The sequence below is a fragment of the Muntiacus reevesi genome, chromosome 2, assembly GCF_963930625.1.
Source record: "Muntiacus reevesi chromosome 2, mMunRee1.1, whole genome shotgun sequence".
In the NCBI taxonomy this organism is placed as follows: domain Eukaryota; kingdom Metazoa; phylum Chordata; class Mammalia; order Artiodactyla; family Cervidae; genus Muntiacus; species Muntiacus reevesi.
Window position 1 is genome coordinate 63810275 of NC_089250.1, and position 121896 is coordinate 63932170.

A 121896-nucleotide genomic window follows, 5' to 3' on the forward strand; every position below is an offset into this window, starting at 1 on the left:
CAAGGTGTCCACCCTCTCTTATGATCACCTATCACCTTAGGGTACTAATGCCCGAGCCCAGGTAAGGAGAGATTCTCTCCTGAGCCCAGAGACTTAGCTGCACTCTCCCCCCACACCCTACCCTGGACCCAGGCACTAAAGCAAATGAAGAAGGAAAGACGGGTGGGGGTGACAGAGGAGGACAGTGGGAAAGGAAGGCAAGGAACTTAACACGCCAGCCACTCTCCTTGGTGACAGTGGTGTCAGCTGATGCACTTTGGAAGACACAAGTTCAGCTCATCCACACCCTCCTGGAGAGCTCTCAACAGTCTGGGAAACCAGCAGGACGTAGGATCATGTCCATGTCACAGACCGCAAGAGATGATGTGACATGAGGTCTGCAGTGAGGACTTAGTCTAGGGCGGGCTCGGGGGTCATGGTGGGATGCTTTGCGTGGCAGGGATTACAACCTGGGGCCTTGGCCTCATCTCCAGCACCTGTCAGCACAAAGCAAGCATTTCACAGGAAGGGAGAGAGGGCGGGTTGAAGGAAGGGAGGAAGGGAGGAAAGGAGGAAGAGAGGGGAGGAGGAATAAAGGGAAGGAGGGAGAAAGGGAGGGAGAAAGGAAGGGAGGGAGGACATGCTGAAAGTCTTTCCAGGTGTTAGAGGGAGCTTTCACAAACCCAAACTCACAGGTGTTATTTGAATGATTTTCTTATATAAATTATGTCATAATAAGTGAATTACCTTTGCATTTTGCTTTCTTCACTTCCCCTGTTTTTGACATCTATCCAAGTACAAGTGTATCTGTAGTTCATTCATTTCTTCTGCTGAGCAGGATTCCATTAGGTGTTGATACCACATTTTGCCCATCCTCCCGCTGGTGGACATTTCGACATCTCCAGTTCTTCATCTTAAGCAGTATTGCCATGAACTTCCTTGTAGACATGTTTTCATGTTTCCCTGGAAGCAGGATTTTCTGTTTTAACGAACATTGCAAATTGCCCTCCAAGGTGGTTATGCTACTGTATGCTCTATTAGCGATGTATCTTGAGTTCCCATTTCCTCAGCACCTCCCCATCAGTTTATTTATCCCTATTCAATTTTGCCAGTCTGCTGGGAAAAAAAAAATCTTATCTTCGTTAGCATCACCTGACTATCAGAGAGGCTGAGCTTCGTTATGTGTTTAATGGTCATCTCAGAAATTCCTCGTCTGCAAAATGTCTGTTTATATACTTTGCCCAGTTTTTTTCTTTTTATCTTTTCTTATTCACTTGTTAAAGAGGTTTATGTATGTGGATCTTAGTCCTTTTTATGTTTGTTGCAAATATTTTCTCCCAGTGTTTTGCTTTTCTTTTACCTTTGTGTCTCTTTCATTTAGAAGTTTAAATTTTTGGTGAAATAAAGCATAATTTTTTTTCCTTTATTTGCTTTTATTTACAGTTTCCCCAACCTGAGGTCATAAAGATATGCTATGCACATGTGCATGCTAAGTTGCTTCAGTTTTATCTGACTCTTTGAGACTCTATGGACTGTAGCCCACCGGGCTTCTTTGTTCATGGGATTCTCCAGGCAAGAATACTGGAGTGGGTTTCCATGCCCTCCTCCAAGGGATCTTCCCAACCCAAGGATTGAACCCGCATGTCTTTCACCTCCTGCATTGGCAGGCGGGTTCTTTACCACTAGTGCCACCTGAGAAGCCCCAGACTATCTGTGTGTGTATTAGTCGCTCAGTTGTGTCCAACTCTTTGTGACTCCATGGACTGTAGCCCACCATGTTCCTCTGTGCATGTGTTTTCCCAGGCAGGAATACTGGAGTGGGTTGCCATTCCCTTCTCCAGGGGATCTTCCCAACCCTGGGATCAAACCCAGGTCTCCTGCATTGCAAGCAGACTACCATCTGAGCTGCCAGGGAAGCTCAAAACTATCCATATAAACTTGAAATTAGGCTCCCTACCTCTTACCACATGCAAAGATAAAATTCCAGATGGATCAAAGGCTTAATTTGAAACATAAAGGAAAAACAAACCTTTAAAATTATTAGAAGGAGATATGGCATATCTTTGGGGTTTCCCAGGTGGCACTAGTGGTAAAGAACTGCCTGCCAGTGGAGGAGACGAAAGAGACCTGGGTTTGATCCCTGTGTTGGGAAGATCCCCTGGAGGAGGGCATGGCAACCCACTCCAGTATTCTTGCCTAGAGAATCCCGTGGACAGAGAAACCTGGCAGGCTACAGTCCTTAAGGTCTCAAAGAGTCAGACACAACTGAAGCAACTTAGTCCCAGCAGCTTTAGAAATACTCCATCCTTTTCTTTCTAATTTGAAATATCATCTCTGTTTTCTGTTAAGGTGCCTGTGTATTTATGGATCTGTTTCTGGGAGTTCTGTTCCGTCTCATTGATCTCCTTGTCTTCCCCTTTGTCTATTTTAATTCCACACTAATTACTGTATCTCATTCTTTTTTCTGCAGGGACTTGGGGTAGAATTTGGCATTTGGAGTAGAACAATTCTTTTCGGGGCCTGACTATCCAGCTAGTTATAGGTTCTTGAGGATCCCGCATTCAGTCCTTGGTGCTCAATGCTGGTAGAACCGCTCCCTTGTCCCCGGCCATTGTTACAATTGAAAATGCCCCAATCGTTTCCAAATACACCCTAAGAGCACAGTTCCACCTGCTGTTGAGAACCACTGCAAATAACTGTTGAACATGCTTTGATATCTGATAGGAGAAGCCCCTGCCCCTTCTCGCTTCTTCTTTCTCATAATCTCTTTCCACTCTGCTTTGCTACCAGGAATGGAATCCATAACATGCCACTTTGTCAGGCACCTCTGGAGTTTCAGTTGGACATTTGGGTTAGAATTTCTGCTTTTCTACCCATTAGCTGTGTGACTCTGGGAAAGCCAGTTAACCTTTCTGTACCCCATTCATTAAAACGTCCTCTGAGGCAAGGACAGGGTCAAGAGAGATATAAAGGATTCGGAGCAGTACAAGTCCTGGGCCTAATGGGATTGCCAAAAAAAGTGATAGCTGTTGACACTGTTCCTGTGATTATTCTTAATCAATAGTCACTGGTTATTCCATCAGTGATTCTCATAATGGTCACTGTCCCATGTCCATCCATCAGGAGAGGCACCCAGAGCTGAAAGGAGCACCTGGGTGGGCTCCAGCCAGGGCTGAGACCACCATGGCCTCTCCTGCCTGGAAAATGGGATGGCAGGATTTGCTGCTGGGCTGGTTATGAGGATGACAAAGCAGAGTCAAGGCTGAATCCACAGTTTGGGTCTGATCAGTTAGGAGGGTGGAGCTACCAGAAACTGGGATGGGGAGACTGGGAAGAACAGATTTGTAGGGTCAGGGTTGTAGGTTTGAACATGTTGAGTTAGAGATGCCAGTTAGATGTCCAAGATGCTGAGTGGACAACTGGATACATGAGTCTAGAGTTCATGGGAAGGGATCCAGGTGGAGATGTTTCTCTGCAATTGCATAGGTGTTTTATTGTCTTCCTTTCTCATGAATGGAACCATACTTTAATTTATCTGCAGCCAGCTTTTTTCATGTATCTTATGGTTTGGAGATTTCTTCTCAGGTCAGTACTTAGAAACGAGCCTTTGCTTTTTCATGGCTACATAATATTCCACAGTGTGGGAGAAGGAAATGGCAACCCACTCCAGTATTCTTGCCTGGAGAATTCCATGGACAGAGGAGCCTGGCAAGCTACAGTCCATGGGGTCACAAAAAGTCAAAAACTACTGAAGCGACTTAGCATGCACACACTCACATATTTCTTCTTCCTCTGGATGTCTGTCCTGTCTCCTTCTGCCTGGAAGATTTTCCTTCCATTGGGTACCAATGGCCTTAAAAAAAAAAAGAAAAAAAAATTCAACAGTGTGGCTGGATGGAAGTTATATTCCCAGTCTCCTACTGTTGGAGACTAGGTGTTTCTTGCCTTCTTCTCTCACTCACTGTATCATGAGCAATTTCACAGAGGTCTCATTGTGCAGAAGATGGAATTGCTCTGGCTCACCTTGGAGCTAATGTCAGCTCCAGACTCACATTTTTAATATTTGGCCTCTACCCGAGGGTTTAAAGTTTCTTTGGAAAGTTTGAAAGCAAGTATTTATTGAATCAGGTCTTGAATAGGGCCTGAGTTTAAGCTGCAGGGACACCTGAGGACCCCTCCCACCTAGAGATTCCAGTGTTCTGTGGCTGGGGAAATAAGAAAGCACAGTGGTTAAGGAGACTGGTTTAGGAGTCAGACAGTTGAAGTTGCAGTTCTTGCTCTTTCTCACCATGGGTCCTCGGGCAGGTTATTTCCTGTCTTTATGCTTCTGCTTGTCCATTTGCAACAGAGAGATAACACAAATACCACCTGCCCCTTATGGGAATGGTGGAGATTGGAGGAGATAATAAATGCCAAGTCATAGGCTTCGCTAAGGCCTGTCATGGGCAAAACGCTCTTATACTCTGAACTAATATTTATCGTTTACAGCTAAGAGTCTAAGATATTATTTCCCAACTCATCCCTGTGTTCCTTTTCTTCCTCTCTCCTTTATCTTTTTAAAAATTTCCTTATAGAAGTAAGAAAAAGAAATAAGAGATCAGAAGAAGAATCAATAGAGACAGAAATGAGATAATTCCAGGTTATACTTTGCTAAAGGGAGGCTATACATTTGCCTCTGACCTTCTTAATAGACAAAGAAAAAAGAGAAATACAAGGAATAGCATGACTCACACAGCACCCTTGAAAGAGAAGGAGGCAGTTAATTGCTCAGGTATGTGCAGAATGACCATGTCTGCAATGCCATTGTACAATGAGTATAGTAACCATGGCAGCCACTACAGCTCTAGTCTCTGAAGGATCTGAGGGGCTGGGGACCATGGCTGTGGGACCCTGAAGGCCAGGATACCAAGGGGTGGGTGGTGGATGGACTCTGAACTCTTGGGCTCCCAGTCTGGTGGGGGAGACAGCCAGGACCACACCCACCCTACTGCATGGCAGAGTGGGCTCCAGGCTGAAATGGGGGTTCAAAAGTACACAAACTGAACCAAGGGGCTGTGAATTTCAGTGGGGAATGTCTTTTTTTTTTTTTTTAACTTTTCATTTTGTACTGGGCTATAGCCTATTAAAAAGGTTGTGATAGTTTCAGGTGAATAGCAAAGGGACTCAGCCAAGCATAATCATGTGTCCATTCTCCCTCAAATTCCCCTCCCATCCAGGCTGCCACATAACACCAAGCAGAGTTCCATGAGATAAACAGTAGGTCCCTGTTGGTTGTCCATTTTAAGTACAGCAGTGTGTACATGTCCAGCCCAAATGCCCTAACTATCCCTGCCCATGGGGGAGGTCTACATGGAGGAAGTGGTCTTTGCTCTGGGGCCTCTGAGGCCAGCTCAGACTTTAACCCATGGGGGTGAAGGTGGTGGAGGTGAGATCCCCACCAGGTCCTGTCTGGGGAAGCAGCACCTGTTCATTGCATCTCAAAGATAAAGAGAATATAGAGACCTGAGTTCAACTGCCTGCCCCATGAAGGGAAAACTGAGGCCTAGAGAAGGCAGGGATGAGCCTGAAATCACACACAGAGGCAGGGACATTGTGGTCCTCAAAGCCAAACCGCCTGTCTCCTTGGCCAAGGCTAGTTCTCCCCCTCCCCACACCTGCACCCGCCATGGTGCCTTCTCTGGGTTCTGACTCGCCTTCTGCAGGGTCATTAACCACCTACTGCCTGTCATGTGGCGTCCCCTTATATTTAACTCCCACGTTGTGACTTACAGAGACCCAGAATAGCAGCCCCGAGGGAGGGGGGCATGCCTCCACTGCCCTCCCCTCTAGGCTAGCTGAATTTCTCATGGTCGCAACTCCTTCCCTAAGACAGAGTGGAGTTCTGGATCCCGGGCCTCCGTGTCTTTGCAGAACTGGCTTGTCCCTCAGTCAGACTCAGATATGAGAGGTGAAGTACCACCTCCCCAAAGAAACGGGGACTTTACTGGCAGTGCAGTGGTGAAGACTACACACTTCCAGTGAAGAGGGTGTGGGTTTGATCCCTGGTTGGACAACCAGGGTCCTACATGAGGCACGGTGCAGCCAAATAAAAGGAGTGAAGTACCCACCGGTGGCGGGGCGGGGCGGGAGGGTCAGGTCCTGAATACACACCGATCCCCGATTTTGATCCCAGTCAGTCTCCTCACCCTGGCCCCACTCTGGGCCCTGACCTCACTCCAAGACTGAACCCGGATCCCTTCTCCAGACTGAGCTCATGGAGATCTGGGGCCCTTCCCCCCATCACTGCCAGAAACTCAGCTGAGGATTCTGCACCGCCCCCCCCCCAATAAAGGCAGTGGTTCCTGATTCAGATTGTGCCCCCAGGGTTCTGTCTCAAAGACCTGCTCCCCATACCCTGGCCTTGGCCTCAGTGACCTGGGCAGTGGTATCCATGGGTAATGGACAGGCGGTTCAGTCCTGTCTGCCCTGACCATGAACTCTGCATCTCCAAATGGGCTGCCAGCACAGCTGAAGCCCTTCCTCCCCTTCCTCCTAATTTGCCTCCTAGCTAATTCCCCATGCTGTGTGATCCATGTGAGGACTGAGATATTTATAAAATCCGTGTCCTTCATGATCAAGCCAGCCCCAGGGACCAAGGCCAGACCCGCTCAATTCATTCTCCCAAGCCCCCAAACTTCAAACCATCCAGCACAGAGGCCCTCATCACAGTCCAGCTGAAGCCGCAGCGCCTGCACTTCGGCGCTGCCCCACTCTCGGGCCCTACCAGGCTCGGGACACTGTTCCCAGCAGCCGCCAGCCCTGCTGGAGCGGAAGGGGCGGGGCAAGGGAGGCGGGCCGCAGCTCCCCTTGGGACCCACTGCACCTGCCAGTGACTCACCACCCCTCTCAGCGCCCGGCTCTTTGTCTTGCAAGTGGAACATTGGCCCCCCGAGTCCGTGGGCTTGGAGTGGGGTTCAGTGAGGGGCAGAGTGCTCAGTGCAGGCCTGGCAGAGACGATCTGCCTGGTGTTAGACGTGTTCCCACCATGACCCGTGCCATGTGAGCAAGTGGACAGACCCTACTGTCCCTTCCCACAGCCTGTCCCAGGGCCTGAAGGTGAATCGTTTGGGTAGTCTAGAAATCTCAGTTAAAACACAGGTCATCCCAGGAAGGAGGCAGCTTAGGGCTCTCCTTCTGATGAGTTACAGAGGCTCCTGACTTCCCATGGTGGGCTTCAGGACTTGGGTGATAGGAGGGAGTGGCCTGGGGTCATGCTGCTGACCGGAGTAACCCCACCTTCACCAGAGGTCTCAGAGGTCTTCCAGGACACCTCTTCCCAGGGCAGAAGCCCCTCCTCAAATTTCCACCAGCCTTCCTCTGGCCTCTGCTTGCATTCAGGTTCGCCATCTTCTGGGCAGCTCCTTGCACCATTGGGATTTTTCTTAGATTGTGCCCAAATCTTTCTCCCCATAACTTCTGCTCTCGTACCCAGATGCATCTGCTTGAAACACCCAGTCCTGTGTGCTGGGTTCTAAAGCTCCACAGGAAAAAGCCTAACTTGACCCAGCTGTTGAGGAATTCATAATCCACCTTTAGAGTCAGAGGAACTCGTATCCTAATCCCAGCTCCACGTGTTACTTGCTATGTGATCTTGGCAGGTAACTTAATCTGTGTCCTCATCTGTAAAAATGAGCTGCCGTGCAGGTTACAGGAAGCGATACATGCGAGTCTCTGAGGACAGGGGCTGCCATGCATTTGGAAAAATGATAGATGGTTGGGTTGGAGGATACAGGCTGAGGGCAGCATGGCCCAGGCTGCAATAGACACCTGCCCAGGGAAGGGAAAATCGGCCCACAGTTGGTCAGGAGAACAACTCTTGAGAAGGTGGAGCAAAACTGGGATGTGATGGGCCAGGCTGACAAAGGGAAAGTCTTTCCTGGTAGCAGGCACTGCTGAATAGAGGCTTGGAGGCATGGCACCCGTGGGCTGTCGTGGTGGCCAAAGCCTGGGTATGCAGTGGCAGTTGCGGCTGGAGAAACTGCCTGAGTCGTGTCGCAGAGGACCCTTGTTACTGGGCCATGGAGTTTGGGCTGCAGCCTGTGGTCACTGTGGAGTCAATGAGGGGTAAGGAAGCGTGATCGGGGGCATGGCTTGAAGGAGCTTGGCTGCTGTGACCTTTCTGACAGGTGATGGTGGCCAGGTCCAGGGCTGAGACAGCAGTGATGGAAATAAACAGGTAGATTTGAGAGCTGGCTCAGAGAGGAATTCATAATCCACCTGAGTGGATTTGGCTACCAGATTTGGCTACAGGAGAGGGGGTTTTTGAAGCATGAGAAGGGGAGGAGGGGCACCTCAGCATCCAGCTCATCTGGATGCCACTGGGATGGGGACACGGAAGGAACAAATCGGCCAAGGGAGATCTGGAATTCAGTTCACACATGTTGAGTCTCAGATGCCGGGTGGACATGTAAGGGCAGGCGGCCAGGAGGTGACGCATCTCCAGGGCTCCTGGTCATTCATTCACTCATTCATTTATGTGTTCATCCACTCAACGTATACTTAATAACCACCTCCTGTGATCAGGGACTGTATCAGACTCAGGATATTGAAATGGACAGGACCCAGCCCCAGCTCTCCAGGGATTCTCTAATAGTGGAAGAAACAGACAGTAAGCAAAATAAATGAACAAGTGCTCTTGAAGATAATAAACCTGGGTGACATGGGAGTGGGGGAGGGAGGCAGGGGAGGCCTCTCTAAGGAGGTGGCATTTGGGCTGAGCCCTGAATGAAGGAAGCGAGGAGCCATGTGAGGATCTGGGGCAGAGCACTCCTGGTGGAGGGAACCGGGTGGGAGGGGCTGGGGGGCGAGGACAGGCAGGAAGGAGTTTCGTGACCTCCCTGAAAAGAGCTGGGAACTCAGGGGCAGGGACTCCTCTGGTGGTCCAGGAGTTAGGACTTAACCCTTCCACTGTGGGGGGTACAGTTTGAAGTGGCCAAAAAAAAAAAAATCCTCAGGGACAAGGGTGGGGTGGAACTTGGGAGCTGGGAGTCATCAGGGCAGAATGCCTGATTAAAATTCCGAGGGGGACCAGGTGCAAGATGGGAGAGGAGGTCTGAATGGGGAACACTGGCCTGGCCAAGAGCCTGAGGAGGCCTGGAAGTGAGAAGAGCTCGACTTAGCACCCTGATCCCCTGGGTAGGTCTCCCTTCACTGAACCTCCTCCTCTGTTAGATGCAGGCACTAACCCTTGTCCCCAGAGAAGGGGGCTGCTGAGCTGTGAAGGGCTGTACATTTTGGGGGGGGGGGGTGCCCTGGTGACCCAGAAGCCCAGACCCTCTGGCTGAGCTGGGGAGGCAGGGCTGGTCTAGATTTCTATTCTTGTTCCTGCCCCCAGGTCTCCAGAGATGGAGACCCCAGAGAGCCCTTGGGGAGAAAGCCCAGCTTGACTTGCCTGGTGGGACCAGTCTGAGTGGGCCAGCTGCTGCGAGCACTGACCGGGCTAAGCTGGTCCCATCCCCAGCCTCAGACAAGACTCCAGCCCCTTTAAGGAGCTGGGGAGCGAAGTGAGAGGGGGATACCAGCACAGAAGAGAGAAGGAAACAGGAGATAGGCTCCATTTTGCCAAGAGCTATCATGTGCCTGCATCCTTCGGGGCACTTTAAACGTGCCATCTTGAGTTTCAGCATGGTTGGAGTCTCCATTGTTCAGATAAGGAACCAACACTCAGAGGGGGAGGTGACCTGCCCAAAGTTGCGCAGTGAATGGGTGCATGCCAACTCTGACCTGTCTCTCTGCCAGCTCTGGGCCCTGCACACACTCAGGAAAGGATGACTTTGGTGGTACACACCTCGGTCCCCATGCCACGCTGGTCTCTCTGTTTCCCTAAACCTGTGATTCTTTCTCTAACCCCAGGACCTTTGCACACACTGTCCTCTGCCTGAAACACACACACACACATACATACACACACCTTATCCTGTCAATTCCTACTCATCCTTCAGACCTCAGATTGAACCTCACTTTCTCCAGAAAGCTTTGTTACACTTTCTCTCTTTTTAAATGCCCTCTCTGATCCACCTATTCCTTCTCTGCAGGTCTGGTCAGTGTTCAGCCATCTCTCTAGTTATGTTTACGATCTGTCTCCCCTGAGAGACTCTAAGGGCAGGGACCAGGTTTCTCCTGGTTCCCATGGGGACTAATGCAGAATAGAGCTCCAGAGCTCTGATGGGGCCTGCCCAGCACCCCAGCCCTGTGGGGAAGTGAGGCTGCAGGGGTACAGAGGAGCCCTGTCCCTGCTGCTCCCACTGGACACCTCCCACCCTCCTCCTGAGACAGACACCAGGCCCCCGTCTCCGCCCGGGCGTGACATCAGTCATTAAGTGGCTTCTGAGATGAGCTGGGATTGCGTGGGTTCCAAGGTGCGTGTGTATGCACGTGGCCCTAGGTGCGTACACACACGTGTGCACACAGGCCTCCGTGAATAATTCCAATGGGGCTTCTGAACACCGTCTCCATGGAGAGGCCGCCCCCGCCACCCCAGCCCCGGGTGGCTTGCCTCCGCTGCCCTAGCTGGCTCCCCTCCTGGCTTCTCCGTGACCCAGATTCGACCCGCCTCCCCTCCCACATCCGCAGGGGTCTCACTCCTGAATGCTCAGGGTTCAAGGACCTCTCCCCAGACACGCCTCTCATTCAGGCCCAGCCATGCTCTTGGAAACCACGTGGAGAGTGGGCGCTGGCGTGCGATTGCCTGGGCTGGACCTTCTTCCTGCACACCGGTGAGTGGCCAGAAAATGATGCCGGCGCACCTGAGGGACCCAGTCACGGGACCCTGAGGATCTGTGCTCCTCTGCACATTCTGCATCGCTCCTCCTGCCCCTTCTGACCCCCTCGCAGTAAGCCGCTCACCCAGCACACACTCACACACTCTGACACCCACTGTCTTACACTCTCATTCCCAGCGCCAGCTGCACACCCACTTAGGCACCTGCCGTTCCTCTACCCAGAATATCCTTTCCCCAGGTATCCACAGGCTGTCCCCTCACTGCTGCCCAAGCACTGCTTTTCCAGAAAGCCTGTCCTGACCACGCGTCACGCCCGTTCTTCTTCACCATCTCTGATTAGTTTCCAAGAAGCTATCATTACCTGAGTTACAATATGTACATTTCTCTGTTATCTGCCCGTCCATACCCCCACCTCCACCCCAGGATATAAGGTCTATGAGGACAAGAACTTGGTCTGTACTGCTGAACCCCAAAGTCTCAATGGCCTTGCACTCAGTAGGTGCTCAGTCAGTATCTAATGAGCCGACTCATTAGAAAAGACCCGTGTGCTGGGAAAGATTGAAGGCAGGAGGAGAAGGGGACGAGAGAGGACAAGATGGTTGGATGGCATCAATGGACGACTCAATGGACGTAAGTTTGAGCAAACTCTGGGATGTGGTGAAAGACAGGGAAGCCTGGCGTGCTGCAGTTCATGGGGTCACAGGAGTCGGACACAACTGAGTGACTGAACAACAGCCAGTATCAGTTAAAGGGACAAATGAGTGAACCTACAGCCCTTAGGCCAGAGCCTGGCCCCTGGTGATTGGGACTGGATCTCTCATAGATGATGGCATTCTTCACTCTGAGTGAGTGTTGGTCAGCTCCATGCTGGGCACTCCCACACACCTTACTGCCTGTGACCCTCACAGTCAGTCCAGGGAGGGAGGCACAGATGTCATCATCCCCACTTTCTAGGGGAGGCAGTGAGGCTTCTTGAGTTGCCAAGGGTCCGAGGCTGGCCAGGCTGTTGGAGTGGGAGCCCAGGCCTGCACAGTGCCAGCTCCAAGCCAGCGCTTCCTTCCAACCCCAAGGTCACCACCTGCACATACAGTGGTCTTGGGAGCCCTGTTGATATAGCATCCTGGCAGCGGGCACTATAGCCCACAGAGGAAGCTGATGGCTCTGTGTCAAGGAGAAAGGTGGGCCCCGGAAATGGGAGCCCCAAATTCTGGTCTTAGGTTGACCTCCTCATCTCCAGGTGACCTTGGGTCAGCATCTGCCCCTTGGCATCTCTGGAGGTCACTCAGCCCACTTGATACCTCTTTTGTGTTTAAGAGAATGACCAGACAGTGTGGGGCCAGGGGCCTCCCAGCTCTAACCCCCTCCTCCAGCGCATGCGTACATACACACACATGCACACACACACACACACACACACACACACACTCATTCACACACACCCCAGGACCCCACGAGGGATAGGAACTTCAGCTTGGAAAACATTGACATGGAAAGTGGGATAGTGATAAACTGAAAGTGTTTCCCCCAGCATGCATTCACCTGACTCTGACTACAGTCCTCCGGCACCGAACCCCGGGCCAGCCTATGCTGGGGACCCAGCCATGCCCCCAGTTTGCGAGGGACACAGACATGGAAGCTAGCAGGCACTCTCCCCCCTCCACCTCCTTTGGGTTTATTCTGATGTTCTTTTCTTACTTCTTGAGTTGGATGCTCATCATATTATTTTGCAGTCTTATTTTTCCTTTTCTAGTGTTAAGAGCTTAAGCCAATGCATGTCTTTCTAGGTACTGCTTTAGTTGCATCCCACAAATTTGATGTATTGTATTTTCATGATCACTCCATTCTGAATACTTTCTCATTTCCCTTTTGGCTTCTTCCTCAATGCATGAGTTATTTGGAAGTATGTATTTTAAAATTTTCAAACATACAGGTGATTTTAAGTTATCTTTTGTTACTGCTTTGTGGGTTTTTTTTTTTATTTTTTTTAATGTATGTATGATACTGTTTCTTTGGTACTTGTTAAGGCTTGCAGAACTTTCCTGGCAGTCCAATGGTTAAGACTGCTTTTCCAATACAGTGGCCATGAGTTTGATCCCAGGTCAGGAAACTAAGATCCCATATGCCTAAGGGGGGCAAAAAAAGGAGACTTGCTTTATGGCCTAAAACATGGCTGAGTATTGTAAGTGTTATATGTGTGTTTGAAGAGAATATGTATTTTCTAATTATTGGGGTCAGAATTTTCTACATCTTTAGCATCAGTTCTGGTGTTTCAGAGAACTGAGGGTTGTGGGAACCAAGAGGAGACTCCTGACACAGCCTGTGTGTCTCAGCGAAAGCCTCCTAAAGGAGATGCTACTTAAAAATGTGTTACCCTGGTAGGCAAGACAGGAAGAGCATTCCATCTAGAGGGAACAGCATGGGCAAAAAAGAGGAGGTAGGAATAACTTGCAGGAAAAAAAAGGAAAACACTGATAGAACTTTCTAGGAATCCAGGAGAGATAAGATGAATCTGGTTGAGGTGGCAGGGTCAGGGAGTGATGTTTATAGGAGGACATATTGATCTTAAGATGGTGTGATGAGTCCAGTTTCAACTAACATGGCCATGTAGAAGGGCATGTCAGGTAGCAGGAACTCGGAGAGTAATAATACTAATTCCAGCTAACATCTATTGAGCTCTCACTACTTGCCCAGCACTATGCTAAGAGTTCTATGTAGATTCACTCATTTAATCCTCTCAACAGCTCAGTGAAATAGATACCATTATCATCTCCATTTTACAGATAAGAAAACAGAGACCAGAGAGGTTAAGTAAGTTGCCCCAGGTTACACAGCTCCCAATGGTGGAGCCAGGACTTGAAGTCAGCCAGCTACACTCTGACTGTAGCTCCCATGCAATCTTAGCCACTACACTGCTGTTTCCCAGGTATGATGGGGCTATAGGGGGATGACCTGCGGCCCACTGTCGCTGGTCTTGGATTACCTGACATAGGATGAAGCTGAGAAGCACAGGCTGGACAAGATGAGGGTTTTACACTCAAAAAAACAGGGTTCTGGGGCTTCTATGGTGGTCCAGTGGTTAAGACTCTGTGCTCCTAATGCAGGAGGCCCAAGTTCGATCTCTGGTAGGGGACTTTTCATGTGCAGCCAAAAATAAAAAAGTAATAATAAAAATAAATTCTAAAAATTAAACTCTTGTTATTATTAAAAACAAAACAAAGCAAGATTCTATTGCTGACTACTTCCCAGCTCTGTAACTCTGGGCAAGTCACTTCTACTCAAAGAGCCTTGGTTTCCTTGTCTGTAGAATGGGCCTGCCTCACAGTGATATGTAAGGATCAAATATGATCCTGTGTGCTTTGCAATCTTTAAAGTGCTCTGCGCATGTGTGTCATTGGACCAATTCAGGGAGAACTTAGGATGTCAGGCCAAGGAAGCAGAGCTGCCTTCTGTCAGTGGTGGAATGCCTTGGGTGGGCTTTGAGCTGGGGAAGGATAGGACATCCTGAGCCTGAAACTGAAAAAGACCACTCAGATCCTCCATCCAGTCTGTCGATTCAGTAAATATTTGTAAGAGTTGAATGAGTGTCTATGCTGAGCCAAGTTTCAGCTCGTGAGCAGATTCCAGTGGGTTACATAGAGTGCCAATTTGAGGATTCAGCAAGGAAGTGAACTTTTGATTAGCCATGTCTGCCTCAGATGCAGGAAACAGCAGTGGCGGCAAGCTATATATCTGCCATTCAGGCTCTAGTCCAGAGGCTCTCAAGGAAATGGCTCTGCCCTCCAGGGACCTTTCTTTGTTGTTGTTACCGCAGTAACTGGGCAGGCACTGCTAGTACTTACAGAGCGGAAGACTGGGAATGCTCTGGTCAGCCCCTCACAATGAGGAATTGTTCCACCTGACTTTGAAATGTCCTACTAGTCATTCCGGGCTTCCCAGGTGGCACTAGTGGTGAAGAACCCACCTACAAATGCAGGAGACCCGAGAGACACGGGTTCGATCCCTGGGTCAGGAAGGTGTCCTGGAGGAGGGCATGGCAACTCACTCCAGTGTTCTTGCCTGAAGAATCCCATGGACAGGGGAGCCTGGCAGACTACAGTCCGTGGGGTTGCAAAGAGTCAGACACAACTGAAGTGACTGAACATGCACGCATGCACTAGTCATTCTAGCAGGCTAAAAAAATGTTTCTAATTCACTGAGCCTGTCCCCTCACTCTATTTCATATACAATGCATGAAGTATTTTCTGCACAGTTTTACCATACCCCAAATTTTCTAGGAAGGTAACTATTACTATCTACAAAGGAAATGATATACTTTGCCAGCTTGTTCAGAACTTTGCCAAGAGTTGGTCACCATTTGAGAAAAATTTCACCATCTCTAACTTTTGGTACATGTAGTATTTGAGTAACTGATTCAGTAGCACATTTCTCTCTGTCTGCATTCATCGCTGTCACTGATTATGTATGGGTGGGTGCCGGCATCCGATTCCTTCATTATGCCTTCTAGTGGAGTTGTGGCCCAGCATTTATGCTTCATAATATACTCTATTATAAATTACTTGCCTTTCACGTCTCCATTATATTTCAGTTAAGGCTTTGTGTTTTTTTCTTTCTGGTCGCACCATGTGGCATGCAGGATCTTAGTTCTCTCAGTTCGCTGCGAGTGTGTGTGTGCGTGATGTTGATCAGTCGTGTCTGACTATTTGCAACCCCCTGGATTGCAGCCCATCAGGCTCCTCTGCCCTCTGGGATTTCCCAGGAAAGAACACTGGAGTGAGTAGTCATTTCTCACTCGAGGGAATTTTCCCAACCCAGAGATCAAATCTACACTCCCAATAGTGGAAGCACAAAGTCCTAACCGCTAGACCACCAGGGAAGTCCCTGCGTTTTGTTTTAAATTATGTGTGTAGGTAGGCAATGTTGTCTATGAATTTCATTTCAGAGATGGTAGAGGGGGACATTACCAAATATTTGCTATAAAAATGGAAATTGGGGTCTGGTTGGTTTGGATGACGCTGAGAACTCCTGCTGGAGCCCAGCTGCATCCTTTCATGGGGAAACTGAGGTCCAGGGAGAGAAGAGGCTTGCCTGTGTTTATATGGCCTGTGGGAGGCAGAACTTGAAGCTCAGGCTTTAGGAAGATTTATCTCCCTTTAGAGTGGGGGGAACCCACTCCAGTGTTCTTGCCTGGAGAATCCCAGGGACAGGGGAGCCTGGTGGGCTGCCGTCCGTCTATGGGGTTGCACAGAGTTGGGCACGACTAAAGTGACTTAGCAGCAGCAGCAGCGTGGGGAGAACAGGGAGGCAGGAGATCAACACAATGCCTGAGGCAGAAGAATGGGAGTTAGAGAAGGGCTGGCTGGACCAATGCAGATGAGATGCAGGGTGGAGAGATGGCTTGGAGGCCAGGCAGGTGTGTGTCACAGGGCACTGGGCGGGGCGGGGGGGTTGGGGGGACATGCGCTTTTAGTTCTTTCTTGAGGAATTCCTCCCTTGGCTGGAAAAACCTGGCCATCTCTGTCTGGGAATGCCAGAGGAAATCAGGCCACCCCACAGAGAAGCAAGACAGATCTCCTCCTGCCAGCCGCCCCCAGAGCAACTAGAGACCCAAACCGGGCCCAGCCAATCGGGCAGCCTGAGGCCAATCCAGCTCCCACCCAATCCCGGGTGGCAGAGGCTTCTGTTCCCGGGGAAAATGATGCGTCTGTTCCGAGAAATCAAATATCCTACAATGAATCCAATTAGATTTCACAGGCACATGAAAACGCGATCCATCTCAAATGTCCTCTGCAAACCTCCAGCCACAGATAAATATTTCATTTCGTTCCAAGTGGTCCCAGGCAGAATATCAAACGGCATCTAGACATCTCCCTGGTGGGTCCTGACAGTCCTGGCCAAGAAGGTGGTTTGAATGGAGAGATGGAGCCCTCAGTCTGTGCCGTGTGCTGCTGCCTTAGCCCTCTGCTGACCTCGGAGCCGCCGCTGTTCCTTCCTGGGAACTGCACGGCCTCACTTTTGCAAAACAGACTTGCAAAACCTCCTCTCCTGCTTGTATCCTCCCCCACAGAGTGTTGACCAAGGTGCTGGGCACACGGGAAGTTTGTCTTTGTCACCAGACAAATGGTCAGTGAGTAGCTCCTGTGCCCAGGGTCATGGTTCATGGTAGGAAACACAGCTGTGAAGAAGACAGGCTGATCCTCACCCTTGCACAGTTCGTGATCAGGGAGGAAGAGGCAGAAATTATCATGGAAACCAACACCACTTTTGCAGGAGATAATTTTGCCAAGAATACAGTCAGGATGCTGTGTTGGAGGAAAACAGGGAGTACATACTGTAGACGGAAGGGTTGGGGCGGGTCTCCCAGAGGCCAAGATCTGAATTGGGAACAGGAGTCCCAACAGCGGGCTTGGCAAGTGCAAAGGCCCTGAGGTAGGGAACCCCTTGGTGAGTCTGAGGATCAGCAACACCACTGTGGCTGGAGCCAAGTGAACAGTCGGGAGAGAGATGTGAGAAGACGCTGGACACAGTGCCAGGGCCGAGTAGGATGTCAGAGTCATGCTGCATCTCTGTTGAACAAATGAACTGTGAGGCTGTTCACTGCTATGACTGAGCAGGGCCAGGAAGACTCGCTTTACCCCAGTGGGAAGAGCACCGAGTCAGTGCATTTCAGGTCCAGGTTCTCTGTTGGGGCTGCACTGATGAGAACAGGCTAGCAGAAAGGAACTGTCCCTTACCCAAGATCTCTCTCAACCTGGGAATTTAATTTGGGGTTCACGTCTCAGCTCCACCACTTAACTGCTGGGCAAGTTACTTCACTTCTTTGGGTTTAGTTTTCCTCTGAAAAATGAGGCATGATCTCACCTTGCCTGCAGGACTGTTAAATGGGCTAATGTCTGTGCCCCGTGAATGAAATAGCTGGTGTTATTATTGCTGTTGTCATCATTACATGAACTCATTTACTTCTCCTAGTTAGCCATGGTTACCCCGGAGTCCCCGAGGGGCACCAAGATGGATTGTAAGGTGTTCCACTGAGGGCGCCATCCTTGGACACTGGGTTACATCTTATGTGGAAAGGGGGAGTCTTAGGGGCATGTTTGCTTCTGGTAGCTCAGTTGTTAAAGAATCCGCCTGCAATGCAGAAGACCCTGGTTCGATTCCTGTGTTGGAAAGATCCCCTGGAGGAGGGAAAGTCTACCCACTCCAGTATTCTGGCCTGAAGAATCCCCGTGGACAGAGGAGCCTGGCAGGCTACAGTTCTTGGGGTTGCAAAGAGTCGGACACTTTCTGAGCCACTTTCACTTTCAGGCTGCAGCTGGCACATTCCTCCACTCCCCCCAAAATCCTTCATTGATCGGTTCCTATATCTTCCATCTCCTCTTCCAGTGCTCTGTTTCTGAAGGCTTCTCCAGAGAGACAGTGTATGAAGGGGCAGAGTGGAGTGAAGGATGCAGAGGAGATGATGGGACATTCCCCTATGCAGAGCGCATGCATAGATGATGCTCTGTGTGTGAGATATTCGCCTCCCCATGAGACAGCGTGCTGGTGAGAACTGGCCTAGCTCCTAGGAGATGTTTACAAATGTTTGTTAAGTGAATAAATGAAAGAGATACAGAAATGAGTATACTGCCACCTAGCTTGTGGGGAGCCCCTGGTCCAGAGGGACCCTGACAGCTCATTCTGGAAGATGCAAGATGTTCCAGTAGCCTCATGCAAGAGCTCCTGGAGGGAGAGACAGCTGACCAGGCTGCAGGTGAGAGGGGTGGTGGGCAAGCAGATCAGGGAGCACCTCTGGAGGACTGACATGTGAGCCAGATCTGGGGGAGGAGGGCATTCAAGGCAGAGAGAACAGTACATGCAACAGCCTGGAGGGAGTGTGTCCTGGGAAGAGCAGATGGCGTGGGCTGGAGATATAGCTGCAGAAGTGGGCAGTGGCAAGACTACAAAGGGCCTTGGATGCCAGGGGACCCAGGGGAGCAGGGCAGCCAGGGAAGGGTCTTTGGTAAAGGGAGATGTGACTGGAGTCAGGAAGACACATAGAATCATTAAAAGCAAGGACTCTAGACTTAGATGGCCCAAGTTCAAGTCCCAGCCCTACTACCAGCTGGCTCTGGGACCTTAGGCAGCTTCTCATCCTGTAAAATGGAGGTGCTGATAATAGTTAAGTGCCACATGGGATAGTTGGAGGTTAAAATGAGTTAGTATATGTGCTAAAAGTGCTTGAAACAGAGTCCAACCGATGGCTGTTTAAGTGTTAGTTATTCTAAGTATTGTATACACAAGTGAGACAGACAGAGGCCGTTTCTGAAAGATTATGTGAGAAATTCCATGAGAGGGTATAAGTTGGGGGGAACTTCCTGTTTGTTTGTTTTTTAACATATCCTGGGTATGTGCTCTTTTCATGATGATGGTGGATAGACCAGGAAGGTCAGATGGGACTGGGGAATGGTTGAACCAGAGTTGATGAGGGTCCAGTCATGCAGAGTATGCGGGGAATGGGGAAAGGGCTCCATCAGGGTGTTAGATGCAGCCACCCTAGAACGGCCTGATGACCTCGTAAATGTGGAAGACAGGGAGAGGGTAGAGTGAGGGTACCCCAGAGTTGATGCAGCTGTATTGGGGCATCTAGATCCAAATGGACATCAGGCCAGGGGCCTCCATGGAGGGGGTACCAGGAAACATGCCAGGCTGGTCCCTGAGAGAAGGGCCCAAGGTAAGAACAGCCCATGGGGCCCAAGGATGCTTTCTCGAAGGTTTGAGAAAAACAGCTGAAGCAAACAGTTGGTGTCCACAGGGAGTCTGGGTCCACCGGCCAAGGTCATGGAGGTCACTGTTGGGAGCTGAAGCCGCAGTGAGGCACTCACCCCCTTGTCCTACCTGACCAGCCCCTCATCTTATCGAGGGATCGGGTGGAGGTGAAAGGTTCATGGCCGAAGTCATGTTGGATGAGTTGCCTCTGCTCTGCAGGACATAGACACCCTGTTTGTCTTGGTCTCAGAGCTGGAAGCGATGATGGAGCACCTGTGTGGGGAGTGTAGCTCACAGATGGTTCTTGACCCTAGAACACCACCCCATCCCTGAGGGAGGAGGGGACAGGGCCGGGTCCCCTTCACCCAGGGCAGTCAGCTGGAGGACACTGGAATCTCAGACTATGAGTCTTAGAGACCTCAAAGGCTTCCTATTCCAGCCAGCCCCCATGTTGTGCAGATGGGGAAACGGAGGTCCGGAAGACAACAGGGACCAGCCTGAGCTCACATCAGGGGTCAGGGGTCAGCCAGGGCCAGACGCAGACCCCGTGCTCCAGCTTGCTAGAGGGCGGTTAGCGGCTGAGGGGGACAGTGGAAAGCTTTCAGAGCTCAGTAGTGGGTGAGCACCTGCTAAGTTGCTTCAGTCGTGTCTGACTCTTTGCGACCCCGTGGACTGTAGCCTGCCAGGCTCCTCTGTCCATAGGACTCCCCAGGCAAGAATACTGGAGTGCGTTGCCACGCCCTTCTCTAGGCCATCTTCCCAACCCAGGGATCAAACCCCCGTCTCCTGCACTGCAGGTGATTCTTTACCATCTGAGTCATCAAGGAAGCCCCATTCATTCCTTTCCCAGGCTTTTATTATGCACCTGATGTATACCAGGCTCTGGGAGGTAGATCAGACTCAGGAGTGTCTTTACCCTCAAGGAGCTCGCAAGATATAGGAGAGAGGAATCCAGATTTGCTGGAGGGGTGACTTAAAGGACCACGTGCTCCCAAGGGTCAGAGAAATACTCCCAAAGGAGACAGTATTTGGGCTGGGCCATTGAGAAGAGCAGGAGTTTCCTGGGCAATCAGGGAGAGTGGGGGACTCCAGGCAGAGGAAACAGTAGGTGCAGAGCCATGGACATCTGAAAGTATCATGTTTGGGGCGCCCCAAAGGGCCTTTTGTGTGTTCCTTCCGGGTGGAAGACAGGGATTGGGGTGTGGACAGCCTATGAATAAGGCCATGGGCCTTGGTTTTTAACTTGGTTGATGTTTTTCTGGAGATCCAGTGATAAGGATTGTAGGGAGATCTTTTGCAGGGTGATCCTCAGAAAGCCTTGTTGGGGTGAAGAATGGAAAAAAAGGCAGTCAGTAAAGGATTGCTATCTAGGCAGGTACTGCTGTGGACAATGGGGGACCCTGGGAGGCTGAGTAGAACACACATCTCAGAGTTACCAGCACTGGAGGGTTGAGGAGTCTGGGGGTTTTATTCCACCCTTACCCCATCCATCATGGGTTGATGCTACTTCTGGGGGCATCCGCTCTGGGATATGTCTTGCTTGCCTTGTGCATAGGCTGAGCTTGCTCCTGTAGCCAGAGTCACAGTCTCTGTAGATGGAGCTAAGTGCCCAGCAGATATGTGCGGGGCTCTGACAGCATCTATGGCATGTCTCATCCTTCCATTATCTTCTGGAGAAAAGGGACCAGCAAAGTGCCTGTGCCAGGAAACCCCAGCTCTTGGGTTCGACTTGCACAGCCCGGGCTCACCTTCTCACAGGCATCCAGTGCTGAGGCTCTGTCCACTTACCCCTGGGTCAGGTCATGCCTGCTCAGAAGCCTTTGGACCGCCCCTCGGAGCTGCAGTTTGTTTATTTTTAATACTGTTTTGGGATAGATAATACACTCACAAGGATCAGAATTCTAAAGACTAAATGCAATGTGATATCCTGCATGGGATCCCGAAACAGACAAAGGACATTAATGGAAATGGTGAACTCCAGATAAAGCCTGGAATTTCATTACTAGTAATGTACCTATGTTAATTTCTTAGTTTTGACAAATGTACTATTGTTATGTAAAATGCTAACATTAGGGAAAACTGGATGAGGGTTATGCAGGAACTCTCTGAACTCTCTTTGCAACCTGGATAATCTAAAATTATTCCAAAACAAAAGGCTTAATTTTTTTTTAATTCTCAAAAAACATAGTAGAAAAGTCCCCCTCCTACGTTTTCCTCCATCCGCTCTGTTCCTAGACTTTGGGGTACCCATCCACAGATAAGCAAATATGTCCCCTTTGCAGGCAATCAATCAGTATGCGTCCGTAGCACACGCCATGGAGGCCCTGCCCCTACCATCTCATCTCACTGTCTGGTTCATGTCAACAACTTCCTCCTGGGAACACCTGCAACTCTCCAGTTGAAGGATTTCTTTCAGCTCGCACAGAAAGGGTGGAAGTACTGGGATTTTGTGCCCCCAGGCAGCCTTCTGCTGGGGCTTTAGGAAGTGGGAATTAAGCGCCCTTGTTCCCTTGGCCCTCTCCTCGGAGCGGAGATTATGAGATGTGCATTCCCCCTGCTCTGCAGGGTCCGTAGGAGGCCTGCACTCAGTTGCTCCCCGAATAAGAATGAGTCCTTGATTTTCTTTCCTTGCTTCCCACCCCTCCACTGTGCTTCCTGGGATCACCTTCCAGATAGACCTAAATCCGTGGCTAGGATGTAAGCCAAGGATTTAGGCTTCTCTCCTTCTGAGAGAACCCAAGATAGACAGGCCCTTGCTGTTTCCACTTACTGATGCATTTTAAGGAGCTTTTCAGGGCAGTACTTAGAACTGTCTCATTGTTTTTCATAGCTACATAGCATTCCTTAGTGTGCTAGATCATAATTTGCTTCTTTAGTCTCCTAGTGGACATCTGAGTTGTCTTCAGGCTTTTGCTAGCATTTTAAGGAGAACCCTGTGGGGAATTCCCTGGTGGTCCAATAGTGAGGGCTCTGTGCTTTCACAGCAGAGGGCTTGGGTTTGATCCCTGGTCGGGGAACAAGATCCCACAAACTGCATGGTGTGGCCAAAAAAAAGTAAGAATGCTGTGCACCCCTGTTTCCTCTGCATAAGCCTGGGTTGCTGGGTCGTTCCTGGAAGTGGAATTGCCGGTGGCAGTGGCCTTTGGGGCCCTGCTCTGTTTTGATGCCGGATGGTCTATGGTCTAAGTCTAGGGCCCCTGGGGTTCAACAAGGCCCCCATGATTTGACCCAGGCATCTGCCTCCCCACCCCCACCGCAAGGACAACTTGCTGTTTCCAACACTGCCTCCATCTCTCTCCTCTTGACTATGTCTAGCCTATGCTTTTCCCTTCTGTGAAATGCTCTTTTCTACAGTTTCCTCTATTGAAATCTTTCTTGTCCTCAGAGATCTGGCTGAAATGCCACCTCTTCCAGGGAGCCTTCTGGTGCCCCAGTGAGTATTAATGCCTCCTTTCACTCGACCGCACACTCTGGCTTTGATGCTTCTCGGAATTTATTTTTATGTGTTGTCTAATTGCCATGTGTATTTCTGCCTCCTGCACTTGGCCACATGCTCTGTAAGGGCTGGAACTGTCTGAGTCACAGAGCAGGCTCCATAAATGTTGAAGGAATTGAATTAAATGTGCTGGCAATTGCTGCATTCTGGCCATTTTGTTCTGTTGTTTGCCAACACGACCTTCCAGGATGGTCCCTCAGCGGGGCCCAAAATGAATCAGGCTGAGGCAGGTGAACTCTGGGGCCCACATGCCCAAAGTCAGGCCTCGGGAAGCTGGAGAACAGGGCAGTGTGTCCCTTGGATGACCTTCCCCTAATAGACCTCTCCCAGGAGGGTCAAGGGTGAGCAGGCGGTTCAAGGGTGTGTCCCCTGATCCCAGCTTGGGGCTCTGCGAGCTGGTGGCACAGGGGACATTGTTATCTGAAAGCTGAGAGGTAGCTCAGGGAGGGGGCTGGAGGGACAGGCTCTAGAGCCAAACTGCCTGGGTTCAAATCCCAGCTCCATCATTTCCTACCTATGTGACCTTGGACAGTCACTTCTTTCTGTGCCCTCTACAAAGTGGGACTAACAATAGGATGCTCTTCCAAGGGCTTACTTGAGGCTGTAACAAGACAATTCATATAAAGGGCTTGTGCATATGTAGGAAACACCTCATAAATAAGCTTCAGAAAGGTCTTGAAAGGCTTTTGGGGGTTCCCATAACAAGCATGTACCAGAAACTTTTGTGGGTACTCTGCAGGCATGCTCTTGTGGAAGCTCCCCACATACCCTATAAGTGAAGTATCTTAATGTGTTAAATTGTGGTAGGATACACATAAAATTTATCATTTTAACCATTTCAAAGTGTGTGATTCAGTGGCATTAAGTCCATCTACTGTACTGTACATCCTTCACCACTATTTTGTCTATACCAGTCTTTATTGCCACACACTGGTTTTCTCTCATTGCAGGGCTTGGGGACTTCTCAAGTTGGCAGTGCAAGGGTTTCTTGTTGCAGAACGTGGGCTCTAGAACATCCAGGCTCAGTAGGTGCAGCGTGTGGGTTCAGTTGCCCCACGGCATGTGGGATCTCAATTCACTGATCAGGAATCGAACCTGTGTCTCCTGCATTGAAAGGCAGACTCTTAACCACTGGACCACCAGGGAAGTCCCCCTTCACCACTGTCTATTTTTAAAACTCTTTTATCACCTCTAAGAAAAATCTTTTACCTATTTAATGGTCACTCCCTGCTCCTCCTAGCCCCTGGCAACCACGAATCTACTTTTTGTCTCTAGTAATTTACCCATTATAGATATTTCACATAAATGGAATCATACAATAGCTGGGCTTTTGTGTCTGGCTCCTTTAACTTAGTGTAATGTTTTCAGGGTTCATCCATGCTGGAATATGTATCAGTACTTTGTTCTCTTTATGGAGAAATAATATTCTATTGTAGCAAGTGAAGTATCTTATCCATGCTTCCCAGGCAAAGAAACTGAAGCTTGGAGAGGCCAGGTGACCTGAATAAGGTCACACCGCTGGGAAGAGGTAGCGCCAGATTCAAACCCAAGTCAGATGAGATTCAACTCTTCTTAGTACCTCCTGGTGGACAAATGCTCTCTTAGCCAAATTAGTCCCATTTGGCGCCTCACAGGGGCCCCACACTGTTGGGATAATCATCTCCATTTTCCAAATGAGAAAACCAAGGTGGGGAAAGAAAGATGACTTGCCTGAGGCCACACGGTGAGTCGGCCAGAACTGAGAGTCCCGGGCCCCACCAACACAAGGAGTGTTTCGACATGGCAGCCACGGGAGCTGTTGAGGTCCCTCTAGGCCCTTCTGGAGTGGGATGGGGAGAAGATGAGTTCTGCCTTTGCCCCCTTCTTAGTCCTATAGTCATCCCAGTGTGACCCGGGGAGCTGTCCGTGGTGCTGACAGGCACCCGCTCTGCAGCTGTGACCAATTGTCCCCTGCTGTCCATCCCAGAGTAGTTTTTTGGCTTTTGTTCATCAGCAAAAAAAAAAAAAAAAAAAAAAAATCATTTCTGTTTACCAGCACCTCAGCCAGACTGCTGACTGTAGCCTGAGCTGCAGGGCGCTGGGGCACAGCACACCCAGAGTCAGGCGACCTGCGCCCCTTGAAGCGTCCACCTGCCATATGACCTCGGGCGAGTCCCAGCCTCTGCCTGAACCCAGTCAGCAAAGTGTATCATGAGGAGGTGGGACAGGATACGACAGATTCAGAGCTGAGCATTCCACAATTAGTGGGCTTCAGAGAAGGGTGAATTGTGGGCATTGCAAAGGGTGAGACCCCGTTTTATCCCCCTTCAGTCCCACGTAGCCATCATAATCAACAACCACATGCGGTGATCCTGTTCCAGGCAGCACTCACTGTCCCAGCTGCCTGTACTGGTGGAAATGGTCTCTATCTGCACTGTATGTGTGATAGCCACTAGCAAAAACATGGCCATTACACAGTGGAAATATAGCTAGTGAGACTGAGAAGCTAAATTTTCATTTTTATTTAATTCTTTTTATGTTTAATTAAATGTCTAGAGTTGGTCTAGACAGTTGGGGTCTGGGGATACATGGAAGGGAGAGGGCCACTCGGAAAGTGACCACAGGCCAGGACATACCCAGCGGTTGCTGGTTCTTGACCTCCAGGGTGCACTGGACTAGGAGTCGGAGGCCTGGGATCAAATCACAGCTACCACCAACATACTGTGTGATCCAGGCCAAATCTCATTCCCTCTCTGAGCTTCAAGTAGCTAGATGTGGGTGGTGTCCAGCCCTGTCTGCTTGTGGGTGGGTCCTGTTGATAAGGACAGTGATAGTGAGTACATATAGGGCACTCATCATGGCAGGTGCTGTGTCCCGCCATCTGACTATATTATTAATAACTTCATTTATCTTTCCCAACAACCATTTTAGGATGCCAGACTCAGGGAGGCTCAGTAACCAGCTCAAGGTCACATAGCACCAGGCTTCAAACTTGGGGAGACTGCCTCCAGAGCCCACACTCTCAGCCCCCATACCGCACTGCCTGCAGAGAGAGGACTATCCTCAATACTCCCTAGGGCATCTCATGGAGTGGCTGGAGAAGGGCAACAAGGCTTGAAGTGCCAAGTGGTAGCCCCTTGGTGAAGCCTGGAGGAGGAGGGGAAGGGGGAGTCATGATAACCTCCCTTTCATCTCCCCAACTTGGGATTTTCCTAGGTGAGGGTGGGCTGACCCTGATTCCCCTAGGATTGAGGGGGTCCTGGCTTGGGGATTTGGGGCAGAAACTCAGATCTCATTTAATCCATCTCAGCCACAGACACCTCTTCTTTCGCTTGTGTCCCCATGTTTCTCCTTACATGGGGTAAGCATATGATTCACCATTTAAACCACGACACTGATGAGAATAAAACAGGGAGACTAGCCATCAGGAATTCAGGATAACAGCTAGAATCTGAGTAAACTGCGATGCATGTCACCCTCTTCATGCCTGAACATGTATGAGACCCAGCTCTGTGCAGTGTCCTGCTTCAGGCATAGAGGAACTCTCAGGACTGCCTACGATTCCTTAGGGTGGTGGCTCCCATCACCGGGGAACCCAGAGGAGGCCATCCTTTTCCAGCTGTAAGGTCAGAGAGGACTTCCTGGTAGAGGAGGTATCTCTTTGGAGCTTCAAGGATGTTAAATAGGGAAGGTTAGGAACAGCGTTTTTCAGAAAGGTTCTAGGGAATAGAAGCAGCCCAGCCTGTGTGGGACACAGGCAAGGAGAAGTAGCAGGAAAGGGGAGTGAGTTAAGCCAATAATCAACTCCCTTCTCGCCCACTGGGCAGCTCCAGCTCTTTCCAGCTACCCTCCCTCTGGGGCTCTGTCTGTCCAACTACCTCATTTAACAACTGAGTATTGTACACCTACTATGTGATGACTCTGTCCTTAGTGCCAGGGATACAGCTGAAAATGAAATAGCATGGACCCCGCCTCCTCCCCTCTCAGAGCCCACAGAGACTGGAGAGGCAGATATTAATCAAGTACTCAGGGAATCAAGCAAGATAGCTGGAAACCCTGACGAGTGCTTTGAAGGAAATCAAGAAGAAGGTCAAGGGAGAGGAGGGTGGGATGGAGGAACTATCTTGGACACAGGGGTCAGGGAAGGCCTCTGCAGAGGTGACACTTGTGCAGAGATTCAAATCAACAGAAATAGCTGGTGTGTGAAGAGTTGGAAGGAAAAATGTCCAGTCAGAGGGAACAGCATGTGTAAAGGCCCTGTGGCAGGAAAGAGTTTGGGGTGCTGGAGAAACACTGAATGAGGGGGCCAATGTGGCTGAGTCAGGATGAGGAAGATGGGTTGTTTTGGGGGTCGTTGGTCTTTTGGGAGGGCTATGTCTGGTCTTAGTTGCAACACACGGGATCTTTCATGGCAGCACATTGACTCTCTAGGTGGGGTGCACAGGTTTAGCTGCCCGTGGCTTGTAGAATCTTTCCAGACCAGGGTCAAACCCATGTCCCCTGAATTGGAAGGTGAATTCCTAACCACTGGACCATCAGGGAAATCCAGGGATGGGGTTTTGCCCGAGGGTGAGGGGAGACTTTAAAGGGAACTGGATGAAGCATTTCTGATCTATTTGGGATTTTTGAAAGGATGACTCTGTTGTAATTCTGCCCCTGTAGTCCCTTTGTTCTGAGGCTCTAGGTTTATTTCCTTCTACCTTTTCTGTGTCTGCCACACAAAGTTGGGTGCCAAGTGGGGAGTGTGCCAGTAACCTCTGAAGCTCCTGCTGAGAACAGGCGATTTAAATGGGTTACAGTCTCAGAGAGGCCTCGTTAGCAGTCCTGTCCCCACAGAGCCCCTCAACTCCAAATCTGTGCCCCTTCTCAGAGGAGCTCAACACCCACATCCCAGGCCCTGAGTCCAGAGTTCACCACCAGGATGGGAGGCACAGGAATTCGGCTTTGAGCAGAGGAGGGGACCTAAGTGGGGGACAGGGTCAGCCACGTATCCTGAGCAGCCCCATCCAGGGGAACTTGCTGGAGCCATTGCCGGCTATTGTTGACCAAACAACCAGCTGATTGAATGTCATGCTTTCTAAACAGTTGCTATGGACACAGACTTAGGCTGGAGATAATCCTGACCTTGAAACCATCGGATAACAGATTCTTCATAGATGGGGAGGATCCTGGAGCCTCAGCCTGGAATGTGGGCTCAGGAGTTGGACTGATTTGCACCAGACTCCGACCCCTACCAGCTGTGGGGTCTAGAGTGTGTGACTTAAGCCATCTGAGTTCTTTGCAAACATGGATGTATTAATATTAGTCACCTATTTCTGTGTAAAAAAAAAATGATATCAAAACCTGGCAGTGGCTTTAAAAGCAACCAACATGTAGGGACTTCCCTGGTGGTCCAGTGGCCAAGACTCTGTGCTCCCAATACAGGGGAGGCAAGTTCGATCCTTCATCAGGGAACTAGATCCCACATGCCACAACTAAGTGTTCCCATGCCACAACTAAAGATCCCGAATGCTGCAACTAAGACCTGGTGCAGCCAAATAAATATTGAAACAAACAAATGAAATGTATTATATCCCACTCAGTATCTGAGAGTCAGGAGCAGCCTCAGTGGATGGTTCTGGCCCACGGTATCTCATGGGGTTGCAGTCTAGGTGTTCCCCAGGGCTGCAGCTATCTGCAGTCATAACTGGGCTGGAGGATCTGCAGCCACTCACGTGGCTGGTAAATGAGAGCTGGCTGTCGGCAGGCTGCCTTAGTTCCTCCCCACACAGACCTTTCCTTAGGGCTGCTTGAGTGTCCCCACAACATGGCGGCTGACCGCCCCCCGGGGCCAGTGGTCCAAGAGAGCAAGAAAGAAGCTGCAATGTCTATTCTGACCTACCTCAGAGGTTATGCTCGGTCATTTCCACAATATCTTGTCGGTTACACCGTCAACCCTGTTTGGGTTGGGGTGGGCTGTACACACGAACGTGAATAGCAGGAGGTGGGACCACTGGAGTGTATGTTGGAGGCTCCCTACCACAGAGGGTTCATTATGCCCACCAAGAAGAGCTGCACTGAGGATTAAATGAGCTCACAAATGGGCTATCCTGCTACCCAGAAAGCATTCAAGAAAGGATCGCTTTGATGAGCTGGAGCTAAAAGCTCACCACCCTGTAGCTGCCTCACTTTCTTCATCGCTTCTGAGCCTCCCCCAAGACCTTGTGCCGCTCTTTCAGTTAGCAAAAGCTTGGTGAGTCTCCGCTGAGTCCCGGTGCTGTGCTGGGTGCAAGTGACACGAGAGTGACAAAGACAGACCCTCTCCCTGATATCTCAGGCTCCATGGAACATAAGTCTGGGTGATACAGAAGGAAGGGCTGGCAGGTAAGGGACTGCTTTGGATGGTAGTCAGGTCTGGCCTGTCTGTGGAGGCAGCCTGTGCGCTGAAATCTGGATGAAGTGAAGGAGGAGTCACGTGGTCAGAGGGGGACAGAGCATTTCAGGCACTGGTAAGGGCAAAAGCCGCAAGATGGGGCAGTTAATGATTTGTGTCCAATAACAGAATGGAGGTCCAAGGGAGGAAGGGCAGGGAATGAGGCCAGGAAAGCAAGAAAAAGTAAGAAAAGTGAAAAGTGGACTTCCCTGGTGGTCTAGTGGTTAAGAATCCATCTTCCAATGCAGGGAATGCGGGTTTGATCCCTGGTCAGGGAACTAAGATTCCACATGCCCTGGGGCAAGTCAGCTCACATGCCACAACTTAAAGAAGCCTGCGTGCTGCAATGAACAGCCCACATGCCTCAACTAAGACCTGATGCAGCCAAATAAATAATTTTTTTTTAAAGAATAGTAAAGAGATGATCTTTGAGTTTAAGGGCAATGGGAGTTTAAATCCTCTGGGTGAGATCTGATAGGGGCCTGGATATGGGTAGGGCAGTAGAGGCGGGGAGAAGTGGTGGGATTTTGAAGGATTTGCTGTTGAATGGGATTGGGGTTGGGAGGAGGTGGTAAAAAAAAGATGAGTCAAGGATGGTTCCAAGGTTTCTGACCTGAGCAAGCAGGAGGATGGAGTTGTCATGAGCTGAATTGGAGCGGACTGTCAGAGGAATGGGTCAGGGTAGGTGGGAGATCAGACATTCGATTTTGGACCTCCAGGGCAAGATGTCAAGGAGGCAGTTAGAGATGTGAGTCTGGTGTCAGACAGAGATTGGATGGAAGATGTAAATTTAGGAGTTGTCAGATATAGGTGGTGTTTAAAGCCACAAGTTTGGATGAGATCAGCAGGAGAGGGAGTGTAGAGAGAAGCAGGGAGCAGTTCCTCTAGCATTTAGAGGTCAGAAGAGGGGAAGCCAGCCAGAGATAGAGCAGGAGATGTGGGAGGAGAACAGGAGGGGTACCCAGAGATGAAGTCACAGCATAACACAGCCTGCCTCCCTCTGCCTCCACCCCATCCCAGGCCACACCGAGGCACTGGAGGCCCCATGGAGCCCATCCTTCCCCTTGTGGCCATCACCTATGGCCACATCAGTCCTTCAGAGGCTGAACGCAGTGGCTGCATCCTCCATGGACTTCCATGAACATCCCCAGAATATCCAGCCATCATCCACACCATTTTCAGTCTTCCGTCACTCAACTCACTCTCCCGTGTCCCATTCTGTCTGTCTCTCTCGTAACAATAGGACTCAGTGCTGAACAGAACTACCCTCTTCCTTCATTTAGACTCTTTCTCTGTTAATGCAACCATAGACAAAACCAGCGTTTCAGGTAGCACCAAATTCAAAGAAGTAGATAGGAAATAGTAAGGAATCTGGGCTGCTTAAAGGGAGGGACTGTGAAAAGGGAGATGAGAAATGTTGGAAAAGAGGTTTAGGGTTAGATCATGAAGAGCCTTTTTAATTCTTTCCCCTATGGTCACATCACGTGGCATATGGATCCTAGTCCCCCAACCAGGGATTGAACCTATGCCCCCTGCAATGGAAGTGCAGTTTCTTAACCACTGGACTGCCAGGGAAGCCCAGCAGGGGTCTTTCTTGATTGCTACACCAAGGAGTTTGGACTGAGGAGGGAAGAGGATCCAGAGAAAGTTCTAGATTAGGGAAATGGCTCAATCAGGTGAGTTTTGCTTCAGGAAGGGCCATTCTGGGCTCTGTTCTTGGCCTTGTCCCTCATTAACTCTCCTATGCTCTTTGGCCAACTCTGGCTCCAGGGTGAGCTGGGATAGAGCAGGGAGGCCCCACTCTGTGCAGATGGGGGTGGCGGCTGCAAACACAGAGGCGCCACAGAGCAGGGAGGGCTCTCGGGGAGGCAGCAGCTCTGCTGGTTCCTCCATGTTTCCAGGAGCGCAATGAGGCTTATATTAATGAGAGGTAATTATGGGCACCCGGATGGGCCTAAGTATAGCTCAGAGACAAAGGCAGCCAGCTGCTTCCCCTGCAAGGCCGAGGCCTGCCTATTTTAAGACTTCCCCAAGGTGAGGCTCCTGCCACCCCTGGGTGCTGGGTGACTGAGAGGTTGGCACCCAGTGTTCCAAGAATCCTGACCAAGAGAGCTCAGGGCAGATCCATGTGGTCAGACCACCCTCAGCAAACCCTCTATCTAATGCCTAGAGGTGGAAACTGAGAGGTACCCATCCAAGGTCACAGCAAGTACAGAGCAGAGCCAGGATTTGAATCTGGGTGCAATTGCCTGCATTTTCCACTAAGCTATGTGGCCTCCTACACTGGATGCCTTGGCCTGCCCCCAAGAAGCACAGTGAGGTGGGGACCAGAGCACTACGGATATTTATCAAGTGCCTAGAGGCTTTCTATCTGACATCATAATTAATCTTCATCACAGTCTTGAAAAGTGAAGATCCTCATACCCATGTTATAGAAGAGGAGACTGAGGCTTAGGAGGAATAATTAGATCACCAAATGACCCACAGTAAAAAGAGAAAGTAGAACCCAGTTACACCCTGGCTTTGGGTCAGATTCCCCAGGAAAAAGACTCTGAAGTTTTCCTGGGAAGTCTCTTGAGAACACCTGTGACAGCTGAGGGGCAGCGGATGGGGCAGTGTGAGTAGTTAGGTGGAGATGCAGTTACAACAAAGGCCTCGGCTAATCCAAAGGGGAAGCTCTGGAGCTGGGATGGCCCATTTGTTCTGAATGGGGCAGGAAGGCCAGACCTTGGTTCTGTACACCCATCAGTGACTAGACACAGGCTGCTCCTGGGAAGAAGCGTGACCTTGACTGAGGCATCGCCCTCTGGCGGAGAGCAAGTCCTAACAGGCACCTGGCCATGAACTATCAACAGCCAGTACCCTTGGCCACTGGAGATGGGTGTGCCTCAGTTCTGAGGTGGGACTGAGGCTGGAAAAGCTGGTAGAAACTACAGCATGCTGGGCCTTCTAGCCCTCCACTCTTCACTGACGCACCTCCTCACCCTCTACTCCTTAGCTGGCGATCTAGCCCCAACACAGTCCTCTTCCTTTGCAGACCTCTAGGGCAGGAAGACCAGTGGGGTTATGAGTGAAGAGCCTTGGGTTCCAGACTGGAGTGACCTTGCCACGAGGCCTTATGCTGTCCCTTTCCCGGGCTGACACTCTGTCTCACAGTTGCTTTAGCTCCAGCATGCCACGTGGCTGGAGCCTAGCGTTGGCGGTCTGCAGAGACTAGCTCTCCTCAATGGCCTTGAACACCCGGCCAAGAGCCATGGGGATGGGACTTCCCTGGTGGTCCAGCGGTTAAGAATCCACCTTGCAATACAGGGGATGTGGGTTCGATCCTTGGTTGGGGAACTAAGATCCCACATGCCGTGAGGCTACTGAGCCCCAACTAGAAGGTCCATGTGCCACAATATAAGATCCCCTGTGACACAGTGAAGATCCTGTGCATTGCGACTAAGACCTGATGCAGCCAAGTCAATAAATAAATAAATTTAACAACAAAAATCTTTTTTTAAAAAGTAAAAGAGCTTCGGGGAACCACTGAAGTGGAAGGACGCTACTGCTTTGGCAGATTAGAAGTATCATTCCAGTTGTAGTTTGCAGCCTGGATTGCAGGGGTTAAGAGTAAATGTAGAGAGACCAGGGAGGAAGCTGGTATGATTTTCCAGTTGAGCGGTGGGAGTGACATAGACAGACAATACAGAGAGGGGATGGCATCCGAAAATATAACTGAGGTGGAGTCCCTGGGGCTATCACAGTTGGGGTTCCTCAGAAGCATGACCAAGATAAGGATTCAGGTGCAAGTACTTTATTTGGGAATAGGTGGCACAGTGTGGGAGGCGGGGAGGTAAAGTGGGGAAGAGAGGTAGCCAATGAAGAGGGCATTATCAAGCAAGTGACCGCCCAACCAGAGCTCACTCTCACTGAGGACTGTAGAGCCCACACCTCTGTTGTCCCACCCAAGGGGGAAAGAGTCAGGGTATATATACACCAACCACCTAGAGTCAGTGGCTGAGAGCTGCAGCCAGAAGGCGCGGTGGAGAGGGGGTTGTTAATTCTCCCACAGTTCCTGCCAGCCACATGTGAGCAGAGCGCACTCCAGCTGCTAGAGGAAGCCCCCGCTCCCTCCAGCAGGGATGCAGGCGCTGACAGCTGGAAGTCAGCCTGCTGGGCATCACAGTGATGAGGCCACAGGAGATATGGGTGGGGTACCCACAGCCACTGCCGTAGGGACCAATTGGACATGAATTCAGTAACAGGCTCTTTTTGAAAGACACAGAAACTCAACTCAGACATAAGCAAAAACGCTCTTAACTCTCATATCTAAGATGTCAGGCAAGATCTTGACAAAGGACTGCAGGCTGACACTCAGATAGCAGCCTGAGGATGCCTCTTTTCCAAGAGTTCAGCCATAATCCCAGGGCTGACTCTCACTGGCTAACAAGGATCCTGTTTCTATCTCAGAGCCAATCAGTACTCGGGGATGCAGGACTCTGATTGGCCAGGCTGGGTCACGTGTCTACCCCTGGGGTTCTGGCATAGGGCTGATTCCACCTAGACCACAGGAAGGGAGTCTGAATCATTTTCCAGACACAGTGGGAACTGTTGTTAGGGGAAAGATAAGAAAGGTCGGGAGAGAAGTGCTCGGGGCTGAGAGGACGAGTATAGTGTGCATTTCTGAGGCAGGACTGCAGCTGTCTTCTGCTCCTGGTGGCCAGCCCGCTCCGCCTCTGGTATTTTGAGGGAGTCAGGCCCCTGCTGAGCCAGCGAGCAAGCAGACTGTGTTTGCAGACTCTTCTGAGTTTTCAGTATCATTGGCCTTACTTGAGTGGGCACCGAGGACAGATTGCTACACACACAGTTCTCCAGCTGGAAAGCCAAGGAGTCACTTGGGACACAAGTGAGCCCAGGGACACTGCAGCCCTGAGGGGCTGTAAGGAAGCTTGGTCAAGAGCAAGAGGGATCTGGGGGTGGTTTTGCGTTTGCCTGAAACTGTCTTCAAGAAGAGGTTTGCCCAGAGGGAGCTGCTGCTGACTGGAGTGGAGGAGGATACTTGACTGTCTGGGATACTGATGGGGTGGCTGAAGTCTGAGTTACTTACTTCACTTTGGCTAGAATTGCTTCTCCCAGCCTCAGTTTCCCCATTTGTAAAATGGGGATAATGGTCCTTCACCTCATGTGGTTGCTGTAATGAAGATAAAGATGCTAATCAGCAGAGTTCCTCTCCAGGCTGGGGGTAAAGGCTCTGACAAGTCGCCTGGTAGAAGCAGAGATGCTCCCTGGTGGGGGGCGGTGGGGGAGGGGCTCTTCAATCACAAGGACCTTCATTAAAGTGCTCTGAACTTCAGGAGTGGGCTCCCTTAGGCTTCTAGAGGCAAGGAGAGGCTCTGGCAGAGAACAGGGAGAATTCCAGCTGGTGGACTCTGCACAAGTCTCAGGCTTAGAAAGGCTTGAGGCACCATTGGTCATGAAAATGGCCAAGTCCAAGTGTGGCAGGCCTGCTTCCAGGACCAGCACAGATCTTCTCATGGTGGTCTACACTGTCAGTGGGACCAGCCCTAAGGATGAGAGGTGGCTATTTGGGGGGCATGTGGAGTGAGCATGCGTGTATGGGGCTCCTTGCAGTGAGGAACAGTCATGCGGCCTTGGAATCTGGAGGAGACCCTGGTGGCTCAGTGCTAAAGAATCTGCTTGCAATGCAGGAGACCTGGGTTTGATCCCTGGGTCAGGAAGACCCCATGGAGAAGGGAATGGCTACCCACTCCAGTATTCTTGCCTGGAAAATTCCATGGACAGAGGAGCCTGGCAGGCTACAGCCCATGGGGTCACAAAGAGTCAGACACGACTGAGTGACTAACACATACAAGAAGTCTGAGTTTGAACCTGGCTTTCCAGTTTATTGTGAAAATATATTCATCAAGGTAGGAAAGCAGAATATATTTTAACAGTTTGCTAGCCTGAACTGTTGCTTTTATTTACATATATGGTGAGTGGGTCTCCATTTTACCCTTTTTTTTTTTAATGCTATCATTTGTATTTGGAATAAAAAAAATGATATAAATGAACTTTAAAAAATTAGTTGTGTTTCCATATAAATTTTAGAATAAGCTTGTCAATGAAGAATATATATATAATGTTTTTTGACTGTGCTGGGTTTTCATTGTCCATTTTACTCTTGATCTCAATGCACAATGCTAAGGGCAGGCCAGGAGTCTTCAGAAATCCTCCCACCCTTGAGATCTGTGGGGGGTCTAGGCTAGCCTTCCCCTCTGAATCCAGCTGACGCCTGTCTATATTCTCTCCCCAGGTCAGCTGCTGCCCGGGAGAGGCGACCCGGGCGCCCTGCTAGGGCGACGGCCCCTGCCCCGAGGGCCGGGATCATGAAAGGCCTCGGTGACAGCCGCCCCCGCCACCTCTCTGACAGCCTGGACCCACCACACGAGCCCCTGTTCACCGGGCCTGACCGCAACCCCTACCTGCTATCGCCCACGGAGGCCTTTGCCCGCGAGGCCCGCTTCCCCGGGCAGAATGCCCTGCCAGGGGATGGCCTCTTCCCGCTCAACAACCAGCTGCCACCGCCGAGCAGCACCTTCCCCCGAATCCACTACAACTCCCACTTCGAGGTGCCAGAGGAGAGCCCCTTCCCCAGCCACGCCCAGGCCACCAAGATCAATCGGCTGCCTGCCAACCTACTGGACCAGTTTGAGAAGCAGCTGCCCATCCATCGCGATGGTTTTAGCACGCTCCAGTTCCCTCGTGGGGAGGCCAAGGCCCGGGGCGAGAGTCCTGGCCGCATTCGCCACCTGGTCCATTCTGTCCAACGGCTCTTCTTCACCAAGGCGCCCTCCCTGGAGGGCACGGCAGGCAAGGTCGGTGGCAATGGTGGCAAGAAAGGTGGCCTGGAGGACGGCAAGGGCCGGAGGGCCAAGAGCAAGGAGCGGGCCAAGGCCGGGGAACCCAAGCGGCGCAGCCGCTCCAACATCTCGGGCTGGTGGAGCTCCGATGACAACTTGGATGGCGAAGGTGGCGCTTTCCGCAGCAGCGGCCCGGCCTCGGGACTGATGACGCTCGGCCGCCAGGCGGAACGCAGCCAGCCCCGCTATTTCATGCACGCCTACAACACCATCAGCGGGCATATGCTCAAAGCCGCCAAGAACAACACCACCGAGCTGACCGCCCCGCCACCCCCGCCCGCACCCCCGGCCACCTGCCCCAGCCTTGGGGTAGGCACCGACACCAACTATGTCAAGCGGGGCTCCTGGTCCACTCTGACCCTCAGCCACGCCCACGAGGTCTGCCAGAAGACCTCGGCCACCTTGGATAAGAGCCTGCTAAAGTCCAAGTCGTGCCACCAGGGTCTCGCCTACCATTACCTGCAGGTGGGTCCCTGCCAAGGTCGGGGGTGCGGTGAGGGCTTGTGGGGAAGGCACCAATTTGAGACTCAGCTGTACCACAGGTTGACTTGGAAAGATGTTTCACTCAGGCCTCTGTTTACTCACCTAGGAATTGGGTGATGGGTGGTATCTTGCTAATAAGAAGATTCTTTCCATTGGTCATGTGCTCAAGAGCCATTGATTAAGACCCTTCTGAGGCCAGCCCTGAATAGGGACTAGATTTATTTATTTTTATTTTTGGCTGTGCTGGGTTTTCATGGCTACACATGGGCTTACTCTAGTTGCAGCGAGCAGGGGCTACTCTTCATTTGGTGCATGGGCTTCTCATTGCGATGGTTTCCCTTGTTGCAGATCATGGGCTCTAGGACACGGGCTTCAGTAGTTGTGGCATCTGGGCTTTAGTTGCTCCATGGCATGTGGGATCTTTCTGGACCAGGGATGAAACCTTCGTCCCCTGCGTTGGCAGGCGGACTCCTAACCACAGAACCACCAGGGAAGCCCACATCTCCCTGTGCTTGAGAAGAAAAATCTGAAAGCTGTGCCATCTATCCCCTCCGAGAACCAATTGCATGGCATTCTGGTGCCAACCTCCTACCTGGTACTGCCACCAGACTGGGGGCTCCTTGAGGACAGGGACCATATCTGGTGCCATTCTGTGTCCCCAAGGCCCAAGACAGAGTCTGTCATAGAGGAAGTGCTCAAGAAACATGAGAGGAGAGAGGGGTAGATGAGCAGATGAGCACTTAAGTGAAGAGATCAAAAAATAAACAAGACCTATTCCCGATTATCAGGATGCTAGGAGGAAAAAAGGGGCTTCCCAGATGGCTCAGCGGTAAAGAATTTGCCTGCCAGTGCAGGAGATGCAGGAGATGTGGGTTCGCTCTCTGGGTCAGGAAGATCCCCTGGAGGAGGAAATAGCAACCCATGGACAGAGTAGCCTGGCAGGCTACAGTCCATAGGGTCACAAGAGTCAGACATGACTGAGCAACTGAGCATGCACGCTGGAGAAAAAGACAAACGAACAGACAGTCCTCTCAGGAAGAGCAGAATGTGATGAAGATGAGCAGGGAGCTGCAGGAGCCCAGAGGCCCTAAGTCCTTTTGGAGGACTAGCTTTTTTCTTTGACACTAGAGTTTATTGAGGCACTTATTATGCATCAAGGTCCCACTGCTGAAAAGTGGCAGAAGGCTCAGAGACGTCTCTGCTGCTACACATGCACTGGGCCTCTCAAGGGCAGGGTGAGTGGCTGTGAACTGGGTGGCTCCCAGCGCCACAGGCCAAGCTGTGGGTGAGAATGACAGGAAGTAGATTCTCTGTTCACTAGATGGGAGGGGCTACTTCAGTAGGTAGCGTGTGCCTCATCCCAGAGGGCAGGTCAGCACAGGCCTGGCCAGCCCTTGGGAACACATTAGATGCATTTTGAACCAGATGAACATCAAAGTCTGACAGATCCCTGCATTCTTGTCATGCTATATAAATTTCCAAAGTCAGTGAGACTATGGAGGGGAAAGACTCTTTTTGTTTTTCCAAAGGAAGGAAATGAAATCTAGGTGATATTTTATATATTTAAGGCTTTTGTGGCTCTCAGTCTACCTTCCTTAGTTTAGAAATATAGGAGAGGGTGGCGTGCAACCTAGCTCCCTCTTAGATGATGTAGTTTAGTCTGATCATGTGAAAATGCTTCAGAAACACCATGAAAAAGTGGCCCTGCAGGCGCTGGGGTGTTGCCAACTGCTTGCTCCACAGGAATTAGGTGGGTAAGAGCTGGGGAAGCAACAGGTGTTGAGCAGGGGTATACCAAGCCACCTTCCCAAGGGACGGGTGGAGGAAGAGAGGGTGGACTAGCCAATGGTTTGGGGTGGAATGTGCAGAACAATCAGCTGGGGAGAAGGCGTTAATGAGAAGTCTGCAGGGGGGACCTGGGCCCAGGCAGGGACCTTCCCTCAGCCAGGAATCAGCCACCAGCAATGCAGGGACCAAGAAGAATGTGGACTCTGCAGGCATGGTGATTTGGGGAATGTGTGCATTTGTGGGTGTGGGCAAGAATCGGTGTGCTGTGTGCACTGAGAAACACGTGTGCCTGGGTGTCCACGGTGACGTATAGACCCAGTGAGAGTGTGTGCTCTGTGTGTGTTGAAGACACAGTGAAGTGGGGGCAAGTTGAGGTGGGTCCAAGGTGCACTGTTGGCTAGTGTGCGCGTGAGAAGGCATGTAAGCTCTGTGTTCACATCATGTACTCACTGAGGGGTGGACACACCTTGAAGTGGCTGGGTGTGTCCTTGGGGAGATGGGAGTGGGGGTTATGCCTGCTGTCTGAGGTGAGTGTACATGGCATGATGTGTTCACCCTGTGCTGGGGCTGAGGTACAGGCGTACTCCATCACACGGTGACCATCCACTGTCGTGGACAGGTCAGTGGGTATCAGATGAACGAGGGCGCAGACTCTATGTGCTGCCTGGAGCAGCCGGCGGATCCTGGCCTCAGAGGGCAGGAGAGGTCCCTCAGTTGGTTTGCCATTGTGACCACTGGGGTCAGGGCTGCCCTCATAGCCGCAACCTCACTTGCCCTTATCACAGCTCCCTTCCACTGATGGGGTCCCTGGGGTTCAGATGGGAACACTGAGCCCTTTTTCCATCTCACCACATGGCTGCCCAACCCAGGAAAACCCTCTGCTCTTAGTACCTCAGTTCACCCACCTATGGGGTGAGGAATATTGGTTGGCCCGATTCCTCATCCCCATCCTGCAGGTGAGGTCCTCTGGCTTGTCCTCTCCCGCCCCAAGGTCTGGGGACCTCATTCAGGCCTGCGGCTCTCATCTGTGTAGTGAGATCATGAGCCATCCACTGAGTTTGTGGGGGAAGTGATAGGAAGGTAACGGGGTGCTCACCACTGTAGCTGGGGTGGAAGCCATTGTGAACATTCTGTCTGGGTGGTTTTGCTGGGGCACCCAGCCTGGGTGGGGTGGGGGAAACCTAAGGTGGGGGAAGGCCACATAGTGAAACTTCCCAGGATGTCCTTCGACGGTAAGGCCGAATTCTCCAGGATGGGAGAGCGAGGGAGCTTTACGGTCTTGGGGATGGGGGTTCTATCCCGCAGTTCATTCCCCAGGTGATGAGTCCGATCGTGGGTGGCCGGTGGCGCTCTGGGGGTGTGCGCTGCCCACCCGCAACCCCCGAGCCACCTTCGCTGAAAGCGGTCCATCCCCAGGTGCCCGGCGGCGGCGGCGAGTGGACCACCTCGCTGTTGTCCCCGCGCGAGGCAGACGCCACGGCCGAGGGCCCCATCCCGTGCCGGCGAATGCGCAGCGGCAGCTACATCAAAGCCATGGGCGACGAGGACAGTGACGAGTCCGGCGGCAGCCCCAAGCCCTCCCCCAAGACGGCGGCGCGGCGCCAGAGCTACCTGAGGGCCACTCAGCAGTCTCTGGGAGAGCAGAGCAATCCCCGCAGGTGAGCGCACAGCCCCGGCCCCTAGAGTCGCGCCCACAAGCCAGCCCGGTCCCCGTCCCTGGGAGCCCCGCACCTGAAGCCTTGGCCACACTGAGTTCAGATCCCTAAAAGGACCACGCCCTTAAAGTGAGCCACGCCCCCAGGCTATCCCCGCCCCCGCTGGGCCCCGCCCACTTGTGAGCTAGCCTCTGGGAAAGCCTCGTTACCTGCTTGCAACCCGGCTCCAAGCCTCGCCTTCCAGGTGAGCCCCTCACAGGTACTCCACACCCCTGATAACCTCGCCTTCCTCTTCTTCGGCCGCCGGCTGCTGGAAAAGCGCAGCCCCACAGATGAATCCTGCCCTCCAGCTTCAGGTCCCCTAGATGAACCCTCCTTCAGGTTTAGACCCCCTCCTGAGATCTTCCTCCTTAGGTGAGTTGACTCCAAAAAGCCCCACCATTTGGTGAACTACCCCACTACCCGCCGCACCGCCCCCCGCCCAGTTAAGTCCTGGCGACAGGTGAGCCTTATGCTCAGATAAAGTGTAAGGGGAGTCTCTCTAGAGAGACTGGCCCAGGAGGAGCCTGCCCAGAGGAGCCATACCCCCAGGTGGTTTCCAGTCCCACAGGGGAACTGCCCCAGGGGGCCCTCTTCTCCTGGCTAGAAGAACCCTGCCCTTTGGGGGATTAGGGAGAATCCAGAAGTCAAAGGGGGAGATACACAGCCTTCACTTGTCCATTACCTCGCCTGGAATTCCTGGAATGGGGCCCAAACCTATTGTTTTAAGGCTTGGAAGAGTTAGTGAAAGTGTGAAGAATGAAATGCACTCATACAGAAAGCAATAATTAACATGTTAGATAGAGAGTGAGCTTGCACGTGCAGAAGTCACCGTGGGGATTAGAACAGAAGAGAATGAGTAGAAAACAGGTGAAAGTTGGTGCAGGTGATTCAGAACCCACTGAAGAAGAGATACAAGTCAGAAGCAGACAAAAGACTTGGAAGAGTTAAAGGAAACAAGGTTAGTGCTAGTTCTTCAGTTCCTGGGGGCAACAGCCAAGGCTTCACGGAGAAGGTAGGCTGGGAGGACTACAGCCGTGGGAAGAGAGCAGAGGAGGTGACAGGAGCACTGAGGCAGGGAGTCTCCTTGGCCAGGACAGAAGGCAGGGGATGGCCTGCAGGTGGGAATTCAGGACACCATGGGCTGTTTCTAGGTCTCACCCTCTCTGAGCCTTTTTCCCTAGCTTTAAGTAAAGGGGGCTGAGCTGGATGATCTCTAAGATCCCTTCTGGTCCTGACCTCCTATAATTCTTAAATGATCTGTGGGCGTGGAGGTGGGAAAGGTGGGCAGGACCAGGGTGCAGGCCTTGAATGAGAGAGAATTGATAATAGTAGTACAGGCCTAATTCAAACCACGGTGATACAGAGAATATCGCAATAAAGTGAGTCACATGAATTTTTTTGTTTCCCAGTGCATGCAAAAGCTATGTTTACATTCTAGTCTATTAAGTGTGCCATAGCATTATGTCTTTTAAAAGGTACATACCTTAATTTTAAAATGCTTTATTACTGAAAAATGCTAAGCATCACCTGACAACTCAGGGTTGCCACAAACCTTCAATTTGTAAAAAAAAAAAAGAAAAATTCTGCAAAGCACAGTAGGGGAATTGCAATAAAAGGAGTATGCCTGTAGTAACAGTAATGGGGGCCATCTGTTAGCACTTGCTGCTCTCTGGGCTCTATGCCTGCCCAAGTGCCCTTTAATCTGCATCTCTGAAACCTCCCCACAGCCCGAGCAGACAAGCATGGTGACACCCCCACTTAAAGGTAAGGAAACTGAGACTTATGGGGTGACAACTTACCCAAGGTCACCCCAGGAAGAGCCTGGGTCCCAATCCAAGTTTGTCTATATCAAGAGCTGAGCTGTTGGCAGCTTGGACCTTATTTTGAAAGCAGAAGAGCAGAGGAGGCCCGTGGTCAGATAGTTCTGAGAAAGACTGAAACACCAAGACTGTGGGGGAAAAGTGATGAGTCTTCAGGAGCCTGGAGGAGGCTACCTGGACATTGTGTCAAAACTGATGACCTTTGGGCAACCCTGGCTGGAGGTCAAGGCTTGTGGGCCTTAGTCTCCTCTGTCTAGCCCCTAGAATTGCCCCAGGCCTGCAGAGGAAGGCGCTGTAGAATTGAGCTGGTGTGGAGTGCCTCTGGTTTGAAACAGTCAAAAGCGAGCTTGTGCTGCCACCTCGTGACTGCAGTGGACATGACAGGTGAAGGCTGCCTGCACCCACGAGACTCACAAGGCCTCCAAAAGCTAGGAGGTCTCCCCCTTGCTCATCACCCCTCATACTACCCAGGCTGGCAATGACTTCCATTTTCCCCTCTACCACTGGATGACCTAGGCTGGTTTTCCCGCCTCTGGGCCTCAGTTTTCAGACTGAACAAAGAGGAGACTGAGCCCCATCTGCTCCCCATCCCCTCCAGGAGTCTAGACCGCCTGGATTCCGTGGACATGTTGCTGCCCTCCAAGTGTCCGAGCTGGGAGGAGGACTACAACCCCGTCAGCGACAGCCTCAATGACTCCAGCTGCATCAGCCAGGTGAGGGCAGTGGGCAGCCAGAAGGCCGGTGGGCTGGAGAGAGCCCCGACTCCCACCCAGGAAAAGGACCAACGTCCAGGTCCAGCCTCTGCTGAGTGGTCCCTGAATGTCTGCCCTGTGCTTCTATTCAGTCTTTGTTCCTGAAGCTGTCTGTGCGTGTCTCTTCCCCACCGACCGTCTAGGGCCTGGAGAGCAGCCCCAGGGCCCGACACTGATGGCCTGAGCTGTGGGCCCAGAGGGAGGGGTCGCACTACTGCTGTCCACCCAGAAGCCCTAAGGATGTGGGACTGGAGGCCTGGCTTTGAGCCCCAGTCTTGTCACTGACTGTGTAAACCCAAACACAATGTACTCAGCACAGGGTAGCTACCTTGATGGTTCGTGCTGCCATCTTGCTGTGTGACTTCCAGCAAGTTGCTTCTCCACTTTGGACCTCCATGTCCCCCACCTGCTCGGTGGACAGTTGGGCTTCCAGGACCCGACCAGTTCTGCCACTAAGAGTGGTAAGCACGCTGTGCTGTACTGTTAATTCTCTCAACCATCAGCTCCTGGATCCCTCACCACCACCCCAGAGGGTCCTTATCCATATCCCCATTTCACAGATGAGGAAACTGAGGCCCAGATAGGTAGGGTCACACAGGGAGGAGCAGGCACAACTGGGCAGAGATGGGCTGTCAGACCCAGACCTGGACCTCAGTCCCTACTGTGTTGTGCACAGTACTTTACCATTTGCAAAGAGATAGCCAGGCAAGGCTCAAGGGCTCCCTCCATAGTGTGAATGGGGGGACGAAGCCCAGAGAGGGCAGACACCTGCCAGTGGTAGCACAGTGAGGCAGCAGAGACAGTCAGGTGCAGACCCAGCTGCCTCTCTACGCAGGAACAGGCCCCAGGTCCCACTGTGTGCAGCCCCACTGCCTGGGCTAATGGACTGCTTTGAACTTTTGGACACCAGATCCCCACCACACTGTTATTCCTAGCCTGGCCAAGCTCTCCCCAGCCACCCCCCTCAGGACTGTCATTCCCAGACTCCACAGAAACCAACTTCAGAAGCGGGGAGAGGTAGAGCCCCCCGACCCCAGCCGGGGGACCCTCTGCCCCTCCCATCCTCCAGGCCCCACCAAGTCTCATCTGAACAGCTGTGCTGGCCTCCATGCCTGTCACCTCCAACCTATTCACGGCGGCTAGAGGGAGCTAGCAAAAGGCAGAAGTCAGATCACATCACCTGCTCCGAACCCTCCCATAGCTCCAGCCTCACCCCAGGAAAGCCAGACCCGCGAGGCCTGGCCTCCCTCTCAGACGTGATCTCTGACATATTCTGTCACCGGCCCTGCTCCTGCCACACCGGCCTCCTTTTGCTCCTCACATCCCTCATTCCTGCCCCAGCCTCCCTGCGCTTGTTCCTCCCAGGAGCACTCTTCTCTCAGTTCTTCGCACAGCTGGTTCCTCTCTGTGATCCAGGTCTTGGCTCAAATGTCACCTCTGAGGGACCTGCACCATCACTTCCCACCTCAGGGGGTCCCCAGGGCCCTGTTCCCTTACCTCGCTTCATTTTCTCAACAGCACTTCTCACTCTCAGGAATTGTATCTGTTTGCTTATTTACCTGGTGTCTGTCTCACCCCCCGGGAGCTCCCGGCAGACGGGGACCTTGCTGTCTTGTCCCCCCCAGTGTCCCAGGCAGGTGGCACAGAGCATGAAGGTGTTTGCTGAATGAACAGTGCCCTTCCCTGTCTGTCCCATCCTGTCTGTCCTCTCACCCCTCAGCTGTCTTGTCTGTGTCCCTCTGTTTTTCTCTGTTCTCATTCACATTTTTCTCTGATTCTCTCCAGTGTGTCTCATCTCCATGTTTCTCTCTGGGTCTGTCTGTCTGTCTCACATGCACCCTCTCCACCCCCAGCCTGGCCCTGGCACTGGAATCACACTTTTGTCCTTTGGCTACACAAAAAGGTACATGGAATCAGCCAGGCTGGGGACCCCAGCCAGTCTCTCCCACTACCCCCTGCCCAGCCCCAGTTCTCTTTTGGCCCAGAGTTCTCTGAGCCTCCAAACCCTCACCCCGTGAAGCTTGAGTGACCTGAGCCACATATGCAGCCTCAAAATCAGAGATGTCTGATTCTGTCTGTATCTCCGAGCCTCAGTTCCTACCAGGAGAAGCTCCCCTCCCACCAGGCACTGGACTGGGTAAGCCCTGACCAGGGAAGAGAAGCATCCAGGTTCTGCCCCTAATCTATAGATCCTGGGAGGCTACCTGCCCAGCTGAGAGGCAGCAGACAGGACATCCATGGTCCCAGGAGAAACACTTAATAAACCCAGTCCCAGGAGTGAGCTTCCTATCCCTGGAGGAAACCAAAATCTCCTAGTAACTCAGCCCCAGCCAGTCTGGGGAGGAGGTTAGACCAGCCCCAAGTTCTCTTGTAGTCGAGCCTGAAGACCCCACCCAGTCCCCAGCCTCGGTCTCCCCATAACCCTCCCCATCTCTTTCCTGCAGATGTTTGGACAGGCCTCCCTGATCCCCCAGTTGTTTGGCCACGAACAGCAGGTCAGTATGTTTGCCATTCTCTTGCCGCCCCATCCCAGAGTCCGGAGCTGGGCCTTGGCACCTCAGTGTCCTGGCCCCTAACCCGGACAGGTGCAAGCAAGCTAGCACCAGGAAAACCTCCTCCAAGGAGGATGGATTGGGGCTCATGTTGGCACCTGGACCTTTCACTCCCTGGCCCTGTCACTTCACTTCTCTGGGCCTCAGTTTCCTCTTCTCAAAAATGGAAAAGAATGAGTTAGGTTCTATGGAAGAGGCAAGAATAGCCCCAGGACATTAGGACAGCATTGTAAATCAACTCTAGTTTTAAGAAAAGAGTAACCCTAGGATAAGGGAAGGCATATCCTGAGATCTTCTAGCCCCCTCCTTGTCTTCTCTCCCAAAGCCTGGGAAAGGCCAGGCAAGACTGTTCTATTTGGACAGATCAGGGGCTGGGGACACTGGCCTCCACGTTCCAGGCCCCAGATCCTCTGACTTATCACTTTTTTTGGGTTCCATCAAGATCTTTAAGGATGTTAGGGTTCTGGAGTGAATGCAGAGACTTTTCAAGTTTACCAAAGTTGGTGAAGATGATGCTGGTATTGGCACTGTCTGCCTATCCTAAGGGTGCCCCCTCCCACGCATACCCATCCTACCTCCGGAAGTGGTCCTTTCCTCCCCCCACCCCCCAGCTCCAGCCCCAAGGCCACATGGCCTACATGGTAGAACTAGGACTGACCCTACATCTCCTGATTCCAGCCGTGGATGCCTCATGCACCTCCCACCCTCATTTCAGAGTTCCTCTTGGTCACACTGATGCAGAGGGTCTTTGGGGAGCCCACAGTGGGCCAGGTGATCTCTTCCTTCCTTCAACAGCCTTGTGATAAGGATGTGATGTTTCACAGATAAAACCTCCAGGGGAGGTTCCCTACACACAGTGTGCCCTCAGTGGTACACATACCAACAGCACTAACCAGCTGGCCTCTCCCCGAGAGCTTGGAAGTGTCTTAACCAACACTCACAAATCCTTGCAATCACCCCACAGAGCTGCCTGTAATAACAGGTACAGGTTATCGGGTACTGATATTCCCCCCACCCCGACACTCTTCAAAACATGTGATATGAATTATCTCATTTAATCTTGACCACCATCCTGTGAAATCTGGTCCCTAATTAGCCCCCATTTTATAGATGGGGAAACTGAGGCACAGAGTGGTTCAGTGACTCGCTCACATTCATATTGTGAGCAAATGATGGACCTGGCAGTGAAACTCTGGCTGTCTAGCTCCCCAGCTGGGCCATTACCATGCAGTCCTGAAGCAAGACCTCATTGCCTTTTGAAAATCACAAGGGCCTCTCAGTATACCTCCCTCAGGTTTCAACTCTGGAGGATAAACACCTGTCTCTTTAATACCCCCTCCAGGTGATTTCTGGGATATGTTACAGGGCCTACATGTTAATTTATCAGTGCTGTCTGATAGAACCTGGTGATAATTAGAAATGTTCTATCATCCATGCTGTCCAATAAAGGTAGCATGAGCAAGTGCAATGTGGCTAGTATAATTAAGGAACTGAATTTTTTTTAATTATATTTCACTTGAACCTAAATAGCCACACACAGTTAGTTGCTACCATATCGAACAGAGCAAATTTAGACCTTCCCAAACATATACTATAAATTGGGTGATGAATCTCTGGCCACTTTATCTGGTGCAGGACCTGAAAAGTTCACAGGCGTTCCACTTCATTTAGAGGAGGAAACACTAGTCTAAAGGGTAGTGCTGGCCTGAGGTCACACAGCAGGTCCAGGGCAGAGCTGGCCCCAGGCCCAGCCTCGTCTTTTCCTCCACGTGGTGCTCAGTCAACTTTTGCCCTGCCGTCTAGCCCAGGTGTCTCCCAAGACCCCCACCCAGTGTCCATCTTTGGCCGACTCACTCCTCAGCTCATACTTTGTGATCCCCAGGTACCAAGATGGCCTAGACCTGGGTCAGACAGACCCTTCCAGAACTCTTGGAGGGTATATGTATGGTGAGGCCCCTCTATGCTCACAACTCCAGCTGCAGATTTGTAGGATCTTGAATGAATTTCTCTAGAGGGACACTTTGAAAGCATCCAGATGAGGTTGAGCTAAATGTGAGATGGCAAATAGCACATATACCACCATTCTCCATACTGCCCATGGCAGACATCACTAATTGATCCTCACTGCCACTACCCTCATTCCCGTATTATTTTCTCTCACCAGACTATTGCATCGCTTCGTCTCTGGCCTCTGCCTCCATTCCACACCCTCTATCCAACACCCATTCTGTATCCCAGGGCTAGATTAATCTTCCTTAAATACACATTTGAAGTATTGATTCTGCTACTTCCTCACTGAGCGCACCTGGCAAGTATCTTCCCCTCAGTCGCCTTCAGTTTCTTTGCTTATAAAAATGAAGGAATTGGACCATAAGATGGTAAATGTCTAGCACATCTAGTGCCACCTCCTCATTCCAATCATCAAGGCAAACATTACTAATTGAGTATAGCCTTCTTTCTGGTTGACTTCAGATGTAACCTCAAAATCTATTAGTTAATCAGTCTGAACACACAAGATATAACCTAGTTAACATCCTAGAAAGTATATTGAACAGTTTCTCCTTCATCTTAGAGATGGGAAAATTGAGGCCCAGAGAGGTGAGAGGGGCTGTCTATTTCTTAAGGGCTCCCTCTGCCCATTCTATGCCCCGAGTGAGATGGGAGCAGGAAGATGGGCTGAGTTGCAGCACCAGACTCCAGCTCTGCAGCTGAACCGACCACCAAGCCCCCCCATCCCTCCAGAATGGGCGGAGATGGCCCCTGATGCCTGCTTTTGCCCGGACAGGTCCGGGAGGCAGATCTGAGCGACCAGTACGAGGCGGCCTGCGAGTCGGCCTGCAGTGAAGCGGAGTCGACTGCGGCTGAGGCTCTAGACTTGCCGCTGCCCAGCTACTTCCGCTCCCGCAGCCACAGCTACTTGCGCGCCATCCAGGCGGGCTGCTCGCAGGAGGAGGACAGTGTTTCCCTGCAGTCCCTTTCCCCACCGCCCAGCACCGGCAGCCTCAGCAATAGTCGTACGCTTCCGAGTGAGTACCGAGGTGGGGCGGGACTTGTTCGTTTGTTTTGCCAGGGGGGCCCTTAGGACCGTGCCTGGTGGACTGCAGATGGAAAGGAATCCATAGTGGGCAAGCCAGGAGTGGAGGGGTGGCTAGGCAAAGCAGGAGCCCTTGGGGCTGAACTTCCCACCAATTGGTAAACTGGAGCTCAAACGGGGCGTGGGGGAGGGGGTCACAGAGCGAGATGTCAACACCGGGAGTGGGGTGAAGGGGTCTAGCTTGTGAGATACATGGTGGCCCCTGGGTCTCTAAACCCTGACTCAGAGCAACCTCCTGCTGGCAGGCAGGGCTCACTGAAGCCCTCCTTACCTGTTTGGATTAGTTCAGGTAGGCAAACCTGTGGGGAGGGTGGGACCCTGCAGGGAAGAGAATGGATTGCAATTTTGCATTGAGCCGTCTCAAAGGGGTGAGTTTGCAGGTGTCTCTCATTCACAATCAGAGACACCCTGTCTTTCCTGATACCTGTTCTGAGTTCTCTGACGATAACCCAGGGATGATCAGAGAAAGGGGGGACCCTCTCTCCCAGAGCAAGCCATGATATCAAGACCCAGGAAAATCATAGCACAGTTTCTGGCTTAGTAGACAGAACTTTGATCTCACTCAGGCCAGCAACTCTTCCTCCCCGAGCTTCAGTTTCCCCATCTATAAATTGAAGCATAAACCAGACCCCAGAGAGCTCTCCCGCAGATGAAGTAAGTCTGTGCCTGGGGAGGCTTAGGTGGGTGGGGCCTTGCCTGCGGTAGGAGCTGACAAATGTAGTTGTTGTTACTGATTCTCAGTCTTGACTCAGAGCCTCCTGACAATCAAAGGCATTTGGGGTTGGATTACTGTAGGACAAGACACTTGTTTCAAGTGCTCAGTTGGTGTTTGATGTGAACAAATGAGCCTGAATTTCAAGGAATTCTATACACAAGAAAGCAGCTTGTTGACTGGAATGAACTTGGCTGGGGACAGAGCAAGAAACCACTTTGTTTCACTATTGCCTTTCCAATCATGGGTGATATCTGGGCGGGTTCCTGAGCTTTTCCTATCACTTTTAGACATTAAGGATCAGTCTCATTTTCAGATTTCGAGAGTTTCTGGCCTCATTTCAAAACACCAGGCTCATCCACTTCAGACCTCATGCACCTGGCAGCTAGGGCTTGACTGGGCTGGAAAGCCCACAGTGGGGAGCTGAGCATGGTGGTCAGTGTCTCTTGGGTTCCTTGTTCACCAGTGGCCATTGCTGGTTCCTCCAGTGGGAGGGCAAGGTCACTAATGCAGGGGTCGTCTAGCATCAGGACTTTTCTATGAGACAGACGCCACTTGCAGCTCTTTCTCTTAGGTGATGCTTTTGGAGTTTCTTCTGTCCCGAAGGCCCTCATGATGCCTCCCCTCCTGGCCTGGGCAATCCCCCTCCAGGCCACTGCTGCTTATTGCCTCTCAGCTTTTCCATCCAGTGGTCCCTCTCCTCCCCACTCAGCCTTTTTTTTTTGCCAGGGAACCTGCCCCTGCTAGGCAGGCTTCTTGGACAGACTCCTCTGAAGACAACTCCAGCCCCACTGTCTCCCTCAGCTTGACTTAACCTATATGACAATGGGGCCTGTGCCTTGCAGAACTCTGAGTACAGGGAGGTTTGCTACACCCGTCCTTCTAGCTAACCCTGCCAGCCTCTCCATGATAGGAGTCTCAAGCAGGCATTGGGGTCCACATTGTTTGACCTCCAAATCCAGGGAGTCTCTCTGCCTGACTCTCCCAGACGCCCTATTCCAGTCCTCTAAGAGCCTTGGGTGAAGGATCAGATTCTCCACATCACCAGGCCCAAGGAAAATTCTCCCTCTTTTTTTTTTTTGTGGGGGTGGGAGTACACCATACAGCTTGCAGGATCTTCTTAGTTCTCCGACCAGGGATCAAACCCACGCCCCCTGCAGTGGAAGCACAGTCTTACCCACTGGACCACCAGCAAAGTCCTGTAAGGGAAGTTCTCTAAGCAGAAGGTGAGCCTGGGGAATCCAATAGCACCTCCAACGATTTTCTTCAAATAAACCCTCATTCACTAATCTCCCCCTACCTCATGCACTCATGAATGGGCTGAGGTTGGGTGATGGGCCACATGTCTCAGAACTGTTTGGAACCCTGTATTGGTCAACTATTGATACAACATTGCTGCATAACAACCAACCACAAATGAGGTGTAAAAAAAAAGTAACATTTATTTCTTTTGCGCACATTTGTGGTCAGCTGGAATGTACTCCACATGTTTTTCACCCTCTTCCCGGGACCAAAGTATCCTGGGATCAGTGGCTTTGGCAGGGCATGTTCTTCTTGTGGTGATGGCAGAAGCTCAGGAGAGCAAGCCTAACTACACAGGCACATTTCAAGGTCCCTGCTTGCATAATATCTACAAAAATCCTATTGGTTGAAGGGGGTCATATGACTAAGCTCAAAGACAAGGGATGGAGAAGTACCTTCCCACCTTTGTGTAAGAAACTGATTTATATGGTAAAGTGTGAGGATTGAGGAAGGGGTGAAGAATCAGGGTCAGTAACTCAATCTACTGTGGTCCACTTTCTTGGCCACATTTATTCCTGTCCCTCTTACAGAAAATAGCCTTATCCCAAAGATCCTGAAAAATCTCATTCAACCATAACATCAGGATGTCATGGTACACCTGAAATTAACACTGAAAATCAACTATCCTTCAGTAATAAATAAATATATTCTTAAGGAAGAAAAAAAGATCTCATGATCTGTGTCAGATCTGAATGTGGCTCCTCTTGATTGAGGAACCCAAAACCTAAAAAAAGAAAAAAAGATATCTACCTCCCACCTCCCAAACAACGAGTCCCCCCCACCACCCCCCCCACACACACAGCATGCATTGGTGAAATAGGGACAGGATGACTTGCAGGTCACATTCTTGTTCAGAAGGAGGGGGAAGGGGTTCAGAGACTTGCTGATCCATGGCCATTGTGAAGTCCCTCTTGGCAAATGTTGGGCAGATACTCTGGGAGAGGGAATATCTCTTGATGAGGCCCAAGGTCTGCTCCCTGGGGTTGATGCCCTAAGCCATGGTTTTCTATAGCTCTCCAGAAGTCCTTCCTCTTCCATTAGCCTTTTTTGGCCATGTCTAAAGAAAGCACTGGAGAATATGGGTCTTTGGGCAGTTGACGAACTGTTGTTGCCTGCTTCCTGCCTGAAGGAAGTTGTCTTTTTACACCTTGAATGGTCTCAGTCTCTTTAGCCTAAGCGATCATAGTTTTGGCCACACACCTCCCTCAAACACTTTATGGGTTTTCTATGTATTGTATTCCACTTAACTTCCATATTGCAAAAACTACACCATTAATTTTCGAGTTATGACAGTCTCTCTCTACTCAATTATGACTATTTTGGGTGCTTCTGTGGGGCCATGGTCTTAAACTTTCTGGAAACCCTTTTGAGCAGCTAAGAGCATCTACTAAACGGTACCTTATTATTTTCAAGTATTAATAAAAGATATTGTAACCATGCTCTTGATTGGATCTGGCCCACATGTTATATCTTAACTGGCCATGACCTTGGTTTGATCTTTGTCCCCGGGCTGCATATTAATTTGAGACTGATTTACTGGCTGGAGAAGCATTGACTGACTTATTTTTCAACTCAGCCAAGTTCTGAGTTCTCTGTATTCCCTCTAAACACTCAACACTCCCTATATCTTTTATTAATTCCACTCTTTCTTCTAAGTCCTTATCAAATTCAGCCCAGAGGCACCAGCTCTTACTTTCAACATTTACCTGGAAACCATCTTGCCCAAATCCATTGGTTCTCTTCAAGTTACTATAGATGGACAGCTTTACTAAGCATTTTGTCTCTGCATAGTGTGAGGTCACATTTTTTCCAGCCTCCAGTGACAGTTCACTGCATACCACTTGGTCCTGAAGACAGTGCTACATATTTTTATTTTTATTGCTCATACACCCCACTCTTGGTATCAATTTCTGTATATATCAACTATTATCACAATAATGCCATGGAACAAGCAAGCACATCTAATTTCAGCGGCACCCAATAATACACATTTGTTCTCATTCATGAGCTTTCGAGTCACCTGGTTTCGCTCCACATGTCCTATATCCTTCTCCTCCTGGGACGAAAGTGCACTTCTGGAATCAGTGCCCAAGCCACGCCATGTGCTTTCCATGGAGGTGCAGAAGTATAAGAGGGCTAAGCCCACTGTACAAGCACATTTCAAGTCTCCTGTGAACATCTGGTTGGTCAAAGCAAGTCACGTGAGCCCAAAGTCAAGGTTCAGGGAAATACACTCGACCTTTTGTGGGAGAAACTGCAGTTATGTAGCAAAGGGTGTGAACATAGGGAAGGGTTGAGGATTGAGGCCAAAAATTCAATCACAGCCCCTTCTGCACCTCCCATATGAATGATCCAGCATTTCTGGCTCTAAATGTAGGAAAGGTGGGGGTGGGGGAGGTGGGAGGGCTCCAATTATTCTCAGTTTGGGGACTTAAGCCCAAACCAAGATACTCAGGAAAGTATGAGAGGACTTCCCTGGCGTATGCAGAGGGCCTGGGTTCAATCCCTGGTCAGGGAACTAGATCCCACCTGCCAAAACTAAAGATCCGTGTTCTGCAACTAATATCCAGCACAGTCAAATTAATTAATTTAGTTAATGTATTTTTAAATTAAAAAGTATTGGTAGCAACATCTGACACCTTACCCAGACATGTGTGCACATATATACCTATTTGTGGACATATGTAAGATTCTAAACCCTTAGACCTCTAAGAAAACATATAAAAGCATATGCACATTGGTGTTCTCACATGTATGTGCACATATACACCTAATTGCTACATACAGTTGCACATGCTCTCACATATGTGCGTGTCTTCTTCAAGGCTCATGCCACCTCCACACCAGTGAGGAAATTGTGCCCCTACCAGATTGGAGCCACCAAAAACATTTCCCCCCTTCCACCGCTCTGTTTCCCCACTCAGCCCTCCATCCAGGTCTCCATAGTGACCACTACATTCTTGCTTCTCTCTACTCCAACCTCTGACTCCCTCATGCTCAGCAGGTAAACTCACCTGTCTTCCAAAGAAAACCAAAGTGACCAGATTTTCAGACCTCTGCCCAGAGCTGCAATTGTTTCCTTAGATACCTTAGTGCTGGGTTAGGAAAGATACTTAACTGTCATCTGTTGCAAGATTATCACGTCACACAATTTTTATTAGGCTTAGATCCTGTGCTGCCATCTGCCACAAACATGTCATAATAAATATATAATTCAATTATGTCTATGTTGTGAACAGCACCCTCTCCTATACGTGGCATCCTTAATCTGTGTACAACCTGTACCACCGTACATGGCAGTCTTGCCTGCCATCACCTCTCTCCTTACAGACACACCCTAACATGCACAGGCACACCCTCCCTCAGCCACTGTCTCCCTGCAGGGGTCTCCTGCTCAGAAGGCTGCCCCCTCTCCTCAGCATATGTCTCTAAGAAGTGAGCCCAACAAGGGCTCTTCTGAGTCCCCAAGTTGCTAAGGGGCGTGAAAGCTCTTTGTCACTGTCACATGGGCATATATGCTCTCAGGCCATTGGCCAGCAAGTAGGAGATGTGGGGGGCAATTATTGAGACAATGAGAGCCTGGCCGAGGTAGGCCCCTCCCCAGTGGCCATGGGCAAGGCATAGAGCTTCCCACCCACCCACCCACCCGCTAGGAACTGGCCAGTTTCCCAGCTGCCAGCGCTGCCTCCACAGACACCTCCTCTCTCCCTCCCCCTTTCTGACCCAGATTCCACATTCCGGAAATAGCTCTGGCAGGTGACTGGCAGGCAGGCGGGGGTCAGCCCCTACTGGGATGGTGGGGGAAGCAGCACATACACATTTAGGTACATACACATGCCCCTCCCCAGCCACAGGACCTGCCAGGAAGGCCCCTGGGTACCCCTTAGTCTGCCCCATCCTCCCTCCTCTTTCTCCACTTCTGAGAAAGAAAAGAACAGAGAACGCCCGCCCTCCCCCTCCTCCCATCTCTGACTCTGCCCACCTCCTTTCCTCTCCTCCCTCCCACCCTCCCTCCATCCCTTTCTCCCAGCTTCCCCTCCCCGCCATCATCTTAGCCTTCTGTCTCCCTCAGCCCCATTTCTCCCCACCACCCTCTCTCCCGTTTTCCTCTCCATTTCTGGCCTTTCTCCCTCCCCAGCCTGTCTCTCTCCCACTCCCTCTGAATCACAAGAGAGGCTGTGACATCACTAAGGAGCCGCGATGGTGGTGGGCTGTGGGGTGATACCCGCCCCTGCCCTGCGCCAGCTGCGTTCTTGCAAGGGCACGTGGGTACACGTGTGTACATGCACAGAGGTCCACACACCTGGGGTCACTCTCTGGTGGTGCTTGAAGCTCTAGGGTGAGCTGGAATAGGTTGCTGACCTGGGAAACACCCTGGATCTTTTTGGATCTAGTTTCTGCTCTGCTAAGTCACTCTGGGTGGATCCTGGCCCCTTCTTGTGTCCCAGATTCTCCATCTATGTTGTGAGGCTTGGGTTTGGAGACCCCCAAACACCTATCTGAGTCACAGAAAGCTCTGTCCTCCTTTCTTTGTTCCCTCTCCCCTCCCCCGGAACTCCCCCAGTTTCTTCTCTGATTCATTCTCTTCTTCACAGACACAGGAAGGAAGGCTGACAAAATTCCAGTAAGCAGCCAACCTTCCAGGCGGCCTCATCCCCCAAGCCCTGTCCCAGGCCTGACCCTCCGCAGTCTCTGATTATCACGCTACAGGCTCCTGTCAGGTTGGACACTCCAGTCTCCAGAGCGTCAGGGCTGAGAGGAACCTCAAACACCATCATGTCCAGCGATGCAAATAGGCTTCAACTCAGGTGTCATTCCTGATCCCTGGAGCTCAGGACTGAGAGTGAGTTAAGCAGAGAAGTGTGGCACCATCGATTAGTGATGTCTGCTTTGGCCAGGAGTGTTTCACTTATCTGACATCCCTGATTTAGCCCAGTTAATTATGCACATGCACACGCACATACACACACATGTGCACACATACACACATACATGTTGACAGATATTTTATAAAGAAACTGTAGCCTAGAAGAGGTGAGTGTAACCCAGTTAGTAGGTCAAGGAGCTCTTCCCCGCCTGGGTCAGCCTGACTTGAGTTCCCCACTATTCTGTGGATGTTGAGGGGTGTGCATCCAAGGTTCTGGTAAAGAGCTGCAGTGTGGTCACAGGAGTTTCAAGGAGACTCATCTGACAACATGGGCAGGATGGATTGGAGGCTGTGCACTGGCCCAGGCAAGGCCCAGGGAGCTTGGGCAGGGAACATAGAGTCAGAGTGTCCAGGAGACCTTCCTAGAGTGAGTGATGAGGAGCCAGAATTCTTGCCCCCTGAACGAGGGCCCTCCCCACAGAGGGCGGAATGGGGGCTTCCTCCCTGGGCCCCACCCAGCCTGGGACCAGGAAGTCCCTGATTAACTGAGTCACTCTCCAAAGTCCCACTTTTGGCAGACCGGTAGAACCTTCTCAGGGAAACAGTGATTGGGCTCAAGGACTGGTGGGCAGGCTGGGAACCCCAGGTTTCTGAATGAGACAAAAACATCCCTTACTCCCTCAAGGGCAGAGAGGTCAGGCCAAAGGAGGAGAGACTAAGGTGCTTACATTGAACCGTGGAGGCCCTACAGTGGTGATGAAGGACAGGAGCCTTGCCATGGGACAGCCCTTTCATTGATTAGAGTTTACTGATCACCTTCCACCAGCGAAGTGGTGGTGCAGGACCAGGGACACCTCAGTGAACAAAATGGAAACCCTGGCCTTCATAGAGAGTACACTCTTGTGGGGCGCAGATGGGCAGGTTGGAGGACAGACAAAGCAGTCAGTATAAATAATGCAAATAAGTATATGGGTTTTTAAAAAATATTTACTTATTTATTTTGGCTGTGTCAGGTTGCAGCCTTCGTTGTGGCACGATCTTTTTGTGGTTGTGGCACGGGGCACATCGTGGGCTTAGTTGTCCTGCTATGTATGATCTTAGCTCCCCAACCAGGGATTGAACCCACATCCCCTGCGTTGGAAGACAGATTCTTAACCCCTGGACTACCAGGGATGTCCCCTAAGTATATGGCTTATTGGAAAGTAGTGTAGGGCAAGGAGTACTGGGAGTGCCAGCGGGGGGTGGGGGGGGGATATTGCAGCATAAATAGGGTACCAGGTTAGACCTCATTGAGAAACATGTTTGAGCAAACTCTTGAAGGAAGTGAGGGAAGAAGTAGTGGTGGGGAGGTACTCCAGGCTGGGAGAAGAGTGGTACAAATGCCCTGAGGCAGGAGGGCTCAGTAGCTGATGGAGGCGAAACAGGGCTAGGTATGGTTGGGACACAGCAAGACAGTCAGGCTGTGCTTCGGGGCTTCCTGAATTTTCCCACATAATCAATCTAAAGACTGAGTGAATGGTATAGGTGTAGCCCAGTGACTGTGAGAAGGGCAGAGTAAGCTAGTATTTTCAAAATGCCTCGTGCAGTGCCTGGCATCAAAATGGTAGTGCCTGGCATCAATATTAAAAACAAACAGTTGCTTTTAATATTTTTGTTGTTGCTGTTTAGTCACTCAGTCATGTCTGACTCTTGTGCCCCTGTGGCTGTAGCCCGCAAGGTTCCTCTGTCCATGGGATTTCCCAGACAAGAATCCTGGAGTGGGTTGCCATTTCTTTCTCCAGGGGATCTTCCCAACCCAGGGATCCAACCCGCATCTCCTGCATTGCAGGCAGATTCTTTAGCACCAAGCCACCAGGGAAGCCTGCTGTTATCATTATAACTTTATGTAAAAATCACAACAGTGGTATTGGAAAGACTGTATCATCTTCAGTAAAATTTCCTCCATTTTACATTTGGAAAACAGAGGCGCAGAGAAGGGCAGGGGCTTGTCTAGGTCACTTAGGAAGGCAGGTCGTGGGGGCAGAAATTGGATATGCAGATTGTAGACCTAATGTAGGTGCAGCCCAGAGGGACAAGGCCCAGAGCAAGGGCCAGGACTGTGAGTAGGGGAACTCGCAGGGGCGAGGCGGGGACTCCATGAGGTGGGGAAGCTCCATGAGTCGTAAAGAAAGTGACTTAGGAATTTATACAGCTCCTACTGCACTTGGCCCTCCAAGGTATCGTGGATGTAATGGTTTTATTTTACTAAAGAGGAAACTAAGGTTCAGGAGGTTGAATGAGCATCTTGTCCAAGGTCACACCGCCCTCCAGAGGCTGAGCAGGGATTAGAACCCAACCTGGAAGACCCCAGATGAGCACAGCAAAACCAGGAGGGAGCGGTGGGGACACTAGAAACCCTTAGGACGTAGAGTCCAAAGTATTGGGAGGCTAATTTGACCACACACAGGTGAGACGACCTGCTTGTGCGGAGCCTCTGTTTCCCCTGGGGAACATCCAGGTGTAGCCACGATAAACTGGTACAGACTCCCCGGGCCCCTCGCTCGTCAGGGAGCATGCGTCTCGTTCCAGCTGGAACCGGTTTTGGTGGGGGCGGCTGGAGGGGCGGAGTCCCGGGTGCTCAGGCACGCGCGGACTGACGTGGGTGCGCGCTCCCTCGCTGGGTCGGGCGGCCTGGGCGTGGGCTGGACTGAGCGCCCCGCGCGCTTGCGCACCCGCCCCGCCGGGCGCGCGCGACGGGCCACGTGCCGAGAGGGCCGCGCGCGCCCCCGCCCATCCCGGGAGTCCCGAGCGACGCGCGCGCGCCTCTGACGCGGGGGGCGGGGCGGGGCGGGGCCGGCGCGGGGCTTTAACCCAGAGGCCCCGCCCCTCGGGCGTACAAAACCGGAGCCTCGGGCCGGGCCGCGTGAGGGAGGAGGGTGAGTGCCCGCCGCTGGCCGCAGCTGCCGCCAGCCCGTCCGTCACTTCATCGGTCTGTCCGGTCCACGTCGTCGCCGCCGCCGCCTCCTCAGCCCGGACGCCTGGGGCCCGCCCAGCGCCGCTCAGAGCAGCCGCGGCCCCGCGAGGAGACGGGCGCCGCCCCCGCCCGGCCCTGCCCCCGCCCTCCTCCCAGTCTGTCCGTCCGTCCGTCCTCCCGCCCGCTCGCGCTTCCGTCCTTCTGTCCAGCCACCGACCCTGGGGCCCATCTCCCCGCTCCGCCCGCTTTGTCTCTCCCTGGCTCGCTGTCTCTTTGTCTCTGCCCTCGCGCTGCCTCCCAGCCCCTCCCTCGCTTCCCGATCTCGGGTCCCCCTCAAAGCGCTCGTCTCATCCCTCAGAGTCTCCCTCTCGGAGCGCCCCTGTTCTTCGGGATTCCCTCTCTGAGCGCCCTCTCATCTTGTGGGGAGGGGGCTTTCTTTCAGAACACCTTCCACGCTCCCCGCACATCCCTTGGGGATCCTCCCATCTGTCCCCCACACCCCGGGGGTCTTGCCTCCTCTTAGCCCTCCTTTCTGCAGGCTTTTGCCTCTTTTGATGCCCCCTCTATACGCTGGGACCTCTGTGATCCCTTGGGGTCTCTCCTTGGGACCCCCGAAGCTCCCCAGCTCCCTGACTTCCGTACCCCCTCCCTGCCTTTCCTTGGTTTGTCCCCCTGTCGTTGTTCTCTGTCGGGACTCCGCGCCCCCCAGCCCCCTGGGTCGGGGTCCCCTGCTTTGCTCTCCCTGCCTCTCCCTGTCCTCACATCTGCCTTGCTGGTGTCACCGCTCGATGTCTCTTGCACTGCAGACCCCTTTTTGAGGCTTCTCCTCTGCCGGGGGCTCTTGCCCCGCACCCCGCCCCCCCCCCCCGCTTTCCCTGCCGCAGCCCCCTGTTCCCCCTTCTCCCCGCTCCTGCTCCCCCTCTCCCCTGTTCTGTCTTTGCCGGTCTCTGGGTCTCTGACCCCCATCCGGCCCTCATGGCTTTCTGTCTGGAGCTCTTGAAGCAATGTGAGTGGTGGGGTGTCTGGGTCGGGCCGGAGTCCGCCCGCAGGCTGGCCGCGGCCGAGGCTCCATGGGCTTGGCGCTGGGGCGAGGGCTGGCGCTGGGGACTCCCCACCAAGAGGGCAAGGGGGGAGGGGCCAGGCTGTGTGGCAGAGGTGGGAGTGGGGGCCTTCCTGCTCTGAGGCTTCTGCTTTAGTTGCTTGTGTGTGTGTGTGTGTGTGTGTGTGTGTGTGTGTGGACCGTGCCACGGGCTGGGCATCCCTGCCCGCTTGGCCCTGCATGGCCTGGCATTTTGTGATCGCTTGTGGGCAGGCCTGGGCTATTTTGGAGCCAGCAGGATGTGATATCACTTGGGCGTTTATTTAGACCCGACTGGGGGTGGGGGCTACGTTCTTGCCAACTTGAGTAATCAAATTTTGCAGGGGGGTGCGGCCTCCTAGGCAGCTGGGCTGTGAGGTTTGGGGCCAGAACATGCAAGCCACCACACTGGACAGGTGATCCAGGGTTTGTGCTGCCTTGGTCTTGCTGAGAAGGTTGGTCAGGGTGAGGGAAGAAAGGAGTTGTTCTTTACCTGACCAACCTTAAAGTTTGGGCATGGTGGTCTAAGACCTCTGGGGCCATGGGTCTGCCAGCCTCAAACCTTGTGACCTTGAATGAGACCCTCAGCCTTTCCCAGTCTCAGTTTCTCCATTTGTAAAAAGGGAATAGTTGTGTCAATCTCACAGGGTTGCCCTGAAGATCAAATGAAATATCTGTAAAGACACTTTGGGAACTGCCAGCCTAGCTCTAACCCGAGCCCCACAGAGGGGAAGCAGCTAGTTCATGGGCACACAGGCTCATTCATGGCAGAGTTGGGACAGGAATCTGGGCCTGGGACACCTCGGTCCAGAGTTCTTTACCCCAAACTCCATTGCTGCCTGTTATTCAGTAATACACCTGCCCTGCCAATAGGGCAGGGAGCCGGCTGTCCCCTTTTATGCCCCGATTCCCAGTTGTTCTTTTTCAGTTTGTAAAGGTAGGTGGGTGTGCCCAGCGGGATGTCTGTTCTGGGAGACAGTAGGATTTTCCGTGTTCCATACATTTGTTGTTTAAGGGTGGTCCTGCTTGTCCAGTGGCACTGGGGAATAAAGTCAGTCAGTTTGTGGTTATGAGCCCCACCTGCTTTGCCGGCTTCCCGTAGAGCAGGGGAACAAAGGCCCTGGCTGAGAGATGCTCTGCAGACAGCTGGGGTCCGCTGTCAGGGAGCCTCAGATGTCTCTTAACTTTGGAGCAGATCATCAGATCAGCTATGATAGCTCCCTCGTCTTATAGACAAGGTCCAGAGAGCACAGAGGGTTCAGCCAGGACTCCTGTATCCTCTTCTGTAGCACTGCCAGACCAGTCACAGTCAGGCGGGTGTCACCTGCTCACTGGTGTATAATGGCAATTTCCAGCACCCATCGACCCAAGCTTGACACGTTACACAGATTTCTTGCAGTGGGGAGGAGAAAGGGCTTGGTTTCTGGTCTAGAAGTGGGAGGATCAGGGTGTGGTCCCCACATCACACCGTCTCCAGGAGGCTGCTTTTTCCTGGGCTTCAGCTTCCATATCTGCAACATGGGAATGATCTTCCTTGTCCTCAGACTGATTCTGAAATCATGGAATCCCTAAAGAAATTCTGGGAGGCAGACTGCCAAGGTTCTATTCTCGGCTCTGATGCTATGTGACTTCAGACAAGTGTCTTCCTCTATCTGTATTTTTCCTTCAAAAAAATGAGGAAGTTGGATGTTGTGGTCTTGGAGGTGCTTTCAGCTCTGACATTTGAGGATTTTTTTTATTAACACCTGTGTTTTTGGTTTTTTTTTTATTATGAGTGACATTTGAGGATATTGAGGTAACTGAAAGGCCACCTATTTGTACCTACATCTCGTCTTACCTGTAAAAGTGTGTATGATCACAAAATAGCAGATTGTATTGAGTGTTGCCAGGTGTGTGTTGATGATACACTGTGAGGTTTCATCAGAGAGAGACCTTGTCTGCGCAAAGGGATCAGAGGCACTTCCAGAAGGAGGCAGTGCTTGAGCTGGGCCCCTGTACCCGACACGTTCTGCCTCTTATAGGAACTGTTCCAGACGAAAGAAAGAGTGTGGGGTTTTGAGTCGAAAACGCCTGGTTTTAATTGTTCTCCACTCACTGCAGGTGTAATCTTGGTCTAGTTACTTTCTTTCAACTTCGGCTTCTTCATCTGGACTCAAAGTAATCGTATTTACACTGCAGGGTCATGGTGAGGATTAAGTGAGATTCTATGTTTAAAAATACCTAGTACACAGTAGGTGACTTCCCAGGTAGCCCAGTGGTAAAGAACCTGCCTGCCAGTGCAGGAGATATGGGTTCAATTCCTGGGTCAGGAAGATCCCCTGGAGAAGGAAAGGGAACCCACTCCAGTCTTATTGCCTTGAAAATCCCATGGACAGAGGAGCCTGGTGGGCTGCAGTCTATGGGGTCACAATGAGTCGTTCACGATTTAGCAACTGTGCACGTGTGCAATACATGGTAGGCATTTAATAAATGGGAGCTTCACCTCCAAGTAATATCTGGATCCCTTTTTTCTTTGTGGGAACAAGACAGAGGCCCAGCCTCTCCCACTGCCCCCCTGTGACTGGGGTTCAGGTAACAAGGAAAGCACCTTCTGGTTGTTCGGATGTATAATAGCAGTAATCCTCTAATCTCTCCCTTGCTGTGTGAGACCTTGTATAATCTGCCAGGCTCTTTCCTTACCCATTGTTCCCCACAACGGCCCTGGGAGGAAGTCAGAAGCCATTGGAGTTCTCCCTGTTTCACAGGTGAATGAAGCATAGGGGGCCCCGGGAGGGCCTCGCACCCAGGCCTCTTGACTTTTCTTCCCCTTTCTTCCCCTGTAACCACAGTGTTGCTCCACATTGACTGCTGCCTGGTAGCCTATCCCTCGGGCCACCTTCTCTCCATCTGGCATCTGTTCTGCCAAGAGGGTTTGCTTGACATTTCCCCAGCCTCTGAGCTCATCTCAGATTTAAAGAGACTAGCTTGAGTCTGGGTGGGGACTGAGTCACCACCTTCCCCTGCTTTCTCACCCTGAGCCGCATCCAGACACGCCCAGAGGGCCACCACCATAGACCTGCTGGTCATAGACCCTGCACACAGCAGGCGTTCCTCCTAGAAGCTCAGGTGGCGCTCTCTGGGCTCTCCGGGAAGGGCAGGCTACAGTGAGGCTCCGCAGGTATTTCTTCATGCCTAGGGGATCTGGAAGCACAGCCACACGGAGTTGTTGCCTGGCCTCTCCTGCTCCAAGCCCCTGTGTGTGCTCTACCCTCCCCCTGGGTGCCTTCTCTTCCCTTGGAGGCCACATAGTCAGATGCCTCCTCTTCCAAGAAGTCTGTGATTGCTGCCTCTGGAGTCAGGTTGTGAATTTAGTATGCATTCGATGCAAGTGTGACCTCAGAGATCACCTCTCTCTGCCTCTGTTTCCTCATAAAATTTAAGCTCCACATCTTGACACAGTTCAGGCTTCTGAGCCCTATCCCCAAAGGGTCTCAGTTGACAGGTCTGGGGGCAGGAATGAGCTTTTTAAACCAGTGCCCTGGAGGAGGCTGATCCCCTAGAGGAGGGCTTGTGGACCACACTTTGGGAAAAGCTGAACGAGTGATTCCTGGCCTGGTATCAGAGTTTGGCTTGTCCCTGCTGTGTGACCTTGGACTGATTGACTTTCTGCACCTCAGTTTTCTTCTGGGTCAGAAAGGGATGGAAATGCATTCCTCCCAGGTTGCTCTGAGAATGTGAACTGGTATTGGAAAGGTCCCGCAAGACAGAGGAGCGTGTCTGCTACACTGCCAATCACTGGGTGTCGGGACCGTGCTAGGCCGTTTCTGGCATTATCCCACTGTATTATTGAAACAATCCTGTGATACGTGTCCCAATATGATCCCAAACTGACAGGTGGGAAGACTGGTCCCTCACTGTGCTCTTTGTTTCAGGCAGGATCGGTTGTTTCCAGAAAGAGGTTACCAACTTCCCCTGTTTAGTCCAGCAGTAGACGCTGTCAGCCCTGGCCAGGGTGGGGGCTGTGAAATTGAACAGCTGGACAGGAGTGCAGTGCTGTCAGCAACAGGAACTGAATGAGGTTGTCCAGGTGTGTGCTGTGAGTGCCTCTCAGGTTTCCCAGTCCTGTGGGAGGGGAGCCACAGTTGCCTCGCGTCCCTCAGCCTGTGTTGGAATCAGCTGGTTTCTCACCCACCCACTCCTGGGAACCAGGGAAGACAAAAATCTATATTCTGGAGTTAAAAGATGATTGTTGCTTGTTTCACTGTAAGAAGCAGGCCCAAGGAGGGAAAGGGACAGGGCGTGCCTAGCACCCCAGAAAACTGTGTCAGGCCCAGGCGAGAGCCACCGCCCTGCCTCCCCGCCCAGGTCTCCCACATTTCTCTGTCCCTGGTCTGGACCGCCTGGGGAGAGCTGGTGCATGGAGGCTCCATTTGGCCAGCGTAGAGGACAAGAGCCAGAAAAGTAGTCCCAAGTGGTGGAAACTGGACCCGGCTCAGCTGAATTGGGCTTGGAAAATACTCTCTGACCAGTGGTCTGCCCTCCCAGCCCTGGGCTGGGCTCCGAGAGGATGGGAAAGAGCAGACAGACGGGGCCTCTGCCCCCTGGGAACTCAGGCTCTGACAAGGGAGACAAGCCCTACAATTATGAGAGACTGTGACAGTCTGTAATTAAGCATCTGCTGAAGAAAGGCATTGTCTGAGGAGGAAGGAGTGAGCGTGAGCCAGAGGAAACAAGAGCCCTTGAGAGGGGGACTGGATTCAGAGACTGGCTTTGGGGCTGATGTTCCTGGGGATAGTTTCTCCAAAGCCAGAGGTGCGGGGGCTGGACAAGGTGAGCACATATTTTGGAAACAGTGAGTAGACGAGTTTAGCTGCTGCTCTGGGAGGGCCCAGAAAGTTGTAGGCCATATTGAACTTGAGCCGAAGAGCAGAGGCTTTGGAGAGCTTTGGAAGGTTTTAGAGCCAGAGCAGCACAACTGGAGGATTTTTTTCAAGATGAGTCAGGCTGGGTGAGTGGGACTGAATGAAAGTGGTGACAGGGGAGGAGCTTTGCAAGCATCCTGGGGAAGGGAGAGGGCGGGGTGTAGGTGGAGCCACGGGAGGGGGAAGGGCCAGTGGGATGGCAGAGGATGTGTGTTCCCTGAGGAGAGCCCGACTAGGGGCCTGATGGGCCAGCGGGAGAGATGCTGGGTGTTGCTATTTGGAGCAGGAAATAACAGCGCATTGCTCGTCCACCTGCTCTGTGCCAGGCTCCGTGCCAGGGCCTCCATGGGTGCTCTCGTGAAATCCTTTCAACAAGCCCAAGGCAGGCGGACTTACCATCCCCCTTTTACAGATAAGGAACGTATGGCTCAGACCCAAGGCTGACTGCAAACACTGGCTCTCCCTGTTCAGCTCAGCTTCTTAGAAAGGAACCTCCTACTGTTAGGGTCCTGGGAATCTGAACCTTCTTGACCCTTGAATTGAGACCCTTGAATTAATACATCCCCTGGGCTTCCCAGGCAGCACTAGTGGTAAAGAACCTGCCTGCCAATGTAGGAGATATGAGAGACCTGGCTTTGATCTCTAGGTGGGGAAGATCCCCTGGAGGAGGTTATGACAGTTCACTCCAGTATTCTTGCCTGGAGAATCCCATGGACAGAGGAGCCTGGTGGGCTATAGTCCATGGGGTCGCAAAGAGTCGGACATGACTGAAGTGAGTTAGCACACACGCACACACAAATACATCCCCTAAAACCCACACGCCCCCTGCTTTCTAAAGACCTGGAAGATTGGGGCTGAGTACTAGCTCAGAATTCCTTAAGGTGGAAGCATCAGAGAACTGAAGGGCCTTCACATCAGCCGTTTTACTCAGCCTCCAGAGCTGGGCCTCCTGTGTCTTGTCCAACTGGGGGCACATCCATGACTTGGCACACCGGAATTCTCCTCCAGCCTCCTCCCCGCAGAGAGAGTGTTCCCTGGCCCAGCCACAAAGGCAGGAAGGGACTTGTCCAAGGTACTCTGAGTACAGGAGAGCCAGGTAATAAAACCCAGTTCTCCTTTTCCAGGCTGCGGCCAGGGATACCCACTGGGCCGAGGGAAGGCGAGGGGAGTGGCCACTGGCGGGGCAGCATGGTTGGTCACAGTGTGCGGCTTGGAAGCTAGTGGCCAGTCCTCTGTGTGCCCCCTTGACCAGGGCCTTGGCCGGGGATCTTGAGGTCACAGGGCAGGCACAGCTTCCGTGCTCCGCTCCCCACTCCTCCCTTGTCTACAGTAAACACCCCTGGGATCCTTGTGCCAGTGCTAGTGATAATTCACTAATCATGTCCGACTCTTACGACCCCATGGGCTGCAGCCCACCAGGCTCCTCTGCCCATGGGATTCTTCAGGCAAGAACACTGGAGTGGTTTGCCATTTCCTCCTCCACGGGATCTTCCCAACCCAGAGGTTGAACCCGTGGCTCCTACATTACAGGCTAATTCTTTCCCACTAAGCCACCAGGGAATCCATTGGCATCTACTCTCTGAGCCCAGGGGTTTACAGGGTACAATTGTAACTGCGCCCACGGTTTTCATACCAGAAAGCAGGGCAAGAGTTTCGATGAGGGATTTTTGTGCTCCTTTGGAACAGACTTGAGCCTGAGAAGCCTGAGAAATTATGCAGACATTGGAGCAGTGAACTAGAGTGCCCTGTGCTGTTCCTTTTGATTGTAGTAATTCATTTGATCAGTGCTTTACCACTTGCCAGGTGCTTTGTTGTAAATGTGATCATTCTCAGGTATATTCATTCTTTTTATTTTGTTCTCAGCACATTAGTTTTCGATCCTTAATGTTTGTGTAGCCCATTTTTGATTTGCAGAGAACTTTCATTCACCTTATCTCAGATTCTTATACAACCCTAAGAGGTCACTACTGTTCTTGTCATCCTCATTTTCCAGAAAGTGACTTGACCAAGATCCTTCTGGGATTCACTGACTGAGCTGTTGTTCACTTATTCAACAAATATTTATTAAGTGCCTGCTGTGTGCTAGGTGATGAGCTGGCCCTGGGGATACAGTGACCAGCAGAGCCATCTTAAGAGACTTAGCTTCTGACCTTCCAGAGTCCACTGAACCATCAGGGTCTAGCCAGGATCCACCCCAGTGCTCCTACCCCCTACCCGCTACCCTGGGTTCTTCCCACTGCAGAGCCCTGGAGTTTGGGCCTGAGGCTTACACCTAAATTGTTGTAACCTGTGAGCTTTTGACTTGGAGCATCATGATAAAACAAGCCAAGAGAGCAAGTCTCTGCAAACTGAACTTCAAGAGTGACAAAGGAGGTCTTCGGTAATGACTTAATTATTAACAAGAAGGTGAGGGAGGGCGTTTTTACAGATGACCATCTGCTTCTCCCCAGGGGGATGGAAGTTGCCCAAGGGCGGCTGTACCTAAGATCCTGGCCTGAATTTTCTGCTACCTCCAAATATTTGATTACAGTCTGCACAGATGTGGAGCCCTGTGGCCATGTGCTAAGCTGGGGACCCTCCTTGCCTCCTTTAATATTAAATGAGACAAAATAAAGGCATATCATAGGATATCAGTCTGGAAGGAACTCTCCCAGCCTCCTCACTTTCCCTTGAGTGGGAACCACGTATCAGAGGGGGAGGGACTTACCAGTATCCCATATGGAGAGAGATTCTTTTCCCCCCTTCTGTCTTACCAGCCCGACTTAGTTTCCCCAGCCCTTCTGGAGGACCTCCCCCCTCCCAGCTATACCTGTTGGGCATTCAAAGCCCTCTTCAAGTCCTTCTTATGCCTTAAGCCCAAGATTTTCCCCTCCCCCGAGTCTTCCCTGCTACTTTCTCCCCTGCCCAGAGTCCTGTGGTGTCCAGGCTGCCTCCATTTGCTCTTAGAGGCTGACCACCTATTCTGCAAGGTGACCAGCAGCCCTTGAGGAAGCTTCAAAATCCAGGTGTCTGGGCCTTGCCCCCAGGGAATGCAATGCCTATCACCTAGAGGAAAACTTCCTTGGGTACATTTTGCTAGAGTTCTTTATTTATGTGCAAAAGTTACGCTTTTCTTGAGAAAGCAATCCACGTAGGTGGTTAAACATTTCAAACTTGTAGGGAAAAAATGTCCAGTGACAATTGCCTGTCTCCCACCTAGGCTCCTAGATAATCACTGTCAAACAGTCTTGATGTTTTCCTCCAGAAATATTCTGCATACACGGGCAGCTGTGTCTGTCAGTACATCCCGTTTTACTACCTACTACCCCTGCTGTTCCGTTCCTTGTCTTCTTCATGCAAGTCTGTCTCTGTTGTAGGTTATCCCTGCACGTGACCGAGTAGTCCATTGGCAGATGGGCCACCCATTGTTTATCTGGTCCTCTACTCAGGGACTTTTACATTGTTCCCGGCCTTGGTGTTACAAGCACCGTTCCCTACTCGGCTGTATGTGTGTGGGCAGGCATCACTGTGGGAGCCATTCCTGCAAGTGGAATTGCTGTTTTCAAGAATCTGTGCACCTAAAATTCTGTTACCTTCTTTGTATCCTGAAAATCTGTATGTTTTGTAAAGCACCATGGTTAGGTATTGACTATGCTGATCCAGTCCAGAGAGGGGGAGGGGGACCAGTGTCACTCAGCAGGGCTCAGCCAGTGAGGTGTCTCTAGAGTAAGGTGCAGATGGGAGGGAGGAAGGGAGGAATGAAGGGAAGAGATAGGCTGGGGGACACATCAGAAGTGGAGCCTGGATGGGGGGAAGGGATGCTGTTCTAGGTACCTGTGGACCTGTTTGTGACTTGGTCTCCAGGGAGAGATGCCTGCCCCTACACATACACACACACACACACACTCACACACACTGTATTCTCCTTCCTCTGCTTCTCTGGTGTGTGCCACACCTGCTTGGCAGCAGCTAGGCCAGTGAGCTCATTGGTCCAGCAAATATTTACTTAGCTCCTGAATCCAGTTCTGGCTTGGCCACTATGTCTCTGTGCCTTTCCGAGCCTCAGTTTTCCTCATCTGAGAGATGGGGAGGCTCCTCCCTGCCTTTCTCATGTCACCAGGCCAGCCAGTGGGAAAACTCAAAAAAACAGTTGGCAGTGGTCTTAGCCATACTGTGGCAGGCACCCCGGGGTAGCAGAGAGTGAAGCTTGGACCCATCCTAGGTGGGATGCTATCGTTCTTGACAGATGGCCTTGTTGGCCCTTGAGTCAGGAGTTTCCAGGCAACTGTTGATGTCTCCTCTTGTACCAAGACCAGGTCGGGCTCGTTCCCAGGGTCTTCCTGACTTTGCTTTGTCCCAGGGGCTGCTCAGGATAAGAGAGTTGAGTTGACAGGTAGGAGAGAGAGACAGGGAGATGAGGGAGGGTCTCCACACAGTGGCCAGAGTTTTGCATCTTCCCACAAGTCCACAGGAAGACCCACAAGGATGGGTCTTTTGGGTCATTGGTCGTTTCTGCAGCTGCTTTTCAGTTCTTGGTGGTGGCAGGGATGAGGAAGGGGCAGTTCTGTCCTTTTTTCTAGTTTAAAAAGAGACTTGAAATCACTAGCTGAGTTCCTCCTCCTGTTTTATCAGTGGGGAGACTGAAGCCGAGGTTGAGGCTCTCCTCCCAAGTGAGAAGTCAAGTGTTCAGCCCGTAACTCTCACTATCTCTCCCACATCGTCCCCGTCTTTAGTTTCGCTTTAGGGTTAAAAACCAAAGTGAAAGAAAAAGATAAAGCAGGAAGCAGCCGCCCCGAGACCCAGCCCAGGCCGGGGTGGGCCCTGGGGGGCCTCACAAGGCCTTGCTGGCAGGGGAGCAGGCGGGAGCAGGCCTCTTCCTGACCGGCTCCCACCCTGGTGCTGGGGGCCTGGCTGGGTGGGGGCCGGGCAGGGCCCCGCTGGGAGAGGCACCAGGCTGCAGACAGGCGGTGGCCTCCTGGCCGGGCCCACGCTGTCTGGGAGACGGCCAGTTTGACAGGTTCCCCCCGGTAAAGTCAGCCTCTCCCAGGTGTGGCCCCAGGTGGGGAGCAGCTGCCTTTGAAACTCCCGTCCTTCCGGGGCAAGGCCGGGCTGGAGCTGGGCCCGTGTTGGCCTGGGAAATCAACCCTGGCTTCCCGAATCCAGCTTGCACAGAGCAGTTCCAGTCTCCCTGAAGGTAAGAGCTAGCGCCCCGTCTCCACCGAGAAAGCTTTTAAACTTTCAGTCCCTGTGGGCACTTACCTCACTTCCTGGCAGTTTCAAGGACCCAGATGGCCTGAAAGCCTTTTGTCCTGATTGTGGTTCCAGCCCCAGGGGCTTGGAGAGGACGGGGACATGGGGAGAGGGAGCCGTGTGCTTCTCCAGGAGTTGATAGGTGGCCTCCAGCAAGCCCCTGGATCTCAGGTTCTCCATTTGTTTCTTGGCAGGAGCGAGATCCTTCTAGCTCTGTCTTTCAGCTGAATCGATCTTGGTCCCTCGGGAGCTAGTGAGAAAGTTCTAACACACTTTGGGTTTGCCCGCGTGTTTCAGAGATGAACCGTTGCCTAACCACCTGCTGTCTCAAGTTCCTGTTTCTCTGTGCTTTTTCTAAGGAAACTCTCAGCCTTGCCAAAGCAGATATGATAACAACTTGGTTGCTTCAACAAATAGGATTTTTGTCCACCTCTCTTCCTCTCCTCTGCACGATCTCAAGGTCCCCAGGCACAGAGCTATGTTGGTTCAAGTCCACTCCAGGAGGGCACACACTGAACACAGTAGGCGATCTGGAAGTTGTGGCTGAGCGACTGCACTGACAATCCACACTGGACCGTGCTGCTCCCCTGGGAGGCAGAACCCGGCGCTTACAAAGCCCAGCCATGTCCCAAAGCCCGCATGCCAGGGGTCATGTAGCCCGGTAGCTAGGAGCATAGATCTGGAGTCATGCTGCCGGGATCCAAATCCTAGACTGCTGCTTGGAGCTGTGAGGCTTTGACGAGTTGCTTAACCTCTCTGAGCCTCAGTTCCTTCATCTGCAAAAGATAGATGATAATACTGATATCACACGAGTCACAGTGTGAGGATGAGAGAGAGTGTGTGTGTGTGTGTGTGTGTGTGTGTGTGTGTGTGTAAAGCACTCAGCTCGCTGCCGGCACGGTGGGAGCACTTAAGAAATGTTTGCCCTGCTCTTATTGATATCCAGAGAAGATTGGGAATATTTAAAGACCATCCCTGTCCCGTGCCTGGAAAAGTACAGATGCACCTGGTGTTTGGAGAGGAGTTGGTCATCTGATGGCTCTTTGTCAAGTGTGGGGCTCTGATAGGGAAGATGAAGCCAATTGAGGCAGGCTTTAGAGAGGACCTCAAAAGCTGGGTAAGCTCCAAGTGGATGGAGGTTTTTAGGGGAGGGTGCCTGGGATAGGAGAGGGAAGTCAGGGGCTGGTCGTCCAGGAGCCTGGGGATCTGAGTCAGGCTACAGAAGCCTGCCCAGGGCCGTCAGAGTCCACCAGGCACTCAGCCAGGGTTTATTTCGGCACGGTCATCACTCCATTGGCCAGTTTGCTTCCCTGGGCTGTGATGAGGAGTCTGCTCTTATGTGTTGTGAATACAGTAATAGATCCAGGCTCTCCTGGAACGTTCTTGCCTTCCCAGGCTTCCCAGGCTGCATGAGGTGCTGTCGGCCCAGCACAGGGAGTGGTAGCAGTCAGGAGGTGTCAGCCTGCGGGGTGGGAGGAGCTGGGCTTGGCCGACAGTACCTGGGAAGGCAGGGCAGCCCGAGCTGCTGCTACCACAGCAGATTCCTCAAAGGGGGCACGCGCAGCAGTGTGTGGGAACCATCCAGGGGAGGAGGACTTGGGTCCATCCCAGCCAGCTCCTGCCCGCCCCCACCTCCACGCCCCTTTCCAAACAATCGGCCTTTCATGCCAGGTGCTGAGCCAGGGGAAGAAGAGGGAACAAGACAGACTTGATCTCTCTCCTCAGGGAGCTTGGAGACCCCATCCGAGCAAGTACGGATACCCAGGATACTGTACAATTGAGATCAGAGCCGTGAAGGAAACATAGTTGCTGAGAAGGATTTTCTCAGAGAGGATGGGGAAGGCATCTCGGGGAAAGTGGGGTGGAGGATGGGAACGAGGCAGGCCAGGGCAGATTGGGAACTGCAAGGGGCAAGACCCTGAGGTGTAAGGCGTTTGGTGTATGGAGGGAAATGGGACAGGTTCGGGTCTGAAAGGGTCTGCAAGGTCAGGGCCGGGCCTGGCTGGGCTTGGTGAGCCTGGTTAAGTAACATCAGAGCTTCCAAATACTTACATCATCATCGTTGTCATCATCAGGTTTTCACACTGATCATTAGTCATCAAGAAAAAACTTCTTCAGCACTCCCTACTTACTGCTAACGCCCTTTCACATACTACTTCAACAGTGCTTCCCTTGCTGAGGGAGGCGGGTTGCAGTTAGTACTACTGCTTTTAGAAATGATGGAGCAGAGAGGTAAAGTGACTTAACTGGAGTCACACAACTTAACCAAGATTTGAAATCCTGATTCACCACTATTTCTTTTCTGCCGACAGCTTTTGTTTAAGAAGGCCAAAGCAGAAGTGTCTGGTTTCTTTTTAGCCAGATTGCCATTCCAAAATGGCTCATGCTCAGTCGTGATCGCTCTTAGTGATCCTTTGAACAGTAGCCTGCCAGGCTCCTCTGTCCATGGGATTTTTCAGGCAAAAATACTGGAGTGGGTTGTTGCCATTTCTTCCTGCAGGGGATCTTCCTGACTCAGGGATCAAACCCACGTCTCTTGCATCTCCTGCATTGCAGGCAGATTCTTTACCCTTTGAGCCATTGGGAAGCCCAGTTTAAAAGTTTCGGTGTAGAATGATGTCATAGTGATTGTGTTTGGGCACTGGGATTAAAGTGACTTTAACTTTTCTATACTGTTATACAATATATTTATAGTTCTTTTTTTTATTTTTTAAAATATTTTATTTATTTGACTGCGTTGAGCCTTAGTTGCAGCACACAGACTCTCTAGTTGTGGTGCATGGACTCTGGAATGCACAGGCTTCAGTAGTTGTGGCGCATGGGCTTAGCTGCTCTGTGGCATCTGGGATCTTGGTTCCTGGACCAGGGATCCAACCCAAATCCCCTGCATTGCAAGGTGGGTTCTTAACCATTGGACCATTAGGGATGTCCCAAGTTTTAATTTTTTTAACCTCCACATTTACCTTCCCTCTAACTCCTTTCCAAGGTTCTGATACTAACACGTCCATCTCTACCCTTGTAGACCTCAAATCTTTTTAATTTTCTATTTGCATTTTCAAATTTTATTTATTATTTATTTTTGTCTGCATTGGTTCTTCATTGCTTAGCTCAGGCATTCTCTAGTTGGAGCAAGTGGGGGCTGCTTTTCGTTGGGATGTGTGGGCTTCCCATTGTGGTTGCAGAGCACACGCTCTAGGTTTGAGGGCTTTAGTAGTTGCAGCACGTGGGCTCAGGAGTTGCAGCTCCCGGACTCTAGAGCACAGGTTCAGTAGTTGTGGTTGGTTGCCCCACAGCAAGTGGGATCTTCCCAGACCAGGGATCAGACCTGTGTCCCCTGCACTGGCAGATGGAGTCTTAGTCCACTGCACCACCAGGGAAGCCCTGTTTGAATTCTGATGTTTTTCCGCCCCCACCCCCCCCCCCTTCTAAAATTTTTACTTCCTGAATCTCAGGAAATAGTCTCAAATTATTAGTCAGCCCCTGCTCATAAATACATTGAAGTCAAATCAGAAAATTCATGCTTAAAGTAGCTTTAAATATTTTATTTGTGACTTCTGGATTTTGGTGAAAAATCAGTGTGATGACTGGTGCTCATTTGTAGAGAATTCCTCAGTGGACTCTAACTAGCCCATTTTTTAAAAAAATTGCAGTTAAGTATACATAAAACTTTACCGCTGAAACTGTTTTTAAGTGCACAGTTCAGTGGTATGAAGTACAGTTCCCATCTTTACAGCTATCACTGCCCTCCATCTGTTTTTATCTTTGTAGAGCTGAGACTGTGTACCCATTCCCTCCTCCTCCAGCCCCTGCAAATCACGCTTCTACTTTCTGTTTCTGTGACCGAGTACCTCATGTGCTAGCCCATTTTAAGGAGGTATATTTGAAAGGAGGAGTAGGTGGTGTCTGAATAACAAACTCATTGGGTTAACTCTCCAAATTAATGCATACCACAGCCCTCATCTTTATGTGGCTGGGTTCCAGCAGAGTTTTTAAAAGGCTGCTCATCTCCCAGGAGGGCTCTCTCCCCAGAGGCAGTCTTGGTTCCCATGCCCGCGGTGGCTGTGGAGCCTGGGCGCAGCCTCAGGATCCTTCTTAACACAGGCAGGTGCTACTAATCAGCCAGAAGCAGCACACCCGGTGGAAACTGCAGTCCCCGCCTGGTGCCATGCCCAGCCTTTACAGATGAGCATCAGTCCTAGGAGGGGAAGGGACCATTTGAGGGGCAAGTGATGTCACAGGTCTCTTTGTGAGAGCGGAAGAGGGCCTGGCAGGACAGCCCAAAGCCTGGGGGAGGGGGGGTGATAGGTAATGCTTGCAAAACATCGGGGCAGAGCAGCTCCCAGAGGGGTGGAAGTTGTCAAGGTAAAGTCTACTTTCTGCAGGTGCTCTTCAGAATGCAGGCTTGGGCTTGAGGTCTGTATAAAAGTAAATGCTAGCCGGAGTCCGACAGCAGAAAGGGGAGACCAGACTTTCTGCGGTGACTTCTAAGCTTTATAGGAATGTGTGTTGTCAGTCTCCTTGCCAGCAAACTTGTGTTTTTGGTGTGAGACCAGATGCTGTGAAGGTTTGTTTCTGGAGATTGAAACCTCGAAGGTTTTTCCTCACTTAGTAGATAGAACCCAGCTTGCCGAGTGATGCTGAGCAAATCCCTCAGTCTCTCTGAGCCTTCATTTCCTCAGCGGCACAAGGTGCAATGGTGAAAACATTTCCTTCTGGGGATCAAGTGTAAGGACCTCAGACAGTGACAGGGCCACAGCTGCCGATGCCTGAGCAGGTGAAAAATACCGCTAACTATGACTATTAGTCGCTAATATTCACCCAGTCCTTACAGGAGGTCTTACACTGAGCCATTGTGCGGGCAGGATTCTGTGGACGGGGTTGGGAAGCTGGTGACCTTCCCTTGGGTAGGTGTTCTTTCAAAGAGATCTTCCCAAGTGCCACCATGTTATGCTTTTAGAGGTGGTCGGGAAAAACATCGAGTAGAGAGGGGTATGGAGGCGTGGGGGGGAAGCTGATAGTCACAACTTGTCCCAGCGCCTCTGTCTTCCGCTTGTCGAGTCACCTCTCACAGACTCTTCCTCCTGCAGTGTCCTCAAGGTCTTCCGGGGGAAGGCCCTGCAGCCCTGCGCTGCTTTGGGGGTGAAGTCAGAGGATCCCGCCTCGTGAGTGGCAGCAGGCATTCTCCGGGGGACCCCTTCTGGGTGCCACCGGCCTGGGAAGCATGCGGTCCTTGCCTTCTGGGGACTCAGGATCTAAAGGGAGAAGGAGAAAAGTAAGCAGGCCTGTGATGCCTCTGAACGCCAGGGGGGTGACCCAGTGAGGGGCACCGGGCTGGGGCGGGAGGACAGTCAGGGAAGTCCCAGAGCGAGTAGTGCTCGGAGTAGACTGGAGGAGGGGGAGACAATAGGGTGCAGGAGGGGCGGTGCAGGCAGGGAGCAGCCATGCAAAGGCCTGGACGCTGAGAACATGGGGGGTGACGTAGAGGGGGGCGCAGAATGAAGTCAGAGGGGTGTTTGGCAAGGCAGGGACACCAGAGGTCACTACCCTAAAATATTAACACAGCGATGCAGGCATGGCCCGGGGGGGTGGGCAGGCGGCTGGGGTCCTCAGGGCCCTGAATTTTCGTGAGCCTGCCCCCTGGAGGGAGAGGACACCTTGCTTCTGCCCCAGGCCAGAAGCCCCCAGCTTCTGGGCCCTCGAATGCCTGGAGGGTCTGGGGTCAGACAGCTGGCCTGTGGGCCCCTGGCTCCGATATGCAGGCCCCTCAGGTAGTTGTATGAAGAAGGAAATGGCAACCCACTCCAGGACTCTTGCCTGGAGAATCCCATGGACAGAGGAGCCTAGCGGGCTACAATCCATGGGGTTGCAAAGAGTTGGACACGACTGAGCAACTAACATACACACAGGCAGTTGTAGTGATGGTTCCTCACCTGCCAAGCCCTTTCCCATCTGTGGGAAGATGAGTCTTGTGGCAGTCCTCGGGCAGTGAACAGGGCGAGCCCGTATCCTTCCCATCTTACCAGCGGGAGCCTTAGTCATACCATGAGTCAGTGCAGAATGGTGCTCGCTCTCAGGGCCTCCTGACCTACAGGCTTCCTCCAACTCAGCAGCAAGTGTGGGGGGGGTGGGGGTGAGAGCCAGGAGAGCCAGTGCCGGCCGCTCTCATGTTCTCAGGATGGGACTTCCCATCTCAGGTGGGGGCTCTGTGCTGCCAGCCTGTCCAGAGGAAGTCCAGGTCCAGCAGTGACCATGCTGTCTTAGAGGTAGTCCTTCCTTATTTCCCCTGTAGCTTAGCCATCTGAACATTCTTCTCCCCCTCCTCTGATTATTAGAACCAATTCTCTGGAGGCCGAAAAAGAGTTGAACAATGAATATCATACACACAAAAATGATATCTGATATCACATTGAGAACTGAGTGTGAAGTAGGAAGCAAAGAAAGAACAAACATCTCAGGCCTGGGAGGAATCTTAGAGGTCACACCCGTGGGAGCGTGAGTCCCTCGCTGCATCCACTGTGCCTGGGTCCAGCCTAACTGACCACCCCGTGAGCAGCTCTGCCCCTTAGAAACTGCCTCCTTAGGATGAGGCAACATCTGCTCCCCCTGGACCCCCACCTTCCTGTCCCCCTTTGGTTGCACTGTGATGACTGGGGCCACATATGTATGTGACAGTCTTCTAGGTATTTGAAGACTTTTCCAGGCTCCTATTCCAGTCTCTTGAAGCCCCCCCACCCCTCGTGTTAGACTGGGCACAGCTCATGCCGCACACGTGTCACACCCCGTCTGTGGCAGATCTGTGACACACGTCACTAGTCAGTTGCAGTAACTCTTGTTCCCTGGTGGCTGGGGCTTCGCTGGTGGCTCAGATGGTAAAGCATCTGCATGCAATGCAGGAGACACAGGTTCAATCCCTGGGTCGGGAAGATCCCCTGGAGTAGGAAATGACAACCCACGCCAGTATTCTTGCCTGGAGAGCTCCATGGACAAAGGAGTCTCGGGGCTACAGTCCACGGGGTGGTAAAGGGTCGGACACAACTGAGCAACTGATACTTTCTCTTTCTTTCTGCTCAGTCAGTCCCAGGCTTTCTCCTGCAGTACTCCACGTGGCTGCGCCCAGTCTGTGGAGCTTTACTTTATTGTGAGTTTCCTGAGGTCAAGGACTACTCATCCTGGGTCCCTGGTGCCCACCCAGGAACCAAAGTGTGGCCTCACTTGTCCTAACAGGAGGATGGGTTAGAGACTTCCCCGCAGTGCAGATTGTCCCCTTCTCATCAGGCTCCAGTTTGGCAACACTCCTGTCCACAGCCACCAACAGTCCCCACTGCTTTCCCCAGGAGCCCCGTGGGGCTGCCCCCTCCCTCATCTTGCACCTTCCTCTGGTGGTATAGCCTCAGACCGTGTCTGTGATCCGCTGGAGTCACTAAGACATTTTCCCACGTGTCTACTGCTTTGTGTAATTGTCTAACTTGGGATCCTGAACTCAGGACCTTAATATAAGCTCCGAGGACCAGGGCCCTTTCCCTTCCTGTGTCCCTGTCCCCAGGCCTGGCACCACGGAAGGCAGCCGGCCTGGGCTGACCTGAGCTGAACTCACGGTTTTCCCCATTCACTGCTGGACCGTTCATCTCATCCCATCTCTCGGCCGCCCAGGGTTCTTGGCTCCAGATTCTGTCACCAGATAGGCCACCTGTCACTCCAGGCACAGTGAATGAGCCTGTTAACACCGTCTTTCTATTCTGGGATCCGCTTGGTCATTCAGAATGATGAAAGAGGCCAGCAATCGAGGTGCACAGGGCCTGGCAGTGTCTGGCTTTGCACACTGGACTTGGGGTCCTGTGACAGCTTGTCAAAAGCCAGGCTTTTTGTGACCCGTTACCAGGGTTTGACGTCAGCCCTCCAGGAGTGAGGATGGTTTTAGAGGCTCGCTCTTTTAACTGGCACTTCCCAGGCTGGGCTCCTGGGACCTTAGAGTTTTGGAAAGGCCGCAGCGAGGTTCACATGCTAAAGCCAGCATTTGACAAGTCAAATAGTATTTGAAAAGCCAAATCTTGGATCCTACACCCCCTACTCCTCCGCCAAGCCAGGCAGGGGCTGTCCACATCAAGATTTTGTGTTGGGCTGGAGCCATAGTGGCCCTGTAATGGGCCATCTTCTACTTGTCAGCACCTCTTCACTAGAGTTTATAGCTTTAATGTACGAGAAAAATCATGATTCAGTAACTGCTGGCATCTCTTTAAAGCTTGGACTCCCAGGGTGATAGTAATAAGGTGTCCTGCGGGGTAGGGCAGGGGCCTCAGCAGAGCTTCTGGCAGAGCCAACTCTGCAGGCAGGTCTCTGGGGAGAAATAAAAGGATGCTTGCGGGAGATTCCAGCACAGAACGGGTGACGAGGGGTGAATGTTGCCTGACAGGTTGCTGACTGGATACAGTCGTGGTAATGATGGAAATGTTTTTTAAGAAACAGCATGCTGGTTAGGGGCTGGAGGAGGTGGGGCTCGGCCACAGGTCAGTGCCTCCCTGAATGTCTGGAGCTGGTGGTCTCCAGGCTGGGAGGTGGGGTGGGGGGCAGGGGGACATGGGGAATACACACACACTCAGAGCCCCGGGCAAGGTTGTTGCTCTGGTACCTGCTCTTCGGGGAGCACATTTGCCTTTCTTACCCTCAGTCTCCTCATTTGTACTATGAAGAGGTTGCATTAGTCTGGTGGAGCTCAAAATACCACATGGGGAAATTCCACATGGAGGGGAAGAGGAAAATGGAGCCCTCCCGAGGGCCCTGGCTGGGAGTCAGCCAGGCTCCCCAGGCCCTCTTGGGAGTCCCCAGAATCTGGCTGAAAAATCACTGGAATTACTGTCTCCTCAGACCCTGGAATTTGAGAGTTCACATCTTCGTTCCAGTCACAGTACCCCGTCAACCAGTTATGTGACCTGGGACAAGTGGCCTCACCTCTCTGGTCTCTGCTTTGAGGCTGTAGTGAGATTTAGCCGAGCTAGGAAAGTTCTGAGTGACTGGGAAACCCATGTCAGGGGTTCTCATATTTTCTGGTGAAGGGTCCGTGTGTCCAGGACTGCACATCTAGGGCAGAAGGGTGCTGGGTGGCCGTGATCACAGGCAGGGCAGGGCACCTTTTTTGTCCATATGCTGGGGCTCTGGTCCAGGAGCACCAGAACTCTGTTGCCATGAGCAGCAGAGCCAGAGGCACCGCCAGCTAACCCACTCAGAGGATATTGCCGGACCCTGTGTGAGGACCAAGACTAGGGTCCTGACTGGGGCACTGGCCTGGCCAATATCTCGCAGGCCTGGCTGAGTGGCACCTGCCTTGAGCCCTGGGCAGGATGGTGAAGCAGCAGCTACGAGTGCTGGCTCTGGAATCAGAAAGCCGGAGCTCAGATTCTGGCCGCCTGACCTGGGGCTGTTAACTTCTCTCTGAGCCTCACTGTCTTCCTCTTTGAAGTGGGAATGATAGGCCTAGTGAGGAATTGATGATCTGATACAGTTACATCTTTTCATGCTAGGCCAGTTCACGGCCAGCCCTCCGTCCGGGGAGATGCCCTGCAGCTTGTGAGTCATCTGACTGGCAGCTTGCTGTCCTCAGAGAACCAGCTGACCTGAACTGTGGGTCCATCCGGAGGGCATTGCTTAACCCCATCCTCCAGCACCTCTGGCCTGAACATGTCAGGACAGAACCACCTCAGACCTTGAGCCCAACTGGGATGTGAGTGGGGCTTTCTAAGGAGCAGCTGTCTCTGGAGGGCGCCAAGGCTGTTGCCCCAGCAACCGAGCAGGTCCTTCTCAGGCAGCTGCTCCAGGGCCTTGAAGAGGGGGGCGGCCGTTTGTGTTCCTGATGGGGCTCTACCATCCCCTGTGCCCTGGTGCCATGAACCCGCAACCAGACGTGGCCTGCCACCAGAAGGGGTTTCTCTGCTTTTGCCCAGCAGACCTGACATAGGGCCAGAGGGGCCTCCTGCTGCCTCGATTTCAAAGTTCCAAAGGGTCTCCTGCCTTTGCAGGAGGTTCTTGGGGACCAGCTTTCTGAGGTGCAGGGGGAGAGGAGCTGGGGTTCCAGAAGGAGCAGGGAGGTCTGAGGGCAGCAGTTCCAGCAGTCACAGATCTCTGTGCCACGGGCCTTGTTAGCAGGCGGGCATGTACCAGCACAGCGTTTTTCTTCTTTTTTTTTTTAAACTTTGGATTGACTAACTCCATTTTTTAATCTTGAGGTTTTATTTATTTATTTTTAAGTCCAGATATTTCTGGCTTCGCTCACCCATGTCTCCACCTGACAGCCAGGGGCCAGAGGCATTAGAGGCCTGGTGTCCCGTAGACGTTTAAACTTCTGATGCCCATTCAAGGCCAACCCACTTAGCTGGGAAAACTAAGGGATTAGACCCTGTGCAAAGTACACGGCCCACCACGGTCTCACAGAGCAAACTTTTCTACACAGCCACTCTTTTTTCCTTTTTAATAGTTTTTATTTTTTTATGGCTGTGTTGGGTGTTTTTTGCTTCGAGGGCTTTTCTCTAGTTGTGGTGGGTGGGGGCTCCTCTTCATTGCGGTGCATGGGCTTCTCGTCGTGGTAGCTTCTGTTGCTACAGAGCACAGACTCTAGGCCCTTGGGCTTTAGTAGTTGAGGCACATGGGCTTGGTAGTGGCGGTTCCCAGGCTCTAGAATTCAGGCTGAGTAGTAGTTGCAGCACATATGGGGCTCCGAGGCACATGGGGTATTCCCGGACCAGGGATCGATCCCGAGTCTCTTGCACTGGCAGGCGGATTCTTTACCACTGAATCACCAGGGAAGCCCCACAGCCACTCTGGGAAGCTAAAAGCCTGTTCTCTCATCTATAAAACATCAGTGATGATTATCTCCCCTCCCAGGCTTGTGTCTGGAATAAAGTAGTACCTGGCCCAGTACTCACTCGGTCATGATCCTTTTAAATCTGTGCATAAGATAGGCCTCGCCTGGAAGACATTACTCGAAGCACGGCTTCATCGCTAAACTTCAAACAATTGCTCCAAGCTTTACCTCCCACCAGGTTGCACTCGTATAGTGTGTGTTTGTGTGTGTGTGTGTTTGTGTTGGGGGCTGACCTAAAGGGATCTTTTCTCTTTTTTTGTTTTTTATTTATTTTTAAAAAACTTTTTATTTTGTTTTGGGATATAGTTTTGGGGAATACAATTTATATTGGGATTTGTATTGGGAATACAATTTATATTGTATTGATTAACAGTGTTTTGATAGTTCAGGTGAACTGTGAAGGGAGTTGGCCATTCATACACATGTATCCATTCTCCCCCAAACTCCCCTTCCATCCAAGCTGCCACATAACATGAGCAAAGTTCCATGTGCTATACAGTAGGTCCTTGTTGGTTATCTATTTTAAATACAGCAGTGTGTACATGTCTATCCCAAATTCCCTAACTATCCCTTCCCTCTATCTCTACCCCTTGGCAACCATAAATTCATTCTCTTAAGTCTGTGAGTCTGTTTCTGTTTCGTAAATAAGTTCATTTTCTTTTTTTCCCATTATTTTTATTAGTTGGAGGCTAATTACTTTACAAATAAGTTCATTTTTATCATTTCTTTTTAGATTCTGCCTATAAGGGATGTCATACAGTATCTCTCCTTCTTTGTCTGAGTGACTGATTTCACTCACTGTGAGAATCTCTAGGTCCATCTATGTTGCTGCAAATGACATTGTTTCATTCTTTTTAATAGCTGTGTAATATTCCATTGTATATACGTACCACATCTTCTTTATCCATTCCTCTGTCAATGGACATTTAGGTTGCTTCAATGTCTTGGCTGTTGTAAACAGTGCTCCAGTGAACTTTGAGGTGCATGTACCCTTTTAGGTCATGGTTTTCTCCAGATGTATGCCCAGGAGTGGTGTTGCAGGGTCATATGGTAGCTCTATTTTTAGTTTTTTAAGGGACCACCATATTATTATCCATAGTGTCTGTACCAATTCACAGGGAGTTTTTCAGAGTGTTTGCCCTGGGCATCAGATTACCGCTCCAAGTCAGGAGTAACTCATTCTTCCCTGAGCCTCAGTCTATCCAGCTATCAAACAGGTTTGTTCAATCATTCAATAAATATTTACTGAGCCCAACCCTGTATTGGACTTGGTGCTGGGAAAGCATCTTAATTCTATAAAATATTGAGGGTCCAGTCGGTATAGAGTCTGCCTGCAATGCGGGAGACCCGGCTTCAATCCCTGGGTCAGGAAGATCCCCTGGAGAAGGAAATGGCAACCCACTCCAGGACTCTTGCCTGGAGAATCCCACGGACAGAGGAGCCTGGCAGACTAGTCCGTGGGGTCACAGGGAGTCAGACACAACTGAGTGACTAACACACACACACTCTCAGGAAGCTATGTTAGATCCCCAGGATGTGTATCTGGTCAGGGAGAGGACAGAAGACAAGCGAACCAGAAGGTTATCAGTGCCCAATGAAATTAAGGTCCTCAGAGCAAGAACAGCAGCTGTAGACAAGGGTGGTTAGGGAGGACCCATCAAGGATATGACCCCTGAGCCAAGACCTGAGTGGGCAGCAGCGATGAGAGCAGGTTAGGAAAGAGTAGGTGTGCAGAGATGGGGGTGGGAGCATCACAGACAGGGAGCAGCAGGTTCAAAGGCCCTGAGGTGAGCACACACTTGCAATGTTTATAGAACAGCAGCGTGACTGGAACAGAATGAGCAAGGGGGAAGTGTAGGAACTGAGCGAGCCTGAAGGGGCAGTGCCTGTCACAGGCCAAAGTAGGCAACGTTATGGAGTGGGGAGCCTTTGAAAAACTTTAGAAAAGGGAGGCAGTAATCTAATTTGTACTTTGAAATAACTCCTTGGGTTACTGTCTGGAGAGTGGTCGTGGGTGAGTTGGGCCACTGACAAAGCAGAGAGGCGGGAGGGTAGGAAGTGGAAGACTGGACCAGGCTGATGGGATGGAGAGGAGCCTGGCTCTGTGACATGTGCTTTTGTGGCGGAGGCCGGGGAGGAGCGGGTGGGACTCTCCAGGCTCCTGGAGTGTGTAGCTGAGTGCAGGGGGTCCCCTCTCCAGGAGAACAAGGCCGACGTGAGGGAGTGAGGCGTGGGTTCATCTGGACACTCTGGACTTGAGATGGCCTTGGCGCCTGACGCAGGGCTGCCTCGTGTGCCAGGCCGTGAGATAGGAGCAGTAACGCCTTCCAGCTGCAGTCAGGTCTGCGGGCTGTGGAATCCTCCGACTATAGGCCAGTTCACAGGGACTGTGTGAGGGGTTCTCTGGGCAAGAAGAAGGTTGCACTGTTCCCGTTGTCTGGGCAGCCCCAGGAAACCAAGGACCCTATCTGAGAGGAGGCCGCCCTCTCTCAGGCCCCCTGGCTTCCCTACACCACCTGAATTACCTGAATTCCACTTCGCCAAGCCATGCCCTGCTCGAATCTGCCCACGTCTTGAGCTCTTCTGCCTTGCTCCTCTGCTCAGAGCACCCCCCGCCACCTGAAAACCCTGTCTTTGCTTGCCTTCGGTGACTCTGGTCCGTCATGCCAGACCCAGTCAACCTTAATGTATTCCAGAAAGGCCCCCCAGCTGTCCCCCAGAAGGTGATCAGTCTCCCCTTCATCCAGAAACCATGGTGACTGAAGTTGCAGGGGCCACCCCAGGATTACAAAGCAGCTCCATACCTGCCAGCTCTTTGGATCCCACTCAGAGCACTTGGGGTGTCACACCCCACTTTCTGGTTGAAGCAGTTGACCTGCTCAAGGATGTTGCCTCCATGTGACCCTCATGGAGTTGGTGCAATGGCTGGGGCATGGGGGAGCGGTCAGACTTCAGGTAACTTGGGTTCAAGCCCTGGTCCTAACACTGCCTGGCTGTAAGGTGAGCTCGGCTGAGTCTCCTCACTTCTCTGAGCCCCACCTGCAAAACGGGGCAATGAGAGACCTACCTCACATACCTTTTCTGAGGGTTCGTTTGGCCAAAGTCCAGTCCATTCTCATTATTCACGGTGCTTACACACACACTGTCTCACAGACACTGAATTAGTGATACTGAACCATTGTTCCAATGGGAAATGCAGAGTCCCTGCACGTCCACCAGCTGCCAGCAGAAAACACCAAGGTTTCTATTAAAGACACCTATTTAGTATATTGTTGATTTGTCAACGTGGAATTTGGCCAATAACACCATAACTCACGCCTGAACAAAGCTTGTCTGACACACACGTTTTCTCCTTATGGAAAAAACATCTTGCACTTAACAACACTGGACACCGCTTCAGCACTATACTTCGGGCCATTTCAAACTGAGAAATCACCACCAGCAACAAAAAAACACAGAAAAATGTGAAAGCACAGCATTAAGTAGACCAGGAAAAGGAGGCTTGTTTACAGTATGAGCCGAAACAGAAGGACAGTGTCGCCTTGTTCATTGTCAGCTGGGAACCTGTGTGGTGGGCGATTCAAATTGTCGGGCTCTGCCAGTGGCCACAAAAGCCCCGCAAGTGTTGATTTAAAGGTTACAGATGAGTCTTTGCGCGTAGGCAAACTCACATTACAGACTTGTGAATAATGAGGGCTGGGTGTAGATGGAGCACTCGCTCCGTGAGGTCTGCAGTTAGTATTGGAACCGTCACCAACAGGAGTGTGTCCTGAGTGCGTCCCCTCTGGACAGCTGGCTTTGTCTTCCCCAGAGTGTCACCTTGGTAACCTCTTGGCTCCTGTGGACTTCAGAGTGGAAGGCCAGTGCAGGTTCTGGAGGCCCTGAGGCCACCCCGCCCCAGGCCCGCCCCCCCCCCCCCCCCCCCCCCCCCCCCCCCGCCAAGGGTTTGTTCCAGTTCCACTGGGAGGGAGGTGGCACCACGGAAAAGCTTCAAAGCAGTGGTGTGATTGGATTCCTTAAGTGGCCCATTGACCAGCATGAAAGAGGGATGGGAGAGGTAAGACAGGAGGTCAGGGGGCCAGGGAGCAGCAGTGTGGGGCATCTGGGGGGGGCTGGCTCTCCATCAGGAGGGAAGGGAAGGATTGGGAGGCAGTTAAGAAACCCCTGGCTGTGTGCACTCAGTCCCCAGGAGGATGTTGGGGGGAGAAGTGCTGCCAGTCCCTCTTACTGGTGTTTGAAATTAAAGTTTGATGTTGTTCTAAGGAGCAGTGAGGGAGGTGGTTCCAGGCTGACACAGGGAGGGAATAGCAGGGGGCATGTGGGCCGTCAACAGGAAAGTGGATCTCAGAGGCCAGTCTGTTCCTGGGATTTTCTCCCAGCATCCTCTGCTTTGGGGAGGGAGACAGGGAAGGAAGAGGAATTGGAGGCCAAGTGGGTGGGGAGCCTTGACTTCTGTTTTTATCATAGCAAGTGAGCCGCCCAGTTTAGTTGCGTATTGACCTGTTGCATGAGACAAAGAGAGATCTTACAGGTTCTCAGACAGCCCTTCCTCCAACAAGCCCTCCCTGGAGCCTGGCAGAGCCAGCCAAGGGAGTTTAGGGGTCTGGCTTTGAGGTCATATCTGTTTGCACAGGGTCTCGGGTGGGTCCACAGGCTCTTCTGCAGGGCCTGCGGCCATGGCTCCCACACTGTTGAGGCTGCTCCCTGCTCGGCTCCTGGGCACCAGCAGACCTGAGGGCTGGGCTGGTCCTCCAAAGCACTTGCAGGGGGGTTAGCCTCCTGAGGTTGCTGGGGAACCACAGCCACTCCTCTGAGCATGTGAACTCTGATTGGCCTTCTTCTGTACCTTGACATTAAAAAAGACAAACAACGTGCAGAAGCAAATTTATTCCAAGCTGAGAGTTTACTGGGTAAAATCTTGGTGCAGAAGGCAGACATGGGGGGCTCCTTCTCAGAAGAAGCAAGGGCTTGTGCACAGTGGGGTAGGGAGGCTGGGCTGGATGTCTGGGGCTGGGGGCAGGCGGCCTCACACAGCCAACTTCTGTCTGAGCCTGGGCATGAGGGACTAGCCGGGCCAAGGTGAAAGCAGGGAGGCACGCAGCCCCCAGAGCTCAGCAGTGCGGTGCGCAGACAGTGCTGGGGCTCAGCAGACGTTTCTCTTAGGATCTTTAAAAATACACACAAGAACCAGCTGGAGGAGCCAGTCATCCTGGAGTGATGCTCACCCCCAAGCTTCCCAGGGCAGGTCTGAAAGCTTTCCAGGGTGAATGGACACAGAGTTGGCCCCACTTGCCACGCTGGTGTCAAGTGCGGCACACAGAATGTCTCCACACAGGGCAGGGAGGGCCGCAGTCACATCCTGGCCGGCGCCAACATCTTGGGTCTCAGGGCATTTGCTTCCTCTAAAGTTCATTGGCAAATGATGGTTGTGCACCCTCTCTGGACTGGGGACTGGCTGCCGACACGCATGGGACACACACTCAGTCAGAGACTTGGCCACAGGCCTGAGTGCCCCAGAGGAGAGGGTCAGACTCTGCCTGGGCCAGAAAGGGCTGGGGGTGGAGGGATGGGCCGGAGAGCAGGAAACACGGAGGATATGCAGAGGGGTTTTGCCTGAGATGATGCATGTGCAAGAGGGCTTCAGTGCATGAAGAGTGTGGCATGTTTGGGAAAGGGTGGGAGGGCTCTCTGAAGCTCGAAGGGGCATGCTGAGGGGGTGGGAGGGCGGGAGGTGAGGCTGTCGGGATGGGAAGGTGGGACCAAACAGAAAGGGCTCCAAAGTTGGGACAGGACTAGAACCTCGGGTTCTAAAGTGCCGGAAGCCTTCACTATGGCTAAATCTTGATTTTCGGCACCCGAGGGTTTTTTTGGTAGTGGTGAGGTTCTTTTTCTTATTCAGCAAATACTTAGCTTTCTGTGCTTGAGACATCACTGTGGGCCTGGGATATGACCTGCTGTGCCAAGACAGACAGAGTCCCCCATCCACATCAGGCCTGTAACCTCTGGCAAGATTTGCTGAGATGAGCAGATGACAAACGTGGCAGGTGCTCTGATGAACATGCTGAGAGGCGTGAGATTAGGGAGCAGTCAGGGGAGGCCTCTGGGAGGAAGTGAAACGTGAGGAGCTGAGAGAAGCCTTCCAGGCAGAAGGGACAGCATGTGTAAAAGCCCCAAGCTGGGAGGAAGTGCGGGAGTTCAGAACACAGACTGGCTGCATCTGGATGCTGGAAGGGGCTGCGGAGGTGTTGGCCTATATTTCTTGGCATTTCATGCCTGTGAAAGAGAGCTGTACCATAGCGTCAGGCCCCATCCTCCTGCCCTGGGTGGGGGGGTACAGTGCTCACAGGTGAGTGACGCCCCCCACCCACAGAGGCCCCAAGGCCTCGAAATCCAGTCCATTAGTCACACCGCTTGTCTGTCACCTGTGCCCCCGGAGACATAGAGAATCCAAGATAAGTTCACTTGTCCTTTTATCACATCTGGCTGTCTGACCTGGCCTCCCCTAGTTTACGCTCTCTTTCTCTCTCCCTGTGTCTCTCATGAGTGGCTGCCTCCGCAGGACTCTGGCCTACACACCCTGAGAGAGAGACTGTGGACGGTGCCATTGTCTCCTGGGTGGGGCGGGTCCCTGCACAGATTGACTCCTCCAGGCCAGTGTCAGCCTACAACACAAGTGGGAGGCAAGGACCCCGACTGCAATCACAGGGCCTCAGCTAAGCTTAGAGCCCAGTTCTGGGTCCTCACGCTCACTGCCACCCCCTTTAGGGAGATGTTCTTAGGGAGGTGTCCCCCCTTAAGCATTTTGAGTGGATTGAGACTTCCTCCTCCTGGGGAAGAAAACTCCACTGATGCTTCCTTGGGACATTCAGGCCAACCAAACAAACGAATCATGAAATCCCCGGTGAGTCCGGGCTCTGCTGGCCGTGGGCTTCAGCGGGCTGCTTTACGTGTCCAGCTCTTGAGGGAGACTGGCCCGGGCCTGGTCAGAGAACCAGTCCAGTCTCCCACCAGGGAGAGTAACTGGGGAGTGGTAAACTTTTGGCTCACCCCTACGCCTATCTCCCTCAGAACGAGAAAGCAGTCAGAGCCGTGCTGGCCCTGGGCTGTCTGACCTCAGTGATGTAGCAGGTACATCTGTCCAAGGGGCTCCCCGAGCAGGCTGGGGAATTTTGGACAGAGGAGGAGCTGAGTGCTCTGAGCTCCCAGAGCACTGAGTCCCCTAGACTGGATCGGGCACGAGACATGGCTCCTGGCTCCGGGGCCTCTGTTGTTGTTGAGGCACTCGTGTCACAGCTGTCGCTCTGCTGAGGAGGGCCCCTGACTCTCCTGGTCCCCAGTGCGGGCCTGGCTTGGTACATGTGTCTGTCAGGTGAGCAGACAGGCAGATTGTCTAAATTACGTTTTTTATTTTTGTTGTTTGGTCACTCAGTCGTGTCTGACTCTTTGCGGCCCCACGGACTGCATCATGCCAGGCTTCCCTGTCCTTCACCATCTCCTGGAGTTTGCTCAAACTCATGTCCATCGAGTCGGTGATACCATCCAACCATCTCATCCTCTGCTGTCCCCTTCTCCTCCTGCCTTCAATCTTTCCCAGCATCAGGGTCTTTTCCAATGAGTCGGCTTTTTATTTTTAGGCAATGATCATTTACATACACTTGCAGGAAATAATACAGAGGGATCCTGGTACCCTTTACCCAGTTTCCTTCAGTGATAAAATCTTGCAGAACTGTAGTCTGCTGTCCTAGTCGGAATACTGACATAGACACAGCGCAGCAATCTTACTCAGATTTCGCCATCTTCACTTGTATCACCTGTGGTGTATTTTATCCAATGTGCTTTCATCACAAGTGCAGGTGCCTGTATCCACCAGCACGGTCAAGATCCACAGCTCCCATCAATTCGCACATACTGGGGTCTTCCCTGTCACCCTTTTATAACCAGGTCGCTTCATCCTCCTCATCACTCTCTCCCCCTAGTCTCTGCACAAACTGCTAATCTGTTCCCATCTCTATAATTAGGTCATTTCAGTAATGTTTTATAAATAGAATCACATGATCTGTAACTTTTGAGATAGCTTTTTCACGAAGCATAATTCACCTGACATTCATCCAAGTGGTTGCTTGTATCAGTGGTTCCTTTCTTCTGGCTGCTGAGTGGTCTTCCGTGGTCTGGGTGCACCACAGTCACTCACCCATCGAAGGACATCTGGGTTGTTTCCAGTTTGGGCCTATATCATACAAAGTTGCCATGAACATGCACGCATAAGTTTTTTGTGAACATGTTATCATTTCTATGGGCTAAACGCCCAAGAGTGTGGTTATTGGATTGTATGATATTTGCATGTTTAATTTTAAAAGAAACTGCCAGATCGTTTTCCAGGGTGGCTGTATCATCTTACATTCCCACCAGCCATGTGTGAGCGATCCCATTTCTCCACATCTTCACCAGCATTTGGTGTTGTCACCGTTTCTTATTTTGGTCATTCTTGTGTTTGCGTGGTGACATCTCGTGGGGCAGATGAATGGGTTCTCCTGTGCCTTCTCCACTGCCCCGGTGGCTCTGCGCCATCACCATCACCTTGATTGGCAGCCCCTTGAAGGCAAGGCTTAGAGCCCCTCCTCTGGCTCCTGTGGTCCTCACTTGGGTAGAGGCTGTTTCCATCCTCACTGGGGAACGGGCAGTTGGAGTTGAGATGCCAAGAAAAGCCACTGGATGTGACCTCACCCCTCAGAGGAAGTAGCTTCTGCTAGTTGACCAGCATCTCCTGTTTCAGACCGAAAGTGGAGCCAGCCCTGGGCCAGGATCGGAACGGGACTCTGAGACCCTCCCTCCCACGCAGGGCGGGTCTTAGTCCCCTGAGTCTTGCTGAAAACGGGGAGTCTGCCTGGGCGTGGTGGAGTCCTGGGGGAGGCGGACTGGTGTGTGTTCTCACATAACGAGGTGGAGGTGGTGGGCCGGGAACAGCACCCTGTGGGGAAGGATGACTGAGCCCTGAAGGATGTGTTGGTCTTTGACCAGATGGGGAGGGGGCTTCAGCGCAGAGGAGCAGGGTGGAGGGAAGGTAGAGTAGGAAGGAAGGACGAGAAGGGCAGGTCCCAGTGAGCTTGAGGACAAGTGAGGTTAACCATTCTTTAACTGTCCTGACCACGTGGGTACCCCAGCTGGATAATCCCTTTTGTGGGACTAAGAGGGGGAGGGTGTGTTGGTCCCTGTGGTTGGTCCCCCACTAGACTTGACCTTGGCTCAGCATGAGGATGGGCAGGGCTCAGGTCTGTCTGTCTTGGTCATGGCTGTGTCTGACCCCCATTCTCCTCCAGAAATCCTCACCAAGGCCAGAGCTAGGGTCAGGTCAGGTGGGGCCTCAGCCCTGAAAGGGGCTCCAGAGGGCTGACGGCTTCACCCCTGCCCTGCCCTCCTCTCACCCATCTGCAGGTTCATCATGCCTAGTGGCGTATAAGAAGACCCCGCCACCGGTCCCTCCACGCACCACGTCAAAGCCGTTCATCTCCGTCACAGTCCAGAGCAGCACCGAGTCCGCCCAGGACACCTACCTGGACAGCCAGGACCACAAGAGCGAAGTGACGAGCCAGTCTGGGCTGAGCAACTCCTCGGACAGCCTAGACAGCAGTACCCGCCCGCCCAGCGTGACACGGGGCGGCGTCACCCCAGCCCCTGAGGCCCCCGAGCCACCCCCAAAACATGCAGCTCTGAAGAGCGAACAAGGGACGCTGACCAGCTCTGAATCCCACCCCGAGGCCGTCCCCAAAAGGAAACTGTCATCTATAGGAATACAAGTAGGGGCCCCTTTCGCACTCTGTCCTCGGCCTGCACCGCGCACCTGCCTGCGTGTAATTACATCTGGCGGAGGCCCACTAGGTCTCCTGGGTCACGGTGGTTTGTCTGTTCTGGGGGGTCGGCCCCAAGTGGCCAAACCAAATTCCACCCATAAGCCATGCCTTCCTCAAGGTCGCCCGAACGTGGTGCGGGCCGTGCAGCTGTGGGCGCGTGTCCCTGCTCCAGTGATGGGTTGTCCCGGTGAATGTAGTTACACTCAGCCAGCCATCTCCTGTCCACTGTTTGCCTGTCCTCCTCTGTCTGTCTGTCCACTCCACCCTTTGCCCTGCCAGCCGACGTGTGGGAGACAGGACTGGCCCACCAGTTCCCTGATCCAAGGTCAGCTCAGGTGCGGAGGCTGCAGCCCTGCCTGGTGGTGGGAGCAGCGTGGAGCGTAGACGCCAAGGGCCAGGGGGACCAGGACCCAGGGCCCTGGAGCCTTGGGGGTTGCTCCAGGGGGACTTTGCCCAGAGCCTTCTCGGGCCTTGGGGACAGGTAGGTTGCTCAAGGTGCCAGGCCCACAGCAGATTGAGAAGTGGGACATCGGTCCTGACGCCTCCCTCTGCAAGAAAGGATCCAGGCAGATAATTCCCTGGGACTGAGGGGCCAAAGCCAGGAGACGCTTCGGGACGCTGGGCTCACTGCGCTCCTGACTACAGCGCACAGCAGGGCCGGGTGCGCTAGCTTCCCCCGCGCTGCCGCATGCCTCCTGCATGATCTCACATCAGTACTTGTGCTGTGAGCTGAGCGGGGGAACCTCGGCCCCGCCTTGCAACTTTCAAGAGCTGTTCTACACCCTTAATTAAGTAAAGCACACTCTGGGCGGGGGTGGGGAGTGGGGAGGGCAGCCACAGTGGGCTGAGAGCTTGGGGAAGGCAGAGCCCCTCCTAACCCAACTGGCGATCAAGGACATCCAGGTGGCGTGCGTGGTAGCTTAGATCAGACAGGATCTCCGTTTCCCCGGCCACCCCTGGCCAAGTGCACGACAAAGCACCAGCATTATAGAAGGAACATGGGACTCTACGGAGGGCTGAATGGACCAGAGGTGGCTCACTGGCCGATTGCTTGCACCTGCTTCTTGGGGAGGCAGAGTTTAGGCAGCTCTGGGCTACAGTTTCGCCACGGATACAAGAAGAAAGTTGGCCGGGAGACTATGTTTTCTGGTCTGCTTCATAAGAAGTTCAGGCCCTGGCCTGTACATCACTCTGGAGGGATTCTGAGGGGTACAGAAAATAGCCTAGTCTTGGTTGGGCAGCCCCACCCTCTCCTTGCCCAACCCAGATGCTCTCATCTTTACAGAAGACCCGAGAGAGAGTTAGTCACCCTGATTCTTACAATCAGAGGCTCACACGGGGCTGTGAACTCTGGCTCTCGGGCCCATCTAGGCTTCTCCCTGTTGGATCACCCCACCCCCATCCAAGCTCTCCAAGCAGTTCTTGGGAGCCGGTGATGCCCCGTCCCCTGAGCTGGCTCTAGCTGAAGGAGACATGCAGTTACACCCTCTATGGTGGGGAAGTGCCTGGTGCTCAGCCCTGTCCCAGAAAGCCTCTATGAAACCAAGAGACCAGAGCTTCCAATTTCCAGTGACGGTCCCAACAACCCTCGTCCATTCCTTGGTGCCTCACGCCCTGGCTCAAGTGTGGGTTCTCCCTCATTCGTGAGTGGTGATGGAGGGGCTGGCCTGGCCACTCTGTGGCCACGTACCTCTGTCCCAGGAATGAAAGGTAGGCTCAGGGCATCACTGGTATAGAGAAAGAGCGCCAACCTTGCACGTGACTCTGGTCCTTACTGCTCCCCCGGCCCACCTGGTGCTGATGGTAACCTCAGCCGAGTGTGATCAAGGCCCAGGGATGGCGTCCCGTAGGGCCCAGGGACTGGGCTGGCTGTGGTCTTGGTGACAGCTTTCAAATCCAGAACCGCTGCCCAGGGTTTGCCCCTTGTGCGGCGGCCCCAGCCTGCCCTTCAGCTGCAGGGTTGGGGGAGTGACCTCTGCCTCAAGACAGCCCGGCTTCAACTACACCAGATAACGGCTGTGGCTTTGTGTGTGTGTGTTTTCTTTCTCTTTCGTTGTCCTTTTTTTTTTCTTCTCTCTGATGCGTGTAAAGGAGAGGACTAGAAGGAACGGTTCCCACCTCTCGGAGGACAACGGACCCAAAGCGATCGATGTGATGGCACCCTCCTCAGAGTAGGGAAAGGCGGTCCTCTCCACCCCATCCCACCTCCCGCCCGCCTGCCCGCCCGCCTCCGCGCGAATGAGCAGTGCCCGGCTTCACCTGGTCCGGCCTCGGGCCCACGTGCAGTGTCCGCATGCCTCGTGTGCGTCTGTCCGCTCGTCCATTTGCGTCGTCCCACTAATGTGAATTTCAGCAGCAAGTGTGGTGTTTGTTTTTTTATTTTTGTCTTTGTCCCCGTGCCGTGGCTGTCGTTGTCCTTCAATAAGGTTGACTGCATTCAGCCAGTGCCAAACGAGGAGCCCAGTCCCGCTACCAAATTCCAGTCCATCGGGGTTCAGGTAGAGGACGACTGGCGGTAAGTGGCACCGAGGTGGTGGCTGCCTCTCCCCTCTCCTCTCCCTCCCTCCGCTCTCACCTCTCCCGCGCCTCCTCCTCCTGCTCTCCCTAACCCATTTCTCCTTGCTGGATTTCTAATAACCAAGCTGGGTTGGGGGTGCGGGCGGTGGTCCAGGCATGGAAGGCCGGGCGGGTGGGCGGCCGGGTGCGCTGATGAGCAAGGGTGAGCGCTTGCTCCGTGAGAGGAATCAGCCACGGGGGCTGAGGCTGGGCAGAACCACGGCCCAGCACCCCCAATGTTGGTGGGCTTCCTGGCCCCGCTGCAGTAAACAGGCAACCTTATGACCTTGTCCGTGTGTGCGTGTGCGGGCAGGGCGGGGGCTGAGCTGAGAATGAGACGGGGCTGTGGGACCCGCTTCAGGCGCATGGTGAGCAGACGATGCATCCGTTTCTCTGTCTCCCGTGTGTCCGGGTCGGGGTGGCCTCTGGTCTCCGACCCTCTTGGTGACTCACCCTTTCCTGTCCCCACCCCTCCTCCACGCCGTTCCCTGCCCACCCCCCCACAGAAGCAGCGCCCCCTCTCACAGCATGTCCTCCCGACGGGACACCGACTCGGATACCCAGGATGCCAACGACTCAAGCTGTAAGTCGTCTGAGAAGAGCCTCCCAGACTGCACCCCGCACCCCAACTCCATCAGCATCGATGCCGGCCCCCGGCAGGCCCCCAAGATTGCCCAGATCAAGCGCAACCTCTCCTATGGAGACAACAGCGACCCTGCCTTGGAGGCGTCCTCGCTGCCCCCGCCCGACCCCTGGCTGGAGACGACCTCCAGCTCCCCGGCAGAGCCAGCACAGCCCGGGGCCTGCCGCCGGGACGGCTACTGGTTCTTGAAGCTGCTCCAGGCGGAAACTGAGCGGCTGGAGGGCTGGTGCTGCCAGATGGACAAGGAGACCAAAGAGAACAACCTCTCTGAAGAAGGTGGGTACTGCGAGGCCGGCTCTCTGGGCTGGGTGGTTGGGGGTGCCAGCCCCGAGTCTCCGGGGTTCGCCAGGGGGAGTCTCTTTAAGTTCTCTTCTTGGCTCAGTTGTGAGCCCACCTCTTATTTTCATTCTTGCTTTTCTTCCTTCTATGCAACTACATAACCAGCCTTTTCACAGAAAGAATTTATGTCAGCAGCTGCTAGTTGCACAGGCTGTGGGGTCAGCCGCTCCCGGGGTTGAATCCCAGCTCTTTCCTTACTGGGGAAGTGACCTGGGCAGGTTTCTCTGAGCCTCAGTTTCCTTACCTGTAATGTGGAGATAGTCCTCCCCTCTGATGTGGTGGTGCATGTTCAAGGTCTGAGGAAGTACCACGCACGAAACTCGGCACCATAACTACGCCTTCAGCAGTTCCTTACTGAGCACCTACTGTGTGCCAGGCATCGAGGATCTAACTGTGGGCTCGGCAGGGTGTGAGGAACTGAATGGGTGAGACAGAAATCATCTACTTCCCTACTTAGGTTTCTGTCTATACCATGCCTGTTTCCAAAAATTCCCCTGAGAAATTAGTTCAGGAAAGATCTAGGAATATGTAGGGAGCCTGGAGTCCCAGGTGGTTGGTACAGGGAGGGGAAGCTCTGGCCCCCAGTTCGCTCCCCTCCACAGACCAGGCGGGAGGGACGGAGCATCCCACTGACCCCTGGTGGCCAGGGCCTGAGGAAGGCACCCTTGATGACGCAGAGTCCCTGTTTCCACTGTCTCTAGGCCAGTTCCCAGCTTTGATGTCACACCCACTGGTGTGCAGGGAACTGTTGCGAGGTATATACCTAATAACTTCTTACAGTACTAGTATTTATAAAATCAGAGCCGAGGCACGGATCCTGAGCTGCTTCTACTGGAAACCACCCAGCCCTCTGCCCTTCCTCCTCAGCCTTCCCCACCTTCAGCTCTCAACCGCTCTGTCTTCTGGTATCTACCTTGAATATTTCTTTCATTCTTCTTTTTTTTTTTTTAATGGAAATACCTTTCATTTTCTCTCAAGTTAATCATTATCATGTATTGAAATCTACCATAATAGTTCATATTTAGCTGTGTCACCTCCCCTTCCTGTGTCCCACCCTCCATATATTACATCAGTTTGGCATTAAAAAAACAATCAATATTTCTGTTTACTGTGAGCATGTAAATGATGTTCACTGCAGAGCCTTGTAGTAGGATTTCATTGTCTCATACATTTTCTTTTTCCTAAAATGAATGGTTGTATACTCTTTTGTATACTTTGTTTTCTAAGCTCTTATTTGTAATTTTTTTCACATGCCCCAGGAGATCTGCCTGCCCTCCACCACCATTGTTTCCCAGGTGTGCAGATGGATCAGATCATCTCAGGATCTCCTGTCTTTCTCAGTGCCCTCTGTCCCCAGCTCTGGTCTGGCCAGGTTGCTTTCTAGGCTTGCTACCTAGCTGCTGTCCAGAGACTTCCCTTTTCATCACCTGGGACTGCCCTTAGCTACTTTCCTGCTTTTTGGACCATGTGGTCTTCTGCTTTCCTGGGTTTAGTCCTTCACTTTACTGGAGCACACCTTCAGTTGGAGATAAATTTTTGGAAACCACCATGTCTTTTTTCAGACCTCATATAGTTTGGCTGAGTGTAAAGTTGAAAATAATAAATACCAATTATTTTTATATAAATGTAGAGATATATATAATATTAAATAACATTCCCTCAGAACCTTAAAGAGGCTGTATTGTACTTAGCTTCCATTACTTGTGCTTAAAAAAAAAATGTGGACTTCACTGGTGGTTCAGACGGTAAACAATCTGACTGCAATGCAGAAGATGTGGGTTCAGCCCCAGGGTCGGGAAGATCCCCTGGAGAAGGAAATGGCAACCCACTCCAGTTTTCTTGTCTGGAGAATTCATGGACAGAGGAGCCTGGCGAGCTACAGTCCATGGGGTCACAAAACAGCTGGACACGACTGAGTAACTAAGACTTTCACTTTGACTTGTGCCTAAAAGTTTGAGGCTGGTCCAGTTCTCAGTCCTTGGAAGCTGTTAGAGTCTTCACTTCACCTCTTTTGTGAAGGTTCTAGATGATGTGTCCTGGAATAGGTCTTTGTGCCAGTGGTTAATAGGCCACTTGTATGTGGAGACTCAGACCTTTTGTCTCTGAGAAATAGTCTGCATTAATTTTTAAAAAATAATTCCCTCACTTCTACTTGTTCTGTTTTCTCTCTCTGAAACTGCTGTCACTCAGATGTTGGGTTTGCTGAGTCGACCCTGTCTCAGATCTTTTTTGTTTGTTATCTTTTTATTGTCTGTCTTTCTAGAAGGCTTTTTCTTTTTTTTTCCCATACTGTAACAACTTTATTGAGATATAATTCAATGCCATAAAATTTACCCCTTTACAGTGTTACTATTAGTACAGTTAGTATACTCATAATGCTGTGCAACCATCACTACTATCTGAATTCAGAACATCTTCATCACTCCAAGAAGAAACCCCATGACTATAAGCAGTCACTTCTCATCACCTCCGCCCCACTGTCTCTTAGCAACCACTAATTCCGTCTCTGCAGATTTGCCTATTCTGGACATTTATGCAAATTGAGTCATACAGTATGATCGTATGACAGGTCTTTTGTGTCTCACTTTTGCCCTTTTTTTGCCACAGTTTGCAGGTTCATTCTTGTTGTAGCATGTATCAGGTTTTCATTCCTTATCATGGAATAATATTCCATTTTATGGGTATACTGCATTTTATTTAAACATTTGGCTGTTGATGGACATTTGAATTGTTTCCACTTTGAGGCTAGTATGAGTAATGCTGCTATGCACATTTGTGTACAGGTTTGTGTATGTAACCAGAAGTGGAATTGCTGGGTCATATGGTTATTTTGTGGAGGAACCTGCTGAACTTCCATAGTGACTGCTCCATTTATAACATTCCCACTAGCAGCACACGAGGGTTCTAATTTCTCCACACCCTCACGAACTCTTGTAATTACTGCTCTTTTTGATTATAGCCATCACAGTGGTAAAGTAGTACCTTGTTGTGGCTTTGTGTTTCCATGGTGGCTCATAAAGTGTATAGTATTTTTGCATGTGCTACTTGTGTATCTTTTATTGGAGAAATCTATTGAGATCTGGAGGTTTTCTTGACTTCACTCTGTCCATCAAATGTTTATCAGAGCCATCTGTATAACAGTACTTTCTTACTCTGTTCCTTTTTCATAACATTTTTTCCTTGTTATGTGGATAGAGTATCTTCTATCTTTCTAAGACCTACATATATATTTATTTAAGTTTTCATGTGTCTCTGTGTTGTCTCTATTTCCTTTAGATCCTTCTTTCTATGTATCTTTTTCAGTTGGAATCTTTCTTGGAATGTCCAGTAATCTTTGGTTGTTTATTCATATTAAAAGTGAGCACCTAACCCAGGAGTAGGAAGGGATGGACTATAAGATCACTGATTTTATTGTTAGCCTAGTAGTTCCTCTTGTTTTTTAATTTTATGATTTAATTTAAAGTAGAACTTCAGAATTTCCTGGCAGTTCAGTGATTAGGACTCAGCACTTTCGCTGCTGTGCCGCAGGTTCCATCCCTGATTGGGGAATAAGAATCCCCCAAGCTATGTGGTGTGGCCAAAAAATAAAATAAAGCAAAGCTTAATTTTAGAGTTAACAAAAGCAAATTATATAAAAATAGCAAAAGTCGTGGTAATATACTGGTGTGTTGGTAACATACAGTAGTAACATCAAAGATGAAGAAATAATTATTTAACCATCAGGATAAAAACTCTCTAATAGCAGAATAAAACTCATAATAGCAGATAAAACTATTATGAATAATACTGCTGTGAATATTCATGTAGAAGATTTTGTTTGACTACCTGTGTTCAAGTCTTTTGGGTATATACGTGGGGATAGAATTGCTGGGTCGTGTGGTAATTCTTTAATTTTTTTTTCATTTTGTTACTGTGAAATATATATAAAACTTGCCGTTTTAATCACTTTTAAGTGTGTAATTCAGTGGCATTACCTATATTCACAATATTGTATATCACCAACATCTATTTCCAAAACTTTTTTATCACCTCAAATCGAGATTCTGTACCCATTAAGCAATAATTCCTCATTCCCTTCTCCACCCGGCCCCTGGTGACCTCTGATCTACCTTCTGCCTCTGAATTTCCCCATTCTCAATCTTTCGTGTAAGTGTAATGATACAGTGTTTATCCTTTTGTGTCTGGCATGTTTTCAGGGTTCATCCATGTTTCAGCATATTAGAACTTCATTCCTTTTTATAGCTGAATAGTATATTCTACTGTATTTAAATATTGATACCACATTTGTTTGGTCCATTCATCTGTTGGCAGACATTTGGGTTTTTTCACCTTATAGCTACAGTGAATAATGCTGCAATGAACACTGGATATAAGAATCTGTTTCAGTCCAATTTTCAGTTCTTTCGAGTGTAAACCCAGGAGTGGAATTGCTGGGTCACATGGTAATTCTATGTCTAGCTTTTTGAGGAATCGCCAAACTGTTTTCCACGGCAGTTGTGCCACTTTACATTCCCACCAGCAATGCATAAGGGTTCCAGTTTCACGATATCTTTGCTAACACTTGTTATTCCATCTTTTAAAAAAAAATTATAGCCATCCTAGTAGGTATAAAGTAGCATCTTGTTGTCATTTTGATTTGCATTCCCTGATGACTGACTCTAAGCACCTTTTCGTGTTCTTATTGGTCATTTGTGTATCTTCGGAGAAATAATTATATTCAAATAGCCTCTTTAATGGGGCTGTTTTTCTTTTTGTGGTTATATTTAGGAGTTCTTTACATATTCTGGATAATAGGCCCGTGTCAGATATATGATCTATAAATATTTTCTTCCATTCTGTAGGTTGTCTTTTCACTTTCTTCATAGTGTCCTTTGATGTGCAAAAGTTTTTAATTCCGATAAAATCCAACATCTATTTTTCTTTTATTGCCGTGCTTCTGTTTTTTTAAATTATGAATATATATTAATTTAATAAAAATTAAAATTAGGACAGGGACTTACCTAGTGGTCCAGTGGTTAAGAATCCAATTTTCCAATGCAGGGGACTCAAGTTTGATCCCTGGTCAGGTAACTGTGATCCCACATGCCGCAGGGCAACTACAGACACGCCCTTGCAATTAGAGAAGCCCGCAACCTGCAGGGACAACCCAGCACAACCAAAACAAAAAAAAAAAAAAATTTTTTTTTTTTAAAATTAGGACAAAAAACCATGAGGCAGTGAGAGGTAACCAGCAGGTCTATGGGCAGGGCCTTCTGAGAGGTAGACTTGCAGACACCTCAGAATATTGGTTTCAAATAACACAAGGTAAAAATCATGTCAAGATAACAAAGGAAACCAGTTACATTAATATATAGTTACTAAAATAGTAAATAAACCTGTGATGTGATAATATATGTAATTATTTGTTAAGGCATTAATAATAATACAGTCTTGCAATCTGTCTACTAAATTTTAAAGTAATGATGACAGTAAGCGTTATTTCGAGATAACTGTAACTGCTGTAATGTGACATGAAATTATCTTTGATTTCTGTTGGTGACAGTGTGGCAGGTACTGCTGACACTGAACCAGAGTAGTTTGTTGCCTGAGTTTAAGGGCGTCCTGTTCTAGGGCGACTGGGTGACAAACTGGTCCTTTCCTTAGAAGATCTTGAAATGTCAGTATCTTTTCTCTATAAGCCTTCAGAATCATCTTCAGAAAAGAATCCTCTAGTTTCTCCCGGGGGCCTGTGTCTGGTTGCTGGCATCCCAGAGGCTAGGCAGCAGGAGGGAGCTCACAGACTCATTCATTCCACGCCGTCCACCACTGACCCTGCCTGGTGGCCTAGGGTCGGAGCACCTACAGCAGCACTTTTAGTCAAAACACAGTGAAAACCATGAACTTTAAATGTTCTAGGAACTGCATTTAGAAAGAAAAAGAGAGATAGATGAAATTAATTTTAATACATTTATCTTATTCAGTATGTCCAAGTAGTAGTGTTTCAAAATGTGTTCAACACAGAAGATTTTTGAGGCATTACATTACTTTCATACTAAGTAAAGTCCAAAATAAATAAAGTCCAGTGCATACTTTATCATCCATCTCAATCCAGACAAACCACATTTCAGCTGCTCACTTGCTTCATACGACCAGGAGCTGTCGTATTGGATGGCACAGATGAGAAGAATAAGCCTGGGGCTGAGGGGACTTCCCTGGTGGTCCACTGGTTAAGACTCCACGATCCCAATGCAGGGGCCCCCCCATTCGATCCCTGGACAGGGACCTAGATCCCACATGCCACAACTAAAAGATGCCACAACTAAATATCCCACATGCTGCAACTGAGACCCAGTGCAGCCAAATACATTAAAAGAAAAAAAAAGCCTAAGATGAAGGTGCAAAGATACCTTAGTGACAAAGTGTTGGTAGAGGAGGTTAAACTTTCTGGCACTATTCTTAATTCTTTCTGGATTGAGAAAAGGCTTCCCTGCTAAGGGTTATTATGTCATGCCAAACAGTATTACCTTTCTGTAGTATTATGAGCAGGTGTTCTTTCAACATAATGGCATTTCTCAATAAGCAGCCCCAGCCCCTGCTATTGAACCCGAACTCTGCGTGGAGCCCTTTTCCCAGCCCTGCATCTGTGACTATAACGTAAGGACAGAAGTGGTCACGTTGCTCTGTTCCTTAGATTCAAGATAAGTATTCTGACTGCTCAGGTGAATCAGTAACACCCATGCAGGTGACTGTCTTTCTCAAATAGTTTTGTGTTATACGGCCGTTCATCTCCAGAACATTTTCATCTTCCCCAGGTGACACTCTGTACCTGTCAAACACTAACTCCCCATTCCCCCTCCCCCATCCCTTGGCAACCACCATTCTTTCTGTCTCTTGTGAATTTGACTACTCTAGGCACCTCATATAAATGGAATCATACGGTGTTTGTCCTTTTGTGACTGGCTTATTTCACTTAGCATAATGTCCTCAAGATTCATGGACATTACAGCTTCTATCAGAATTTCCTTTCTTTTTAAGACTGAATAATATTCTCTTGTGGGGAAAGACCCACGTCTTGCTTACCTGTTCATCTGTCAGTGGCTACACGGGTTGCTTCCGTCTTTTGTCTGTTGCCAATAATGACACTTCTATCTTAGGACCACAATTCTTCCTTGACAACCGTGCTTTCTGATCAAATTATGTATGTCCAGCCAAGGCCCTTGTCTAACTTATGGCCACAGGTTTTTTGTGTTTAATATTTATGTATTTGCTGCATCTGGCCACAAGTTTGTTTTTTGTTTTTTTTCTTATGGCCATAAAATTTAATGTCACTGTTCTTAGATTTTTGGAAGAGCGTTACCAAGAAGGTGCCTGAAGGAGACTGTGGTACCTGCCTATCATGCAGAAACCTGATGGAGATCCTCCAGGCATTCCAGCTGGAGGAAACTACAGGGACAGAGGCAGGGAAGGGAACCACAACTGAAAGAAAGGGATGGGAAGAGGGGGATGGGGGGATCACGAGAGTAGGAAGCTGACTGAGAGGAGCCTCAAATATCAGATCAAAGTATTGAGCATTACCCTCCAGGCAGGGCAGGGAGCAGCTGAAGATCTGAAGTAACAGTGAGATGGTCAGATTTTCTTATTAGAAAGATCACACTTGATTGCTGTATTGGAAAGGCTTTGGAAACTGGGAGACCTGGGGTCGAGGAGGAAGGAGTGGATAAACAAATGTTTCTGAATGTTCCTAATGAACCAGCCAGAGGGGCCCTGGGTCAGATGGAGAGCTCCAGCTCCCCTGGTCTGGGCCACAGGTGACTGGAGAGGTCATTAACTTGAAAGAGGGAGATGGAAGCAGGACATGCCTGGTTGGATAAGGGGGAGCCCTTGGAGAAGCAAGATTATAAAGATCAAGTTGCACACATGTCTTTCTTGCTGTTGAAGGAGGTACAGATGAAAGGAACACTTAAATATAGCCTGTGGAAACTCCTGTGGCCTGGGGGGTTGATAAGACTCATTCCAGAGAATCAGCCTTGAGCGCTGGGCGGCTTACCATGAGCCAGCTCTCGACATTCACCATCTTGTTTACTCGCTGCTACCCAGTGAGGTCAGAGTTATTAAAATCCTGTCTTGAAGAAGAAGCAAGCACATGGAAGTGAAGTGCTCCACCGCTCACAGCTATGTGACCTTTGGCCCATCTGAGCCTACTTCTCCCCGTTGTTCAGTGGGGATCATGACCCCCACTCGTAGCCTCTGGCGGGGGTAAGATGGGACCCTGTGTATGAGGAGTGCTTGGCCTGAGTGCCCAGCGGTGAATGGTACCAGCTGTGCCTGCTGCAGCTGCCGCCACCATCACCCTAACTTGTAGATGGATGCAGCCCAAGCCAGGAACTGAAAAGGAGGCCAAGGCTTTAGCTGTGAGACAGAGGTGAACAGGGGTAGACAGAGCCAGCAGGCTAAGGGAGGGGGCCCGCCATCCCATCTCCTCTGCTCTCTCGAGAAAGGGAGCTGTGAGAGAGGCCTTGGGTGAGTCACCTCAGGCCTCCACTTCCTCACATGTGACTTGGGTGGACCAATATCAACCCCACCGGGCTGTGTATTAATGCACGATTAGAAACACGAAGCCCTTGGCAAGAACCCAAAAGATGGTAGCATCAACGTCTTACTTTTTTTATAGATATAATTTTATTTATTTATTTATTTTTGGCCGTGCTGAGTCTTCTTGCTGCACAGGCTTTTCTCTGATTACAGTGAGCAGGGGCTACTCTTGGTTGCAGCGCAAGGACTTCTTATCCAGTGACTTCTCTTATTGTAGCTCTTGGGCTCCAGAGCGCAGGCTCAGCAGCTGTGATGCAGGGGCTTAGCTGCTCAGTGGGATGTGACATCTTCCCGGACCAGGGCTGGAACTCATGTCTCCTACATTGGCAGGCAATTCTTCACCACTGGGTCACCAGAGAAGTCATGTATGAATTTTAGGATCGATTTTTCTGTAGCTGCAAAATATTACTGGAATTTTGATAGGAACTGTATTGAGTCTGAAGATTGCTTTGGGTAGTATTGACATTTGAACAATATTAAGCCTTCTAATTCATGAATATGGGGTATGTTTCCATTTATCATTAATTTCTTTCAACAGTGTTTTATAGTTTTCATTGTACTAGTTTATCACCTCCTTAGTTAATTCTTAGATATTTTGTTCTGTTTGATGGTATCATAAATGGAATCATTTTTATAATTTCCTTTTCAGGTTTTTATTGTTCAGTTCAGTCACTCAGTTGTGTCCGACTCTTTGTGACCCCATGAATCGCAGCACGCCAGGCCTCCCTGTCCATCACCAACTCCCAGAGTTTACTCAAACCCATGTCCATCGAATTGGTGATGCCATCCAACCATCTCATCCTCTGTCATCCCCTTCTCCTCCTGCCCCCAATCCCTCCCAGCATCAGGGTCTTTTCCATTGAGTCAGCTCTTCGCATGAGGTGGCCAAAGTACTGGAGTTTCAGCTTCAGCATCAGCCCTTCCAGTGAATATTCAGGACTGATTTCCTTTAGGATGGATTGGTTGGATCTCCTTGCAGTCCAAGGGACTCTCAAGAGTCTTCTCCAACACCATAGTTCAGAAGCATCAATTCTTCGGCGCTCAGCTTTCTTTATAGTCCAACTCTCACATCTATACATGACCACTGGAAAAAACCATAGTCTTGACCAGACGGACCTTTGTTGGCAACGTAATGTCTCTGCTTTTAATATGCTATCTAGGTTGGTCATCACTTTCCTTCCAAGGAGTAAGCATCTTTTAATTTCATGGCTGCAGTCACCATCTGCAGTGATTTTGGAGCCCCCAAATATAAAGTCTGACACTGTTTCCACTGTCTCCCCATCTATTTCCCATGAAGTGATGGGACCAGATGCCATGATCTTAGTTTTCTGAATGTTGAGCTTTAAGCCAACTTTTTCACTCTCCTCTTTCACTTTCATCAAGAGGCTTTTTAGTTCACCTTCACTTTCTGCCATTAGGGTGGTGTCATCTGCATATCTGAGGTTATTGATATTTCTCCCGGCAATCTTGATTCCAGCTTGTGCTTCTTCCAGCCCAGCGTTTCTCATGATGTACTCTGCATAGAAGTTAAATAAGCAGGGTGACAATATACAGCCTTGACGTACTCCTTTCCCTATTTGGAACCAGTCTGTTGTTCCATGTCCAGTTCTAACTGTTGTTTCCTGACCTGCATAGATTTCTCAAGAGGCAGGTCAGGTGGTCTGGTATTCCCATCTCCTTCAGAATTTTCCACAGTTTATTGTGATGCCCACAGTCGAAGGCTTTGGCGTAGTCAAAGCAGAAATAGATGTTTTTCTGGAACTCTCTTGCTTTTTTGATGATCCAGCAGATGTTGGCAATTTGATCTCTGGTTCCTCTGCTTTTTCTAAAACCAGCTTGAACATCTGGAAGTTCACGGTTCACGTATTGCTTATAGAAATGTAACTGATTTATTTTTGGCTGCACAACATGGCTTGCAGGATCTTAGTTCCCTGACCAGGGATTGAACCCAGACCCTCAGCTGTGAAAGTGCAGAGTGCTAACCATTGAACCACCAGGGAATTTCTGAAATGCAACTTATCTTGTGTGTACTGACTTTGTATCCTAATCCTACTTGCTTTACTTAATTCATTTATTAGTTCTCTCAGATTTTTTTGGTGGAATCTAAGTTTTCTACATACAAGGTCATATCCTCTGCAAACATTATTTTACTTCTTCCTTTCCAATTTAGATGCCTTTTATTACTTCTTGCCTTTCTGCTCTGGCTGAAGCTTCCAATCTTATGTTGAATCAAAGTGATGAATGTGGGCATGCTTCCCTTATCCCTGATCTTAGAGAAAACACCCTGGAGTATTTCATTGTGGGTTTTTCATATATGGCGTTTATTTATTGAGGTAGTTTCATTCTATTCTTTGTTTACTGTTTCTCTCATGAAAGAGTGTTGAATTTTGTCAAATGTTTCTTCTGCATGAATTGATTGTATGGTTTTTCCCTTTCATTCTGGTGATGTGGCATATTTCATTGATCAGCTTTCACATGTTGAACCATCCTTGCACTCCAGGAATAAATCCCACATGGTCATATGTATAATCCTTTTAATATGCTGCTGAATTCTGTATTTTGTTGAGTATTTTTGCATCAGTATACATAAGGGATGATGGCCTGTAGTTTTCTTGCAGTATCTTTGTCTGGCTTTGATAACAGGGTAATGCTGGCCTCATAGAATGAGTTAGGAAGTGTTTCCTCCCCTTCAATTTTTGGAAAAGTTTAAGGAGTGCCTTTAGTCATCTTTAAATGGTGGATTTCAGCAGTTTCTTAGGTTGTAAGTTAGGTTGTTGATTTGAGATCTTTCATAAGTGTTTTAATGTAAATGTTTATGGCTGTAAATTTCCCCCTTAGCATCGCTTTTGCTGTGTCCCATCAATTTTGGTGTGTTATGTCTTTTGTTTTCATTTGTCTCAAACTGTTTTCCAATTTCTCTTGTATTTCTTCTTTGATCTATCGGTTGTTAAACTGTGTATTAATTTCCAGTTTTGTGAATTTTCCAGTTTTCTTTATGTTACTAATTTCTAATTTTGTCCACTTGTAGTCAAATAAGATACTTTGTATGATATTATCTTTTAAAAAGTCTACTAGGGCTTAATTTGTAGCCTAACACATGGTCTATCCTGAAAAATGTCCCATGTATACTTGAAAAGAATGTGTATTCAGTTGTTGTTGGGTGGAGTGCTCTGTATGTGTCCGTTAGATGTAGTTGTTTTATTATGTTGTTTAAATCCTTTTCCTTATTTATGACTGGTGTTCTATTATTGTGAATTAGGTATTGAAATCTCCAGCTGTTATTATAGAAGTGTGTATTTCTCTCTTTAGTTCTGTCAGTTTTTGCTTCATATATTTTGTTGATCTATCATTAGGTGTATAAATGTTTATAATTGTTACATCTTCTTGTATCAAATGCACCTGTATTTCTTAGGAACACTTTCTGTATTCCAGTGACTTTTTTCATAGTTAAAGTTTGGGGGGTTTCTTTTTTCACATGTAGGTGTTTATACACAGTTTACATTTGTGCATTCTAAGATCTCATCTTTCTTTTTCATATGCAGAGCCAGTTGTCATAACACATTCCTGAGTCTCTGCTTTCTTTGCTGATTAGTCATAGCAGTTGTAACCTCTGCTGAGAATTCTACGCATGCAGGGGTGTGTCTGAGCTCTGTTCTCTTCTGCTACCCGTTTGTCTGTTTCGTGTTAATATGACTTAATCGCCATAGCTTTTTGGCAGCCTTGGCATCTAGAGGGTGAACCCTCTCCTCTGTTCTTTTTGTTCAGAAAGAAAAAGTCTGCTTCTATCTTCATTCTTCCAACCCTAATTTTAGAATTAGTATATCAGGTTACTCAGAAACATTTTGCTGGATCACTGACTAGAAATAGAGTTTATAGATTACTTTGGGAAAAACTGATACCTAAAAAATACTGAGTCTTCTTAGCTATGAATGCAGTTTATCTCTTCATTTATTCAGATCTCCCTCTTATATGCTCCTTTTCGAGTAACATATCTATGAAGACCTTACGTATTTGTATTAGATTTATTCCTTGCTACTTTCTAGGTTTGTGGGTGTTTTTTTTTGGTAGTAAAATGAGTTTTATATTTGCTTACTTAACATTGAGACATCTACATTGATCTTGTGTCCAGCAACCTTGTACAACTCTGAATCCTCTTGGATTCACATCATAAATGATCACGTTTGCTCGAACGGCAGTTTCGTGTCTGTCTCTCTAATCTCACTGTGTCTCATGCACATCTTGTATAACTGCAGGAGCGTCAGGACATTGTGGGACAGTAGGAAGACAGCAGCATCCTTCCCTTGGTCCTGACCTTCATGCCGCGAATATTCAGTGAATGTTTACTGAATTCTTTCCACACACCAGCTCCTGGGGATGTAGCAGAATAACACGAAGTGCGCGCCTCATGGAGCTTACATTCTTATGGCGAGAGACAGAAAATAACCAACTAAACCTCCAGTGCGCAGGATGGTTAGACATGTAACAGAGAAAACAGGGCCCAGTAAGAGCAGGATGGAGTGCTGCGTGGCTGGGGGCAGTGTTGCTGTCCTCCATGGTGTGGTCAGGGAAGGCCTCCCAGATAAGGTGACCTTGGAGCAGAAACTGGAAGGAAGGGAGAAGCAGTCTTAGAACTCTGAAGATCAGAGAATTCCAGTGGTGAGCAAGAGCTTGACATGTTCCAGGCTTGGGGAAGGCGGCCAGTATAGCTGCAGGAGTGAGCAGGGGGGAGGTGGGGGATGAAGTCGGCATGGCGGAGCCCCAGATCACATAGGCCCTCAGAGTAAAGGCTTGGCTTTTCCCAGAAGAGAACGCATTGGAGAATTCTGAGCCCTGCAATGTGACATTCTTTTTCACAGGATTAATCTAGTTTCTCTGTTCAAAAGGGGAGGGAAGGGGCACAAAGGGAAGCTGGAAGATGACTTAGGAGGAAGTAACAGGATCTGGGGAAGAGGAGATGGAGACTGTGGAGTGTTTAAGGGAGGGGTCAGATCTGCAAGGTAGAGCAGGATTTCCTGATAGGGTTGGATCTAGACTTAAGCGTGAAAGGAGTAAAAAATGATTTGGCGTTGTGAGTTACAGAAAGGATGAAGCTGCCCCTGCAATAGGAAAGACTAATGTAAATATCCAGAGAAAAGTCAGGAGTTTGGTTTTGAACACTATCAAATTACACACATTGTTAGGTATCAAAGTGGAGAGGTCAAGCAGGCAGTTGGATACATGAGTCTGGGTCTCCCCAGGTCTCCGGGTTGGAGATCATATTTGAAAGCCATCCAAGTACAGACTTAAGGGCAAAAATGAGACAAGAATTCTCAAGAGAGAATCAACTGTGTCAGATGCTTTTCTGATGGGCACAGCAGGTCAGATTTAGGAATGTGAGGTCATCACAGGCTTCAAGAGCTGGTCTGCTCTGGAGGTGGTGGGGTGCCGAGGGGAGGACAGCCTGACTGAAGGATTAAGAGAAAACAGAATAACTGGGAGACCACAAGTACAGATGACTCCACTGATGAAGTTTTCTGTTCAGGGAGCAGAGAAATGAAGGGAGTGAAGGGTCAAAGGGGAGGCCTAGGATTTTTCTGATGTTCTTTTTATGTTTAAATGGAGTGATACAGGCACATTTCTATACTGTTGAGAATGACTCTGCAGGAAAAAGGAAATTCATTATGCAGGAGAGAAAGGGGATAACTGTTGGATGACATTCTTAGGTGGGCGAGAAGGAACTGAACTAGTAGAGGACGCACAGTTCCTCCAGAGTGACAGGAGGAAGAAGTGATGGGGCGCCCTGCAGTGGGAGAGCAGAGTTATCCACATAGACTGAGGAAGTCAGAGGGGGGCATCGGGAGGTTGGGGAGCATTTGAAATGGTTATCGAGGAGAGCGAAGGAACCATGTGCAAGATGAGGCTGTAGAGAGAGAACCGAGGGCGGATGTTAATCCAAAAGATCGGCTTCTTTTTATTTTGTCGTCAGTGTAATTGTGTTGTGTTAGGGGATGTGTATTATGCACTTAAAAATTTTTTATCTTGGTTGTGCTGAGTCTTCGTGCTTTGTGAGGGCTTTTTCCTCTAGTTGCTATGGAAGGGGCAGGGGTCTCCTCTTTCTTGCAGTTCACGGGCTTCTCACTGCAGTGGCTGCTTCTGTTGCAGAGCACAGGCCCCACGTGCGTGGGCTTCAGTAGCTGCAACTCACAGGCTCAGCAGTTGCGGCTCCTGGGCTCTGAGCAAGGGCTCAATAGTTGTGGCCCATGGGCTTTAGTTGCCCCCGAGGCATGTGGAATCTTCCCGAACCAGGGATTGAACCCGTGTCCCCTGCATTGGCAGCTGGGTCTCCTATCCACTGTACCACGAGGGAAGTCTATTACTGTCTATAAAATGGTAAATTGGTCCTTTTCTCCTTAAAGTTCTGTCACATTTTGCTTTATGTTATTTTGAAGATATCTTAGATGTATGAAGCGCAGGATGTACTAATATCCCTGGTGAATGTTTAGTGATTCATTCTATTTTTCCAGATGCCTAATTGTGTTTTGCCTCAAAGTCTTTGTTGTGAAGTGTTCAGAGTATTGCTGTACCAGCTTTCCTTAGTTAGTGTTCATGTGTTACACAGCTTTCAGTCACTTTCAACTTTTCACTTGCCTTATAATTTTGCCTTTTATACCTCCTATACGCATATACCTGAGTTTGGTAATGTGTTCAATCTGTTGATTTTTATTTCCAAAGTAGAAAATGTCATCCATTTACAATAGGATTTCTCCTCTTTGGATTTATTCTTACCAGGTTATTTTGTGCTCTTCGTTCTACTTTTTAGAGGTTTCTTTTTTTCCTCTCTTTTCTTGCCTTCTTTTGCATTAACACCCTCTCTCTCTCCATTCCCTTTGCTATTTTGAAGCTGTGCTTTAATTTGGATTAGGTTTGCCTATAAATAACATTTAAAAAGGAAAGAAAAGGTGGTTTGAACAAGACTGTTGATTTCTCTCACATTCAAGAATGTCCGCAGTAGTAATGCTGGAGCCCCAGGCTTCTTTCTTCTTTAGGTTTGATGTCATAATTGGCTTCCATTCATGAGATCTTCTCATCTTTCCCAATGGCTGCTAGATTCCAGAACCCCAAGTGCATTCCAGCAGCAAAAGAATCAGTAGCAAAATAGAGCAAGCCGGCCCCACCTAACACTCCCACTTCTCTCCCTTTGACCAGGCTACTCATAGCTTGTCGCAAGGGTAGCCTGGGAAATGCCCGAGTCCGGGCAGCCATGTACTCAGTTAAAACTACAGGTCCCCCCCAGATAACTTGTTTTCAAACGCCTGTGCTGTGCCTGGTGGACAGAGTTTGCATATCATAGAGCTAGGACATCATACTAACAGCAGAAGTCTTCTTACTCAACACTGATGCTAATGTAACTTGTTCTATGACTTTGCATACCATGTCTCATATTTTCCATTTGACAGTACTTTGTCCTAGAAAATCCAGTTTGCCTGAGAAATTTCTGTGTTTTATTTCATCTGAATAAAGTTGCTGTTTGACACAAAATAAAGAAAAGTTTCTACTTCTGAGGGAGAAGGAGAAACAAACGCTAGGACAACTAGCCATATCTGCCATAGAAGTTACACACTGTATTTCTGTTTCTTTAACACTTAAAATTGTAAGTTATTCAACATTTTTACCTTTCTCCCAAACAACACAAAAGCATTAACATATAATTTATCTGTTTTCTTATGATTTAAAACCACACACATTATCATTATATAATTTTCAATTATCTAAATGCGTGTATAAATAATAATTGCCGTGTGTTTATCATTTTCTTTGTTCACCATTCCTTATCTCAGATCTTCCTTCCTGGATCATTTTCTTCTTTGCCAAATTCATCCTTTAGAACTTTCTCTTTTTGGCCATGCTGGGTCTGGGTTGCATCGCGTGGGCTCTCTTCATTGCAGCGTATCAGTTTTCTCTAGTTGCAGTGTACAGGCCTCTCTAGTTGCCCACTGCATGTGGGATCTTAGTTCTCCGACCAGAGGATCAAACCAGTGTCCGCTGCATTGGAAGGTTGATTCGTAACCATTGGACCACTAGGTAAGTCCCTGGAACTGTCTTTAGTGAGAACCTGAGAACTGGCATTAACCCTGTTTTGATTTATCTGAAAACTTTTATTTTTGCTCTCATTCTTATTAACCTTTATTTTTATTGTGAAATACACATGCAAACAGTAGACAGCGTAAAGAAAAATTTAGAACACTCCTTTCATCACCACCTAGTTTACAAAATGGAATATTACCAGTATCTTTGAACCTGGTGGTAGATACCTTCTTTCTGCCGTAGCAGTAAGCACTATCCTGAATTCTGTGTTAGTTATACCCTTGCTTTTCTTTATGCTTGTACCACATATATGTGTGACCCTAAGGAACATACTGTTTAGTTTTGCCAGTTTTCAAAATTTACGTTCCTAGAAGCCAGATGTCTGTATTCTGAAGCTTGCCTTTTTGGTTCAGCCTTGTTTGTGAGAGTCATCCATGTTAATGTCTGTATGTGTAGTTCATTCTTTCCGTTGACATGCAGCATTCCACTGTATGAACATATCATTGCTTATCCAGTCCACTGATGAGCACTTGAATTGCTTCTACTTTTTGGTTGTGAGCAGTTTTTTAATAATAGTATTAAAATGTAATTTACACCATAAAATTCACCCCTTGAAAGTATACAATTTAGTGGTTTTTAGTATATCCACAGAGTTGGGTGACCATCACTGCTACCTAATTTTAAAACATTTTCCTTACCCCAAAAAGAAACCTTGTACCCATTCAGCCATCACTCTCTCGGAAATGGCAACCCTCTCCAGTATTCTTCTTGGGAAATCCCAGGGACAGAGGAGCCTGGCAGGCTGCAGGCCATGGGGTCGCAAAGTCAGACATGACTTAGCAACTGAGCACAAGCACTAAAACGAATCTGCTTCATTCGCTATAGATTTGCCCGTTCTGAACACTTCACATGCACGGACTCATACGCCATGTGTTCTTTTGTGTCTGGATTCTTTCACTTTGCCTAATGTTTTTGAAGTTTATTCATGTTGTAGCATATGTCAACACTTGACTCCTTTTTATTGCTGAATAATATTCCACTGTATGGATATATTGCATTTTGCTTATCCGTTCATCAGTTGTTTTCACTTTTTGGCTAGTAGGTATTCTTTCAGTTCTGTTCCACTGCATTAATGTACATGTGTATACTTATGCCAGTACCGTACTGTCATGATTACTGTAACTTTGAAATAAGTTTTGAAATTGGGAAGTGTAAGTCCTTCAATTTTATTTTTCAAGTAAAAGAAGTTTATGGCCAGCTCTCATTTTCTCACTAAAGGAAGTTCTAAAGTTCATACTTCATTTTTTTATTTCCATATGAATTTTAGGATCAGCTTGTCGATTTTCTCAAAAAACAGGCAGATAGGATTTTATTTTGATAGGGATTGTGTTAAATCTGTAATTCAATTTGACAAGTGTTGCCATCTTTTAAGTCTTCTGATCATGAACATAGGCCATCTTTATTTAAGTTTTTTAAATTTTCTTTGTTAAGTTATTCCTAAATATTTTACTCTGTTTGATGGTATTGTAGTTAAAGTTTTTCTTCATTCCCTTTTCAGCTGTTCATTGTTACTATATAGAAACACAATTGATTTTTGTACATTGATCTCATATGCTGCAACCTCACTGTTTTGGGGGGAATTCATTAGGATTTTTTTATATATGAATGAGTTCCATTCCAAGAGCACATTTGTAAGTCAAGTTTGTTCATAAGTTTAAGAAAGTTGGCCTTGGTATCCAACCAACACAATCATTTATATAGTATTGTACTATAGTAGGTTTATAATACTTTTCATGCAAATAATACATAAAAAACAAATACAGAAAGTAACGAAAACATTTTTAATGTTACAGTACAGTACCTTGAAAATTAAGGTAATACAGTACAAGAGCTAGCATACAGAGGCTGGCACTAACAGGCAGGAAGCGTTTCTGACTCGAGGAGTGAGAGGCGGCAGGAGGCAGCAGAGCTGAAAGATCGTCAGCAGTAGGAGACGGAGGGCAAGCCGCGGTTTCACTCCCGTCTGACACTGATGGAACGCCTGGTCTCATCTTTGAAAGGTCACAACCTGAAGGTTCATACGTAGATTTACTGTAACTGAAAAGACAAATTCCTCCAACCTGTTCTTCTTCAGGAACATCTTGGCATTGGCTCTTTGCTTTCTCCCTACAAATTTTAGACGTAGCTTTTTAACTTCTATGCTGAAGTTTTGATTGGAATTATATAAAATCTGTACATCAGGTGGTAGAAAACTGATGTTTATGAATGAGTTTTTTGTATCCAAGAACATGATTGTCTCTCCATTTATGTAGGTCTCCTGTAGTGTCCTTCATTTAAATTTTATATTTTCCATATAGAAGTTTTACATATTGTTTAAAGATTTGTTAGATTAGTATTTTAATTTTGGAAGGATGTAAGTAGTATTTTTGTTATTGTATTCTTTTTCTTTGGTTGATGAAATGCTCTTGGCCTTTTTATTGATCTTATATCTAGAAATACTGCTGTATTTTTATTGTAAATAAGGAATTGCTTTTAGCATTGTACCATTGCATATGATGTTTACTATAGGTCTGTTGTAAATATGCTTATTCAGGTTAAGAAGATTGTTGAATTTAATGGAGTTTTGTGTATCTATTTAGATAGTCATATGGTTTTTCTAATCTGTAATGTGGTAAATTTATTGATAGATTTTTCTCCTTTCTTGTCTTCTTTTTAGATTAATCAAATATTTAATTCCACTTTTCTCATGTCAGCTTATTGTGCTTTTAGCAGTTACTCTGCATCCTTGACTTTGTAAGACTAAATTAGTACTTTTACCACTTCACAGATAATGCAAGGACCTTGATCATGTGTACTATGGCAGTGAGATATTTCAGTTCTATAAATATAATCTAACTGCCCCAAGAGATTATTTTTGTTTTATACAATCAGTATTACCCACATAATTGCTCTTTTCTTTCTGGTGAGACTTCACTCCTTTATTTCTGTGCTTGTGGTTATTTGGATAACTTTCCTCTGCCGTAAGAACTCCCTCTAGTATTTATATTAATGCAGTATTTGTCTTAAAATGTCTGTATTTTTCCCTCTTTTTCTGAACAGTATTTTTTGCTAAGTATAAAAATACTGTTTGCTAGGTAGGTATTGATCTTCTTTCAGCACTTTTATTTATAAGTAAGTCTTTATGTTCTGGTTTCCAGACTTTCTATTGGAAAGTCAGTCTTCCTGCTGCTGCTTTGAAGAATAATTTTTTCCCCCTTTGCTTGTAAGATTTTTTTCTCTTGTATTTGGGTTTTATCCATTTTTACTAGGATACCTAAGTATGGTTTTCTTTGTGTTTTTCCAACTTGATGCTCACAGAGTTTCTTGAATCTTCAGCTTTAATAACTTTCATGAGTTTCAGAAAAGTCTTGGCCATGATTTCCTCAGATTTCTGCCCCATTTTATTTCTTCTCTCCTTGTGGACTGCAATTACACATATTTTAGACTGCCATGTCGTTTCTTCACTCTCTCTTCTGAATTTTCCTTTTTTTTTTCCCCCTCCTCTGGACCTCAATCTGGATATTTTCTGCTGGATTATTTTATAGTTTAGCTGTAATTAATCTACAAAACCTATCTATTGCAATCAGCAGGCTTCCCTGATAGCTCAGTTGGTAATGAGTCCAATGCAGTGCAATCCTCCTGCAGTGCAGGAGACCTGGGTTCGATCCCTGGGTTGGGAAGATCTCCTGGAGAAGGCAATGGCTACCCACTCCAGTATTCTGGCCTGGAGAATTCCATGGACTGTACAGTCCATGTGGTTGCAAAGAGTCGGACACGACTGAGCGACTTTCACTTTCACTGCAGTCAGTTTCAGTTAGTGTATGTCTTTAGTTCTAGAATTACATTTTATTCTTTTTGATGGATTTCTGGTTCTTTGCTGAACTTCTCCATCATGTCATATATTTTCTGGACAGATTCAGTCATTTTAAAGCCCTTGTCCAGTACTTCTAGTACCTGTAACCCCTGTAGGTCTTTTACTTTTTTCTGATTTTTCTCTTTTGCTGTACAGTCATTTGGTCCTACCTCCTGGCATGTTTGGTAATTTTTCTAAGTTTTTACTTATTCAGTTATTGGCTGTTTGGGGTCTTGGTTGCTGCATGGGCTTTTCTCTGGTTGTGGTGCACAGGCTTCTCATTGCAGCAGCTCCTCTTGTTGCAAAGCACAGATTCTGGGGTGCTCAGGTCTCGGTGGTTGCAGCTTCTGGCTCTAGAGCACAGGCTCAGTAGTTTCGGAGCCTCACGGGCTCAGCTGTTCCACAGCATGTGGGATCCCCCTGGATCAGGGATCAAACCCATGTCTCCTGCACTGGCAGCGGATTCTTTACCACTGAGCCACCAGGGAATCCCCCCGCTTGGTAATTCTTATTCAACACCAGAAACTGTATATGAAAACTACAGAAATAACTTGAGACTCAGGGTGATCTTTTTTTTTAAGGATGATTTTCTATTCTTCAAGAATGGGTTTACTTTTGCTTCTTGCAGACAATAGCATAGGGTGACTTAATCCAATATGGGATTCAGTTGATTCAGAGCTGGGTTTTGTGACAGCGTGGGGTATTTCCAAGCTGCTCCTTCTTGGCAGACACTGAGCTCCAATTTTGGTCTCACCCCATCTTAAGACGGCTGGAAGCTTTGCTCAGTTCGAGGTGCTTTCCCCAAGTCCTGTCTGCCTTGTAACTCCGAATTCCAGTTTTGGTCTCCCCGTCCCCGTGGAACCACCACAAGCTCTGCTCAGCTTCCCAGACTCTCAGCCACCACTTTGCCTTCTTAGCATCTCAGCTTTTTGCTGCCTGTAGATTTGGGAGACGCCTTGGGATAACAGACTGTCAGACTCACCTGATTAAAGTTTCCCTTCTCACTGAAATCTTAGCCTCTCAAATTCTGGCTGCTTTGGTAATTTTTTAATGCCTTGAAAGAGAGATTTTGTTGTTTTGAGTATCCTATTTAGTTTTTTTGTGGGGTTTGCTTGATTTTTTTTTAAGTTCAGTTTATCAGATAGCAACTGGTTTTTCATAGCCAGAATCAGAAGTTATTAGAATTTTCTAATATTGAATCTGTCTTGTAGTACCAGAATAAACCCAGCTGAGTTACATTATTTTAGTACATTTTTGCACTTCTGTAATATCTGATTTAATAATTTTGCTTTTGTTCTTGATAATTTGGCTAGTAGTTTTCCTTTCTCATCCGTGTCTCATTTTAGTACCAAGGTTCTCTAAGCATAAAATGAGATGGTGTGGTTCTTTTAGTCATATCCGAAGTCATGATCACTCTGAAGAAGTTTATTTTCTTCCGTTCTGTCCTTTTAGAACAGATGTTTGTTAAGCGTCCCTCTCTCCTCCATGTCTCTCAGTCAGTCTCAGTTCAGTTGCTCAGTTGTGTCCAACTCTTTGTGACCCCATGAACCGCAGCACGCCAGGCTTCCCTGTCCATCACCAACTCCCGGAGCTCACTCAAACTCATGTCCTGGCAGCTTTAAGATGTAATCTAGCAGTATAAGGGTTTTGCACCAGGAACTTTTCCACTCCTGTTCCCCTCATCCTTACTGGTTTTCATTAGGGTTTATTCTTTGTACTGTGTCCATCATGGCCCTTGTTTCTGTGATGCCCGATTTTTCTCTTGCAGTAGTTCCAGAGCTCATGTCTTACCTCCTTCCATGCTCTTAAATCTTTTCAGAGCACCTCGATCTCTGCTTTGACTACTGTTTAAATATCTGTGGCTACATGTCACACTGCTCGTCTGTTCTCTGGCAACAACTTCCTGGTGAACACTTACCTGCCGTTTGCTGCTCCCGCACTATGTCGAGCTCCTGCATGGGCTCCTTTGTAATAACTAATTTCTAAATGAGGTGAAATTCCTCCTAGATAAGCTGTCGTAAGTAGATCATTGCGGGGGAGGAGGCAGGCGGGTGTCCCGGGCTGGCAGGAACTCCTCAGAGCGTCCTTCAGCTTGGTCTTCTCTCCAGGACAGCAGAGGGCAGTTACCGTGCCGTGTTGTCGCCCCCTGCCCCCCACCCTTGGTGCTGATCAGGTTCTGGGGAGCTCCTGCTGCATTCCACACCCCTTTTTATTTCAAACAAGAGATTATTGGTTCTCAAGTTATGCTACTTTGAAGAACTCAGAACTTTATCTGAGCCCTTCAACTGCAAGAACTCTCCCTGTGTGGCTGTCACTGCACCCTGACACTTCCTCATACACCGTGCTCTGGAGCTCTGTCAGGAGACAGTGTACATTTTGATTAATTTGCTGTGTTTTGCTTTTCAGTGATTTCTGAGGGGGTTAGGAGATAGTATTGTCTTCCTGCTACTTTATTATTTTGATGAACGTACAACATAATTTTTTTTACTTTAGAAAAAAAAATATTTCTTTGGATGCATCAGGCCCCGGTTGTGGCATGGGGGATCTTTCACTGCAGTACACAGGCTCTTTGTTGCAGCCTCTAGGCTTCTGTCTCGTTGTGGCGTGGGATCTTGGTTCCCTGACCAAGGATCAAATCCACACCCCCTGCATTTGGAAGTGTGGAGTCTTAACCACTGGAGCACCAGGAAAGTCTCCCCTGCCACTTTAAAACCAGAAGTGGCACTAAAAGACTTCAGTCTTGTATTCCTGGGCTGAGCACTTCATAGTTAACACTGCTCTTTGCCTTAAGACTTTCACATCCCTAATGAAAGTGGCCTATATCTTTTTCTCAGGGCTCCTAAAATTAGCTGTGTCATTTTCTGTGTTTATTTACTCTCAGGAAGAATTTGAATATATATAACAGGGGTTATCTGTTCCTTGAAGGTTTTGTAAAACCTCACCTATAAAACTGTATAGGCCTGGTTCCTTTTTCTAGAGATTTTTAACTCCTGCTTCAGTTTTTTTAAACAGTTATTGGTCTAATCAGATTTTCTATTTCTTCTTGAGCCTATGGTAGTATTTGTTTTCCTGAAATGTTTTCTTCCATTTAAACTCAGTTTTCTGATTTATCACCATGACATATCCTTAGCAACTAATGGGTGGGGTTCACTTTATAGGTATGGTCTGCATTTTTCACAAGAGTGGGTTAATTACTGTGTAAATAAAATGAAGGCCGGCTGCAGTGCCAAGTAACGATCAGCACCCTGAGGCGGTGGGGAGGGGAGGTGAAAGCAGACCTGCGCTCGGCTCAGCCTTTCTCCCGCTTCTCCCTCTCAGTCTTAGGGAAGGTCCTCAGTGCCGTGGGCAGTGCCCAGCTACTGATGTCGCAGAAATTCCAGCAGTTCCGGGGCCTCTGCGAGCAGAACTTGGTAAGTGGGATTCTTCTTCCTCCACAGTGGGTCTCCCAGCCAGAGCCCCCAGCTGGATTAGCCTCTAAGCCTCTGACCTCCTCCCTGACATGGAGAAGGTCTGCCTCCTCAGCCATTGGAAGGATGACGGTGGCACGTGTCAGAGCCTACCACAAGCAAAGGGCCGGGAGTGGTCCTTTCAGGTCTTTAATGCCTTCTGAAATAGAAAAGTGAACTCTATGTAAAAACAGCCACATGGAAGTTAAAAATCAGATAGCACTGATTTATTTATTTACAACATACTGTGTATCTAAGAGGACAGTCAAGGTAAGAACTAAGGAAATAACCACCATTAGGCTTGGAGGGTCTCCCTTCTGCTTCACCCTCACCTGTCAGGCAGCAGCTTTTCCTGTGGGGAGCCTCTTTCCGTCCAGCCAGGGGTGGGGGACAATGGCCAGTGTTTGTCTCTAGGACCAGTAGGGGTTTGGGGGTTCACCGAGGAAGTCATGATGAGGAATGTGTTGGCTGAGAACAGAATGATGGGAGGGAACTCCCATGGGTCTGTAATCACACCGACCTGGGAGTGATGCTGCCTCCTCCCTATAAAATGAGACGAGTGGCCCGCCAGCCATACAGTAAGGCCACGAGGGCCATCCTCACCAGAGCCCGACAGGTGGCAAAGGCTTCAGTTACCACGTGTGTGAGAACCCACGCAGGGCTCGGAGACCATACTTGGGATGGGGTGCAGGACAAGCCCTGCCCTCTGCCCCCACTGACCCCCCTCTGTCCCACAGAACCCTGATGCCAACCCACGTCCAACGGCCCAGGACCTGGCAGGGTTCTGGGACCTGCTCCAGCTGTCCATCGAGGACATCAGCATGAAGTTTGATGAACTCTACCACCTCAAGGCCAACAGCTGGCAGCTGGTGGAGACCCCCGAGAAGAGGAAGGTGAGCATGGAGCAGTGCGGAGGGGAAGTCCAGGGACAAATTCCTGGTCGGCAATAACGCTGCCCACATCGGTCAGTGCTGCTTGGCTCCCTTCTCCGTGTGTCGTCTCTGAGCTGGGGGCTCACGTCCATCAGTGTGCGGGGTCCATGCTTGGCGCTCGTCCAGCATGCCGCGGGCTCTGTGTAGTTGAGGCTGCCCCCGAAGCATGCCTTCCTGCCCTGCATGTTTGGAAAAGGGGACTCCTGGGAGACACATGCCCTCAGCCTGGAGTGCTAGTGTAGTCACAGCGTTGGAACGTCAGAGGCAAAAAAATGGTCCTTCTCCAAGGACCACGCTGCCAGGAGTCCAGGGGTCTGGACCAGATTCTGCCTCCCAGGCCAGCCTCATCCCTGGGGCCCGGGTTTCCATCTGTAAGACAGTGGGGCCCAGTGACCGCTTTGGTTATTGGGTGCTGGACGGTGGCCCTTGTGAGTTCTGATCCCCTAGAACAGCACGTGCAATGTGATCTGGGAGTCGGAGGCCCTGAATTTAAATCCCATCTCTGGCTGTGTGACTCCTGTGTGGGTTTTGGGCTCTCAGTGGGTCCAAGCAGGGGTGGGAAGAGGTGGTCTGTCCGTGCCCTCCTACTAGAACACGCTAGGATCGTCAGCTTGCTTTCTGCTCCTATGCCTTGTGCTCTTCCCACCATCATCGCTTCTTGTGGCTTCCTGGTTCCAAGTGTGTGTTGCTTGTGCCCGATGCGGGGGAGCTGGGGTGGAGACTCCAGCTGCCAGCATATGGTGGGTGGTAGTGCCACCACACACAAGGTGGCACCTTTATTTTATTTTTCTTCCCTCCTCACTGTCTCACTAAAGGAAGAGAAGAAAGCACCCCCTCCGGTCCCAAAGAAGCCAGCCAAATCCAAGCCGGCAGTGAGCCGCGACAAGGCCTCTGATGCTGGGGACAAGCAGCGTCAGGAGGCCCGCAAGAGACTCCTGGCGGCCAAGCGGGCGGCTTCCGTGCGGCAGAACTCGGCCACAGAGAGCGCGGACAGCATCGAGATTTACGTCCCTGAGGCCCAGACCCGGCTCTGAGACCAGGAAGCAAACAATTTTAAATCATTAAAAAAAAAAAAAAACAACAGAAACTAAATGCAAATGGAACAAAATTTTCTCAACCTTTAGTATGGTTATTCTGTCTAGAGACCCTGAGCCAACTTTCAAATTGATGCATCCAAGGGCTCACGATTTGGCTTCTTTGGGTCCCTCCAAGCTTTAGGTTATGGAGACTTCACACACACACAAAAATCAACAAAAACACGAAACTAGGAAACTTTTTTTTCTCTTCTCGCTGGCCGCGGTGGACTAGATAGATGGACTTCAGCAATTCCCCAGCCCGGCCTCCAGACTACGGTCTTTTTACTCGTTCTGTCTAATGGGAACTTAAACTAGCTTGTTTACAAGATGAAGACAGCCCAGGGGCAGCCTTGGGCACCTGCCATGTCCCTCCTCCTCCTCCTCCTGGCTCCCCAGCTCTGACCCTGGAGTTCTCATTCTCACGTTTCTCTTTGCCCTTCAGAGCCCACGCAGGGGTCACCGTCCTGACTATCGGCTTTCTGGTTCTCAGCCCTTTGTGTGGTTGAGCCCAGAGGACAGAGAGATGGACACGCATCCCTCCCCCACCAAGTGCTCACACACAGTCTCACACACGCGCGTGCACACGACTGCAGGTTCCCCTCAGCAGAAGCGGCCCTCCCACTGTGCTCCGGCAGCCTTGGGTCTCTCCTTTCTGAGACCACGAGAGGGCTGAGGTCTTGGGGGGTGGGGGGCGGGGATGAGGTAAAAACCACAGCTACACTCCAGACTCCCGCCTTTTTCTTCTCTCCAGCCCCTTCTTTCCTTCAGCAAAAACGTATGACTCAGAGTGACTTGCTGGGGCCACTCAAGAGAGGGCCCCCACATTCCAGGGGTGGTCTGTCCCTGGCCGAGCCTGTGTACAGTAGCCGAGGGGCGGGCGGCTGTGTCTGTACGTATGTGTACATATGCACATAGACCCTAGAGTGTATATTTAACAAACGCCCCTCTGCTCACCCATGCCCACCAGCGCCGCCGCTGGCTCTCGGGGCACCTGGCAGGAGGCGGGTGTGTGAATAGCATATATTTTTACATGTACTATATCTAGGTGTGTGTACAAGTGTGTGTAAAAATATATACCTTGTGTGTAAGCAGCCCTCCCTCTCCCCCTTTTCTTTTTTCGACTCTCACCTGCCCCCCACCATGGGCCCATCTGCCCAGTCTCTGAGTTTTCTATTTTTTTACCCCAATCATCCTTCTCTCTCCCCAGCGCCACTCCCAGCCCCACTCCCAGGGTGTCATGAGCCCTGAGCTGCAATGGTCCAGGCCTGCAGGGTGAGGGGAGGGTGGGCAGGGGGCAGGGAGGTGAGGCCGGCCCGCAGCGAGCCCTGCGCACGAGGCTGCACGCTCCAGTGGCTACGGTATTGGGGCCGTCCTCTGTCCAGCACCCACCGCAGGGGGCCTGGGTGAACTGCGGGCCTGCTCTAGGGCCCATTCCAGCTTGGCCGCCGTCTGTGACCTTGGGCAAGTCACTTGACCTCTGTGTGCCTCAACTTCCTCCTCTGTAAAATGGGGACAGTCCCCGCCCCTCCCTACCTCACAGGCATGTTGTGAGAATAAATGAGGTAATGTGTACCAAGGGCTCATGGTGTTATTGCGGTGGGATGGGCCAGGCTGGCATGAGGTGGGTGGAGTGGATGCCCCAGGAGACAGCCAGACACCTTCCAAGTGGCAGGGGTCTCTCTGGAGATGGGTGGTCTGGAGGGCAAACTGCAATTCCAGCTAAAGCACCTGTCTGTGAGCCTGGGCAAGAACACTAAGCTCTGGATTCCCTTATCTGGAAGCTGAGTGTGTAACATCTGCCTGACCAGCTTCCTTGAAGAAATAAAAGCTTACTAAGTTGCTATATGGTGGGACTTCCCTCGTAGTCCAGTGGTTAAGACTCCACGCTTCCAATGAGGGGACATGGGTTTGATTCCCAGTTGGGGAACTAAAAGTCCCACATGCCATGTGACACAGCTAAAAAAAATTTTTTTTAAAGTTGCTATACCGGAGCCAGGATGGGCCACCCTCGCTGACAGCTGGTGCCCGCTCCAGAGCCCGACCCTGCGTGCACTTCACCCAGGACGGGGCACTCGGTACCCCCGATAGTCATCTCCACCCAGACAGTTACATGCCCTGGATGCACTTCCTGAGCACCCACCCTACCAGGCCCAGGGCCCGGCAGGTCACTCACAGAGCT

General features: G+C 50.2%; 1 protein-coding gene across 2 annotated transcripts; it reads left to right on the top strand.

Moving 5' to 3' along the window:
* Window positions 1-35721: 35721 nt before the first annotated feature.
* On the top strand, window positions 35722-121289 carry DLGAP4 (DLG associated protein 4). 2 transcript variants are annotated; one of them, XM_065921938.1, is made up of 11 exons: window positions 35722-36735; window positions 39958-40199; window positions 42657-42771; window positions 48148-48388; window positions 64848-64856; window positions 89783-90144; window positions 92625-92713; window positions 93261-93673; window positions 117582-117673; window positions 118447-118602; window positions 119457-121289. In XM_065921938.1, the coding sequence occupies exons 1-11, from the start codon at window positions 35737-35739 to the stop codon at window positions 119673-119675; spliced, it is 2937 nt and encodes a 978-aa protein (XP_065778010.1). In that variant the 5' UTR covers window positions 35722-35736; the 3' UTR covers window positions 119676-121289. The 2 variants fall into 2 exon arrangements, with proteins under 2 accessions (XP_065778010.1, XP_065778011.1); XM_065921939.1 differs by lacking the exons at window positions 35722-36735; window positions 39958-40199; window positions 42657-42771; window positions 48148-48388; window positions 64848-64856 and adding an exon at window positions 58259-59296.
* The last annotated feature ends 607 nt before the right edge of the window (window positions 121290-121896 follow it).

Coding starts and splice junctions, on each gene's coding strand:
- DLGAP4 (XM_065921938.1), top strand. CDS start 35,737: ATGAAAGGCCTCGGTGACAGCCGCCCCCGCCACCTCTCTGACAGCCTG. Junction 36,736..39,957: donor TCGCCTACCATTACCTGCAG/GTGGGTCCCTGC, acceptor GTCCATCCCCAG/GTGCCCGGCGGCGGCGGCGA. Junction 90,145..92,624: donor TGTCATCTATAGGAATACAA/GTAGGGGCCCCT, acceptor TCCTTCAATAAG/GTTGACTGCATTCAGCCAGT.